This window comes from Anabrus simplex, chromosome 5 (assembly GCF_040414725.1).
Source record: "Anabrus simplex isolate iqAnaSimp1 chromosome 5, ASM4041472v1, whole genome shotgun sequence".
Lineage (NCBI taxonomy): Eukaryota > Metazoa > Arthropoda > Insecta > Orthoptera > Tettigoniidae > Anabrus > Anabrus simplex.
In genome coordinates this window covers 295,187,878-295,332,056 of record NC_090269.1, presented here as the reverse complement: position 1 = coordinate 295,332,056, position 144,179 = coordinate 295,187,878, and the positions used below count along the sequence as shown (strand labels likewise).

Genomic DNA, 144,179 nt, shown 5'->3' with positions numbered 1-144,179 from the left:
TGACGGGAGGGAAAAGGCCCATCATAATAAAGTTCACGCGATATCACGAACGTGACCGTATCTGGCGTGCAAAGAAATCGCTGAAGTGATCGGGTATGCTGATAACAGAATCGCTAACAGCAACGAGAAAGGACATACTAAACGCCGCGCGTGACCACTTCGGTCAGAAATCTGTATGGACTAAGGATGGACGTATCATTATTCTAAGCGCTGATGGGAAGAAAATTCAAGTGACCACACGAGCTGACCTTAACAATATTATTCAAGCAGCTAGGGGGTGAAACAGTGTGAAGTAACGACAATGTGGATTAGTTTAAGTTTGTATTATAGTGTTTTATTATTGAGTGTGAATGTGAGTGAGTGCATGAAAAGCCGGCGCGATATCGGAGGAAATACGCAGGTAAGAAGCATGTATTCTTCTTGGTATTCTGCTTTGTGTGATGAGTACTGTTATAAACACTGCCAGCTGTGGACCTGACTATCCCCCTACCCCTAACCTCTCCTATCCGAGAACGGAGACATCCCGCTGCCAGAGCTCATTAGTGAAAGTATTTCAGGCCAACGCACGTTCATTGAACTGCATTCATTTAAATTCTCAATCCCTACCTGCTCACCATGAGGAGCTAACAGCTCTCCTTGAAAACAGCAATGTACACGTAGCTTGTATCAGTGAGAGCTGGTTACGCGCAACTATCCCTAGTAGTATGGTACACATAACATGCTATAATATTTACAGGCATGACCGAATAGATAAAAGAGGTGGAGGAGTAGCCTTGTACTGTAGAGATGATAGTAAATGTAAAATCGTATGCACATTTGCCCACTGTGCTGACCCGAGACCTGAGTTCATTTTTGCCGAGATTACTGTGACAACAGTTAAAGCCCTAATAGGAGTTGTTTATCGGCCACCACGGGTAGGTCACCTCTCAGACATTGAAGACATCCTGCAGAGACTATCACCTGCTTATGAACATATTTTAATATTTGGAGACATCAATACTAATTTACTGGAACAGGCTGGAGATACAAAGCAACTCTTAAGTATTTTCCAGACGTGTGACATGACAATACTTTCACTAAAACCGACAAATTATACCTCATCCTCACATACACTAATTGACTTAATGGTCACTAACAACCCACAGAAAATAGTGTCACATGGACAAATTCCTACCCCTAGCATATCGACACATGACTTAATATACTTGTCTTACTCGCTCAAAGTACCGAAGTATAAGTCCAGATACATCACATTCAGGGACATTAAACATATAAACTTAGATCATCTGAGAGTTGACGCCTTGAATAGTCCTTGGGATGACGTAAAAATATAAACGGTATCGATAAGAAAGTTGAAACTTTAAGTTCACTTATACTTGGTCTCCTTGATAAACATGCACCTAAGCGTACGGCCAAAGTCTCCCGACCTCCTTGTCCATGGCTGACCAATGACATTAAACAAATGATGTCTCACCGTGACGCGTTACACCGGCTCTACAGACGCACACACTCTTCCAGTGCGCTTGAACAGTATCGGACACTTCGGAATATAATTAAAGTAATAATTCGAAATAAGAAATTTTCTTTTTACAATCATCTGGCTGGAAATTTAAATGTGTTAAACACTTGGAAACAACGTCGTTCCGTTGGAATTGGGAAAGCTTCGCCCCAGCCATGTAATCCAGACATCTCTGGAGAGATTGAATGCTCATTTTTCTGAAATAAAAATTAAACCGGAAATACACACAATATCACAGACTATAAAATCTCTTCTGAACCAGCCACCACCAAATAGGCCATTCTTTGAATTTTGCGAAGTCACCGAGATTGACGTGAAACGCGAGGTATTATCATCTGCTGTAGGACCTGGTGAAATACTCATACTCATAATACAACACATCATTGACATTATTCTTCCCGCCATTACTCATATATACAACACGTGCCTCACAAGTGGCCTCTTTCCAAAAATGTGGAAAAATGCCATTATAAATCCTGTTCCCAAAATTTCCTCACCTGTACTTATAACAGATTATCGACCTGTTTGCATACTTTCATCTCTCTCCAAGCCTCTTGAACGCATAGTACACGTGCAATTAACCGACTATTTAAATAAATACGAACTACTTGACCCTTTACAATCGGGTTTCAAAAAGGGACACAGTACGGCCACTGCTCTACTGAAAGTTACAGACGACATGAGAAGTGCTATGGACGAAAGGTAGGTGACGTTACTTACACTTCTTGATTTTAGCAGCGCTTTTGACACAGTAAATATAGACGTACTGGTTGCTAAATTGTAATCGCTTCACCTTGGACAGACAGCTCTAGAATTCTTTCTCCATATCTTACGGAACGGAAACAACGCGTAATTCTTCAGAATAGGCCACCCGAATGGGTAATGAAATATTCAGGAGTACCACAAGGCTCTGTACTTGGACCACTTCTCTTTGTTATCTATATTAACGATATATCGACACGGCTAAGACACTGTAAATACCACTTGTATGCTGATGATCTACAGATCTATTATCATTCCAAGATTTCAGACATCAATCAAGCAGTAGGTTTTATGAACTCTGACTTAAATAATATCTGTGCATACGCTCACGAAAATTGTATTTTAATTAATCCATCAAAATCTAAAGCTATTATTGTTGGGCAGACGAAACAAATCAGTGGCAAGAAAAAAAAACATTCCTCCACTAACTTTATCTGGTAAAATTATTCCGTATGAAAACTCGGCAAGAAAACTTGGTGTAATTATAAACTGACTGACAGAGAAAATGCAACACCAAGAAGGAGTGGTTCGAAAGGGATGAAAGTTGGGGAAAAACAGAGAAGGCACGGACGAATAATTGATGTTTATTTCAAACCGATATGCAGGTTACACAATGCGCACGGCATCGACTCAGTAGGATGTAGGACCACCGCGAGCGGCGATGCACGCAGAAACACGTCGAGGTACAGAGTCAATAAGAGTGCGGATGGTGTCCTGAGGGATGGTTCTCCATTCTCTGTCAACCATTTGCCACAGTTGGTCGTCCGTACGAGGCTGGGCAGAGTTTGCAAACGGCGTCCAGTGAGATCCCACACGTGTTCGATTGGTGAGAGATCCGGAGAGTACGCTGGCCACGGAAGCATCTGTACACCTCGTAGAGCCTGTTGGGAGGTGCGAGCAGTGTGTGGGCGGGCATTATCCTGCTGAAACAGAGCATTGGGCAGCCCCTGAAGGTACGGGAGTGCCACCGGCCGCAGCACATGCTGCACGTAGCGGTGGGCATTTAACGTGCCTTGAATAAGCACTAGAGGTGACGTGGAATCATACGCAATAGCGCCCCAAACCATGATGCCGCGTTGTCTAGCGGTAGGGCGCTCCGCAGTTACTGCCGGATTTGACCTTTCTCCACGCCGACGCCACACTCGTCTGCGGTGACTATCACTGACAGAACACAAGCGTGACTCATCGGAGAACACGACGTTCTGCCATTCCCTCATCCAAGTCGCTCTAGCCCGGCACCATGCCAGGCGTGCACGTCTATGCTGTGGAGTCAATGGTAGTCTTCTGAGCGGACGCCGGGAGTGCAGGCCTCCTTCAACCAATCGACGGGAAATTGTTCTGGTCGATATTGGAACAGCCAGGGTGTCTTGCACATGCTGAAGAATGGCGGTTGACGTGGCGTGCGGGGCTGCCACTGCTTGGCGGCGGATGCGCCGATCCTCGCGTGCTGACGTCACTCGGGCTGCGCCTGGACCCCTCGCACGTGCCACATGTCCCTGCGCCAACCATCTTCGCCACAGGCGCTGCACCGTGGACACATCCCTATGAGTATCGGCTGCGATTTGACGAAGCGACCAACCTGCCCTTGTCAGCCCGATCACCATACCCCTCGTAAAGTCGTCTGTCTGCTGGAAATGCCTCCGTTGACGGCGGCCTGGCATTCTTAGCTATACACGTGTCCTGTGGCACACGACAACACGTTCTACAATGACTGTCGGCTGAGAAATCACGGTACGAAGTGGGCCATTCGCCAACGCCGTGTCCCATTTATCGTTCGCTACGTGCGCAGCACAGCGGCGCATTTCACATCATGAGCATACCTCAGTGACGTCAGTCTACCCTGCAATTGGCATAAAGTTCTGACCACTCCTTCTTGGTGTTGCATTTGCTCTGTCAGTCAGTGTAAATGAGAATCTTAACTGGGGAGAGCACATTACAAATATCTGTAGAAAAGTGTATGCGTCCCTTCACCCACTAAAATATCATCAAAATATGCTGCCACTAAACATGAGAATTAGCCTTATAAATACTCTTATCCTCCCTATATTTTCCTACTGTGACGTAGTACTAATTGATGCCACGAGAGAACAACTGAACCGATTACAACGTGCTATGAACTCATGTATTAGATTTATATTTTTCTTACGCTATGATGTTCATGTTACCCCTTATTATTGACAACTTTCCCTTCTAAAATTTGAACAATATAGAAACTTCCACGTGGCAGTATTAATCTTTTGAGTATTAAAAGAGAATATCCCATACTACTTATCTTCACAACTCAATTTCCTATCCTCTTTCCACCAGCATAACATACGCTCCAGCAATACACTTGCTATCCCTCTCAGCAGGTCAGCAGCATTTAGCTGTTCCTTTGTTGCAAATGGAGCTAGAATATGGAATTCTCTCCCCCATAACATTAGAGCCATAAAATCCTTTAATTCGTTCAAGTTGTCTTGCCGTGAGTATCTCCTCGATGTGTGCCGCCAGGCTGAATGAATCTGGTAGAGTGAATGTGTGTATGAATGTACGTTTACTGTGCTTATGGTATTTTGTGTCATTCAACTTTTAATTTGTAACGATAGTTTTAAGACATGACTAAGAATATTTATAGAGTTTATGTTATTTTGTTTCATAGTTTGTAATGGTAGTTTTAAGATAAGATTATGAATATTGCTCTCAGATGTACAATGTTAATGAAGTGTGGTTAAGTGTAAGAGAGGACCATGAGTCCTAACTTCGCCACTACAAATAAAGGCAAATATAATAATAACATAATAATAATAAATTCTCCACAATCAAATCTGTGGTCACTTAATGATCTTCTGCCTGATGATGCCAGCCCAGAAAAGATCCGTACTAATTGGCACCGTGCACAAAAAAACTTAAAGGTTTATTACGCTAAAGTCCAGCGTAATTACAACCATGGGCGAAGGCCGTATAATCTGTCTGTGGGTGACCAGGTGTTTAATAAAACACACCCGTCAGTAGTGCTGCGGACCATGTTATCAGTAAGTTGGCCTCCAGATTTCGAGGTCCCTGCACCATGTTAAAGTTCCTTACCCAGGTGTTATTATTGGTGAGTGATCCCGAAAGGAAAAAGATCAGCAGAGTACACCTCTCTCAGATAAAAGTACCTTAAGTCGTATAAGGAGGGGTAGATACCATTGTTGGTGACCATGTAGATTTATTTTAAGGTATTTATAAGATTTTAGTTGTAAGGTAATAAGTTTTGTTGTAAGGTAGTTGTAAGATTTTAGATGCTGGCCAGCAAGTATTAGTTATATCAATACCCTAATCATAAGTAATTTGTGTTAATTAGTCATGACTATAATTGTGTGGGTAAATACATTAGGTATCCTCAAACATTTATCTCCCTTAGTGTAATGGGTTTAGTATGATAAGTTAGGTAGGTTTTAGTTTAGGGTCACTGATTGGAATTTATTCCCCTAACATTTGAGGCTTAGGGTAAATTCCTGTAGTTTTCTTTCACCCTAATATCCCTGGTGCGGGAGGGGGGGCTTTACATGAAATTCATTGAGCCACCCGTTGGGTGACTCTATGCTAGTCAGCGAATTAAAGAAAGAACTCTAACCCTCCTTGAAAACTGTTTTACTCCAAGATCTTCTAGTCCGGCATGGTAGTCTTGCCTCGAGTATTCCCCTGTCTGTTGCGTTTTGGTTTATGTTACAGTGGCTACAGTGACCAACTTCCTCTGACGGCAACCTAACGTGCCAAGTTGAGAGGCACACTGTATACCTTGGGCGCTACCATCCGGCACCACAATCCTGTGGCAAAGTGTCCCAATGGAGGCAGTCTGGCTAGACTGCGCCTCGCCCATCTGTTCATTTGGTTCAAGATACGTCTGGGCTGCACTGCAACTTACCTAGCAACCTGGTTTGGACTGAACTTGAATGGAGGCTGTTGGCAAACGGCCGTGTCAGCAGCCACATCATCAGCAAGAACCTGTGGCCTAGTTATGCAACTTCGATCCTATGATTGGTGTGAAAAGTGTTGCAAGATCGACTTATTCCAAAATCTTGCTAGGAAGGAGGCATTGGACGCTTTCTTACAAGAAAGTGAATGGGCTCTGAAGACATTCAGCTGAAGGAAACAGTGTACATCCTTTCTGTGGACAGAGTTGATGGTCAAAGCATTTTGCACTATATCACATTTTTGACATGTATGTTGTCTTTATATGTAAACCTTAAAATACTCCAAGCTACTGAAAGGACTTTTGGTGTACTGACAGTTTGTTTTTTCATTGTTGGAAATTCAACTTGAAGAAAATCAATGTTGTTAGTAGGATGACTGTCGAACTTTCCGAGAACTATAGTTGTGAATACATTATGTATCTGTGCTATGGTGTGCAAGTTTCCAGAAGTGCTCAACCCTCCCTCCCAGTAATCTTATGTTAATTGTGTTAATTATGTTAATTTTCGGGGGGAGGAAGGATGAGACCTGTGTAGAATCTCCATGATGTGGAAAGTTGTTGTAGAATATTTTATTTGTAAATCTTTTTTAAGGAATATTTACTGCATGATGTGGAGTGTTGTTGAATATTTTATTCGTATTCCATTTAGCTACCTAACCTGTATAGTGTAAAATATTTTGTAGTATGTTTTATTTGTATTCCCTTTATCTACTTAAGTAACTACTAGATTGTAAATTATTGTTCTATAATAGCTGGAACAGTCCAGAAAGGTTGTGACGCAGACTTTTAGAACTGGATGTGTTGTCTCCTGTCGGTTGTGGATTCTAGAAATATGTCCTTACTAATTCTGGAAAATGGAAAGTTCACAATTAGTGTCTGTATATGTTTGGGAATATTGTATAAACATCGCGACTGGATAAAGAGTTATGATTGGTGGATCTGGGTGGCGATAGGCAAGCTCCTGTGCTCTGATTGGCCACTCGGCAATCGCACCAAGGCCAGACTTCCCTTTTTAACACTTTCAACACTACAGTACCATATTTTAACATGGATCCTGGCTGTGAACTGGGTCTTTTTGCTCATTTTAACACATTATGGAACAGCGAAACAGCCTGATTTTTGTACCATATGAAGGTGTCAAACATCCAAAATGAAGATGTTAATCAACAAGTGAATATCTGAAGTAATTTAATTATACTAGTCTTATAAAAAACATGCAAAAAATAGTACAGAAAATTTTTTTACATTGAGGTTATACCAATTAGCTTGCTCAAAAAATCATTTAATGTGACTACTTAGGCCACAAGTAAACACAAATGCAGTGGAATAAAATATTTACCTATTTAGGAATAGTTTGTTTTCGTATGGTAGTCCTGAAAACATTGGACTATACACAGTCCTACTTTGCACTCCTTGCACCACCATCTACTCTCTTCTCTACTCTACTCGTCATCACTTTCATCCATCTCTGAACCCGCTTCTCCCGATAAAATATCCAAAATATCACTATCATTGAGCTGGCGTGAAGACATGTTTACACAGTAGCACAACTGACAGCGTGACAGATTTGGCGCGCGCAGCACACGGCACACCGAGTGTTTCGGTAGAGGTCATGGCAAGGAAAAAATACCCTGTTTATCGTTTCAGTTCAAAATTCCCGACAACTGCTGCATTCTAGTGGTCACTAGATGAACTATTACCTCCCAACCAAGGGACAAGAACCATAATGATACGTGCAGCTGGATATAAACACATGAGAAAATCACGGCCGTATGTAATATGTCCAGAAGCAGGAAAGCAGCGCGCCCGTATCCCATACGGGCATAGTGTTGAAAGTGTTAAGTGAGCAAGACAGAATTTCGTGGTCTTTGGTTCTCTCGTCAGTCCTGGCGTTTTGACGCACGTCGGCGTATCCTCGCTCCCAGGATGGGCTACCTTGGGGTGAACACGGTTAATTTCAGTCCCGTTTTAATTTACATTTAATGTTCGCAGGTGTTATCACATAGGAGTTTGCCCTAGTCGCCACTCTATTGCTCAGATGTTTTAGAAAGCACGTTTACTTTCGTTCTAAATTGTATTTGTATCTGATGTGCCTTCTTACCTTCAGAATCATATTGTAGAACTTGGATTATGCTAAGATATTTTTGGTTAACTTCTTGGGCTAACAGCAAAGCTCTTGTCAAACAACATCTAATCTTGTATTCGTAAATTATGCGACTGGATTGTTTTGATAGATGAATTTTGTTTGAAACTCACCTTGTAATATTCATTTTGAAAATAATATTTTGAAAACAAGAGATGACCATTGATTTTTCTGGAAAAACGCAACCTTTGCATCTCTATGGCCTTTGATAAGTTCCCCAGCCCCTGTTCCACATTTCTTGTTTATAGTCGTCAAGTTGCCCAACCTGATATTTGTTTGTGTGTATTCGGTGCAGTTCATCTGATGTTTATTGCGTGTCTAGGGTTTAAAGTACCGTGTAATTTGATTTGTTTTCCTCCCGTTTAGCTGCGTATTGTGTAACCGCTGAAAACTGGTTACAAAATGCTGGGGTGTTTAAGACCCCGCGCATGTGTTTGAGTCCTAAAATTTGGCGCGTGTGCTTAAGGGCTAATCAATAAGTTACAAAATTGTGAGCAACTGCGAAATGACCTCGATAATGTTGTGAGATGGACAGTAGGCAATGGTATGATGATAAACGAGGTTAAAGGTTGTGAGTTTCACAAATAGGAAAAGTCCTATCAATTTTAATTACTGTGTTGATGGGGTGTAAGTTCCTTTTGGAGATCATTGAAAGTACCTGGGTTTAATATAAGCAAAGATCTTCATTGGGGTTATCACATAAGTATGATTTTAAACAAAGGTACAAATCTCTGCACGTGGTTATGAGGGTATTTAGGGGTTGTAGTAAGGATGTAAAGGAGAGGGCATATAAGTCTCTGGTAAGACCCCAAATAGAGTATCCTTCCAGGATTACTTGATTCAAGAACTGGAAAAAATCCAAAGAAAAGCAGCTTGATTTGTTGTGGGTGATTTCCGACAAAAGAGTAGCGTTACAAAAAAGTTTGGGCTGGGAAGACTTGGGAGAAAGGAGGCGAGCTGCTCGACTAAGTGGTATGTTACATGTTATGAACCTCATTATTGATCCGTATTGAAAATTTACAGTTCAAATTAATAAAGGTGTTCATTAATCCACCTATTCAATACTTTATTTCCACTTATAAAGGTTTCATAAACACAATATCACTTATTTGTGTTATTGTGTTTATGTTTGTGTTTATTGTGTTTATGTAACCACTGTAAGTGGAAATTAAGTGGTATGTTCCGAGCTGTTGGTGGAGAAATGGCGTGAAGTGACATCAGTAGACGAATAAGTTTGAGTGCTGTCTTTAAAAGTAGGAAAGATTAAATAATGAAGATAAAGTTGGAAATCAAGAGGACGCATTTGGGGCAAGTATTCCTTTATAGGAAGGGGAGTTAAGAGATTGGAATAACTTACCAATGGAGACGTTCAATAAATTTCCAATTTCTTTGAAGTCATTTAAGAAAAGGCTAGGAAAACAAAGATAGGGAATCTGCCCCTTGGGCAACTGCCCTAAATGCCCATCAGTAGTGATTGATTGGAAGTGAGGGTGGAGATGCTTCTCTTAATAGATGCTGTAGTTACTGGAATAACAGCCAGGATTGTAGGAAGAGTAGCAGTGTTTGGAAAAGAGGTCTTGTCGATTTCTTTTAGAACTTCAATCACAGTCTTTGATCGATTTTCTGATGAGATTCTGCATTTCAGCTTCCACAAATGCCATTCCGCCTCCAGAATGCCTTTGTTTGCATTTTCAAGATCACTTTCTTAAAATTCAATCGCCTTCACAATGTCACCAAAATATTTCTTAACCCCATATTTTGGCAATAGACATTCCAGACCGAGTAAATTTTTAACACGTAGAGCGACTACTTGGTAGACTGATTCCCTGTGGGTGTGTAACCCTCAAGATTAGTCTCGTTCTAGCCAGTGCTAGTATACGGTAGCCTGTGCCAGCAGTATATTTATGGGGGATGGTACTTTTGTGATGTGCCTCATCTTGCCAGTTGGCACTGCTGCTCTGAATCCAGAATAGCCAGCTGTTCAGCTGTTTTTATTGTTATTGTAGTGTTTCTGGAATCGCATATTCGTAGTTTTGTGAACAACTGATTGAATAAGTATTTCTTTTGTTTAGTGCAGTGTTTTTATAATCGTAGTGATATGTCTGAAAGTTCAGAAGATGAACCTGTATCTAAAATGGAATGAGGAGTGGTAGACAAGCAAACTCACATGCGTAATATTATTCGGAATGCAAGGGTAAAAGGAGAAGTTTATATTTCCTACTCAGGCAAGGAAGTACCTGGTCTGAGCCCTACATTATTCTTTGTTACTGTTTGTTTTAGGTGCCCATCAATATCAAAAAGATATGATGGGATATGAACACTTTTATGACAGCATTTTACAATGGCCTACTACAGAGACAGAATGTGCTGTGGAGTTTATTTATGAGGATTGGTTATCTCCTGTCATGATGAGCAGGCATTGCTGATTTCATCCTTTTAATAATTATATTTGTAGTCTAACCTATTAAAATATTTTCTATTTCCTCAAATAGGGGTTTTATAATAAAATCCTTTCAAAATTCAAGAATTATCCCATAAAAATATGTTTGCTATTTTGTTTTACGTCACACCGACACAGATATGTCTTATGGCGACGATGGTAGAGGAAAGGCCTAGGAAGTGGAAGGAAGCAGCCGTAGCCTTAATTAAGGTACAGCCCCGGCATTTGCCTGGTGTGAAAATGGGAAACCACAGAAAACCATCTTCAGGGCTGCCGACAGTGGGGCTCGAACCCACTATCTCCCGATTACTGGACACTGGCTGCACTTAAGCGACTACAGCTATTGAGCTCGGTAAAATATGTTTGCAACACTCGTTTATTTCAGAAACCAGTTAAGTGGAAATATTTTAGAATTTTTTTACAGCAAAGTTAATAAGTACAAAATAATTTTCCTTAGATAGAAAGTATTAAAAGATAGAATACTTTCAAGCTAAAATATTAAAACCCCTATTATAACATTTTGTCTGATTCTAGACAGTTTTTTCCATTTTCCCAAAAATGACAGACTTGGCGCTTGACTGGTTTCTGAAATAATCGATTCTATTTAAGGTACAAGGTAAGCCCGAAGAATGGTTGGATACTCAAAATACACCACCATAAATGATGTCGTAATGATTCAGAAGTACTAGGAAAAAGTATGCAAGCTTAGGGATTGTGGGATTTTAAATCTTTAAATCTTACAATCATAGTGACATTGTTGTTTCCAGGAACCGTGTTTATACAAAAGCTGACACGATGTTGTAAGCTTGTAAATGTTTCTCGCTATGGCCCCTGTTATCTCAGTGGTCACGTTCCGGCGCCCTACAGAGTAATCCCTTGCTAATTGCCCTTCTCATCTTTTGACATATGTAAACATGTGGTTATATTCCCAATTCTAAGACTTCTACAGGGGAATATTCCCGTGCATCACAATCCTAACTGCTTTCTTTCCATTCAAGCTCCTTCAAGAGGTACAGATATGGAGAATTATGTGTGGCCCTACTGAGCCTTGCTAGTAGATCCATTGAAAGTTTCATTTTACTGTAATTTACAGTAGATCCATTGTCGCTACATTAAATTAACATTTCTGCGTAAGTTATTAATTTGTTCGTACCAAATGTAAAACAACGGCTGATCCTCGCTCTATTTTCAGGAAATATTGGACAGTGAGGTAACCATCAGAGTGCTGTTGTCAATCATAAAGAAGGAAAGTGGAAGTTTTTGTTGAAATGTGAAGCCGGGAGCATAATGAAGAAAATGTGTAGTCTTGAGACATCTCGTCTGACTGTAGTTTGGATTTCATATTTGAAAGATTCAGTGCTGTAAGTAAGCCATTACAATCACCAGACATGGATATGGCCACTGTTGTGAACTTTTACTCTTCTTTAGTTGGGTTATTGGATGAAGTAAAAATGGGATTTGAAGTGTTTAGGAATATGGGCCATAAAAAGAAATAATCTCTTTGTGACCTTGCTGAAAATTAATATAGTGATGTTCAAGATCATGTAAAACCAATACAAAAAAAACCCTTTGATGAATCTGATTCAGATATTGAGGACACTGATGAACCAGATGATCTACAGAGATGCTTTCTATTGATTTTGAATAAATTAACACAAGCGTTCTGAGTCCCATGTTTCCAAAGCTACATAGAAACGTGCCAGCTTGGTAATTGATACTTGTGAACAAGTTGACACTCCTGGAAGGTTACTGTTGGAACAATTTGCCAAGTGCAGTTCCATTGTTGAACAACTAGATGACAATCAGTAGTGCTTCAAAATTGGGAGCAGTTTAGAGCCTGGTCCATCTCATCCTAAGAAGAAGCGGTATGGGAAACAATTTTATACCAGTGATATAATTTAATTAAAATGTTAGAGGTTTCTTATAGTGAATCTTAGAGTCCCGTTAATCCGAAATAATTGGGACCAGAGTCTGTTCGGATTACAAAATTTTTGGATCAACCAGAGAATAGTTTTTACGGTACAGTGCATAATTTGAAATGTCCATTCTTTAGCAGTTGCAGTAATAAAATACTGTATAAAATTATAGTAGGGACCCGTACATGACAAAATGACTAAAACTAGGTTAAGACATGTCTTTTAAAACTGCTTAAGTAAACGGGTTATGTTTTTGCTTTTGTTTTATTGTTATTTAGAAGTTCTGCCGCTCTCTCGATAGTAGTGCTGCAGAACGTGAACACGTGACTCTCACCACAGCACGCTACAGTTATGAAGGTCTCTGGGCGATTCTTCCCTCGTCAGCTGCTGGCTTTGTCTCAGCTTACCAGCAGCGCTATACTGTGATAAATTCTACTGAGCTAAGGCTTGAAAATGGCAAGCAATGAAAGCACAGGTCTTGTACTCTTCAAGAAAAACTTGAAGTGCTGAAACGGTTGGATAAGGGTGTCAGTGCATCTTGATTATCTGTCGAGTTTGGTGTTGGAAAAGCTACGATTTCCGACTGGAAGAACTGTTCTAACATCGAACAGTTTTATACAGCATCATCAGTAGACATCCTTAAAACCCTCCAAGCATCAAAAGCATCCAAATTCAATAAACTTGATGAAGTGCTTTATTTATGGTTTTCACAGGAGAGGCAAAAAGGTACTCCGTTAAGTGGACCTCTTGTTCAAGAAAAGGTGCTTCAATTAAATTATTGAATGAAAATATTTTACTCATTGCCAGTACTGGATGGTTTGATCAATGGAAGAAAAGGCATGGAAGACGTCAGTTAACAGAAACGGTCAGTTAACAGAAACGGTAGAACAGTTGTCAGGTGATCATGCCGCACAGAAGATTATATCAGTGAATTTAATGACTTTGTAGCATCAGGAAATTATTCACTGCAAGAAGTGCATAACGCCAATGAAACAGATTTAAATTTCAAACCCTTTCCCAATAAAAGCCTTGCATCTGCGAAGGAAGCTTGTGCATCTGGGTTTAAGATAAGTAAGGAACGTGTAGTAATGCTGCAAGGACAAATAAATTGCCCCTAATGGTTATCGAAAGAACAGCAAGGCCAAGGTAATTCAAAAACTGTAACATGAACACACTTCCAGTTTACTACAGGAATCAAAGAAAGGCATGGATGGATGCACAACTTTTCAAGGAATGGTTTGAAGAACAGTTTGTTCCCTCAGAAAAAGTTTTAGCGCACAAAGAAGTTTGCCTTCTCGGGCATTGCTCTTAAATTGACAATGCTCCATCGCACCTAGCAATGAATGAATTAACTTGCGTTGAAATAAGAGCAGTGTTCTTGCCTATTAGTGTTACGTTGATATTGCAGCCATTGGACCAGGCCGTTCTTCAAAATGTAAAACTTGTGTATAGACAGGAACTCTCAGGTACTTCATTGAGAATGACAGTTCACTTATTGTTCTTAAAAAACTGAAGAACATGGATATTAAGGATGTGGTTTACTGGGCAGCAGAGGCATGGGAGGGTGTCAGCCGAGAGCAACGATATTACTTGATATATTGTATTGTCAATTTATTTCTTACTAGCAGAAGTACCTGTTCTTCGAACGGGTTATCAGAAACTGGCTTTAGTTACTCATACTATCGGTGTGACTAACTTCATTAGATATTTATATCACTGGAGTATTTACTTACTTACGTAGAAATTATTTGTCATGTTTGGAATTATGGTGTATTTTCTTCTTCTTTTCTTCATGGGGACCTCTAAATATTAGTTCCTTATTGGAGTCGACCTCTAAGATCTTTTGCTACCATATTTTTCCTTCATTCCCACCTAGAAATATATGTTCCCTTCACAAAGGTGCAGGTTTAGTGTAAGTATACTTCTGCTAGATAGTACTGAATGTATTTGTTTGATCCGACATTTCTTAACTATTACAAATGAACAAGGAAATACGCGATGCATAAAAGAAACTACTATAATTATAGAGAATTATAATTCTCAGGACCGTCACTCATATCTCACATCATATAATGAATCTGAGTATAAATGTTGAGAAATTTTTTCAAGTCATGGGCACCATCTTGACAATTGTGTACAGTATATAGGTTGTTTTCATGGTTACAATGATCGTAAAAATGGACCAAAATATCAGCACTAATAACATCAGTGATCCTACTACTCCATGATTTGATAGAAAATAATTTAAACTATAGGTAACAGACTCCGCAAAATGCTGAAACCTAAGCCAGTACATAAAAACGGAGGCCCGTGAAGTGAAGCAATTTCAAAAATGTTCATGCACAGATCTTCTTCAATGAGGTCACGTACAGCATGAATGTTGTATGCAGTGATACTTGTCCGTGGTCGTCTTTGGTGGGGCTCGTTTTCCACTCCTTTCCATCCTGCCAAAAATTGTTTGTGTCATTCATACGCCCAAGTCTTTCGAAGAGTAGTGTCCCCAAACTGTGCACGGAGCCTTCTCAAAATTTCCAAAGATTTGGTGCCTTCTTTTGCCAGAAACTTGATGATGATGTGCTGCACTAACAGACGCGTATACCTTTTGCTTGTTCATGGCGTACTGAAGTGAGTGGTCGCTCTGTGGTGTGTGACTCATCAAGACTGCTACTCCAGACATCCCCATCAACATCCTCTCAAAGCCCCACCCATTTCCGTTTACTACCAGAGCCGCTAATTTTAAATTCTAGTTTATATTTGATGTACCTAGTATATTGACAGTTACTACTACAACAATTATGATTTGGATAAGAAACTCTTGAATGAAAGAACACACTGTACTGAAATGCTAAGGTTGGATAGAAGAAATTCACCTAAGGAAGTGAAAGTTGCAAAACTGAAAAAAGAAAGGAGACCTTTGGTAGATATGATGATGGAGTTATGAAAGGCAAGTGGGAAGACAAATTTATAAGTTATGTCTCAATGGAGAATGAGAATAGACTTCTGGAAGAGGAAAACAGATGGAAAGAAACTATAGAAAAGGCTTTGCCAGTTGTTAGTTACAACAAATTCATGCCAGGAGTTGACAGACAAGAGTAGATATCATCCTATTATCTGTCTGAAAGGAAAACCATTCGTAGGTCTAAGAAACTTTTCATACACTTTGTTGAAATGATCCTGTTAAATGGACATTACTTGTTCAATAAAACTCTGATGGCAGTATGCCACTTTAAAATTCCAGACCGAATGTCATCAAGCAGCTGTTACCTTCAATGAGTGAGAAATATCACCGATCACGTGCTGTGCCACAGTAGCACGTTCTCGTAAGGTGCAAACAAACACCAAAGAAGAAACAAATTGAGGAAGAGATGCATACTCTACGCTCAAGAAGGAAGATGAACAGAGACAACTTATTAATACCCAACATATCCAGGTCAGCCAGGATACTGTTTACAGTGCAGTGTTGTCTGTCACAGACAGATGTAAAGTCAAAGCTCTCAGCACTTGTGTCAATCCTAAACATTATGTTACATAATTTGCCTATTTGTATTTCTGTTATTTGATTCACATAAAACTGGACTTTTTCTCAACACTTTGCAACAAATGGATGTTTGTTTATTTATAATAATGTGCTCTGTGATTCATCATGTTGTGCAACATTATACAAATACTTAGCACAAAAGAAAAGTATTGTGTGCTGCTTTAAAGCATCAGCTGGCACACTCATCCAAAATACTGCCTGCAGTGCCACTGATCCTTTGAAGCATTGATAAATATTGTTCTAAATGTGTAATATTGTCAGTGAATGTCCTAGGTCCTTTGTTGTTGTTTGGTTCTGAGAAGAACTCGTGTCCAGATGTAAGTTGCCAGGATACAGTCTTGTGGCAGCAACTTTCCATGAGAGCTATGGAACAGCAACTTACGCTAAGAACAACATTGAGCAAATAGAAGCTTTAAGTACAGGCACTGATAATAATATATTCACCATCAAAATTAGAGCTGCTGGCATAGAAGTTATCAACATCTATAAACCTCCTTCCCAGTGCTGGGTAAATGAAGCCATCCAGAATGTGAAACATCCCACTGCCATCCTAGGCGATTTTAACAGTCGCCATACCATCTGGGGATATAAAGATACCAATTCTGATGGCAACAGTATACTAGAATGGGCAGAGGCTGAAGATATTTTCTTGATGTATGATGCCAAAGACAGAGGTACCTTTCACTCTGCTAGATGGAAACATGACTATAACCCAGACCTCTGTTTTGTTTCCAAGAACCAACAAGGGAGACCTCTGCCCTGCAGAAGAAAAGTGTTAGACAATTTCCCCCGAACTCAGCACAGAGCAGTTCTTCTGAAAGTCGGTACTGAAGTTCCAATTATAAGATCAAATCCAGTGCCCAGATAGAATTTTGCAAAGGCTAAATGGGATCTCTTCACCAGTGAGATGGAAGACAATATTCAATGGATTCCACTAGCTCTTGAAAACTATAACCATTTTACTGGGCTGATATGTTCTATAGCAAAGAAGCACATTCCCCGAGGATTTAGAAAGGAATATATCCCAGGGTGGAGCGAGAGGTGCAATGAGCTGTACGAAGAATACCAATGCAGCAATCAAACGGAAGTCGCTGATGAATTACTGCATTGCTTAGACTCTGCCAGGAAGGAAAAATGGCATACATTGACGTCTAGTATTAACTTCCAACACTCCAGCAGAAAAGCATGGTCCCTCCTTCGGAAGCTGGGCAGTAGTGCCCCTAATTACCATAGCAAGAACTCTAAAATAAAGCCAGAACATATAGCAAACAGAATTGTTGGCTTAAGCAGAGCATCAGCAGACACAAAAAGGGATGAAACAAGGCAAATCCTAAACGAGCTTAAGATAGAACTGTCCAGAGCTGAAACAAACTCGCAGTTCTCCAAGGATTTTTCTGCTGCAGAGATCTCAGCTGCTTTGATGGAAACAAAATTGAGGAAAGCAGCAGGCTTGGATGGTATCCGTCCCGAATTTCTGACGCACAGTGGTCCTAGAACTATGGAATGGCTTGCTAAATTCTTTAGTGACATCCTAATGAAAAAAAGGCTCCCACCTCTTCTTAAAAGAACTAAAGTAGTTGCTGTTGTGAAGCCTGGGAAAAGTAGCTGTAATGCGGAAGATTATTGACCTATTGCTCTACTGAGTATCTGCTACAAACTACTAGAGAGATTGATCTATAACCGAATCTCAGCTACAGTACTTCAGCACATTCCAGTTGAACAGGCAGGATTCAGACCTAACAGGAGCTGTTGTGATCAGGTTCTGGCACTAACCAGCCATATTGAGCAGGGCTTTCAAGAAAAAATGAAAACGGTTGCTGTGTTTGTAGATTTATCATCAGCCTATGATACAGTCTGGCGAAAAAGGATGATCCTGAAGTTCCTGAAAATTATCCCTTGCAAGACCCTAGCTTCCTTGCTCAACAAAATGCTATGCAATCGCCTAATTCAAGTACATCTCAATGGAAACAGAAGCAGATCCTACAGATTAAATGATGGATTGCCGCAGGGTTCTGTTCTTGCTCCACGTCTCTTCAATCTCTACACAGCAGATCTTCCATCTACTGCGTGCCGTAAGTTTATATATGCTGATGACATAGCCCTAACAGCACAATCCACAGACTCTGAGACCGCTGAAGCCATTCTCACACAAGATCTCCTAAAAATGGATAGATACTTCAACACCTGGCGATTGAAACCCAGTGTAAAGAAAACAAAGATTAGTACCTTCCATCTAGACAACAGGAGATCCCATTACATTCCACAAGTTCAATTCAGAGGCCAACAGCTAAAATACTGTGCTCATCCAAAATTCTTGGGTATTGTGCTGGATCGCTTCTTGAAGTATAAAGAACACCTCTGCAGAACAGCAGCAAAGGTTAAAACACGTAACAACATCCTTCACAAACTCAGTGGCACTAGTTGGGGAGCAAATGCTAATGTCCTCCGAACAACAGCTCTTTCCCTACTATACCCAGTTTCAGAATATTGCAGCCCTGTATGGATCAACAGCGCACACACAGGAAAAGTTGATGTCCAGCTGAATGATACCATGAGGACAGTGTCTGGCACACTCAAATCCACACCACTTGAATGGCTGCCAGTATTAACTAACATACATCCTCCTCACCTTTGAAGGCTAACTGCTCTGAAGAAGGAATGGTTAAAGTGTACTGCAAATACACTCTTGCCGATTCATCAGGACTGCAAGATTAAAATCTCAACATCCATCATGCCAACTAGGAGAGAGGCTGGTTGAATCACAGTACAACATGAATAATGCCTGGAGGGAAGAGTGGCCTGCTTCAAACCCTGACCAGCTAGGATTGATATCTGACCGTTGTAGGAAACTTGCTGGGTTCAACTTGCCAAGAAGTATCTCGGCTTCGTTGAACAGAGTGCGGACCGGTCTTGGAAGATGCAACTTCTGGCTCCACAAGTGGGGAAAAATTTCCAGCCCTCATTGCGACTGCGGTGACGTGGCTCAGACAGTCCACGATGTTGTAATGATGTGCCCACTTTGGAGCTTCCAGGGAGGATACCACGAACTTCATGCGGCAAGTGATGAGACAGTGAATTGGCTAAATTCCCTGGACATTAAATTATAAGTTAATTTCCATCGATTGATCCTTTGTCCGATTGTTGTTTTTCTCTACTTTAAGTGTATATAACTTTTAAGTGTATATTATATATATAGTTTCTCTGTACCCTCTATACACCATACAAAATAAATAAATAAAATGTTTACTTTTCCTCCAAAAATATGTAAAAGTAGTTAGTGGAACATAAAGCCAATACCTAACATTGTTATTTACTTTTTTAACTCCATGGACAGTTTTTTGATTAAATTTTGTGCCATTGATTAGAAGTGATTGATACGGCCAAAATGACTCCTGAGATAGGTATTTCAGGAAATTGTGGCGGTGAACGTGTTAATCAAGGAACTGAATAAGAAAGTTTCCTCCTAGAATGACTTTAGATAATATTTGTCTTTTCGTCAAACCTGAATAAGCTTAGTCCACTTGAAATCCAGGAAGGGTCATCCAAACTTCACCAAGTCTACATTTCAAATCTTGAGGACTCAGTATTTGTTCGTTTCTGATGTAAAACAAAAACAATGTGTCATACTGTCTTCTACAGTTCTGGAGGATCATGAAAATTAACAGCTTAGCATTTGTTTACACACACCTGAACATAGCTCTAAATATTTAGGGGCTGTACTATGACTGTCAGATAAACAGCCACATATGTAGGCTGCAGTTTTGCAAACTAGAAGTTAAATATTTTCTTCCGTACCACCAACGGATTTTAACGACAGTATTTTTATGCGAAAGATGTAATAACATTTTTATTGTGTTGGTAATAAGAAATTCCTTTTGAAATTGTATTACTAGAGTCCAATATCAGACTCTTCTTAAGCTATAATGTGAAAGTTCAGGTCAAAAACAGAATTAGGACTGAAATATACACATATGAAGAAATGTTAAAATTAATTAACTATGTAATGAAACTTAGAAATTATTGTAGAAAATAAAAAGCCTGAAAATGTAACCTGGATGCAAAGGTTAATATCAGGTTATGTATCTTATCAAATAATACCTACTATACGGTATAATTTTGTTCTTTGTCTAATACTGTTTACAAGGATGTGCGTTAGGCAAAAGTAGAGTTTATATTCGTAATTAATGCCACTGTATGCGGCATAGGATCATTAGTTTTATTAATTCAATTTATTGTTGCTAATTTAATAAGTAGTTAGTTTCTTTTTTCCAAGACAATGTTAGAATAGTAACTGGCAAGCATTTATCTCAGTTTAGGGTAAATACTTATTAGCAAGTTGTTATGAAGTCAAAGAAATATAACCTTAACATCCTCATTTGACGGACGAATCACCATGAACAACATCATATACCTTTACTCCATATGTGTCACGTATACATTTGGAATAGGAATCCAAGCTTTTGACACACACTCTAAAAATTAGGAAATACGCACTATCATCTCTACTACCCTGACGACTAACATTTAGGAGGTAAAAAAAATATTGGACTACTGGGACTCAAACCCACACATAATGGCATGGCAGCATCAAACGATGTTGCCGTAAAGACTACAGCTACCTAAGAAGCTTGCTGTTGAAGAGCTTGCGTCCAACTCATAGCCAGTAGCAACAACTTGCTAGCTTGGGAAATCTTTAGTTATTAGACATAGATTACATTATAACAAGTTATTTTTCATATAGCATCATGCAGATGTAGATTCATCTTGATGTGTAGCCATCTTGATTCTTACAGTAGTGTCCCCGATAGGAGCATTGTCCCAGATAAGAGCGTTAACTGCCTCTCCAACTTCGGCATAGTAAACTGGAGAATATTCTCTCAGACTGCATATAAACGAAAGTTGTAGTAGGTATGCGTTTCCAACTGAACTTCCAGATAAATGAGCAAACACTTTTATCTAGCTTTCATAATACAGGCCCTTAGTGGAGTACTCCTGCTTCTAACAGCTTCAGTTAATCAATCAATCAATACTGATCTGCATTTAGGGCAGTCACCCAGGTGGCAGATTCCCTATCTGTTGTTTTCCTAGCCTTTTCTTAAATGATTTCAATGACATTGGATATTTATTGAACAGCTTGGCAGAAAGATCATTTTGTGTCCTAAGGAACACAAATATGACAGGGCAAAGAGAAAGCCTCATTTTATTTAAATAATGAGTGTTTTGACTGCTGGTCAAAGTCCAATGTAAGTTCTTTGTCTTCAATTTTTGCATTCATGGTTTCAACATAAACGTTCCATTTACAATTAAATACACACAGAAATAAAGATGCCCAATATTAAATTAATATTAAATTGAAGAAATTAAAAGAAGAAGTAATTCAATTTATTTTCAGATAGTGAGGGACAGCAAAGGTTTCTCCACAGAACACCAATGGTATCTCGCCCAAGAATATTAGCAGTATTAAATACTGTAAAGTGAATTCACAAAATACCTTCCTTCCTTGCTGGTTGCTTTACGTCGCACCGACACAGATAGGTCTTATGGCGACGATGGGACAGGAAAGATCTAGGAGTGGGAAGGAAGCGGCCGTGGCCTTAATTAAGGTACAGCCCCAGCATTTGCCTGGTGTGAAAATGGGAAACAACGGAAAACCATCTTCAGGGCTGCTGACAGTGGGGTTCAAACCTATTATCTCCCGAATACTGGATACTGGCCGCGCTTAAGCTACTGCAGCTATCGAGCTCGGTGTTCACAAAATAATAATCACTGATTGAAGTATAACAAATTACATGTAACCATGTTTATTATACTAAGTACACAACAGTGAGAACATATGAAAGATGATAATTACGACTATATGAGCGGTGTTGGCATCTATGTTACATCTCCCTTGTTTTATAAGTTCAGTCTCTGGACTGATTTGACAATTCTTCTTGACTTAGTGCAAGTTTACAACAGTTGAGGTTCCTGTATGCTGGATATTGATTCTTCTTAACCTTGAGATTCCTGGTCACTGGATGTCGATTCTTACTGACCTTGAGGAAAGACTTTGTTTTTTGTGTCTCTTGTTCCACTTTTGGGCTCATTCAATGGAGTTGTAAAGAATGGTGTCTTGACTGGTAGGTATGTTTGCAATAGTTTTGCTAATGTGCTTTTTGTTTCTTTCGTGCAGGCCATTCCCACTTTTTATGCAGTATGATCTTGGGGTTTCTGCTACATTAACTATATTACCTGAAAACCATTCTCTGTGTCCCATTTGCATCATCCTGCTTTGTTTCCTACAAAAACTCTTTACTAGGTTGTGAATGTCAGTTGTGATACTCCACCTGTGTCTTCCAAAGTTTGTGGATTTCTTTTTCTACTCCAGTTTTTCATTTTGGTTTTAATGTTTTTACCGTGGTTGATAAAAGTGATCTTGTTACTCATCCCATCAAACATTGTCTTGGTGAACCAAGGACATTGCTTATGCGGTGTGTTGTGGATATTCAGTAGGGCTAACTGTAAACCTGTCCCAACTGCATTGCATTTCTTGATCAAATTTTTGGCTGTCTGAACATATTTTTCAGTGGTTTCATTTAGGGTGTTTCGTGCTTGGAAGTGTAGTGATGGCATCCTCAGTTTTTACAAAATTGTGTGATTTCCTTAGGGCTGTGGTCCACTGTCTGTTTCAAATACTTCAGGAATTCCATTTAGTACAAACCATTTTCTTAAGAGGTTAAGTTTTGAAATTTGATGATGTCATAAATTCCTGAGTAACTGTCAGCAATGATGATGTAGTCATTTCCATTAATGCCAAAACAGTTCAGATGCATGAACTTCCAGCTCCTCTTCATCTACAATATCACCAGGATCATTTCCCTCATTACAGTCACGGCTTAAGGTGTATGGTACCAGCATTTCTGCTCTTTTTTTTTTTTTTTTTTTCCAACATCACTTTCAGTGAATACTGCTGAACCATGAATATTATTCTTTTAAGTCTCAGAGGTGCTGTTACAATTGGTTTCTTGAATATTATTTCCAATGGTTTATGATCTGTTCGCAGGTGAAGGAAGGAGAACAATATTGGAATGCATTCAAAGACGGAAGAAAAATTGGTTAGGCCACAGTTTGCAACAAAATTGTTTAATAACCAAAGCATTGGAAGGGAAGATACAAGGAAAACTGAAGAGAGGAATGAAGAGGTATCTTTTTTTTTTTTTTTGCTAGGGGCTTTACGTCGCACCGACACAGATAGGTCTTATGGCGACGATGGGATAGGAAAGGCCTAGGAGTTGGAAGGAAGCGGCCGTGGCCTTAATTAAGGTACAGCCCCAGCATTTGCCTGGTGTGAAAATGGGAAACCACGGAAAACCATCTTCAGGACTGCCGATAGTGGGATTCGAACCTACTATCTCCCGGATGCAAGCTCACAGCCGCGCGCCTCTACGCGCACGGCCAGCTCGCCCGGTTGAAGAGGTATCAGTTAGTAGACAGTGTGAAGGTAAATAGAAGCTATTGGAAGACAAAGAAAGTGGCTGAAGACAGAACAGCGTGGAGAATTCATGCGAAGACCTGCCGATAGGCAGACCACCAATGATGATGATGATGACGATGATGATCTGTCCCAACCATGAGTGGTTTTCCATAAATGAAATTGAACGGTTTCAACAACCAATGTCAAAAATATGAAATGTTCAGGAGAAACAATAAACTGCCTAAATGTGGTTCTATGTTACAATGAAACCAGGCAACATTTTCATACATCTATTCATAAGAAAAAACAGTTTGTTGAAGTTTTTCATGTTGAAAGTTTAAAATTGTCCTAAAAACAAAAAAACATTCTGGCACTGGTTGTTTTTGCCTGAAATTGTCACAAACAAACAACTTTTTTTTCTTACATTCACTGTTAATGTAGCAGAATTTGTCCTTACGCATGTATATTTAATTCAGTGGCAATATTATCATAGTTTTTACATCAAAACTTGATATTATAGTTTTTTATACACCGAGCAAGTGGGCCGTGTGGTTAGGGATGCACAGCTGTGAGCTTGCATTCGAGGTATAGTGGGTTTGAACCCCACTGTGGCAGCCCTGAAAATGGTTTTCTGTGGTTTCCTATTTTCACATCAGCGTACCTTAATTAAGGCCATTGCTGCTTCCTTCCCACTCCTAGCCCTTTCCTATCCCATTGTCACCATAAGATCCATCTGTGTCGATACAACATAAAGCAACTTGTAAAAAAAGAAAAGTTTTTCATACTTTTTTTTTTTACATCACATGGTATTGAATACAAATTAAGATAACACAGTAATGTCATAGTTTACTAGAATGTTTTCACTCGGTGCATCCATCACTGTTGTCATCTACATCAATATCACCATCTGCAATACATTCTGGGCTCTCTTTCAGCTGTGTGTAGAACAGTCTATCTTCCAGTTTCTGAAGGAATGCACACAATTGCTTTAAGTCTTGAAATGTAGCTGGTATAAGGGTGTCCTTCTATTTTGGAACTTGTTGCATGCAAATTTGATTGCTAATGCTTCTTTCTTGATTTTCAGAAATTTCTGCTCTGATTTTTGTAATACTCTGGTTGGATAAGCTATTGGATGATCATCTTGAGTGAGCACTGCTCCCAGTAGCTGCCTCTGTGGATCAGTGGTAGAGTGTCGGATCCCAAGATAGCGGGTTCAAACCCGGCAGAGGTAGTTGGATTTTTGACGGGCGGAATAAAGTCCATTCGACACTCCATGTCGTACAATGTCGGCATGTAAAAGATCTCTGGTGACACATTTAGTGTTTACCCGACAAAATTCATTAAATCTCAGCCATAGACACCCAAGAGAGTTTTGGTTTACTTGGTCTGCCCTCTAGTGGGCCTAGAGTAAAATGGAACGTCAAAATTGACGAGCAGACAGCCAGATGACATCAGATTGAAATGTCTGCACATGGTAGCTGAGGCTATACGATTATCATTATTACTGCTTCCAGTGCTAACTTGCATCAACTGTTAATTGAACGTCCTTGTTGACATCATAGAAGCTTAGAACTTGTGGATTTGCCAAAACAGTTTCTTGATTGCATTTTCCTCATGCTTAGTTCATTGTCATTCCATGTCCTTCTTCAGATCTCATAATGGACTCGTCAGTTCCAAAAAATTTGGAATAAAATTGTTTAAGTATGTCACCATTTCCAAATTGTAACTTTCATTTGTTTTCAGGCACCTCCAGTTTCTGTATTGCCTGTATTTTTTCATCATCTGCCTTAAATCCAAGTTCGTTTCTCCTTCCCAGCTTCACCAGTACGGCGAGCATTGACTCTCATTGAAGGGCCATCTTGACAGATGTTCAGTCTTGATGCGGGTAGCGTAGGGTAAGAACAAAGCTGGATAAATACCAGAAAAGGGACGGACCATAAGATAAAGATAAATACAGGCTGTAGAATATTAGGAACATAGGACAAATACAAAAGGAGAAAAGGATCCCAAAGGAATAGTATAAGTATTGGAAAGGAACAAACAAGTAATCTAATAAGAGAGAGACTAGAAAAGGAACGCATAACAGGACAAACATAATGGTAGATCAGTGTGGGAAGAGGGAGCAGCACAAAGTTGAGACCAAAGACAAACATAGAAACATTAAAGGCCACGGACCGTCTCCACATCTTGAAACACTGCTGTCTCCGAATAGATAGCTCAGAAATGCACGCACTTGCTAAGTTTGATGAAAATGTGAACAAATCCTCTGCAGTTAGGAAACTATGACATTCTTACAAGCAGCAAGAGCATTTCCATTATAAAACCCATAAAAAAATATAATATCAGCATACTCAGCATTTGTAAATGTAAATGGGTGTATGTGTCATCTTCTTCATGATTTCATCTACATCACGATGCAGGTGTCAAATCAAAAGACCTGCATCTGATGAGCTGAACATGTCCTCGGACAATCCTGGCACTAAAAGCGATACGCCATTTCATTTAATTACTCACTCCTCATACCATATAATGTAAATTCACAAATTAATAACTACTGAATGAAGTATAACATCTCTTTTCAGCTTCCGGTGAGCTTGTTTTTGTTTCCCAGCTACACTAGGAGGGTGGACATCAACACTCATTGAGGGGTTATCTTCTTTAATCATCTCTCTATTTGTACAACTTGATTTGACAATTGATTATTCCTTTCCAATACGTATACCATTCTATTGGGATTCTTTTCTCCTTTTGTGTTTGTCCTATGTTCCTAATCTTTTATCACCTGTTTTTACTGTACGTTTCTTCCCTTTTTCCTGTATTTATCTGTCTTTCTTCTTATGCTGCACTACCCGCAACAAGACTGCAAAATGACCCCTCACAGAATGTTGATGCCTGCCATCCTGATGAAACTGGGAGGCAGAAATGGGCTTGTCAGTGGCTAAGAAGAGATGGATGTAGAAGAACTGGGACTGACGAGGAGAGAGCCTATCTATTCGAAGATGGCAGTGTTTGAAGATTTGGAGATTGCCCTTGTCCTTTTGTGTTTTCATGTTTGTCCTTGTCTTATCTTTCTGTAGCTCCCACTTCCACTCTCCCAAAGACCTGCCATTATGTTCATCTTACTACAGTATGTATTCCTTTCCTTGTTCCTATCCCACTTAGTGGCCAAAAGTCACGGAAGGGTTATCCCATTAGAAAATGTACCTTGTATGACCCTGAGCATTGATGCTAGCTGCGGTGTAGCTGAGCAGTCTGTCACAGACACCAGTTTCGTGAAGATGGCAACACGTCATGAGTTAACCAACTTTGAATGTGGGATGATCAAAAGCGCACAGCACATGGATCAATAGCATTGCGAAGATCACACTCAAATTCAGGTTTACGAGGTCAACAGTGTTGAGGGTGGATCTTCAATATCACAGAGAGAATGTTACCATCCACGTAAACCGTCGCACGAGAAGATCACGTCGCCTTTGCAGAAATATACTGGGCATTTGACGGGCTACTGCGAGTCAGATCACCACCCAGTTGAATGTTGGGAGTCAGGAGCCCATTTCTAGCAGGACTGTAATGAGGCAACTTCACCGCATAGGCTTCACCAGCCGATGACCAACTCTTGTCCCTTTGCTGACACCTCAACACAGAGCTCAACGACGTGCATGGACTCGCGAACATCAACAATAGACTATAGAACAGTGGTGGCATGTGGTATGTTCAGATGTTTCCAGTTGTATTGTGCTGATGGGCTATGGATCCTGCGTGACAACAAGGTTGTGTCCAGACGGGAGGTGGCTCATTTCTAGTCTGGGCGGCGTTCTCATGGTCTCAATTAGGCCCCTTTGTCCATCTGCAGGGAGTGCTGACAGGTGCATGTTAGGTGGACATTCTTTTAGACCAGGGATTGACCCTCCAGATCCCCCAATCTTAATACAATTGAGCATTTTGGGATGCTGTTGATGCTGGTGTACACTCCATGAACCCTGCACCAACTACAAAAGACCAATTCTGGGTAGCAGTGCAAGATCCCTCCAGAACGATTCCAACACTTTGTAGAGTTGATGCCTCACCATATTGCTGCCATTTAGAGGGCTTGCAGAAGAGCAACACGTTATTAACATCACATGCAGTGTTTTGCCATAACTTTTGACCACTCAGTGTATATATCAAACAAATGGATATTATTTGCAGTGCCACAAACTCTCTAACATTGATACAAAAGTACTGTTAGGTAATGATTTTAAAAAAAATTATTATTGAAGATTCAAATTCATGTGAAGTATTCTTGGTCAAAATGTATTATGTAAATTAAAGCAATTGACTAAATGTCTAAAATTCTATCATCATTGACATTGAATCACCAATGTATTCCACAAATGAAAATGATTTGATTTCCAACAGAAACCCATTGAAATTCAACAAAACCTACCATACAATACTGGTACTACATTACTTACCAGTATGGTACTTATAAACTATTGAAAGTCAAGGAGTGTGAGACACTGAATATAGTTTAATAGTTTATACGTACTGTACTGGTACTATATTATGTCTGACCAGGTGTCCTCCTGTGGAAATGGAGTAAGACTGTACAACCAGCAACAATATGCCGAGTCTCAGGTGGTGGTAAATAACTCGACTCCATAAAGGGGCCAACGGCTTTGGGCGGTTGAGCCCCTTTAGGTGGGGTGAAGGTCACTTCAGTGGAGGAAATGACACTGGAAGTTGTTACACATTAGCCCCAATGGCAAAGCGGGTGGAGGAAGAACTTATTACTATTGTTGTTCTTAATGCTCATGGAGGTGGAGGAGGTCAGACCAGACGAACTGGCTCTGAAGGTGCAGCTCAACTTTTCTTGAACCGACAGCCATTCGTTGCACTTCTGGTGTTTGGAAATCACATGTCTCGTGCTTCGTATGCCATGACTAGAGCTGGGATTTCTATGTAATTACATATTTTGTTCCTTGCTATTTAGGTGCTGGGAAAAGTCATATGTTCACAAAACACTATATTAGGGTTATTATTACTGAATTTCATTTTACATATTTTTTTATATTTGTGGGTATTCTACATATTCTTAGTGATATTACATAAAATTATATATTTTTAGCATTTTCCTGTTTTCATATATAAAAAACTGCTGAATTGAAGTTTCACACTTAATGTGGGGCTGTTGTCTGTTCTCTCAACAGGGGAATTAAGGTAATTATGAGTGACAGGTATTTGAGAGGATGATAGGTGGAGGTACAGACCCTTGCAAAATAGGTTATTCTAAAGGTTCCAATTAGCTGCAGGCAAACTGTTACTTTACATGTGCCAGTCTTAAATCTTTCATCCCTTTTAGAGTTAATTGCTTTACAACTAGCCACTTTCATGTTGGAGTTTCCAGGAATATTTTTCTAAGCGCATTTCTGTGGCCTCTTTGTTATGTACTTAGGAATTTCCAAATCTGTTGTTAGAGCTGTCTTCCTTTGAAATGTCTCAATTAGGTTTTAGTTTCTTTTAAACAGCTGAAGAACATAGTTCATGAACATCAGTTTCCTTTAGAGTCAATATGGCACCAGTAGCGTCCTCGCTGGCTTCCAAGTTAAAATAATGGATTGCAGTTGACGAGTCCTTTGCAACTGATGGCAAAGTAGTGATTTGCCAAGCATGCAACAAATATATCGCATGTTCCATGAAATTCCAGCTTGAGCAACATGCATGAAGTGCTCTGCACAGAAAAAACCAACAGTTAGGTCTACAAAAGAAACAAATCCTTTTAACACAGATGCAGCCTTCACCTTCAAGTAACCCTTTTTATAAAGACTTATGCAGTGCAATGATTGCAGCCAATATTTCATGGTATAAACTTGAAGTGCCTGAATTCACATCTTTTCTGGAAAAATACTGCAAGCAACATGTTCCTAACCAATCAACACTACGCAAGAATTATCTTCAAGTCTGCTACGACGAGGTAATGCACAACATAACTTTAGTGATTCCAAAGTGGTCTCCTCAATCACCGACATCAGGGGCAACTTCTGCTGGCTTCCAGAAACCATCAAACGTCTAGAAACATCAGGACTGCCACTGCAAGATTCTTTTGCCATCATAGAGGATGCTATTGAAAAACTAAGTGCTGTGCATGGGGAAACTGGTGCAAGTGTATTGAGAAAATTGCAAAAAAATGTTGAAGAGAAATCCTGGTTATTCAACATTTCACAGCGTGTGCCGAATTCAAAATGGAAATGACGTTGATCCTCTCGAGGACATTTCTCCAGCGAAAATTCCTCTCCTAAAATTTGCCCCATTTACATCATGTGATGTTGAAAGATCTTTCTCTGCATATAAGAACATCCTAAGTGACAAACGCCTTTGCATGACCCCAGAGAAGATCGAAAAATACTTAATAGTTCACTGTGCTACAAAATTTAAGGAATAAACGTGCTTTGAGTGTTGAAAATAAGTTTCTATTGAATATGTGTGTGATATATTCATATAATATGACTCCAAAGAACATTGAAAAATACTTAATTGCTCACTGTGCTGCAAAATGTAATATAAAGCGTGTTTAGTGTGTTGTAACTGACAAAATGGTAAGTTTATATTAATTATATGATATTACATATTTTGCCCATTCTACATATTTTGCTACATATTTTGGTGCTTTTTGTTACATATTTATGTACATATTATGCCACTTGACACTACATAAAAATCCCAGCTCTAGCCATGACAAATGGCTCCAGAATCATGGGTGGGGGTCATTTCCTAGCAAGCTGCAATCCACCTTCAACAGAATCATGTTAGTGGCAATCTCTCCTGCCATTAAGTCCAACGGTGATGGGGGATGGTGGTAGCAGGTTTTGGGTAAAACTGGAGCTACTAATCTGGACTTGCACGTTGTCAGCCTTCCTGAGACCTATGACTACTCAAGATCCAGTCCTGCATCTGTGATTGAGCAGGCCTATGTAGGATAACCGCTGCCCACCATGAATGAGGAATGTCCTAGAAAATGTAGGCTAAACATCAGTGTCACACTTGAACCTGGATGGGTATCTGCATCCAGAAGGTCACTTCAATTTTTGCGGACAGAAACCAAGAAAGAAATATGTGAACATGACTATTGGAACCTGGAACATTAAGACCCTACTGGACTTAATGGACAACAACAACAGACCAGAAAGAAGAACAGCGCTCATTACGCATGAGCCAGCTAGACTCGATATTGATGTTGTTGCTCTCAGTGAAACCAGGCTATTAGATGAAGGCCACATCAATGAGACGAGTTCAGGCTAGATCATCTTTAGGAAAAGAAAGGGTGAAAAAGAACCATGCATCTATGGTGTCAGATTTGCAGAGAAAACAAAAATGGTGAAAGGACGTTGGTTCACTCCTGTTGCAGTCAAAGATTCGCGACTCTTCGAATTCCTCTTGCTGGAGATAGTTTTGTCACCCTTGTCTCCACCTATGCTTCCACTTTAACACTAGATTGGTATGTACCTAAAAATGACGTGTCTATCATGAGTAACTGTATCTCCCCTTATCCCCTGTCATTATTATCATTTGTATGTCTGTAAGTGCATCTACTAATCAGTTGTGAAGTAGACCTCACCTTGAATGGCACGTCTGGTCCCATCAGTCTGTCTCTAATGTTCACCCATTGAAATTCAACACGTAAGAATGACATGCTGCATGAATGCATGTAAATTTCTGCACATCTGCTTGGCATATGTCTACCAGTAATGAACCTGCTCTTTACATATTTCTTCTTCTACCACCTTTCCCCACACCTGCGGGGTTGTGGGTGCAAACTGTGTCGTGCATGTGGATTTGGTCCTGTTTTACGAGTTGATTCCCTTCCTGATACCAACCGAATATGGAGAGATATAGTTAGGTATATGTTTCTCTGGTGGTTGGTAGTGTGGTTTGTTGTCTGAATATGAAGAGGAGAGTGTTGGGACAAACAAAAACACTCAGTTCCCGAGACAAAAGAATTAATCAGATGTGATTAAAATGCCTGGCTGGTAATTGAACCTGGGACCCTCTGAACCGAAGACCTAAAAGCTGACCATTCAGCCAGAGAGTCCGACATCTTCTCTTCACCTACATTTGGTGTATATCTCTCCATGACCAGTATAGGGTAGTTCCACTGTAGATAGACTTAATAGTGTGAGGTAATGGCAGGTTGTGTGGGAAGAGGGAGCAAGAGGAGGAGGAGACAAGGACAATCTCCACATCTTCATACAGTGTCATCTTTGAATAGACTGTCTCTCTCCTCGTCAATCCCATTCCTTCTACATCCATCTCTTCTCAGTCCCCAACGATCTCATTTCTACTACTTCCCAGCTTCATCACAAGGCTAGGTATCAACACCCAATGAGGAGCTATCTTGACAAATCTTCAGTTCCTCTCTCTGTGACTTGAAACCAAACCAAACAAAACCCCATGGCACTACAGCCCTTGGAGGGCCTTGGCCTACCAAGCGGCCACTGCTCAGCCCGAAGGCCTCCAGATTATGAGGTGTCGTGTGGTCAGCACGACGAATCCTCTCGGCTGCTATTCTTGGTTTTCTAGACCGGGGCTGCTATCTCTGTCAGATAGCTCCTCAATTCTAATCATGTAAGCTGAGTGGACCTAGAACCAGCCCTCAGGTCCAGGTAAAAATCCCCGACCTGGCCGGGAATCAAACCCGGGGTATATATTCTCACAACTCTTTCAGACTTCATCGTAAAGATGGTGGTGCTGGTGGTGATTATTGCTTTAAGAGGAAGTACAACTGGGCAACCATTCTCTGTTAAAACTAATCAGAGGAAAAAAATGGAAGGGGCCTGATACTTTGAAAAATGAATTTATTGGCCAAAGAAAGACAAGGGCCACAGAGGGTGTGAAAATGAAAGACGCCCTAGGCCTCGAACCTAATATTGTGAGTATTGGAAAAGAACAAGAGCTGACAAGGGAGGTCAGATAGGATAAATGTCAGTGAGAAGCATGGCACAAGTAAGTGGAAGCAATGCCAGGACTCACTAAAGGCCCTGGGAGCTCTTGACTTGGGAGTATGGATTGGCGACCATCTCTTACGATGGGCAGGAGATAGCGTGCATGTTATTGTACTGCCACCACCCATAGGGGGGTCATTGTAGATAAAAAAAGGACATTTTCAAGTTTGGGTTATATGATAGAACCCCATAAGCAACTAGCAGCTCTATGATAAACACAAAGGCTGTCCATCAATACCATGAAAATGAAGGTGAAAACATTCGGAAAGAATTTGCTTGGTCAAAAGGATGGACTAACTTACAATTCAGCTCCAAATTCTGCCCATTGGGCATCAAAAGAATGATGACTACTTACTGTTCCTACAACAAGCTCATATGCAGATATGCGGTTAACATAAAAAATTGAAATGCGCTGATTGTTCCAGCTTGGTGTCAATCAAGTATCTGATACCCTGCATGTTGTGAACTATTACTTGTTGTGTTGCACATTGTTGAGTCTGTTTATGCTTTCCTATTATTGAGTCAACAACATAACTTTTATGGTTTCTTTCTGAAACGTTATTAATTCTCACTGGATAATTTATCAGATTATTCATTTTCAATTGATAATTTAGCAGATTCTCTAAGTTTTGTGCACAGTTCTGTGAAACTACTGTAGGTTTCTTTTATATTGTTACAAGTGATAATTATTTGCTTTTTTGTAAATGTAGATAACTATCACGTGTATGCGCTCATTTATCCAAATCTCCTTTGATATATCATCTTTACGTGTGTATACTAATAATTAGTGGGTCTACTAATGTAGGGTTAAATGATGATGAAGATTCCAAGAATCAGTTCTACTACCAACTGAACAAAGATATTTGATACTTTTACTTGTTTAGTTTGATACTTTGAATCAACAATCACCATGTTTTGCGATCATATGCAAAATTTGTTTGAGCAGAGTGATCTAATGTTATTGGCTTTACATCTGACTAACTACTTTTATTATTTACGGAGATGCAGAGGTGCCGGAATTTAGTCCCACAGGAGTTCTTCTATATGCCAGTAAATCTATCAACATGAGGCTGACGTATTTGATCACCTTCAAATACCATCAGACTGAGCCAGGGTCGAACCTGCCGAGTAAAGTGATCTTCATGTCGGTGACTAGTGTGTCTTGCTATCACAGTCTTGGTCTTCCATAGAGGCACATGCTCTTGACAGTAAAATGTTGCAAGTTTAACAAGCGATTTTTGAAGTTTCTTCTAGTAAGCCTTTTACAGTATAATTATTAATGTAGTAATGGTCCACCTTTCAATACTATAATATGCAATAATCTAAATTACATTAATTAGGGACTAGTTTCGGCCAGGTCTGGCCATCTTCAGCCTTAATGTAAAACATCTAATAACTAAACAAATGTACATGCACACAATTGACATAAAACAAATGAAACAAATATATACAAATTGACATTAAAAACTGGAATGAAATTATGAGTAAATTTGAAAATAACTAGGTTCTAACATCATGAGTATGCTCATCATCAAGACTCTTTCATGTATTAATATACACAGAACTGTTAGTTCTAATACTGCTATTTTTAGGACTGTTAGGACTGTTAGGCAGTACCATATGGCTGATAAAGCAGGTATGAGGCAGTTTCTAAAAAGTAACTATGATCGGTGGAAAACGGTAAATAAAAATGTAAACAGACTCTGGGATGGGTTTAAAGAAATTGTTGAGGAATGCGAAAACAGGTTTGTACCTTTAAGGGTGGTAAGGAATGGTAAAGACCCACCTTATTATAATAGAGAAATAAAGAGACTAAGAAGGAGGTGCAGACTGGAAAGAAATAGAGTTAGAAATGGCTGTGGAAGTAAGGAGAAATTGAAGGAACTTACTAGAAAATTGAATCTAGCAAAGAAGGCAGCTAAGGATAACATGATGGCAAGCATAATTGGCAGTCATACAAATTTTAGTGAAAAATGGAAGGGTATGTATAGGTATTTTAAGGCAGAAACAGGTTCCAAGAAGGACATTCCAGGAATAATTAATGAACAAGGGGAGTGTGTATGTGAGGATCTTCAAAAGGCAGAAGTATTCAGTCAGCAGTATGTAAAGATTGTTGGTTACAAGGATAATGTCGAGATAGAGGAAGAGACTAAGGCCAAAGAAGTAATAAAATTTACATATGATAACAATGACATTTACAATAAGATACAAAAGTTGAAAACTAGAAAAGCGGCTGGAATTGATCAGATTTCTGGGGATATACTAAAGACAATGGGTTGGAATGTAGTACCATATCTGAAGTACTTATTTGATTATTGTTTGGTCGAAGGAGCTATACCAGATGAATGGAGAGTTGCTATAGTAGCCCCTGTGTATAAAGGAAAGGGTGATAGACATAAAGCTGAAAATTACAGGCCAGTAAGTTTGACATGCATTGTATGTAAGCTTTGGGAAGGCATTCTTTCTGATTATATTAGACATGTTTGTGAAATTAATAACTGGTTCGATAGAAGGCAATTCGGTTTTAGGAAAGGTTATTCCACTGAAGCTCAACTTGTAGGATTCCAGCAAGATATAGCAGATATCTTGGATTCTGGAGGTCAAATGGACTGTATCGCGATTGACCTGTCTAAAGCATTTGATAGGGTGGATCATGGAAGACTACTGGCAAAAATGAGTGCAATTGGACTAGACAAAAGAGTGACTGAATGGGTTGCTATATTTCTAGAAAATAGGTCTCAGAGAGTTAGAGTAGGTGAAGCTTTGTCTGACCCTGTAATAGTTGAGAGGGGAGTTCCTCAGGGCAGTGTTATCGGACCTTTATGTTTTCTTATATATATAAATGATATGAGTAAAGGAGTGGAATCGGAGGTAAGGCTTTTTGCGGATGATGTTATTCTCTATAGAGTGATAAATAAGTTACAAGATTGTGAGCAACTGCAACGTGACCTCGAAAATGTTGTGAGATGGACAGCAGGCAACGGTATGTTGATAAACGGGGCTAAAAGTCAGGTTGTGAGTTTCACAAATAGGAAAAGTCCTCTGAGTTTTAATTACTGTGTTGATGGGGTGAAAGTTCCTTTTGGGGATCATTGTAAGTATCTAAGTGTTAATATAAGGAAAGATCTTCACTGGGGTAATCACATAAATGGGATTGTAAATAAAGGGTACCGATCTCTACACATGGTTATGAGGGTGTTTAGGGGTTGTAGTAAGGATGTAAAGGAGAGTGCATATAAGTCTCTGGTAAGACCCCAACTAGAGTATGGTTCCAGTGTATGGGACCCTCACCAGGATTACCTGATTCAAGAACTGGAAAAAATCCAAAGAAAAGCAGCTCGATTTGTTCTGGGTGATTTCCGACAAAAGAGTAGCGTTACAAAAATGTTGCAATGTTTGGGTTGGGAAGAATTGAGAGAAAGAAGAAGAGCTGCTAGACTAAGTGGTATGTTCCGAGCTGTCAGCGGAGAGATGGCGTGGAATGACATTAGTAGACGAATAAGTTTGAATGGCGTTTATAAAAGTAGGAAAGATCACGATATGAAGATAAAGTTGGAATTCAAGAGGACAAACTGGGGCAAATATTCATTTATAGGAAGGGGAGTTAGGGATTGGAATAACTTACCAAGGGAGATGTTCAATAAATTTCCAATTTCTTTGAAATCATTTAGGAAAAAGCTAGGAAAGCAACAGATAGGGAATCTGCCACCTGGGCGACTGCCCTAAATGCAGATCAGTATTGATTGATTGATTGATTGATGAAAGAAAGAGACACCCTTGGTGGAATGAGGAATGTGAACAAGCAATCCGTTCTTGACAGAAGGCATACAACAACCGAAACAGAAAAAAAATAACTACAAAACATTCCTGGCAGTGAGGAAATAGACAGCTTAATTGATCATTCAGACCAAAAGGAAATTTGAAAAGTATCAACTACTTGAAATTGTGAAAGGCTTTGAAAGAAACAACACAGAAAATGTCTATAAGAACCTCAAAACTAAGCTTGCAGGATATCAACAACAAAGTCTCTGCTTCAAGAAAGAAAATGGACAGTTGGCACTAAACAACCAAGAAAACTGCGAGGAACTCGCCAGATATTTTAAAGAATTACTGAACTGTCCAGAGCCAACACAAAGATTTTCTCCACAAGAACCTGAAAATTCCAAATTCATTACCATCAGATGAAGAAGAAATCACAAGACAGGTCCAAAGATTGAAAAACAATAAAGCATTAGGTGAAGATGGAATCATAGCGGAAGTCCTCAAATCAGCAGGAAAGAAGAAATCACAAAAATCATGCAAGACATTTGGAAAACAGAACAAATCCCAGAAGACTGGAGAAATGCATTAATTCACCCGCTACACAAGAAGGGAGACAGAACAGATGTAAACTACTATAGAGGAATCTCACTAGTATCAGTTGCATACAAAATTCTATCCCAGTGTATTCTTGATAGAGCACAACAACAACTAGAACCACAAATCGGAGATTATCAGGTACGATTTGGACCAGGCCGATCGTGTCCAGAGCAAATCTTGAACCTAAAGCTAATCCTAAGACATCAGAGAATTTGTAGCAAAAATTTAGGTCTGCATATTTGTTGATTTCAAAAAAAGCCTATGATTCAATTGACCGCAAATCATTCTTCCAAATACTGAAAGAACAATGTTTAGACATGAAAACACTTGCAATCATAGAACAGACACTGGCAGACACGAAGTCCAGTTTAAATTCATTGGGGAAACCTCAGATCCCTCTGAAATCAAATCAAGACAAGGAGATGGACTCTCACCTTACTCTTCAACTGCCTCCTTTAAAAAATGATACAAGAATGGTGCAAACAGAAATTGGTCCTCAAAATTCACCAATCAATCACTTTAGACAGAGGAAAACTAGCAAAAGATTGCCTAGCATTTGCAGATGACCTAGAAATATTAACCAAAGATATTTCAACAGCCCAAAATCAGACTGAACTCCATTGCAGAAAAAGTCAGCCTTCAGATATCTTTTGAAAAGACAGAACAACAAACATGCTCCAGAATTCATGGAGACAAAATATGGAAAAATTTAATGAGTATTGCAATTTAAGTACCTTGGTGAAACAATTCAGGAAAATAGACTCAAAACAAAAGCCAATGAAATTAGATGCCAAAAGATGGAAACTGCATATCGACTAACCTAAAATATCTTACAACAAAAAAGTGTATCTCCAAACATACAAAACTAAGACATTACAATACACCCATTAAACCAGAAGGTCTTTATGGAACAGAGACACTAATTTTGAAGAGGAAAACACTGAGAAGAAGGAATGCAATAAGAAAAATTCTAGGCTCAAAACTCACCAACGGACAATACCAACTTAGAGGCAGACAGGAAATCAAACAATACACAAATATTTACAGTGACATGAGAAAATGCAGACAAAGATTCTATGGACATATTAAAAGAATGCATCCAGACAAACTTACCAAACAAATAGTCAAATTCTATAAAAACAGGAGTAAAGCTAAAACAGACACAATGAAATAGATTGGTGAAAATAAAACCGATTTGAAACAGGCAGGAATTACACCAGCAGATGTCCAAAACAGGGTAATCTTCAGATCCAAAATTCACAAATGGCAAGTTGACCAAGAGGAAAGACCAAAGAAGATCGGAGCAACCTGGTCTGAAGACAGAAAGGAAGACCACAGTAAAAGAATGAAAGAAATATGAATACAGAAGAAGGCAAATGCACGCGCCTAAGTACTTTGCATAGTATTAATGGGCTTATTCGCATATATATATATATATTATTATTATAATATATTATATATATATATATATATAATAATTTCATGTGGCTATTTCTAGCCAAGTGCAGCCCTTGTAAGGCGGACCCTCCAATGAGGGTGGGCGGCATCTGCCAATATGTCCGTTATGAGGTACAATGTAAATTTTTAGTGCAGATTTAGTTGCTATTGTCAAAAGAGACCATAGTAAGCTGCGACAAGGAATGACAAGTAAGAAAGACACTCGCTTCTAGAGCGGATAAAGATAAGATCCCCGTAGGGACATTTAGAAAGTTCATTATAAGTGTTCATACCTCATACTCCTATTCTCACGACAATGTGAAGTTTCGTTAGTTGAAAATTAGCATGAACGCATGTACATTTTGTGGTCATATTTTAAGATTCATATATGATTAAATGGTGGTGATTTCTACTATATGAGTATATGTACCTGTGTAAGAAAGTACTAAGTTACCTTAAAAAAGAAAGAAAAAATATAATGCATTTAAAATCACTTTATTGTAATAATTAATATGTTTGCAATATTTACAAAAAGAAATTAAAATTAATCAATAAATATTCAAACTACCACAATGAAGCTTTACGCAAATAAATCATCGTTATCACTGGCAACATTATGCGGTTTCTTGACAAATTTCTTTGGTGCACTATTATTACGGATAAAATTCTTCTTCATTTGATAAGTTGTACTGTTGGTCTTACTGTACTGTGATAAGTTTTTTCCAACATCAGGACATACCTGCAGAGATAGTGTTGGCAAGTTTAATAAATTCACATAATACATAATCATTTCAGTACTTTCCAAAATACATAATAACACAAATTTGAAATGTGCACCTTAAAATATTCAAAGCATCAAAGCTGTCAGAATAATTTTTGTTTCCAACAATCTTATAAACATGTACAGTATACTGCTTAAATATCCTTTCCATAATTCTGCTAACAATACTACTGCAAGGATATGAAACAAAATCTGTATGCTTAAAAGGAAGTCATAAAAGGATCTTCTATCAGTCCAAGTAGAAATAGACTGGTTAGGAATGGAAAAAGTCAGTAAAGTGGCACAGGAATCACTTTATCATTTTACATTCAAAGAAATATGTAGGAAAAAAACAAGTACATATATTAGATAGTGTAATGTCTTATGAATAAGGTAAGTATGCTTGAGCTATGTCAGCAAGTCTAGAACAACTTTTAGCACCTGATATTGATACATAAGACATTACGCTTTTGTGCAGGTATTATGTTTCTTTAACATCCCTTAAATTGTCATTGGCTTCATTGTTTCAAGATGCAAAACAATGAGAATATCAGCCCTTGTCAATCTTACTATGTGAAAAAAAAAACCCTCAAAGAGTGAGGGTACTTGATAATGTTATTGGCTTTAGGTCCCGCTAACTACTTTTATGGTTTTCAAAGATGCTGAGGTGGCAAAATTCAGTCTCGCAGGAGTTCTTTTACGTGCCAGTAAATCTACCAACACAAGGCTGTCATATTTGAGCACCTTTAAATATCACGAGGGTATTTAAAGAGAGGACTTTGAAAATGGGAGAAATGAAAGACTGGTGGTGGTGGTGGTGGTAGTTATTGTTTTAAGAGGAAGGACAACAAGGCAACCATCCTTTATGAACATTAATCAGAGGAAAAAAATGGAAGGGGTCTGATATTTTGAAAAATGAAGGTATGGGCCAAAGAAAGACAAGGGTCACAAAGGGCATGAAAATGAAAGACTCCCTTGGCCTATATTTTTACTTCCCACAATGACAGACTGCCTAAATCTGACAAAGTACACCAAAACACTTGAATACTGAATGTATGTTTAACCATGAAGAGTTTCTGGAGTTAATCCTTCTCATATGCAGTACTATAGAGGTGATTTCTAACAATTTGGGTGGAGCCTTTAATGGCCAAGATGATTATATCACAGTATAGATTCTTGGGAATGAAAAATACGTTAGATAAGTATGGTATTGAGCAACTTTTAACTATGTCTTCTGTTCAAGTAACCTTAGCCATTGTGGGTGGGGTTAACTTCCAATAAGTAACCAGGGAAACCTGACCCCTACAAAGCGCGTACCCAGGTGGCAGATAGGGGGCCCCTACAGTATGTAGGGCTGCTTGAAATACCCAATACAAAATTGGAACAATAAGTTAATTTATTGAATTCACCACCTAAACAATACAATGTCTTGTCTTAGTTGATTTACTTTGGCATGTTAACTAAAATGGTACATGTTTCGCCTTGAAATTTAGGCATCATCAGCCATTATCTTAACCTTAGAATATAATCAGGCACCTGATTTACATATACTTGAAATAAAACAAATTAAAAAAAAAAAAAACCTTGGAGAGACTTGAACTAAAATTAACATGTGGTAAGAGACTTGTAATGAAGTTGGTTTTAAAGATATTACAATGAGCGAGGAAATATACAATTGGTGAAAGTAGCAGTGATATTAACATTAGAAGGCATCTATTATAATTAAAATGAACAAAACAACAGTCTGTTATGAACGAGAGATAGGATTGCTAAAAAATTATGTTGGCCAACCAGCAGTTACAACGAAAATGACGATAAAAATAGTATTTAATAAATAATGTAGAATAAAATAATAATGAAATATGGTCAATGGACTAGCAATTAGTTGTTTACAAGAGATAAGTCGAAAGTCAAAGGCATATGATGATGTGGTTCAGTTTGACCAAAAATACGAAGTTGAAGTTGAAGAACGATGATTAAATAGGACCTTTATGGACCATCTCAATTTGATGCAATACTGCAATGATGTTAAGAACGTGGGTTGATTGACATTCTAGTCGAAACGGAAGTGTGACGGTTGAATCATTAGAGGATGGTGAGGGTAATTTGTTACGTTATTAACTGAACGTTATTGTCGACACTCGGAGTAAGAAGCCGACAGGCGTTCATGGGAAATCCTGGATTTGTTAATAGTAGAGGATTTTACCACCCATACAAGTGGAGACATGGGAAGTCCTGCATGCCAGGCGTGTACTGTACCCAACCACGACAGTAATAACAACATATATCAGCACACAGTTATAGACGAGGAAGGAGCCACCGCTCTGCATCAGAAATACTTACACACAACCTAGACCATAATTTACTCCAATACTTAAAGATAATACCAACCACAGCTGCACATATTTACCTCCGGCTATATACTGGATTTGTTAATAATAGAGGATTTTACCACCCATACAAGTGGAGACATTTTAACAAAAAATAGGACTTCCTAAGAGAGCACAGCCCATGAACGCAAGCACTGAATTATTCTGCAACTACATTGGACTCAAAACAAGAACATAGACTTACGCAAGACGTATAAATTCATTTCAACGAAAGTGTTTTATAGGATTTTAACATTTTAACATGTACTGTGTATTTTAATATGTGATTTTAACAAGCATTATGTAATTTAAAGTGTTTAATGTACTTGTAATTTAGAATTAAGTTTAAGTTAAGTTACACAAATGAATTTTAGGCCTAAAAGATAACTCCACACCTAAGTACCATTTTACTCTCAAACATGCCCAATTTGGATGCTTGGACATAATGCTTCCCCATGGCTTCTCCATTTAGAAAGGCACATTAACTATTATTTGACATATGTAAAGGTATCAATGTACAGCTGATGATGACTGTTTAGGGTCGAAACCGCTCCAGTAGTTAATAATAAAATTGTATTGATAAGGTGGAACCTTTTCTTATCTATATATTAGTGAACTATCAATACGGAAATGAAGCTAGTAAATCAAGACATCTGTAACATCATCTTTTGAGATATCAGTATCCTAATAAAAATAATTCAACCCCAATTTTAGTCACTTTTATCACTCCACCCAAGTGTTTTTTCAGAAAACAAAAAATACATGTTTCTTTACTTTTAATAGAGATAAAAAAAATACTATTTTTCACTTCGGAAACATGTTAAGTTTTTGAGATATACTGTAGAAATGCTCATTTTAAAATTTCACCCCGTTTTTAGTTCCCCTTAAGCGGAGTTTTCAAAAACAAATCACCTATGTTTCTTTACTTTTACAGGAAGATTCCAAATAGCAATTTTTACGTCTGTAACATTTTACGTTTCTGAGATATACTGTAGATATAGTCTTTCTAAAAATTCACCCAAATTTGTCACTCCTGTTTAATCCCCATTAATTGGATTTTCCAAAAACAAAAAAGATGTGTTTCATTATTTTCAAAGGAGATCCCAAATGAGAAGTTTTAGGTCAGTAATATCTTCTGTTTCTGAGATATAAGTATCCTCATTTAAGGCATTCAACCCCCTTTTCACCCCTCCTATTGGGATTTTCCAAAAACAAAAATATGTTTATTTTTAAAGGGGATTCTAAATACCAATTTTCACATCTGTACACTTCAAAAGTTTTGATACATACATACACACACTCATTTTTAAAATTCACCCCCCTTTTCACCCCTCGCCCCATTAATTGGATTTTCCAAAAACAAAAAAATATGTGTTTCTTTATTTTTAAAGGAGATACCAAATACCAATTTTCAGGTCTGTTATATCTTCAGTTTCTGAGATATAGGTATCCTCATTAAAGGCATACAACCACTTTTTCACCCTTTTCACCCCTCCTATTGGAATTTTCCAAAAAAAAAAAAAAAAAAAAAACATGTTTCCTTATTTTTAAAGAAGATTCAAATATCAAATTTTACATCTGTAAAATTTTAAAGTTTTGAGATATAGTTGCACTCATTTTAAAATTTCACCCCCTTAGCGGCAGAATATCCAAAAATCCTCTCTTAGCGAGCACCAACATGTTAATATGAATGTATCCTCAAAATTTAATTTCTTTATGTCCAGTATTTTTGGCTCGGCGATGATGAATCAGTCAGTCAGGACAAGTAATTTTATATATATATAGATTACTAACAATTACCCGCGTCTTCGCTCACGTGGATTTCGTAATTTGATCAAGGTAATCGTTCCTCGGCACTGCACTGAGTCATTATCTGAAACTTCCTACAGTACAAAAACTGACCCAAAAATTGAGTTTCATATACCCCAGAAATACTTCATAAACCATGTTTGTGGTATTACCTTTTGGGGCTAAAAAGAGCATGCGACATAGAACTCTACATGTGAGAAATATTCTCTCAAGTCGAAAAAATAAATACATGTTTCTATATTTTTAAAGAAGATTCCAAATACCTATTTCCACATCTGTAGCATCTTCAGTTTTTGAGATATACATAAATATCCCCATAGAAAAATTCAACCGATTGATCAGTCCTTTCCATGCCCCCACCCCCATCTAAGTGTATTTTTCGAAAACAAAAATATATGTTTCTTTATTTTTAGAGGAGATTCCAAATACCAAGTTTCACGTCTGTAACATTATCAGTTTTTAAGATATAAGTATCCTCGTAAAAAAAATTGAACTAATTTTTCACTTCTTTACGTCCCCCGTTAAGTGCGTTATCCGAAAACAAAAAGGTGCATGTTCCCGTATTTTTAAAGGACTTTCCAAATACGAAGTTTATTGTGTCTAATATGTTAAGTTTTTGACATATAATGTAGATATTCCGGTACTCATTTTAAAAATTAACCCCCTTTTCAAATTCTTTTCAGCTCCTTAAGGGAATTTTCTGAAAAAAAAAAAGCGCATTCCATTATTTTTAAAGGAGATTCCAAATTACCAGTTTTTATGTCTGTACGTCTGTAAACCCTTCAGTCTTTGAGATAAATGTATACTCATAAGAATAAATCAACTTCTTCTCCTTCTTCTTCACTTCCACCCCTCTCCCGCCTTAAGTGGACTTACGAAAACAAAAAAATATGTGTTTCTTTATTTTGAAAGAAAATTCAAAATACCAACTTTCACGTCTGTAACAGCTTCACATTTTAGGATATCAGCTTTTAAGATAAAGTATCCTCATAAACATATTTCAACTCTTTATTTACTTATTTTCAACCCCACACCCCTAACGTCGACTTTCCGACAACAACAAATGCTCGTTTCTTTATTTTGAAATGAGATTCCAAATACTAATTTTCATGTCTGTAACATCTTCAGTTTTGAGATATTAGTATCATCATAAAAGTAATTCAAATCCATCTTCACCCCCTTTCCTACCAGTCAAGTTGATTCCCCCCCCAAAAAAATAATAATGCGTGTTTCCTTATTTTTAAAGAAGATTCAAAAAGCAATTTTCACATCTTTAATATCTGTAGCATTTGAGATATAAGTATCGTCATACAAAGAATTCAACTAATTTTTAAATTCATTTTTCGAAGACAAAAGAACACGTGTTTCTTTACTTTGAAAGAAGATTCCAAATACACATGTTCATGCCTCTTAACTTCTTCAGTTTTTGAGATATAAGTATCCTCATAAAAAGAATTCAACTCCTTTTTCATCCCAGCCCATTAAGTTGATTCCCCACTCCCTCCAAACAATGTATGCTTCTTTATTTTTAAAAGAGATTCCAAATACCAATTTTCATGTGTTTAACCTTAAGTTTTAGAGATATAAGTTTCTTCATAACAAGAATTACATTTTTTCACTTCCTTTCACCCTCCCCCATTAAGTGAATTTTCTGAAAACCAAAAAAACTTGTTTCTTTATTTATAAAGGAACTTAAAAATGCCAATTATCATGACTGTAACATCTTCAGTTTTGAGATATATGTATAATAAAAAGGAATTAAACTCCTTTTTCACAGCCCCTGCCCCCAAGTTGATTTTCCCTCCCGAAATGCTAATTTTCATGTCTGTAACATCTTAGGCTTTGAGATATACGGTTCCTCATACAAAGTACTCAACTAATTTTTCAATGAATTCACCACCCCACCTCCACCCCTTAAGTGGATTTTCCAAAGACAAAAGATTACGTGTTTCTTTACTTTGAAAGCAATTTCCAAATACAAACTTTCATGTCTGTAATGTCTTCAGTTTTTGAGATATAAGTATCCTCATTAAAAGAATTCAACTCCTTTTTTTTTCACTCCAACCTGCACGTTAAGTTGGTTCCCCCCACCCCCGCACCCAAAAAGTGTGTGTTTCTTTATTTTTAAAGAAGATTCCAAATACCAATACCCAAGTCTGTAATCTTCTCTCCAGAAAAATAATTCAATTTTTTTACTTCCTTTCACACTCCCCACTCAAGTGAATTTTCCAAAAACAAACAGTACCTGTTTCTTTAACAGAGCTTCCAAATACCAGTTATCATGACTGTAACATCTTCAGTTTTTGAGATATATATATCCTCATAAGAGGAATTCATCTCTGATTTCATCCCCCACTCTACCAAGTTTCTTCCCCCCCCCCCCTCCCCAATGCGTGTTTCTTTATTTTTAAAGGAGATTCCAAATACCAGTTTTCACGTTTCTAACACCTTTAGATTTTTTTGGTGTATATATACCTTCTCACACAAATAATTCAACTAATATTACAATTCTTTCACTCCCCCGTTAAGGGTTTTCCCCAAAAAAGAATGCACGTTTCCTTGTTTTTAAAGGAGATACCATGCAACATGTTAAGTTTCTGCGATATACTGTAGATAAGCTAATTTTAAAAATTCACGCCCTTTTTCAGTTTCCCTAAAATGGATTTTCCGAAAAAATATTTATATTTCTTTACTTGTACAGGAAATACTAAATACCAGTTTTCAAATCTGTAATATGTTACGTGTCTGAGATAATTTACAGATATAGTCTTTTTCAAAATTCACCCCGTTTTTCACTCCTGTTCACCCCCTATGCTTCAAATTATCCAAAAACGCAAAAATAGTGTTTCCTTACTTTCAAAGGAGATTCCAAATTTCAATTATCACGTCTGTAACATCTTCAGTTTTTGAGATATAAGTCTCCTCATAAAAGTTGTTCAACCAGTTTTCCCCCCTTTTTTCACACCCGTTAATGGGATTTTTCGAAAACAAAAAAATACGTGTTTCTTTATTTTGAAAGGAGATTCCAAATACCAATTTTTACGTCTGTAAACTTTTAAGTTTTTGAGATATACATGTCCTCATTTTAAAAATTCACCCCACTTTTCACCCCCTTAGTGACGGAATATCCAAAAATCCTCTCTTTGCGAACACCTACATGTTAATATGAATGTACCCCAAAATTTCATTTCTTTATGTCCAGTAGTTTTGGCTCGGCGATGACGAGTCAGTCAGTCAGTCAGTCAGTCAGTCAGTCAGTCAGTCAGGACAAGTTATTTTATATATATAGATTTATGGATTAAGTTTTCTCTGCCTTTTGCAGCCAATCAGAAGAAACATCTTGAAGAAAGGGAAAGGAAAAGAATGGTGATCTGCCTGAATTCTATGCAATGGAAGCCATGATAAATTGATCACGGTATGACACAAATCAAGACCTACAACACTTCATGAATTTGCTAACCATACATGGATACCACCACAAAATCTGCAATTCAGAATGTTACCACGAACGGAATGAGAGATGTATCTGTGAAGTTTGTGGTCAATTTTATAACCAATACCATGTTACTCATTGCGTTAAATGGGACAGATTGCTAATTGAGTTCGATGAAACATAAAAACTTTCCACGTTACATGATAACTCAACATTAAGACTTTTTAATTTAAAATAAGTGCGTCAACATTGCAACACTAGTTTAAATAAATGAGTATATGAGTGAGAAGTCTCCGTGGCTCAGGCAGCAGTGTGCCGGCCTCTCACAGCTGGATACCATAGTTCAAATCCCGGTTACTCCATGTGAGATTTGTGCTGGACAAAGCATAGGCAGGGCAGGTTTTTTCTCCGGGTACTCCAGTTTTCCCTGTCATCTTTCATTCCAGCAACACTCTCCAATATCATTTCATTTCATTAATCATTGCCCCAGAGGAGTGCGACAGGCTTCGCCAGCCAGCACATTTCCTATTCTCGCCACTAGATGGGGCTTCATTCATTCCATTCCTGACCCGGTCGAATGACTGGAAACAGGCTGTGGATTTTCATTTTCAGTATATGAGTGAACATCAAGATCAGTGTCATAATTAACTGGTGAACATTTTAGACTTTCAAAACTACTCTTTCAAGCATATCTTATTACCACAACACATCACTGTAATTTAGCATTAGTCATTCGTAATTAAGATAAGTAATGTTTTAATATTATATGTTGTTTTTATTAAGACAAATGTTCTTCAGCAGCTTAAGATGACCCACAAATAAGGTCAAAACCGGTACTGTTATGTAAAAATATTTTAAGTACCTTATAAAAAATAATTGTATTGATTAACTGGAAAGTTCCTATCTTTATATTAGCGATCATTTGACTAAGTTGACACTGGAGAGTATGGCTTCCTTCTTAACAAATAAATAATTGAGTTCTAGAAAATTGAACTCACAAGGTAACATTATATAGCTCTGCACATCTTGTGCATTATTCAATATAATGAATTGTTGTGGTAGGTTACAGAATCTGAAAAGTGAAATAAATAGGTACCGTGCATAAAAGTTAGATGCATTTGGTATACATGTTGTGAATTGCCAGAGAAATCACAACTTTTGGTCAAGAGACTACAATATTATTAATGCAAAATCAAGGGAGGGATATACAGGAGTTTGTTTAATATAGTACAGAGGTGGCCAGTAACCTTACTTCTGGGAGCCGCAAATTTAGGAGGCAAACAATTGGGAGCATATTTAGGAAATGGTTTATAAAATGAAGACACGTCTTTCATTTTATAACAAGTGAAGGAACATTTATATTCTACACTAGACAGAACATTATTTTTCAGGTACACATCAAGGAATGAGATTTTACTTTTGAGAAGTGATTTCTTTGAGTGTTCATTTTTGCTGTTAGTTTTTTGAAATCTGGCTGATAACTGGTAAGCGCAGTTCGCACAAGTTCACTAAAATGTTCATCAGTTCGTTCAGATCGATATGTAGATTTAATGAATATAATTGTTGAGTACAGTGATTCACACACATAAGTAGTCCCAAAGATTTAGATTAGTCTTTTGGCACACTGTTTTGTTAGCGTGTATTTTTCTCCTGGAACATTCTTCCAAAATTCTATGGTATAAATGCCACTTCGTTTGAGTCCTTTTAATCCTTCGTCCTCTTGCAGTTCTTACAGCTCCAGCTCTACAGCTGCTGTATCCTTCGTTATTGGTGATGAAACAGGACTGCCATCGCCCACAACATCAACAGAAAAAGGATTTTCCAAGAATGAAAATGAAGGTTTAAGTGATCTCAAATCATTAAATCTGCCACTGATTTCTTCAATAAGGCCAGACATTTTACTCATGTAATCTTCAGTTTCCACTTGAATGTCAGGAAGGCTTTCAGTAATATTCTTAAAATATTTGAAGTGAGAAAATGTTTTAGTCTGAAGGTCTTTCCCAAAAAGCTTCAACTTGCTATGAAAGCTAAATACAGTCTGGCCCTTCCTTGTAAAGATATGTTTTGCGTTTTTAAATGCTGGACCACATCTGTAAAGAAAGCCAAATCTAACAATCACTGGGGGTCATAAAGTTCAGGGAATGATTCTCCTTCCATAAATTGTGTGATTGGATCAAGTAATTCAAAAAATCTGTCAATAGCATTGCTTACTGATAGCCATCTTACTAAGCAGTACCAAGATACATCATCAAGAAGCTCATCATTGTTCATGTATTCTATAAAAGATTTTGACTCTCGGTGTGTTTTGGCACATGAGCGAATAAAGTTCACAATTTTTAGAACTACCTGCATAATATGTGGGTACTGAAAATATTTTGCTGCTAAATGTTCTTTGTGAATAATACAATGTAAAGGTAGGAAATCAGGAAATGATGTGTCAGCATTTAAAAGCCCAATAAGCCCTTGTTTCGTGCCAGTCATATATGGTGCATCATCGGTAACAATGCTGACAATATTACCGATAGGCACTGAGTGTTTCTGTAAAACACCATCCAGGGCTTCTTTAATCTCACAACCATGAGTAGTATCCTTCAAAGTAACCAGGTCTAAAAGTTCTTCCACCACCTGCAAGTCCTTTGACAACTCACAAATATAGCTAGTTGTGGTTTATCTTCGATATCAGTAGACTCGTCCGGAGCCAGACACTCGCTTATATTTGTTGTAAATTATTTAAAATATCTGCACTAATAACAGAAACTCGCCTCTCTATTGTGTGTCTAGCAGCGGACATTTCGTTGATCAGTCTCTGCAGTTTCTTATTTTCTGGTTCTAAACCAGAAATAACTTGCGCCATGTTCTTCTTAATAAACTCCCCCTCTATGTAAGGCTTTTTTGCTTTTGCAATATTAAAAGCCAAGATGAAGCCAGCTTCGGTTGTCAAATCTGCTTCCTTGGTAAAAATTGACAAAACCCTACTCTGACGATGAAGTTTTTCCTTTAGTGATTTCAGTTTGGTTTTCCTTAACTGAGAGCCAACAGGAAAATCTTTGTTGACACTGCTGTGGTTAGTGTCACAATGGCGTTTTAGATTACTGGCCTTGAACAGTGACAAAGTTATTTGACACAAAAGACACATTGGCTTACCGTTTCTTTCTACAAAAATGAATTCTTCCTCCCAGTCGGTATTAAAAGCTCGATTCTCCTCTTCAATGTTTACGCTTCTTAGACAGCATCGCAACTGTTCGGACACCAAGCCACAACAGTACTGAAAGAGCACACAACAACACGCAGAAAAGTATCGACACTCGCTACTGCCTATACGTGAACGCTACTGGCTTCACCTCACGACACTGGCTCACTGACACACTCTCCCGCTCAAAGCACTATGAAATGGAAGGTGCCGGAACTATCTTCACCTCCCATGTCTTACCACTGACCTACGGCGCTAATAATGTTAAGCCGCACATCACTGCTACTGACTGCCGCCAGCTGCTAGATGTCGTTAGATTCCATTATTTATATCATTTAATTTTACTCTAATGTTGGTGTCAATAGCCACACAAGACTGACTCAAGAGCCGCCAAGAGCCTCGTTCTGGCCAGCCCTGATATAGTAATAGGAAAATATGGCAATGGGGTGGTTACTATGACCACCGCAGCAAATGGTTTCTTGTTGTCAAGATAGACACAAAGCTATTGTCAATAGTAAAGCCCAACAAATCTTTCAGCTCAGCCGATGATGAAGAAATTGAAAGAATATACAAAAAGGTGGAAGGTTTAATGCAGTGTAATAATAATAATAGTAATAATAATAATAATTCTGTTTGGCTATTGCTAGCCTGGTGCAACCCTATAAGGCAGATCCTCCGACGAGGGTGGGCAGCATCTGTCATGTACAGGAAACTGCCTATTACTGTAGTTGAAGATAGTGTTTTGTGTGGTGTGTGGGTTGCAGGGATGTTGCAACAGTTCAAATACCCAGCCCCCCAACCAGGGGAATTACCATTTAAGGTTAAAATCTCTGACCTGGCCAGGAAGTAGATGGAAACTTCATTATGATGAAGGACTAGAATACATGGTAGGCAATAGTGTTGGCTACTGAATGCATGATTCGAAGCAGTGTATCGATTCATTCAAGTGTCCGAGTGAATCGATTCACAGGAACGGCGAGCTCACGGCACACAATTCAGCTTACTCCCAGCGGACAGTGCTGAGTGGCGCACTCACTAGACGCTGATGGGAAGCCGAGCTTCCGCTGCAGCGAGACAGTGAATCATGGCACATTGAAAGAATTGTGAACGAGCGCGGCTCAGTGAGACACACGATACACATGGCTCCTTATTGGCTCACTGGACACGCGGAGAGCCGAGCTTCCGTTGCAGAGAGACATACAGTGAGCCATGGCACACGGAAAGAATCGTGAACGAGCTGGCTCAGTAAGAGACAAGATACGCACGGCTCCTTATCGGCTCACTGCAGCGAGACATACTGTGAGCCATGCTACACTGAAATAATCGTATGTTATAATGGACTAGGTTTTTCCTAACATCCTATAATGGACTCTCGAGCTCAGCTCATTTGAAAATAATACCCATTTGCATTCACTGTCCTCTTCTTACAGGGAGGTTTAAATAAAAGATGGATTTATTTGCAGTGTTAAAAAGGTAGTCACAACATAATTCTGAAGTAGCTACTAAGTAGGTAGGCTATTAGGTTATACTATTTATTAGTTTAATGAATCTTAGTATTATAACTTAGTTGACATTTGACAATTAAACTCGACTCTAGCCTGCTCTATGACTATGAGTCATGCTCATGACCACTCAAAAGTACCTGTTTTATGTTGGGAAGAACGGCTCAGTATTTTCTCAGTTCATATGTCACATCGTTGCACAAGACTTAAATCATATGTGGACAGATGCAATAACAGTATGTTGAATCAGAAAACCAGCGGGCTACTGTACATCTAGCATTTTTTCTAAGAAAGGAGTTCATAGTATGAAGACCAGATGGCAGCTGCGAGCACTGAATGCTGTTGCTGCTGTCTTACCAGCACATACTACACAGATGCAGTAGGAGCGGTGACCAATGAGCCGTGAATCGGAACACTGTATCGATTCAGTAACGTGAACGGAATCAAATGAATCGATTCAGTCAAATGAATTGAATGTCCCATCACTAGTAGGCAAAGGATCAGAGCATGATGTAGTGGAAAAATATGGAATGAGACCAAGCAATGAAAGAGAAAGCTAGTTAGTAAATAGCTGCACAGATCATAAATTAGTCCTTGTTAACACTAGGTTCCAAAATCATATACACCCTATGTGTGTATACATGGGCTGATTATACATACCTTCTTACTACCTGGTTCAGGATGAGATTGGAAAATTCGCTCCTTATCTGAGCCATTGATGGAAGTACTTTTCTTTCTGTTATCTTTCTTTGCCTAAAGAGAAAAAGTAAAGAAGGGAAATATGACCATTTTGAATTCATATTTTCATTGGTATTATAATATTCAAATTCTAGGCCTGTCAGAAACTCTGAACAGTTCTGTAAATCTTTATGTAAATCTTTAAGTATCCAGATTTGGAAGGATTGATTCATTGACCTTGAAAACAACATTTTCAGTATCAATGGACTACAAAACATTGAATATTGGTTGTGGAGATGTATTTTTGAAATAAGGAATTTTAATTTGATATTCTTATTCAATAGATACTTTTTAGGTTTTTCAATATTTACTGAAATGACAGTAAGATAAGATACAATACTGCGATGCTAAAGGTTAGAAACTTTTCATAAATGGTCTCTACAATGAAAACCACGATGAGAGCTTATAGTCAGAGCCTCTGAAAACACTGAGTATGAGCAGCATTAATCAGAAGATCCTGATGATCAGAAATGTTAACATTTTTGTATATTGTATACATATTTAAATTTTCATCTTTGCAAAAGATAAGAGCTGATTGGTTAAATAAACAGGACAAGATATGTTGAGAAATGAGTGTGAGGATCATCTGAATGCTCTGGACAAAAAATGTCACAAAGGTCTAGCAACAATTTAAAATCATTTTCCACCTTATTACTGATATAAACTTCCATTAACCTTACTAGTCACCATATAATTCTAAGAAAGTTATTGCTTGGAAGTGCCTGCCATATTTTGGTGTAGTTGGTCAGCACAGACTCCAAAGACCAAGCTAGGAAGTCATTGTTAGTAAATTCACAAAGCTACAACAAAATTTCAGAAAAATAAGGTAACAATAACTCACATGGAGAAACTTTATTTTAGATGATGATATAAGGATACACTAAAGTTGGGCACTGATGCACATTACTATTCAACATACTCACCATTCTTGTCCAAACACTTCTTCCAATGGTACACCAAGGCATCGAGAGACAACGTTGCTCAACATCTGTAGGTTTAATCTTAAAGTGTCCTACATGTGTCCTCTGGGTGGTGCTAATAAGAACAATAAGATGCCATCGTACAGCCCTACAGGACCTCATGGTTATGACAATCGAGAAATCAACATAAATAATAATAAAATCAGTCCTTCTGAGGACTCGCATTTCCATATCCAAACATTCAGCTCTCAGTTAACAATCTGCCAAAATAACAATGAAGGAATCAGTAAGGCAAAAAGTGAATAATCCAAAATCCTTCTGGATCACTCCATGGATGGAGTTGTGCTTTAGGAAACTCATACAGAAGATGACCTTCAACTGAACTGTAGGGGTAAAATTCCTGGATACCAATTAGCAACAGCAGTAAATCATTCTAAATATGGCATTGCCACTTTGGTCAGGAAAGATATAGTGAACTATGATGTACTTGAAAATGTTGTGAATCAAACTTCCTTTTCCTCATCTAAACAAGTGCAGAATGTTGTGATAACCAATGCATAAAAGCCACCTACAGACAACTGGCCAGATCCCATCGTGCTGGTACCTACAGAAAATAACATAATCATTGGAGACTTCTACAGCCACCACAATAAAAGCACATCTCAATCCTCTTCTCGAGATACATCGGCTGACCGCCAAGTGGACCCCTCACCTCAGAATCCGCTGCACATGGCGCAAGGGCAACCGGACTTGGCAATTCTTCAGCATCTACAATCCATACAACAGAAGCTGGGCTCTCTTCCCCTCAACCAGTATACTCTCGCCCAGAGGGTAACATCACTGGAATCCAAAGATTACAACCCAATGAACAATACAGTTCAGAAACAGCAACCACCACTTCAACGGCCTCTAAATCCGCACCTGCAAGGACTTCAATGGCGCATCCTACGTCCAGGGGAATACACTTCTGGCTGGGTCAATCCAGACTCCCAACGGATGCACCAATTAGCACTAACTCTTCAGCAGCAGCTTGTGGTGATGTCAGCGGGACGCGACCACCATGACATAGAGACCGTCTTCTGAGGTCTCAGCGCCTGGGAATATCTCGATGCAGCCCAACAAAGCTATTTTGCGACTTGAACCAACCTGCTTTATGCTGAAATAAACAAGGGATGGCAAGCAGCAATCCAGCTCGATGCCGCCACGTCCGAGACCCTCGCATGGACCCCGGAGGGATTCCCCTTTCAACCACAACTGCGTCCAACCCCGGTCATTTGCGGACGGGCCCGTGGAACACGAGGGGGCGCGGGAAATTAGTACGGCAACAGCGGACGGTGAGAGCAGGGACCACCCGTCCAACCTGGTACCACGACCCGCTCCGGTGACACGGCAGACCACAGGACTCCCGCCACCATCACCACCACCTTCCAAGCCATCACAGTAACCAATGACAGGCAGATCTCCGCCAGCTCAACGGACACCTCCAAGATTGTAATATTTTGTACACTGTATGTAACTGTTTATTCTATGTGTGTATATTTCTTTGCAAAGTGGCTCTCGTAGTATTTCCATGTATATTGATTTCTTGAATAAAGCACTGTGATGTTCCAGCCTCACTGGTCATCACCACTGTATCCTCGTCCAGCCCGCAGCTTCGCCAGTGCTCCCATCCTTTTTTACACACGTTCTGGCCTCGGCTATAAAAGGAACCCCAGGGAGCTCACTGGCGCAGTCGTGTGCTGGATGGGGATCAGTGAACAAATAAAATATGATGAGTGTGATAAGAATGGTTACAGACTGCTTGAATGGATGGACAAGAGAGACTTTAAGCTAGTCTACGATGCTAAGGACATAGGGACATTCCACTCTGGCTGTTGGAATAAAGACTAATTACCCGATCTATGTTTCATTTCTTCCAATCTCATGACAACTTCCCCAGTACACAGACAGGTACTGAAAAATTTCCAGAGAAGTCAACATAGACCCATAATTTATGAAATTGTCCCGCATATACCTATCGTTAGGTCTATATCTAAACCTCGCTGGAACTTTCAAAAAGCTGATTGGAATGCTTATGCATTGCACACAGATGCCAATGTTAGATGGATGGCTCCAGCTTCAGCAAATTACAGTAGGTTTGTTGGTCTAATCAAATCTGCCACAAAAAGAACCATTCCCCAAGGCTATTGGAAGGATTACATACCAGGTTGGAATAAGGAAACCAGTCACTTGTCCGCTGAATATGAGGAAGAATGTAGTCAGGAGAAAGCAATTGAATTCCTGAAATCACTAGATAATGCTAGAAGAGAGAAGTGGGTAACAACTGTAAGGGATCTTAACTTCACATATTCCAGCAGAAAAGCATGGTCTCTCATCTGTAAGCTTGATCCAATTTGCACACCATCAAGAAATCACTCCTCAATTAATGTGAAAACCATAGCTAATCACCTCGTCTCAACATTGTGGATTTCAGGGGATAAGAAATTCACCAAGCATGTTAAATCAGAACTAAGGCAGAGAAAATAAGACACCCAGACAAATGACCAGTATACAAGTCCAATCTCTTCATAAGAGGTACAAAAAGGTTTGGACACACTCAGAAATGGTAAAGCTGCAGGACTTGATGGCATATACCCAGAACTTTTAAAGGACTGTGGTCCAGCAACCAAACGTTTGCTTGTTTCTTTCTTCAGTGATGTTCTGCAATCAGGCCGCTTGCCTACTCTATTGAAAACAGCTAAAATGATAGCTATCTTGAAACCAGGCAAGGATCCCAAATCGCCTAAAGCTATAGACCCACAGCTCTACTAAGTGTTACACATGAAGCTTCTAGAAAGACTGATCCTCAATAGAATATCTCCTGCAATTGAACACCTTATTCCACCTCAGCAAGGTAGTTTCTGGCATGGTCAAAACTGCGGTGATCAGGTTCTCACTTTGACTTCCTTCCTTGAAACAGGATTCGAGAGGAAAATGTAAAAATCTATCTGTGTTCCTTGATCTCACAGCTGCTTATGACACTGTTTGGAAAGAAGGCCTTCTCCTGAAACTCATCAGGGCTATACCGTGTCTTAAATTTTCACCCTGATAAAAAATATACTCAGTAACAGATTTTTTTCCAAATTCATACAGAAAATGCCATAGCAGATTCCATAAACTTAATAATGGCTTACCACAGGGATCAGTCTTGTCTCCCATTCTCTTCAACTTATACATTCATGATCTCTCAGAAACCGAATCTTGCAAATTCATCTATGCGGATGATATCAACCTTACCATACAAGGAACAGACTTCAGTGAGGCAGAAGACATTCTATCCAAAGACCTTGACAAGACGGGTGATTATTGAAAAAAAAAAAAATGGTGCCTGAAACATAGTCCACTAAAGACAAAGGTAGCTATGTTCCATCTAAATAACAGGCTGGCAAAGTACAGTATCAACCTACAATCAGGTTCGGAAACCACACACTGGAGTGTAATACCAGCCCAAAATATCTGGGTGTAACTTTAGACAGTTCCTTAACCTATCGACGCCATCTTGAGGAACTGGCTGCTAAGCTTAAAAGCCGTAACAACTTACTGGGTAGACTAGTTGGTACTTCATGGGGGTGCAGATTTGTGTACACTACGAGCAATTGCTCTAGCAATAGTATATTCACCAGATGAATATTGCTCCTCTGTATGGCTCAATAACTCCCACACTAGTCTGGTTGATGTCAAATTGCACCACACAATGAGAATTATATCTGGTATATTGTTCTCTACTCCTATTCAATGGTTAACATTACTGAGCAACATTCAGCTCTCCTCATATCAGATGGCAAAGTGCCCTTGTTATACTGTGGACCAGGATAGCGAAGAACAGTTACCTCCCGATACATCAGGATATAGATGAAAATGCCGTAACGAGACTCAAATCATGGAAACCAGCCTGAAAGGCGGCAAAGGAATTAGTTAATTCACATTTCAAGCCTGATGAAATATGGAAACATGAATGGTCTCAATGACACCCTCATGACATTGTCAACATCAGGAATCCAACTACAAAGTTGCCTGGGTTCAACCTTCCTCACTCCACCTGGACCACACTCGACAGGATACGCTGTAGAGTCAGAAGAAGTGCTTCTGCTCTGCATCAGTGGGGCTGGAAAGACTCTCCAGCTTGTGACTGTGGTGCTGAAGTGCACACCATCATGCACATTCTGAAGGACTGCCCTCTGCGAGCTTTTGCTGGTTCCATCGAGGACATTCATTGGGTGACCCCTGAGGCACTCTCTTGGCTGGAAGAGCCGGACATTCGTCTATAAGAGACTGAAAGACCCTCACATTAACATTTTTAATGTGGGGTTTGTATATACAGTCACTTTTTTTTTTTTTGGTGCCCATTAAGAAGTTGTACATAGTCGATTGTCAACTGTAGCATCATACGCTAAATAATAACCAAGGCATCGATGCCAGCATGGAAGAAAACTGTGTCCACTCCCTGAAGCCACATCATGATGGCATGTGGAATGGCCATGTTGTTGAATCGCTTACCACCCAGATGCTCCTTCAAAAGCTCAAAGAGATGGAAATTGGTAGGTCAGGACTATAGGAAGAATGGACCTGTAACTCCACTCGGAAGTGTTATAGCAATTCCCAAATGCTGTTGGCTGTGTGTGGTCTGGCATTGTCGAGGAGCAACATGAAGCCTGTTAAGAGAAGTCAGGTCATTTTCTACTAACACTCCAGTGTGTCACAGTATCTGACAGCATTCAGCGTTGCTCCCCAGGTGAGTAAATCAACTATCTGGACCACCCTCCCTACAGCGCCAACCTGGCACCCAATGAATCTTTGGATTGTTGAAAAAGCACCTGGATGTTAAGTGATTCTATGATGATATGGCTATACAGAATGGACTAGATGCAGATTTCTTCCATGCCGATATGGATGCCTTGGTTACTGCTGGAATAAGTGCTTGGGCAGGAATGGTGCCTGGTGAATAGTAATGCATTTCAGTGCCCTATTACTGTGTATCCTTGTATCACCCTGTAAAATAAAGTTTCTCCATGTGAGCTCTAGTTACGTAATTTTTTGAAGTGCCTTTGATCTGGGCGTTTCCATCACTGTTTGAAATCAAATCTGAAATAATATACACAACACGAAAATGGAAATTTCAACATCAAAAAGGAATGGTGCCAAGCAGGCACATAAATTATACTGGTTGTAAGCTACAGGCTACAATCTCACCATGGTGCACAGTGCAGCTAACTTAAGTGAAAGGAAGTGATCTCATCAAACAACCCTTGATGACAGAGAAGAGCACATCAACAGTCATAATTTGATAGGGCTTGGATAATTGGTGCATATGAGAATGGGCAACCTCCAAATCCTAATTGTATTTTATGGCAGCACATTACTCTGTTATTGATTTGATCTTACAAATCAGACATTGTATAAATAAAAATCTTTGCTATAAATTCTAAATGCTTCACAAGATCTAGGCTCTACATCCTCAAAAGAATGTGCATACAGGGATAAAAGTTATGGATACAATGTCACTGCTGGATAAATAATACAAGAGGTATATAAATTATACTGGTTGTAAGCTACAGGCTACAATCTCATCATGGTGCACAGTGCAGCTAACTTAAGTGAAAGGAAGTGATCTCATCAAACAACCCTTTATGACAGAGAAGAGCATATCAACAGTCATAATTTGCTAGGGCTTGGATAATTGGATAATAATACTTCCTCACAAAATGTCTGACTGAGCACTATTGTGTAAGAATAAGTCATCTAAGAAGTCGTGTTACATGAAAATAACCTGGTTGCTTAGAGGGGTGAGCATCATAGCTCAGCAACTTTGTTGCTAGCCTCTCACCAAGATGGCTGTGATTTGAATTCTGGTTAATGCACCTGAGATTTTCCAAATGGAAAGTCTTGTACAAGTGGTTTAGATTTCATGAAAGTCCCATGGATTATAACCACAGTCACATAAAACTCCAAAGCTTGCTTAATTTTCTTGCATTGGTTAGTCAGAAATAAAAATGCTAACATCAAGTTCATCAGGGAGGGGGGGATCCTTCTAACAATAATAGTATCAGCTTACAAAGAATAGGAAAAAAAGACAAAGGAGAAAAGGCCCTAGAACAATATAGTAGACAATGAAGAGATTGCCTAGAAAGAAGGTTTATAATACCTGTTAGGAGTTGATTTTTTTTTGTTGCTACTTGCTTTACGCCGCACCGACACAGATATGTCTTATGGCGACAATGAGATAGGAAAGGCCTAGGAAGTGGAAGGAAGCAGCCGTGGCCTTAATTAAGGTACAGCCCCAGCATTTGCCTGGTGTGAAAATGGGAAACCATGGAAAACCATTTTTAGGGTTGCCGACAGTGGGGCTCAAACCCACTATCTCCCGATTACTGGATACTGGCCGTACTTAAGTGACTGCAGCTATCGACCTCGGTCACATCCCTTATTAAGAAATACGAAGTGAGATAATTTAAGACATATGTAGAAGCAGCAATTGAGGTATGCGGGAAAACAAAAGCTAAAGTTAAGGGAAAGGAGACACAGTGGTGGACAGACAAAATAAAAAAAGAAATAAAAGAAAGGATCAAGGTGAAGAAACAAATGGATAAGGAAAAGCAAAAAAACGTATCAGAGGGATGAGAATAAGATGGAAAGGTTACATATGGAATACCAAAGATTGAAACTCCAAATAAAGAGGAATATCAAGGAAGAAAAGAGAAATGTTGGGGAGAGTTTACCAACAAAACTGAGCAAGATAGTCAAGGACATCAGAAACTATTATACAGAGTAATAAAATAAAAAAGAATATTTAAAAAAACATCAAGGCATTAGAGAAAGAAGATGGATTCATAGTACTGGTACATGATGAAAAGGGTCTTCAAAAGGTGATGGCAAAGTATTTTGAAAAACTTCATAATGAGAAGAAGATAAGAAAATGGAAATAATAGATGGAGAAAAAAGAAGAGAACCCGATAACATGGTTGGAACGTGAAAGGGCAGTGAAAGCAAAAACCAAAGGTAAAGCAAGTGGAAAAGACTAATTTAATGCTGATATGATTAAGGCAGCAGGAAGCATTGGACTACAGTGGCTATACCGAGTCCTCAGTGCCCTTTGGAAGGATGAAAGGATACCTGAAGATTGGCAACAAGGAAGCATTGTACCATTGTTCAAAAAAGTAAATAGGAAGAAATGTGAAAATTATAGAGGTATAACTCTATTATCACATGGTCTAAAAATAATGGAGAAAGTCATAGAAAAAAGACAGGGATATAATAGAAACACAGTTAGAGGAAGAACAATATGGCTTTAGACCAAATAGATCAACAATAGACTCAATATTTACAATGCAAATGATAATGGAAAAACATCTGGAAAGGAACAAGGAAATCATATTCATATTTTTGGATTTGGAAAAAAAACTTATGATACAATTAAGAGAAAACATGTATGGGAATGCCTGCTGAAAAATGATGTACTAAAATCTTCAATTAACAAGATAAAAAATATGTATCATGAGAGGAAAAGCAAGTGGGGAGTGGTGACTCTGAAACATTTTATACAAGAAAAGGTCTCAAGCAAGGAAGTGCACTATCACCATTATTGTTTATTATATTGATGGATGAAATCATAAAATGTGCAAAATAGAGTATCAGTAATGATGAAGTAAATGCTTTGGTATTTGCAGATGATGACGTGATTTGCGGAACGGGAGGAAAGGGAGTACAAAGGAGACTGGACATTTGGAATGAAAATCTGAAGGAGTTTGGAATGGTAATTAGTAAAAAGAAAACTGTAGTCATGTACTGTGGAAAAGAGAAAAAAAGAAGCCAAGTGAACATAGACAGAGAACGGTTAGAGAATATTGAACCCATGACCTTTGTGCCCTAAGAACATTATGCATAATATGACAATTAAACTTAAAGTTGGATTCTTGATAGCATGGAGTTGACACGTGACGAGGGGGTGATTACCTTCGGTCCCACGCTCTGGGGTACGTGACGTCAACCACACGTGTCGACGGCGGAAGAATCTCAAGTAATTTTTATGAACTATTTCAAAGCGCGTGTACACGGCGTGACCGCGCCAAGTCAAAAAAATATAGTGCCTATCAAAGGAGGTCAATCATCTCACAAATCGAACCCGTAAAATTTTTAAATGTCCATGAACACTACCGCCAGAAATGTAGCAAGCATGTAGTCACTTTCAAAACTCTTGAAATTGTAGTTTAGGTAAGTCAGAAAATTTATAGAAATTTTCTTGGCGGCAAAGGGAGAGATCCGAAGAGAGGGGGTAACTGCTATAAATATGAAGGGACGCCATGACGAAGCTTCCTTCTCCGGCATTTGTGATACAAAGCGGACGAAAATTTGTTGAGCTGCTCTGCGAAATCAAATCAACGAAAGTAGACTGAGTTCGACTGCAGATTTTAGCCATTGCGGCTAAGTCTTGACTCCATGGGGAGATAGTTTTCTTGAGAGAAATAAGTGTATCAGATAGGACGGTCAAAGTACTGAAATATTCTAATGTGATTAAGTAATTCGTGTGCGGGAGTAATTATAATCCATCGTGTGCGTTCAAGCAATCAAGTGAAGGGTATTTTCTTTTTTTTTTATGCTTTATTCCAAGAAACCTGAAGAAACACAATGATGTGTACAGCCATGAATGTAAAAATGACTAAATAAAATGCCAGGGTCGCAGGTGAGCCCTATGACGAACAATGGTGTGACTACATAAGGTAATGTGACTTTCCATCTTACTACCTCTTATATCTCGTATCGTGATTTCTAAAAGTGTATTTGAATGGGGATATACGACGCAGTGGTCGCCCTACTAAGTTTTCGTAAATGTGAGAGTACGACTGAAAGAGTCATTTGTTTTATTTTCCACTTGGATAAATTTTGAAGTCTTGCGAAAGCCGTATAATGTTGTAAAAAGTTATTGATAAGGGTTCTGAAGTGATATCACGTCCAATGTAGATCGTCATCCGTGTGAGTGTACTGCCTGTATTTTGTGACGTCGAAGTAAGATGTTCATTCGATGTAAAATTCTTCTGACTGCAATTTGACGTTAATAATAATAATCCATGGTTACTCATTTTCAATCGAGTGGAAGCGCGCTGTCGGATGAGAGCCAAGGGAGATGAATTTGGTCACGGAGAGAAACGTTCTTTTTTTTTCAATGCCCATTTTGAACTATGTCTGACTGACAATAAAAAGATCTAGTAGAATGTTTCAGTCATTTCTCGTAAAAATCAAGTTATTAAATACGATATCATTTATGCGAAGTCATTCATGAGTAATGCATTGTGCGATATTAGATGTTGGGATTTCTAGTGGGGATTTTATTCCAGTTCTTGGTCGATGATAATTGTGGAGCTGGGAAACAGAGGTTAGTTTTGTGAATCAGGTTGGACCTGTCATTGAAGCCGGGACACTGAAGCCCGAGGAATGTTTTATATGAGTTGAGATGAGATGTGCGAATCAGGTTAGAGTCCTGTCATTGAAGCCGGGATATGATAGCCCGAGGAATATTTATAATGTTGGGAATGGAAAGAAATTCATAGAAATCTATAGCGGTATCAATTGGCGACGCGTATAATTAGTGTGGGCATCTTGAAGCATAATCTGTGCATTTTGTTGGTTAGAATATCGTATTTGTTTAATTATGTCGGCAGAGTTTAAAGGGAACATTTTGAGAAGTCAGTCAGGTAGAACGAACCGGGTGGTTTATGTAACTGCCAAGCGAGCATGGGGTGAGAGACCTAAGCGGACAGCGGGGATAATAACGGGAATAGGAGTGGAGTCGAGATTGTACTGTATTCTCGGCCAGGAAAACGTTAAAATGCTGGATTTAGTTGAAAATTCATAGCCGGTAATGATCTAAGCATTGCGAAACACTGTAATTGGGGACGGAATGAACATTTGAAACCATGAACTTTGAGTATAAGGAACAGAGTAACCCAATTTCAGGGTTGTCCAAAATATAGAGCGATGGTCGTGATTGATCGGTTTGTCTGTGAGGGGTGTGTAAAATTCATAATGGTAATGACGAGATATGACATCGTAATTATATGGCGAGTTGTTTGGTTTGTACGTAGATTATTAGGATATCCAAGTGTTAAACGGTTAGGATTAGATTAGATTTTTAAGCATGATATCACGAGATGAGATATATAGCTGGACATGAATGATGTAACAAATTCTTTTCCAGCCAGATAAACATCGCAATATTGAATTCACATCACAGCTGCCTAGAAAGTTGTGAAGAAACCAGAGTCCGCGGAGATAAAATTTACTGTTCTTTAACATTTCGATAAATCATTTAAATTTATTAAATTATTAAATTCAGTGAAACCGCATTTTGAAATAACTTTAATCAAGCGAATAACTTGGAGGTGCATTCTGGAAATTTTAATTTGTTGTCTGGGGAATATTAAAAATAAAGTAAAGATAAAGGGGACATATCCGAAGGAAATGGATTTTTCTGCCACAAAGTTTGTGAGCATTGTTGTTGTTGTAATTATTGAACTTTGATTGATTGAGCAGTGAATGTGCTGGGGATAGTAAAGTGGAACTTTGGTCATCAACCGATGTAACTTAATTGTGTTTAGCCTTCAGCCTAGAAACTTGGATGGTCAGGGGGTCATCAACCTCAGTGACTTAGATTAGGGCCATATGCCATTGTAGCATCATTTCCTTGCGGTCATCATCCACAATGACTTTAAAGTAACTTAGAAGATTAGATGTCGGTCCATGACATAGACGCAGGTCACATCGATTCAATTAAGGGTCCATGCCGTAGAACCACTGTGTGGCACACACCGATTGGACGGCCTTAATTATACTCAGAGTCCAGAGTTCGTGTTACGAGGGCTGGACCATAACGAATCACTATGATGGTACATGTGGTCTCACTTGGAAGCCGAATTTAAGGATTTCCAGACTTTCCTTTCTTAAATGATTAATAATTGAGATAATGGTTTCTAGTAAGATTGCCCATCAGGCAGTTACGTTAAAGTCTCACACCAGTGTTCTGACATTTATGTAAAAATGATTGTGGTGTCCAGTGGACACAATTGACTATGACATCGTTGACATAGTAAATTACTTCATTTCCCTGAATAAATAGGAATCGTTTCAATAGACCTTTCATTCCAGTAGATAGATTAGAATTAATGAACCCTACCTTTACCTCAGCAAGTGACGAAGAACCCGAAACGACCCAAGAGACAGATCTCATGAACTTTGCTGATAGGTAAGGAAGGTAGGTATCCCTCCATATGGACCAAAAGGGTTCATTATAAAACAGTTTACATATCTGTGCAGCATTATTAATGGAAGAAATGAAATCAACCCTGAAATTAATAACAGACTAAGTAGAGGTTCAGCATTTTATCAAGTCAGAGAGCTTTGAGGTACAGCATTTTATCAAGTCAGAGAGCTTTTATGGGATGACAAAGTACCCTAGAGAATGAAATTAACATTATATAAACTGTATTTCATACCAATTGTAACATACGGACTAGAAACGCTGGTAACTAATAAGAGACAAGAAAATAAGATTCAAGCAGTAAAAATGAAATTATTAAGAACATTGGTTAAAAAGACAAGAGATAGAATTCAAAATATTAAAATCAGAGAAGAGCTAAATATAGAAAAGTTAGTACAGAAGATACAGAAAGCGAGACTGAGATGGTTCAGACATGTAAAAAGAATGGGAAAGGATCGCGTAGTAAGAAGGGAATTGGAAAGAGAAGTTAAGGGAAAGACACCAATTGGAAGACTGAGAAGAAGGTGGATGGATCAGATTTGGAAGGATATTAGAGAAGCTGGATTGGTTGTGGCAGAAGTAATGGAGCAGGAAAAGTGGAAGGACAGAAAGGAGTGGAGGAGGGTTGTTAGCCACACCCGGGCAACTGGAGTGGGACATTGATGATGATGATAATGATGATTATTATTAAGATAGTAAAATGCTGCACTCTTTCCTGATTGTATTACTGCCACACAAACTGAGCATGTGCACCATCAGGTACTATCCTTACTTTGTAATATTGTAAACCACTGCTTGTTATGATGGAATTCTAGTTCAATTGATCTTGAGAAAGGTAGCATTTATGCATTTCCCTAGAGATGAAATAGGAAAGCTTGAAAAAGGATCATAAGATGTTTCTTCTTCTATGTGTTTATGATACTAACCACATTCTTACCTGATAAATGGCTGCTTACCATGAATTTCTATGGATAATGGTTACTGGTATTAATTGACAATTAACTTACAAAGTAAGAGTTAATATCCACACTTGAATCATCTGTGGTATCACTCCAATCTTCAAATGCTACCCTCTTCCTAGAGACATTAGCATCTATACCCTGGGTTTTTAGGATGCTCTTTGGAGACATTTCGGTTTCAACCTGGACATTACACCAAAAAATCAATTAGAATGATAATATTGCTCTGATAAAATTATTTACATAGTAATTTTTTAAAAATTGACAGGAATATTATTTTCAAAATATGAAACTTATTTTCTAATGATTACTAATGCCCAGTAATTACTCAGTTCCTCATTAATTCATACTGTTCTCACTATGACCAGGCCGGATTACCTAATAGGCAGAGTAGACTGCCGTTTATCGATCCCATGCTGCTAGGCACCCCAAGAGAGCAGATCAAATTTAGACCTCATATAGTAGAGTAGCAATTACCCGCAGCTTCGCTCGCGTGTATTTTGTAATTTGATCAAAGTAATCATTTCTCGGAATTGCACTGAGTCATTATCTGAAACTTTCTACAGTACAAAAACTTGCCCAAAAATTGAGTTTCATTTACCTCAGAAATTCTTCATAAACCATGTTTGTGGTATTAACTTTTGGGGCTAAAAAGAGCATGCGACATAGAACTCTACATGTGAGAAACATTTTCTCAAGTTGAAAAATAAATACATGTTTCTTTATTTTTAAAGGAGATTCCAAATACCTATTGCCACATCTGTAACATCTTCAGTTTTTGAGATATACATAAGTATCCCCATAGAAAAATTCAACCGATTGATCAGTCCTTTCCACGCCCCACACCCATCTATGTGTATTTTCCGAAAACAAATATGTTTCTTCACTTTTAGAGGAGATTCCAATTACCAACTTTCACGTCTGTAACATCTTCATCTTTTGAGATATCAGTATCCTAATAAAAAGAATTCAACCCCATTTTCAGTCACTTGTACCCCTCCACCCAAGTGTTTTTTCAGAAAACAAAAAATACATGTTTCTTTACTAATAGAGATAAAAAATACTGTTTTTCACTTCAGTAAAATGTTAAGTTTTTAAGATATACTGTAGAAATGCTCATTTTAAAATTTCACCCCCTTTTTAGTTCCCCTCAAGTGGAGTTTCCAAAAACAAATCACCTATGTTTCTTTACTTTTACAGGAGATTCCAAATACCAATTTTTACGTCTGTAACATTTTACGTTTCTGCGATATACTGTAGATATAGTCTTTCTAAAAATTCACCCCAAATTGTCACTCCTGTTTAATCCCCATTAATTGGATTTTCAAAAACCAAAAATATGTGTTTCTTTATTTTCAAAGGAGATCCCAAATGAGAATTTTTAGGTCTGTAATATCTTCTGTTTCTGAGATATAAATACCCTCATTAAGGCATTCAACCCCTTTTTCACCCTCTTTCACCCCTCCTATTGGGATTTTCCAAAAACAAAAATAAGTGTTTCTTTATTTTTAAAGGGGATTCTAAATACCAATTTTCACATCTGTTCACTTCAAAAGTTTTGATATATATATATACTAGCAAGATACCCGTGCTTCGCTACGGTATTATACTGAAATTTATAATTGAATGCTTATTGTTTTAGATATATAATCCGCCGAAATTCGCGATCTGACCAGTTTTCTGCGAGAATCCGCCAAAATTCGAGATCTGACTCGTTTTCTAATAGATTACGGCAAGTTTCCTCCCATTTTTCAATCTTTCTTTCCAGCAAACGATTTCGTACTTCCCGGGCTAGGTCCAGGTATTCCACCCAGTTAGTTGGGTCCCTAAATCTTTGCCATCTTTTCCTATAAACATTTTTAACATGAATCAAATCCTTCAGGGGATCTGTCGTGGTGTCGTCTTGGGTGCCTTGGCGGTAGCCTACTGAACCCGCGGCCGGACTGCATTCTTAGTCATTAGCCGTCCAGGACCCGTTTCCAGCGTGGTCCGCACATGTGACGACGGTCCAGAACATTATTATTATTATTATTATTATTATTATTATATGTTCTGGACCCCACAGCAATATGCAAGACCGCTACTTGGCGGTAAATTACATCTGCTGCCATTGTCATTGTTGACAATGTGGCCAGCACCATTGTCGCGCGTACGCAAGTGTGCGGGATTTCTGGCGATACGAATGACATACCTCCGTGTATTAGTGACCTTATTATAGAGGTGAACAATTTGACGGTCAATATCATTCCTATCGTTTATTTCAAATGTGTTTAAATTTTTATATGCCAGGAGAATCTACTCTAATCTAAGAACGTTCTCCGAAGGAAAAGATGGCTGTTGAAAAAGAACCCAGGAAAGATTAAAAATGATCGGTTTATGATCAGAATAAGTACATCGAAAGTCAACAGCCTGTTTCCTATCATTCGACAGGATCAGGGATGGAATGAATAAAGCCCCATCTAGCGGCGACAATATGAATTGTGCCGGCTGCCGAAGCTCCCCTCTGGGGCAATGATCGATGAGTGACAAATGAAATCATATATTGGACAGTGTTGCTGGAATTAATGATGACAGGGAAAGCCGGAGTATCCGGAGAAAAACCTGTCCCGCCGCCATTTTGTCCAGCACGAATGTCACATGGAGTGACCGGGATTTGAAACACGGAACCCAGCTGTGAGAGGCCGGCGCTCTGCCGCCTGAGCAACGGAGGCTCCTTATAAGTACATTATGAACAGTAAAATCAATTGGTCTCACCGCCTTTTACACCCCACCGCCGTTAAGTTTATTTACCCCCACCCCCCAAAAAATTAAAAGAAGGTGTGTTTCTTTATGTTTAAAGGAGATTCCAAATACCAATGTTTACATTTATTACCTTCAGTTTTGAGATATAAGTATCCCCTTAAAAATAATTCACTTATTTTAACTTCCTTTCACACTCCCCCCCCCCCCACAAATTGATATTAAGACAAAAAATACTTGTTCCTTTAATAGTAAAGGATCTTCTAAATACCAATTATCACCACTCTAACCTCTTTAGTTTTTGATTTATGTGTCCTCATGAAAGGAATTCAGCTCCTTTTCACTCCCCCCCAAGGTTATTTCCCCCCACCAAAACGCGCTTTTCTTTGTTTTTAAAAGAGATCAAAATACCAATTTTCACGTCTGTAACAACTTTAGTTTTTATTAGATGTATGTATTCTCATACAATTAAGTCAATTAATTTTTTCAATCCTTTAACCCCCCAAACGCCGTTCATTGGATTTTCCGAGAATACGTGTTTGTTTACGTTTAAAGCAGATTCCAAAAATCAAATTTCACGTGCGTAACATCTTCATTTTTGAGATATCAGTAGCCTAATTAAAAGAATTCAACACCATTTTCAGTCACTTTTACCCCCCCCCACTTCCCAAGTGGTATTTCCGAAAACTAAAAACACGTTTCTTTATTTTTAATAGAATTAAAAAATTACCATTTTTCACTTCTGTAACATGTTAAGTTTTTTAAGTTATACTGTAGAAATTCTCATTTTAAAAATTCACCCCTTTTTAGTTCCCCTTAAGTGGAGTTTCCAAAGACAAATCACCTATGTTTCTTTTCACTTACAGGAGATTCCAAATACCCACTTTTTACGTCTGTAACATTTTACGCTTCTCAGATATTCTGTAGATATAGTCTTTCAAAAAATTCACCCCAATTTGCCACTCCTGTTTAACCGCCATTAATTGAATTTTCCAAAAGCAAAAATATACGTGTTTCTTTATTTTTAAAGGAGATCCCATTTACAAATTTTCAGTTCTGTAATATCTTCAGTTTCTGAGATATATGTATCCTCATTAAAGGCATTCAACCAATTATTTACCCTTTTACACCCCTCCTATTGGGATTTAGAGAAAACAAAGAAATACGTGTTCCTTTATTTTTAAGGGAGATTCTAAACACCAATTTTTACATCTATAAACTTTAAAAGTTTTGAGATATAGATACACTCATTTTAAAAATTTCATCCCCCTTTTCACCCCCCATTATTTGGATTTTCCCAAAACGAAAAATACCTGTTTCTTTATTTTTAAAGTAGATCCCAAATACCAATTTTCAGGTCTGTAATATATTCAGTTTCTAAGATATATGTATTCTCTTTAAAGGCATTCAACCCAATTTTCACCCCCTTTTCACCCCTCCTATTGGGATTTTCCGAAAACAAAAACTACGTGTTCCTTGATTTATAATGAAGATTCTAAATACCGATTTTTACATCTCTAAACTTTAAAACTTTTGAGATATAGAGGCACTCATTCTAAAAATTCACCCCCCTTTTCACCCTCGCATTAATTGGATTTTCCAAAAACAAAATAATATGTGATACTTTATTTTTGAAAGCGATCAAAAGTACCAATTTTGAGGTCTGTAATATCTTCAGTTTCTGAGATATAAGTAATCTCTTTAAAGGCATTCAACCCATTTTTCACCCCTTTTTAACCCTCTTATTGGGATTTTCCGAAAACAAAAAAATACGTGTTCCTTTATTTTTAATGAAGATTCTAAATACCAACTTTTACATCTCTAAACTTTAAAACTTTTGAGATATAGATGCACTCATTTTAAAAATTCACCCCCCTATCACTCTCGTATTAATTGGATTTTACAAAAACAAAAAAATATGTGTTTCTTAATTTTTGACAGCGATCGAAAGTACCAAAATTGAGGTCTGTGATATCTTCAGTTTCTGAGATATAAGTAGCGGTATCCTGATTAAAGGCATTCAACCCCTTTTTCACCCTTTTCCACCCCTCCTATTGGGATTGTCTGAAAACAAAAAAATACGCGTTTCCTTATTTTTAAAGAAGATTCTAAATACCAATTTTCACATCTGTAAACTTTTAAAGTTTTCAGATATAGACACACTCATTTTAAAATTTCACCCCCCTTTTCACCCCCTTAGGGACGAAATATCCAAAAATCCTCTCTTAGCAAGCACCTACATTATAATATGAATATATCCCCCAAATTTCATTTCTTTATGTCCAGTAGTTTTGGCTCGGCGATGATGAATCAGTCAGTCAGTCAGTCAGGACAAGCTACTTTATATATATAGATATATATACACACACACAGGGTGAAGCGAAATTCGCGCACTCGGGCGTCGCAGCGGGACTCCTCACATGCCAGCAATAAAAAAATGTCTCTCACAAAAGTTCGTCCTGCGAGTATATCCGACAGATAAATGACGTTGAAGAATGGCAATCTGGCAACACTGTAACCACATGTAGGATAAGTACCTCTGTCAGCAAGTATTACTCGTGTTGTACAGTTGGTGCAGTGGATAGAGTTTTGAGTTAGCATGCAGGAGGTCGAGGGGTCGATCCTGGGTTGAGGCGTATGTTTTTTATTTCGTAATAGTAGTCCGCGTGGTATGGTATCTGGCATTTTAATCGTCAAAAGCAAATAAATTCACGCCCACGACGTGGAATGGGCGTCTTTCAAAGCTGACCAATGAAAACTTTCTAGGATCGTAGTATGTAAGTACAAATGGTTTCTAGAGGACCCGCTGCAATCACTGTTGACGATTAAGATGCCAGATACCATACTACCTGGACTACATTTACGAAATAAAAAACATAGGCCTCAACCCAGGATCGACCTCTCGACATCCTGCATGCTAATCCCAAACTCTCTTCACTGCACCAACTGTACAACATGAGCAATACGTCCTGACAGAGGTACTTACCCTATATGTGGTTACAGGGTTGCCAGATTGCCACTCTTCAACGTCGTTTTTCTGGTGGATATACTCGCAGGACGAACTTTTGTGACAGACATTTTTTTATTGCTGGCATGTGAGGAGTCGCGCTGCGACGCCTGAGTGCGCGAATTTCGCTTCACCCTGTATATACACTCATTTTTTAAATTCACCCCCCTTTTCACCCCCCATTAATTGGATTTTCAAAAAACAAAAAAAAAAAAAAACAAAACATGTTTCTTTATTTTTAAAGGAGATCCCAGATACCTATTTTTATGTCTGTAATATCTTCAGTTTCTGAGATATAAGTACCCTCTTTAAAGGCATTCAACCACTTTTTCACCCCTCCTATTGGGATTTTTCAAAAACAAAAAATATGTGTTTCTTTACTTTTAAAGGAGATTCTAAATACCAATTTTTACATCTGTAAACTTTAAAAGTTTTGAGATATAGATACACTCATTTTAAAAATTCAGCCCCCTTTTCACCCTCCCATTAATTGGATTTTCCAAAAACAAAAAATACATGTTTCTTTATTTTTAAAGGAGATTCCAAATACCAATTTTCAGGTCTGTAATATCTTCAGTTTCTGAGATATAAGTATCCTCATTAAAGGCATTCAACCACTTTTTCACCCTTTACACCCCTCCTATTGGGATTTTCCGAAAACAAAAAAATACTTGTTTCCTTATTTTTAAAGAAGATTCTAAATATCAATTTTTACATCTGTAAATTTTTAAAGTTTTGAGATATAGATACACTCATTTTAAAATTTCACCCCCTTTTTCACCCACTTAGCGACGGAATATCCAAAAATCCTCTCTTAGCGAGCACCAACATGTTAATATGAATGTATCCCCAAAATTTTATTTCTTTATGTCCAGTATTTTTGGCTCAGTGATGATGAATCAGTCAGTCAGGACAAGTAATTTTATATATTGTACCCGGAAAAGTGTTTATGTCTTTGAGGTGCTTGATATTAAATTAATGAGCATGGATTCTATCTAGGGAGTGGCTTTATCATTGGAGTTGGTACAGTGAGGGGTATAGTTATCAACATTAAAGATTTTTTTTTAAATAATCTGAATTTATTGATTATTGAAAGCAAGTTGATACCACCTTCGTACAGCAGCATGGAAGTGTTGTGGCTGGTTAGCAACTCCGAGTTCTGAGATGGTGCCAGATACGGCCTGGGCAGGGACCACGCCTGCTTGGATGAGAAGTTCTAGAATTTCTCGAAGTTCTGGACTTTCTTGAAGTTCTGGAATGTCCCAAAGTTCTGAATGCACATGTTCAGAGTTCGATTTGAGATGTGATTCATATGTGAGTTTTCTGCACGGCAGTCCACACATTCATGGCACTGCTTAAACAGATACAACCTTTCAATGATTGTTACTACACTCTTAACATTGAATTGAAAACGTCCTGCAATAATCACTCGGAGAACAGGACGATTTTTAAAAGCTTACAGTAAATCAGAATGTTCTGTAGGATTACAGTCACCACAGTTCTTAACGCATAGTTTATGAAGATTTAGAACACATTGGCACATTGGCAATGAACTGAATAAATGAAATAACACTCTGAAACTGTTCCGTCAGTAGGCAAAGCGAGTAAAAAAAGTCTAATTTCATAAATTATGGATTCACTCAAAATGCTGGAAAGTTCTATGCTTTCTGGGAACGTGACATGCGTATTCTGAGTTATCACAGTCTTTAATGAGGATAAGAATCTAAACACAAGTCCCGATGCAGCACTTGGAAAGTATTGAATATTTTTACATTTAAACGTAACGTTTGAACATCCCTAAGTTTCAAAATTCTTCACAGAACGTAAATTCGAGGGGCATTTGGAAAAAAAAAAAAAAAGTCATATCGTTCACACGAAAGTTTATGTTGGTAGGACACAAGTTCAACCTACATGTTCGGAAAATTTCTATGTTCACGAAAATACAAGTTCGAATAACTTCGAAACATAAGTTCCAACGTGGTACACAACACTCATGAAAATTCTAAATTCTTTCAATCATCGTTGGATAACCAAGTCCCAACGCAGCACTTCAAGAAAATGACAGAGTTCCTACGTGGCACTTTAAGAAAATAACAAATTCCAATGTGACACTCGAAGAATATGACAAAGTTCCTATGTCACTTTAAGAAAATAACGAAGACCAATGTGACACTCGAAGAATATGACAAAGTTCCAACACGACACCTTGAGAAAATAACGAAGTTCCAACACTTGGATTTCGAAGACTTTTCAACTATAAGTTCGGCACACACAATGCTCCTCCCGTCACCCGTGTCGCAGAGACGGTGGAGCGACAGATACTGAATTCGTAGGTCGGGTGGTCCTTTTATACCCGTTCGCATGGAAGTGTCTAGAACCCGGGTATTATATACCCTTATATCTCGGTGGATTTCCCTGAAACCTTGACAGATTGCGTCCATAGTAATGGTTTTTATGGTGGCAGTGTCGAAATAGCGATAGTTTAGCGCAAAATAGACTTTTGCGGGTAAGCTAGGACATTACCATACATGGTCAAGTATAGCGTGCTCAAGGAGGTCACGTCACTCGCTGCGTACGTCATTGAGTTTGGCGGGTTGCATACCTTCCACCTCGCGCGAAGTTCAATAAACATACTGCGGACTTCTCTCGTAACAGCGTTCCCGGTACAATATATATAGATTACTAGCAATTGCCCGCGGATTCGCTCGCGTGGATTTCGTAATTTGATCAAGGAAATCGTTCCTCCGCATTCCTACAGTACAAAAACTCGCCCAAAAATTGAGTTTCATTTACCCCAGAAATTCTTCATAAACCATGTTTGTGGTATTACCTTTTGGGGCTAAAAAGAGCATGCGACATAGAACTCTACATGTGAGAAATATTCTCTCAAGTTGAAAAAATAAATACATGTTTCTTTATTTTTAAAGGAGATTCCAAATACCTATTGCCACATCTGTAACATCTTCAGTTTTTGAGATATACATAAGTATCTCCATAGAAAAATTCAACCGACTGATCAGTCCTTTCCACGCCCCCATCCCCATCTAAGTGTATTTTTCAAAAACAAAAATATATGTTTCTTTATTTTTAGAGGAGATTCCAAAAGGTGCATGTTCCCGTATTTTTAAAGGACTTTCCAAATACGAAGTTAATTGTGTTAAGTTTTTGACATATAATGTAGATATTCCGGTACTCATTTTAAAAATTAACCCCCTCTTCAAATTCTTTTCAGCTCCTTAACTGAATTTTCCAAAAACAAAAAAACAAAAAAAAGCGTTCCATTATTTTTAAAGGAGATTCCAAATTACCAGTTTTTATGTCTGTACGTCTGTAAACCCTTCAGTTTTTGAGATAAATGTATACTCATAAGAATTTTTTTTTTTTTTCGCTAGGGGCTTTACGTCGCACCGACACAGATAGGTCTTATGGCGACGATGGGATGGGAAAGGACAAGGAGTTGGAAGGAAGCGGCCGTGGCCTTAATTAAGGTACAGCCCCAGCATTTGCCTGGTGTGAAAATGGGAAACCACGGAAAACCATTTTCAGGGCTGGCGATAGTGGGATTCGAACCTACTATCTCCCGGATGCAAGCTCACAGCCGCGCGCCTCTACGCACACAGCCAACTCGCTCGGTACTCATAAGAATAAATCAACTTCTTCTTCTTCTTCTTCACTTCCACCCCTCTCCCGCCTTAAGTGGACTTCCGAAAACAAAAAATACGTGTTTATTTTGAAAGAAAATTCAAAATACCAACTTTCACGTCTGTAACAGCTTCACATTTTAAGATATCAGTTTTTAAGATAAAGTATCCTCATAAACATATTTCAACTCTTTATTTACTTATTTTCAACCCCACACCCCTAACGTCGACTTTCCGAAAACAACAAACGCGTGTTTCTTTATTTTGAAATGAGATTCCAAATACTAATTTTCACGTCTGTAACATCTTCAGTTTTGAGATATTAGTATCATCATAAAAGTAAATCAAATCCATCTTCACCCCCTTTCCTACCAGTCAAGTTGATTCCCCCCCCCCAAAAAAAATATGCGTGTTTCCTTATTTTTAAAGAAGATTCAAAAAGCAATTTTCACATCTTTAATATCTGTAGCATTTGAGATATAAGTATTGTCATACAAAGAATTCAACTAATTTTTAAATTCATTTTTCGAAGACAAAAGAACACGTATTTCTTTACTATGAAAGAAGATTCCAAATACACATGTTCATGCCTCTTAACATCATCAGTTTTTCAGATATGAGTATCCTCATAAAAGGAATTCAACTCCTTTTTCATCCCAGCCCATTAAGTTGATTCCCCAGCCCCTCCAAACAATGCGTGCTTCTTTATTTTTAAAAGAGATTCCAAATACAAATTTTCACGTGCATAACCTTAAGTTTTAGAGATATACGTTTCTTCATAAAAAGAATTAAATTTTTTCACTTCCTTTCACCCTTCCCCATTAAGTGAATTTTCTGAAAACCAAAAAGCTTCTTTCTTTATTTATAAAGTAGCTTAAAAATGCCAATTATCATGACTGTAACATCTTCAGTTTTGAGATATATGTATCCTCATAAAAAGGAATTAAACTCCTTTTTCACAGCCCCCCCTCCCGTGAGTTGATTTTCCCTCCCAAAATGCGTGTTTCTTTATTTTTAAAGGATATTCCACATACTAATGATTTTCACATCTTAGGTTTTGAGATATAAGTATCCTCATACAAAGTATTCAACTAATTTTTCAATTAATTCACCCCTCCACCCCCACCCCTTAAGTGGATTTTCCAAAGACGTGTACTGTCCTAGTTGGTGAAACACGTGAAGAGGTCGAGGTAGCCTTAGAACTTTGGACAAAAGCTTTGGAGACAAATGGACTCAGAATAACCCGTAAGAAGACTGAACATATGTTCTGTAACTGTGCCAAGTTGGAAGTTCAAGGTCCACTCAATACAATTTTCTTAGCGGGTGAATGACTGACAATAGTGAATAAATTCAAATACCTGGGCTCAATTATTACCACCAGTACAATGGCTGATGATGACATGAAGCATCGCATCAATGTTGGATGGACCAAATGGCATTTGCTAACAGGCATCTTATGTGACAAGAGGATGCCTATAAAGCTCAAAGGCAAGATGTACAAGACTGTTGTTAGACCTGCCCCCACTTATGGTTCCGAGTGTTGGACAAGGCAATAGAAGCATGTTTAGCAAATGCATGTAATGGAAATGCAGATGCTGTGATGGTCAGCGGGTGTCATCCTCTTAGACCGAGTGTGCAATGAGCATATACAAGGATCGTTTAGTACGGCCCCTATTAGTGAGAAATTGGAGGAGCGGCAGTTGCACTGGTACAAACACGTACAACGTCGAGATGAAGATCATCCCGTTAAGAGAGATCTTGCAATCGAGGAACCAAGGAGATGAAGTAGGCATTGAAGGGAAACATGGTGATGTACAGTCGAAAAGGCCTTGAAAGGAGACAGCATTCCAGTGGCGGAGACATCAAACCGCAGGGCATTCTCTCTAAGAATCAGAAGAGCCCGCCCTCAGTGATACTTCGGAGTATCCATTGTGCACATACATACGGCCAGGTAAGAAGAAGAAGATATGATGTACATGATTCCAACTGGTCATTGAGACTGTCACCAATCAGCCTAGCAAACCTGAAAACTGAAGATTCAGCAATAATCTCGAACATTTTGGACATTTTCTTTTTCACCCTTTCTCACCCTGTATGGCAATGGTGGACTTGGACTTAAATGTCATCTGGAATGTCACTATTCATCTCAGTGACCCTGAGAATTATGGATTCAACATTAATATACATTGTTTTTGATTAGTTTTATATGTCAATCCCACTCCACTGGACTCCATGCCTAGGGGAGGTAGGTGTGTCTTACTACCAGATATTTCTTTCTGGATAATATTAAGTCATCAGTGTATGAAGTTTGGTTTAAATTGCAGGTTTGCAACTATGTGGAACCCATTAAGTACAGAATGTACTGTGGGCTAAGCCTTCACCTGTGGTGTTTAGTGCTTGTTGGTAGAAATTGGGAGTAGTAATAATTATTTAAATTTTGTAACAAGCAATTCAGTTGGTCTTCAGTAAATTACGTTTTCTAGGTTAAGTAGGCTAGCTAGGTGCACCTTGTTTCGAATTTAGGTTTAGGTAATACTTTAGGTAACAATATTAACTTTAAAAATATTTGTAAATATCTGTAGGTTCGTTGGTTGTACTTACAAAGGCAGATTATCATAAGGAATAGTACCGTAACTTCTGCAGCAACTTCTCCGGTATTTCGTATAGATATACGTTCAAACTACCGCGAAGGTAATAATTTACTACATTAAAAAACACGATACGCCTGTAAACTTCCATTTAAAAAGAAGTTAAAGAGATTACACGGTAATAGTTAACAGTCGTATTGTTATTGATTATTGTCGCTCCTCATATTCAAATATTGCATTGTTGGCTACAGTCGTGAACAAAGGGTGTAGTGTAGTCAAGTAAATATAAATAAAAATCAGCTGACCTTGTATTCCATTCATTTGTACTTCTGAGTAGGTAGTTAGTATCTGTAATTTATATTTCGCTCCCTCGATCTTTCAGTATTTATCAGCGGTTAGCTAATAATAATAAAGTTCATATATCCCAGTAATTGCAGTTCAAGTCCCTGGAGTAGTAGTAGTAGTAGTTTTGATAGAAATATTTGAGTAATTATTGTAGACAACCTCGTATTTTTCAGTAGGCCTAAGTAAGGACACTTTTTTTTTTCCTCCGTACCGTGGAGTAGGGAAAATAATAGTAATCCACCAGCTGTAATAATCACATAACCACATTTCAGTAGAATTGTAGTGAAGATAAGGTATAATATATTCGATAGTATCTTGCCAGTTATATTCGTGTTTATCTTCGTGTACGGCAATCCTTTTGATACTTAAGCATTTAACCAAACGCAGTGTAATGTAGTGTAGATACATTGTAGTATAGATACAGTACATTTAGATAGTGCCGTATCTTGCCTGCTATATTCGTGTGTTATCTTTCGTGTATATCTATTAGACCGTAATACTAATAATAATTTGTCTAAGCATTTAGCTTCGATGGTAATCTTTGAGTACAGTAGTTCTTGCAAATTTCATTTCTGCTGTGCTTAGTAGTGACATACGGTACGGTACCGGTATCGTAATTAGGATACGTCTGAAAGTAGTTTAAAAATTACTGTAGTGTACTGTACAGTAGTATATGAGTAATATCCTATTAGAATTTAGTGTGCTTATTTTATTATTGTAAAATATTTGTGTAGTACTGGTGTAGTAGAGGTATCCGTAGAAACTCTTACTAAAATATTGTTGAAATTAGGATAGGCTTAATTGCAGTTTGGAATTGTGTAGTTCTTGTGTATTACTTTCGATATTCAGTAATTAACAGCAGCTTTTATCCTGTTAGGGGCTGTAGGATTAAAAAAAATAGAGCACGACTAAGTAGTATTGTAGTGTAGTCGTATATTAATTACCTTATTGTTGTGTACTATCCCAGACAATATATCCCTCCGTTCATTTATTTTTTTGCAAAATAAGTTATTTTATTTTTTAATTTAAAATTTCCCCCCCTAAAGAATGGCTAAGGAGCGCGAGTGTACTTACTGTGGGTGTGGTGAGGCATTGAGGGTTATGAGGGAGGAGTTGGAAAGTTTGAGGGAGATAATTAGGATTCTCACAGAAGACAGGAAGGAAGATAGGACTCCCTCAAACAATGTACAGGTTACAGTAGGTGTACAAGAGGGAGGGGAAGGAAAGGGAGGAGTTGTAGAAGACAGGTGGTCTAATGTTCTAAGGGGAAGGAGATTGCAGGCCAAGGGCTCTATTCAGGATCAGAACTCAGGACAGGTGTCTGTGCGAAATCAGTACGAGTCACTCCAGGTAGAACAACAGAGGGAAGATGAGGGACAGGGAACTGTTGCTGAGATGCGTGGAAGTAGGAGGAAGGGAAAAGGTAGGAAAGGGAAATGTAGAGTAGAGGATAGGACAAGACAGGTGGAACAGGGTCATGGGAAGGAGAAAAGGGAGGAGGAAGTAGCTTCTGCAGCTATCAGGAAAGATAGGGCTGACCAGGAGGGGAGGGGATCAAATGAGGTGGGTAGGGTTGAGGCTCTGGTCATGGGGGATTCCATCGTTAGACACGTGGGGAAAGTGTGTGGAGGAAAGGGAACCAGGGTAGAATGTTATCCAGGAATTAGGTTGAGGCAGATGTTGAGGAAAGTAGAAGAGAGGGAGGAGGGGAAGGAGAAGGTGGTAGTGTTTCACGTTGGTACCAACAACGTAAGGCAAGCTGATATAAGTACCAACATAGTCGGAGATGTGTGGGATCTAGTAAATGCAGCACGTGTGAAGTTTAAGAAAGCGGAGATTGTTATTAGTGGAATACTGTGTAGGAGGGATACTGACTGGAGGGTGATTGGGGATTTAAATGAGACTATGGAGTGGGTATGTGGGAAACTGGGAGTGAAATTTCTAGATCCTAATGGGTGGGTAGGAGATAGGGATCTGCGCTCGGATGGCCTTCATTTAAACCGCAGTGGTACGTATAAGTTAGGAAATTTGTTTGGAAGGGTAATAGGGAGGTACATTCAGGGAAACGGGATGGCCTAGGGAGCGGTGATAAGGGAACAGGGAACTGGAAATCAAGTAGGGATGACATAAAATTGTTAGTGTTGAACTGTAGAAGTATTATAAAGAAAGGATTAGAATTACGTAATTTAATAGATATATATTTACCAGATATTGTAATAGGAGTTGAATCATGGCTGAGAAATGATATAATGGATGCAGAAATTTTCTCACGGCACTGGAGTGTGTATCGTAGAGATAGGATAGGAAAGGTGGGAGGGGGAGTTTTCATTCTGGTGAAAGAAGAATTTGTAAGCTACGAAAAAGTTAAAGATGAGACACATGAAATTCTAGGTGTAAGGCTCATTTCTAAAGATAATAGGCAACTTGATATATTTGGAGTGTACAGATCGGGAAAGGGTAGCACTGATGCGGATTCGGAATTATTTGATAGGATAGTCAGTTATGTGGGAAACGACATGGAAAGAAATGTGATTGTAGCGGGAGATCTGAATTTGCCAGATGTCAATTGGGAAGGAAATGCGAACGACAGGAAGCATGACCAACAAATGGCAAATAAGTTAATATGGAAAGGACAGCTGATTCAGAAAGTGATGGAACCAACCAGAGGGAAAAATATTTTGGATGTGGTGCTGATAAAACCAGATGAGCTCTATAGGGAAACTGAAGTAATAGATGGTATTAGTGATCATGAAGCTATTTTTGTGGTAGTTAAAAATAAATGTGATAGAAAGGAAGGTCTTAAAAGTAGGACTGTTAGGCAGTAGGCCTACCATATGGCTGATAAAGCAGGTATGAGGCAGTTTCTAAAAAGTAACTATGATCGGTGGAAAACGGTAAATAAAATGTAAACACACTCTGGGATGGGTTTAAAGAAATTGTTGAGGAATGCGAAAACAGGTTTGTACCTTTAAGGGTGGTAAGGAATGGTAAACACCCACCTTATTGTAATAGAGAAATAAAGAGAATAAGAAGGAGGTGCAGACTGGAAAGAAATTGAATTAGAAATGGCTGTGGAAGTAAGGAGAAATTGAAGGAACTTACTAGAAAATTGAATCTAGCAAAGAAGGCAGCTAAGGATAACATGATGGCAAGCATAATTGGCAGTCATACAAATTTTAGTGAAAAATGGAAGGGTATGTATAGGTATTTTAAGGCAGAAACAGGTTCCAAGAAGGACATTCCAGGAATAATTAATGAACAAGGGGAGTGTGTATGTGAGGAGCTTCAAAAGGCAGAAGTATTCAGTCAGCAGTATGTAAAGATTGTTGGTTACAAGGATAATGTCAAGATAGAGGAAGAGACTAAGGCCAAAGAATTAATAAAATTTACGTATGATAACAATGACATTTACAATAAGATACAAAAGTTGAAAACTAGAAAAGCGGCTGGAATTGATCAGATTTCTGGGGATATACTAAAGACAATGGGTTGGGATATATTACCATATCTGAAGTACTTATTTGATTATTGTTTGGCCGATGGAGCTATACCAGATGAATGGAGAGTTGCTATAGTAGCCCTTGTGTATAAAGGAAAGGGTGATAGACATAAAGCTGAAAATTACAGGCCAGTAAGTTTGACATGCATTGTATGTAAGCTTTGGGAAGGCATTCTTTCTGATTATATTAGACATGTTTGTGAAATTAATAACTGGTTCGATAGAAGGCAATTCGGTTTTAGGAAAGGTTATTCCACTGAAGCTCAACTTGTAGGATTCCAGCAAGATATAGCAGATATCTTGGATTCTGGAGGTCAAATGGACTGTATTGCGATTGACATGTCTAAAGCATTTGATAGGGTGGATCATGGGAGACTACTGGCAAAAATGAGTGCAATTGGACTAGACAAAAGAGTGACTGAATGGGTTGCTATATTTCTAGAGTTAGAGTAGGTGAAGCTTTGTCTGACCCTGTAATAGTTGAGAGGGGAGTTCCTCAGGGCAGTATTATCGGACCTTTATGTTTTCTTATATATATAAATGATATGAGTAAAGGAGTGGAATCGGAGGTAAGGCTTTTTGCGGATGAGGTTGTTCTCTATAGAGTGATAAATAAGTTACAAGATTGTGAGCAACTGCAACGTGACCTCGAAAATATTGTGAGATGGACAGCAGGCAATGGTATGTTGATAAACGGGGCTAAAAGTCAGGTTGTGAGTTTCACAAATAGGAAAAGTCCTCTCAGTTTTAATTACTGCGTTGATGGGGTGAAAGTTCCTTTCGGGGATCATTGTAAGTATCTAGGTGTTAATATAAGGAAAGATCTTCACTGGGGTAATCACATAAATGGGATTCTAGGTAAAGGGTACCGATCTCTGCACATGGTTATGAGGGTGTTTAGGGGTTGTAGTAAGGATGTAAAGGAGAGTGCATATAAGTCTCTGGTAAGACCCCAACTAGAGTATGGTTCCAGTGTATGGGACCCTCACCAGGATTACCTGATTCAAGAACTGTAAAAAATTCAAAGAAAAGCAGCTCGATTTGTTCTGGGTGATTTCCAACAAAAGAGTAGCGTTACAAAAATGTTGCAATGTTTGGGTTGGGAAGAATTGAGAGAAAGAAGAAGAGCTGCTCGACTAAGTGGTATGTTCCGAGCTGTCAGCGGAGAGATGGCATGGAATGACATTAGTAGACGAATAGGTTTGAATGGCGTCTATAAAAGTAGGAAAGATCACAATATGAAGATAAAGTTGGAATTCAAGAGGACAAACTGGGGCAGATATTCATTTATAGGAAGGGGAGTTAGGGATTGGAATAACTTACCAAGGGAGATGTTCAATAAATTTCCAATTTGTTTGAAATCATTTCGGAAAAGGCTAGGAAAGCAACAGATAGGGAATCTGCCACCTGGGCAACTGCCCTAAATGCAGATCAGTATTGATTGATTGATGACTGATTGAATGAAGAAGTTTTGAGAAAGGAAAAAGTTGTCAAGTGACTTGAAGACTTTGTTGTATATAGTTTGACTTTGGTGCTCCAATGTGGTCATAAATACATAAATAAATAAATAAATAAAAAGTAGTTAGTGGGACGTAAAAACAATAACATTATTATTAACATCTTGGAGCGGATAATTGTGGCACTGATTATCCTTCACAGGAATATGAATCCTCCTTCCCTCTGCAATGGAACATGCATCTCAGTCAAGAAACTGATGCCGAATGTTATAGAAGCCACCATCATAAATGGATGGGCCATGAACGAATTCGAATTCAAATCATCCCTTCAGATATGCCATTTCGATTTAGACATCTGCAGTTACCTATTTGTTTCAGTTTTGCTATGTGCATCAACAAGGCACAAGGACAATCACTTATAGTTCTAGGTCCCGATCTTTAGAAACGGTCCTTGTCCCATGGTCAATTGTACGTGGGCTGTTCAAGAGTTGGAAAGACAAACACGCTATACATCTTAGCTCCAAATGGAAGGACATTTAATATAGTTTATCCAGAAACTCTATATGGAAAAATTAGTTTTTGTATAATTTGGTCTTTGATAATGTTTTGACATTATTTGTACCACCCACCAACCATTATCTTAAGCACTGAAAGTGACAATATTATTACAAATAATATAGTCTTATTTCCTGCAATTTATGTAAACATTATGTGTGTTAATAAATATTAATTTTTTATTTTGCTTTTTATTGCAATGTATTTACAAAAAATTTACAAACAATGCTTGATAGGGAATCTGTCAACTGGGTGACAGACGTAAATACAAATCAGTGGTTATCGATAATGTTCCTAATTCAATTTAACCCATTTGAGTCACAATAAATGGCCACATTCTTGACTGTGGAATCAGATTTAATTTGCCTGCCTGTAGTTTTAGCGTACCTGCCACACGAAAAGATGGAAAAAAAATATTGCAGATAATTCACTCAAATTTTGAATTCATGCCATTGAAGGTTATGATTTACCCATTCTTCATTCTTTGAGTGACTGCTGGCTGTGGTATAAATGTTTCATTTGAAACAATTTCAAAAAGAGCGGATCTCTAAAAACATTGCACTTTCAGATGGTGCGTGGGCTATACATTTTTTGTAAGTATTTCTGAAATACCGTTGTATCCACGAAATGGATATATAACAGGATTTTTTTTTTTCAATTTCCAATCGCTATGGTTCTTTTGTGTCACCGGCTGTGCATGTTTTAAAGAACCTGGCATGGCTTTTTCATTCTCACTTTCTCCAATATTCTGCTCACTTCAGGAACTTTCACTGTTGCTATCACTATCCTCAAACTTGGATTCATTTTCCGAAACGTCATTATTGCCATAATCACCACCTAAAACACTGTTATCAAGTGCTTTCAATCTCTCATCGACATTACTGCGAAACCGCTTCTATTGCATAATGAATACTGAATACTGATGAAAATAAACTGTTATTCAACAGTTCCATTGTCACACAGAAATACAGACAGCACTGATTACCAACAGTACATGCCTGTAGTTCTCTACAGTGTGTATTGTTAGGAACTATACTGCAAAGGGAACCTAATATACGAAGACAAGCGAGGCACTGTGTCATTGCAAGCTGAGCTCGTCATTTGATTCATGCGGCTAAACACTGTGCGCAACCACAACTTGTCATATGACATGAATGGGTTAAATTAAAAAAATCAGTGTACAGTAGAAGTCCGTTATAGCGAGAATTCATAACAGTGAAACATTTACTCGCTATAGCGGATTATCGTTATACCCGACTTTTCTATGAAATGATATAGATGTTGAATCCCACAGGGAATATGAAATATTTGTCCTGAATGAGTAAATTTATAATACCAATTTAATGGTCCGTTATTGGACATTACAAATTTTCCACCTAACTCATTCTTGGTTGCCTGCATTTTGCCCCTATGTGCTAAGTTGGCCCAACTAGTTAGCTGGAAAATTTATAATGTCCAACAACTGACCATTAAACTGGTATTTTGTATGAAAGTCGGAAAAACCCCCATACACATTAAAATCGGTATGAAACAGCAATCAGTTTGTTCAAAACTTGCATTTCTGTGGATGATATCCACACTACAGATTACTTTTTTGTTATTTTTTGGAAGTGTATTTGTAATTTCATTCTGAAAAAATTATAGTACTGTATTTCTCCGAGTTCAAGGCAAACTCCACTTTCTCCATCAAATAATTTTAATCAGGCTCAAAAAGTGTTTTGTAAAGTCATATGAATTCCTTTGTTGTACAGTATGCAATTTTAGACGCCGAACATTGGCTTTCGTTATGCCGTATCTTTTTTTGTGTGTGTCTGCACAATATTCTTTATTTCTGCGGGTTTAATAACCATTTACTTAAAATTGGCATCATAATACCGAAGAGAACCCGTTGGAAATTTGTGGCATTACCTATTCCATGCGTCTCTACAATACGACAATTAATCAGGAAAATATTCTTGCTGTCTATAAAAGTGTTACTTTTACTCAGCGTCAGATATAACCGGCTACCTCTTCACGCTCGTCTCGCATGCCGGGTTCAGCCAACTTCAGCGGCTGGCAATGTATAGGCATAATCGTGAACGTTGAAGGTTAATGAATGAGTTTATTGCGCCACGGTATCCTCCATTCTTCTCTTGAGGGACAGCAAAAAATTGCCGTTATAACGGGGTTCTCATTATATGCCGTACTCGCTATAGCAGACTTCTACTGTATCTGTGCTTCAGTACATAGACACTGATTTACAAATTTTAATGCCATTTATAATACTCTATTTATCAGGACACTTTATTTTTTCTTCTGAGTATGCTGTCTGTGCATCCTTGCAAATCTTTCACACCCCCTGTCTGGGGACCTCTGGTCTTGTGTATAAAGTACACAACCCAGGAATACTCACACTAAGGACAGAACTAAACATCATGGTCTGGGTTTGAATAATGTGATTCCAGCTTTCTGGTTTTAACAAAATGTATTTATAAATTTGCTTAGCTATGAAGGATAAGCATAGATCAAGCAGAAAAAAGCTTTCCTTACATACTTTTGTTGAAGGATTAAGCAGTTCTTCAGTCTTTTTCAATGGTGTGGAGTTGGACTTCTTTTTTGTTTCTGCAAGTTCCCTTTCCAGCTTCTTTACCTCATTTTCCGTGATGTCCAATTGCTTATCTTTCTGTTGTATTATGTCCTTATATTTCTGCGCTTCAGCTTTAACAAGGTCCTGTGAACAGTAAATGAAACCATCATTTTTTCATAAGGGACATTATAACAGAGAGTTACGACTGCTTGAATCAACTTAACATTGGAGCAACTAACCTAATCATCAACAGTTACACTAAAAAATATGGCTTCCAATTGAGAAAGCTAAATAAAATTCAGGAAATTTAATCATTAAAAAATTACCACTGTTTCGCCCCAGTGTGACATGGGCTCATGGGATCTGGTCATCCGGAAGCAGTGGATTTAGAGAAGTTGCACCTCGTATCATAAAGAAAAATATGGACTACAAATATATTAATAACAAGGTTAATTGTGGGAACCCAGAGGACAATTCCTAAATTCTTATTCCAGTTTTGGACTTCATTAGGTATAGAGAAACATCCGTTGACAAAATAGCAGTAGCTGCCTTTCGCAGTTCCATATTAATTTTGAGAAACCATTTATACAGCCTATAGTATTGTGTGTTGCATACACATACACTTTGCTTCTTGGTCCCTTTTTGTATTATATGTGAAGGATTTTTCCATAAAAAAGTAAACTCGTGTCCTCGTCCCGAGCTCTTTTCAGGCACACCCCCAATGGAGGTGAGTTGCATGTACCATTTCAACAACATACCAGCCATCCTGCCATTCTTAAATTTCTGGAAATACCAGGAATTGAACCTGGGCCCCCGAGGACGGCAGCTAATAACAATAACCATTACGCTACGGAGATATACATATTCCATGCTAATATGATTTTTTGGATAGTACATTTTTTTACTAGTTAAACGGTGATGGTAAGCAGTGTATTGGGAAATGAAGTAGACTTTGTCCTAGTGGCAACCCTAGAATTAGGGAAGTTATAAAATAAGACCTTTATAATTACACAGTACACCTGAAAAATATGTTTCAAGCAGAATCACTATTTATTATATCTTGATTTGTGTTTCTTTGCCCTTGAAGAGTAAATTTTCACCTTTTTCCTTGGCATAGTTGTACAGTATGGATATACTGTAGCTTCACTTAACCAAAACAACTGAAGAACTGTCTAATCTGAAAGCTAGTGTTAGGATCCATAACCATGACACTTGCTTCAAGGAATGCAATCATTATAGTCAAAATGTCCACATCATCCACAGAGCCACAGAATTAAAAAATAAATATATATATATATACATAGGGAAAAAAAGGAGAACCACAACTTACCAGGCAAGTGTGTTGTGTTAGAGTACACATAAAAGGAAACTTCACATTTCCAACATTTAAGGCTCTGTCAAACAGGAAGGGGGCTGTCCGCGCGGACAAAATGATCACAGTCCGTCGCGAACTGGGTTAGCCTGATAGAATGCAGGCAAGCCAGGGCGAACCATATGAAACCAGTCACAACCAAGTGCGTACTGACTTCATTCAATTTTTTCTTTTTTTTTTTTTTTTGCTAGGGGCTTTACGTCGCACCGACACAGAAAGGTCTTATGGCGACGATGGGATAGGAAAGGCCTAGGAGTTGGAAGGAAGCGGCCGTGGCCTTAATTAAGGTACAGCCCCAGCATTTGCCTGGTGTGAAAATGGGAAACCACGGAAAACCATCTTCAGGGCTGCCGATAGTGGGATTCGAACCTACTATCTCCCAGATTCAAGCTCACAGCCGCGCGCCTCTACGCGCACGGCCAACTCGCACGGTCAATTTTTTCTTTCTTGCTTGAACTTGTGTTTTCTTGTTTTAATCAAATGTCCAACAGTTCCTCCAACAAAGAAGAATTACTACTTTTGTTCACTGTGTTGCAAATTGAGTTCAATTGAAGACCAGTTTTTCATATATCTTCCAATGTCTAAAGAGCAATTTGAGAACTTACATACTCTCCTAGAACCAAAAATATTGAAACTGACCACTAACTGGAGGAAACTCATTGGTATGAAGTAAAGGCTAATAACCTGCTTGAGGTAAGTAAAGAAAAAACTGTACATTAAAAAACAATATATTTCTTAAATAAGTGAAATAAAAATACACGCCGACCAATTATATATCACTGGTGAAATTTTCGTAAAACGCTCTTGCTGCACCTGTAGAGGGTGTAGAGGGTGCAGGAATTCCAAGTGATGGCCAGTTTGTGTAATTTGAATGAAGTTTGGTGTGAGTCCCTTCCTCAGAGTTTAGAATGGTGTGCCAGGATGAACTACTTGAGTTAAACAGAGGGGATGGAGTTGCAATTTTACCATCCATGTCGTTTAATTTAGCCTGGCCATACATTTTGGGTCATCTCCATTTTTATCAATGCTTGTGTTCAAGGTGAACGTTTCTTAAACGTCTCCGCATAGCTCAAGAAAAGGTAATTGGTTCAGTCAAGGTCTTTCTTCTGTTTTGTCTCCCTTTTGCTGTCCAAATAGTTTGAAATAATATCAACATCAGGGCTGACTTCCTTTTGCTCGCTTCTTTTTTGGAGGCGGCGACATTTCAGGACCAACTACTGCATCCCCACCACTGTCCACAGGAACAGCTTCTGTCTCATTTGACTTTGGTACATTTTACACAGTTGGCCACGGAGAAGCGTTATCCTGGAGGAACTCCAAATTTGCAACCCACGGCCAATTTTTACAATTCTTTGCCAAACCAGTAGCTCCTCTCATAAACTTGAGATACTTAATATAGGAATCTTTCAAGTTTTTCCACTTCAGCTTCACACTTTCAACTGAAATAAACAGAATGAAACAGTATTTTTAAAGGAAGTAAACAATGATAGACAAGTTTAAAACAATAAGTTAGCCTAATAATAATAATTATGCTACATTTTTATTATTTCAGATATTTGGCTGCAGGTGATTCCCATCACTACTGTAGGTGCCCTACTGTTTCAAGCATAGTTAAAGAAGTATGCATGGAGATATGGAATGTTCTACAACCGTTGTACTTAGCCACTCCAATGGAGGAGGTTTGGAGGAAATCTGAAGTTGGGTTGGGAGAATGAAGGAACTTTCCCAACTGCATTGGAAGCATAGATGTTAAACACGTGGAAATTAAATGCCCTAATAACAGTGGTTCAAGTTTTTTGTAATAAAACTTTTTTTTATTATTCTCTTGGCCATAGTTGATCCTTACTACATTTCCATTGTTAATATAGATAGTTATGAGCAGCACAGCGATAGCGCCATCTTCAAGAATTCCTCATTCTATCATGATTTTGTTGATAACAAAACAATTCTGCCTTTAGAGCCATTACCTGTGACAGATACCCCGGTTTCTGATGTGTTTGCAGGTGATGAAGGGTTCAGATTATAAACTTATTTAATGCGTTCTTTCCCAAGACAATTGATAATTGATAAATTTATAATTTAGCAAATTTATAATATATGACATTACAGAGCTCAACATGTTGAAAATGCCTTTGGCTCAAAAACTGGCATGTATTTTTTAAGCCTACTGAGTATGATGTTAATACTGCTCTTCACATTGCCAAAGCTGCATGTTGCCTTCACAATTTTATCAGAACTAACACAGATAATGTCGCTACTGATGAAAGAGAAACATCAGAAGAAGACACCACAAATCAGCCCGCCAAAGCTTTCTCCACTTTAAGGCAATTGAGAGAAAAGTCATGTGATGCCTCCCATGCTGTACGAAACCATTTCGTTCATTATTTCATGAATAATTCAGTGAATACATAATTAACAAAGATAACTTAAGTTCGTGAATCAAGATGTCAAACATTTTATGAACATTATTTATATTACAAGTAATGCATGACATGTTTATCCCGTATTGTCAACTTTGAACAGTTTAAGGATATTAACATTAAAAGTTCCAGTATTGTAAAGGTGCAACTTTTAATGTCAATATCTTTAAACTGTTCACTACTTCTATTTTGCAATTTTTTTTTGACAAAGAACCAACCATGAATCACTCTAACAAGGGGGCACTCCCTACTCGTCACCACCAATTTTGCTCAAATTTATAGAATATGCAGGGCTTGGCTAGAAATGAAAGTACCCAAAATGGGAACTCCAGATGGCCAAGAGTATAGAAAATAAAAATAAAAATGTTGACACAGCTCTCGCACCGTATAAGCCACTTACGTTACTTCGCACGCCGAGCAGTTGTTGGTGAAGCGGTAAGAGCTTGGACTAGTGATTCGATGGTCGTGGGTTCGACTCCCCGTGTGGAGAATTTTTTCAATTTTTATATTATTCATTTATTTTAATTTATTATATTTATTTATATGCAAAACATACAGGACGTCATTTTTTTAATGAGCGCACAATTGTAGACAATTTGGAGTTGCGAACTTTCCCGACGGGTTCAAACAGAAATTCTTCTTTTTTTCTCCTTTATTGGCTATCTCCCCTCCTTGGGGAATGTGCCATAAACGTGAATAATCGTTTCGCTCTAGGATTCGTTTCCACCTGACAAGTGAAGGTTGCTCCTGGCGGCTGTACACAAACAATAGATTCTTGGTGCAGGTAGAAAAAAGTCTGACAATAAAATCCCAATTTTTTACCTTTTCAATGTGTTTTGCATATAAATAAATAAATAAATAAAAAATGAATTATTCGCCTCTTTACTTAACTGGAAAATGAATAATATAAAAGCTGACAGAAAAACCAGTCTCCACACGGGGAGTCGAACCCACGGCTATCGAATTACCAGTCCGAGCTCTTAACGCTATGCCAACAACTGTTCGGCGTGCGCACTAACGTAACTGGCTTATACGATGCGAGAGCCGCGTCAACATTTTTATTTTTATTTTCTATATGCTTGACCATCTGGAGTTCCCACTTCGGGTACTTTCATTTCTAGCCAAGCCCTGCATGTTCTATAAATTTGTGCGAAATTGGTGGTGACGAGTAGGGAATGCCCCTTTGTAAGTAGCGAAATACAAGAATTATATTCTACACTTCTTATTGATATTTTTGTAATGTATTGTTTGTATTTTGCAATTTTGTATTATTTTTAATTAATATAATAATAAATTAAGTAATACTTAATGCTTTGATTGAGTTTCTCCCCAATTTCACTCCATGCTTCTGCCTTCTTCACCATATCTTTAGAGTCTATGGATCATATCGAATAAAAAACATATTCATGAACTGGGTCAATCAATTTCTCCATTTCACCAGCTATTTCTTTCCTTCAGTCCGCCACGAACTCTGTAAAATTCACAACTGTCTACCTGTCTGCTACGGACTAGACTGGTCCGCTGTGGTAGGCTGCCTTCCATTTGACCAGGATGATGTAATATCACAGAGCTCAGAGTCCGCACAGACAAAAGTTCTTCCTGCTTGACAGAGCCTTTATATTATCATATGAAGTAGAATATACGTATAGTTAATTATGTTTCCGCTGTAGTTAAATTTACACTCATTAATACAATAAATAATATTTTAAAAATTGTGGCAATTTTCATAATTCTTCATACAATTACATAATATATTTAAAACTAGACTGAAGCATTGGCTGTTGCAATGTCCTTTTTATTCAATAAAGAAGTTCTTTGAAGTGGATGTAGTTTGTATTTAATTGCAGAATACTGCAAATATCATGTACCAAAATTGTATTATATATATTTATCTGTAAACAACATGTATGTGATGATTTCTATTGCATATTCTATACTGAGTGACAGAATAAAGAACTTTTATCTTGGTGTTGCATGCTGGCTCTAGTAACCAGCTAACACCATCGAGATGCATACAGCTTACGCCAGTGCCCTGAAAAGTAGATGAAGGGATATTTTAAAAATTAACAAAGTAATCACAACAAATAATAATAATAATAATAATAATAATAATAATAATAATAATAATAATAATAATAATAATAATAATAATAATAATAATAATAATAATTACCGTGATAGCCATGGAGCAGAAAGAGGTGAAAGAAGGTGCGGGTGTTGAATAGGTCCAACTACGATATCAGATACTGAATTAAATAAAAATTTAATAAAGGTTATATTTCTTTAGGAATTTCAAACTTAACAAATTTTTTAACTGAGTGAACATAACAACATGACAGGTACAAACAGCAATCTTGAAACAAGGATTGGAAACTTCAACAATCGGTAATTTAGAATTTTTTTGAGTTTCAGGCTCCAAATTTACAATTTTTGCAAATGTTGCTTTAGTCAGATAAGGAGAGATATTTCCCAATACACAGTGCTCATGAGCACTAGGCTCCAACAGTAACAATTTACGGTCTTCCAAAGGCACCTCTCAATATTATGGAAAACTTAGAAAAGAGCTTACATGCTCTCTAACATTAACAGATTTTTAACAGCCCGCTCAAGGCAACATTACACAAAATCTTAGGATCTCTGGCCTCTCTAGGCACAATTTACAATTTAAATTTCTTTTACACAGGGGTATCTATTACCCAACCTACTGGGCCTTCATGGAAAAAGAACAGGTTAGATTACTGGCCCGAACACAAAATGAATGCAGGCGTACACTTGCACTCCTAGACTTTTAAAACCCTAATTGGGTTCTCGGCCCGATGATGCAGGGGCTAATCCCAAGCTACTGAGGTGACCAGAATGGAGATTAATCGAACGCTTTACAGAACAGAGAAAAGGTTACAAATCCTAGTCACCTCAAACCAAGTAGAAGGGGAGCTTGAGAGGGTAACGCACTTTCTATCCCTGATTTACAGTTTTAAGAATTAATGAAATTTTACATTAGCCAAAAGAAGGTTTACATTTTAGAAAACAGGTTACATAGTTAGAAATTAGGACTTTCCCCTCGTGTAAATCTGCAGAGGTAGCTACAGAAAAATAAGTCTGGTGGACATTACCTAGGCTGCTGGTCTGCCTGGCGAGACACACACTCTCTCAGAACTACGGCATTCAAGAGACAAGGTAGCCAGAAAAGCCGCAGCTTATATACCCGAAGGAAAGGTTCGAGAGGATTCTGGGCTAATCCGGACACACCCTATCAATTTTAATTGGACAATTCAAAACGTGACAAGAAGCCTGTGATAAGCTGAAAAATAATTACAGAAATTTCTAATTGGCCAAATTCTAAACTGGCGGAATGAAAGAGAAGTGTAGCCAACTCAAAAATAAATGAACATTAATACAGTTATGAAAACCTAGAAATGCAAAACATCTTTAAATTACAAGTTCTTCCACCTTGCACCAGAGTGCATGACCAGAGTTTTTATTGTAATGACATCTATGGAGGAAAGTTTAAACTTCTTTTAGTACACCAAAACAAAATAAATCCAATCAGTTTAGGAAACTTAGAAATGACAAACTTCTCAATTATTCAGTAGTGACATCTTCTGATTAGTGTCCCAACTTCATGCAGTAGCAGTTTCATGTTTTGTTGAATAGATAGAGTTCATTAAGGCGCTTCTTTTGAATGTGTGTAGTTGGGGTGTACCTCCCAGTACAACAACAACAACACTACTACTACTACTACTACTACTACTACTACTACTACTACTACTGATAATAATAATAAAATATCATGAACCAAAATTGTATTATATATATTTATCTGTAAACAACATGTATGTGATGATTTCTATTGCATATTCTATACTTAGTGACAGAATAAAGAACTTTTATTTTGGGATGTTATTATTAAAGAGATCAACAAGGTATGCCGGACCCTCCAAAGGGAAGAGCGGGCTCAAGATCAAAAAATGTGGAAGAGGATTGTGAGATTGGCACGGGAACTTCACATCCCTCTGAAGCCTATGGAGTTATTATTATTATTATTATTATTATTATTATTATTATTATTATTATTATTATTATTATTATTATTAAATTTACAATAGGATAAAAAACATTCTGGAACCATAACTTGGAGAATACCAAGGAGGATTTCGCCCATTCAGAATTTGCCCAAACCAAATTCTCAGCCTGAAAATAATAATGGAATATTACAAATACAGAAATAAACAGCTGTTCGTTTCATTCATAGATTTCAAAAAGGCTTATGATAGTATACACAGATCCACTCTTTTAAAAATCCTCAGATTAAATGGCCTTCATCCTAAATTAACAAAAAATTATTGAACTAACTTTAACCAACACAATTTCAAAGGTGAAGTTCAGGGGAGAAATGTCAAATGCTTTTACAATAAATACAGGCCTCAGACAAGATGATGGATTATCCTCACTGCTCTTCAGTGTGGCTTTAGATTACACTATGAAAATTTGGCAAAGAGAAAACCCACCTAAAATCAAAACTGGAGCAAAACCCTCAATATGGACAAACTGCCTAGGGTTTGCAGATGATTTAGCTCTTTTAGCCCTTGGCATGGAAGAAGTCCATGCTCAGATCACCAGTCTCCAGAAAATTGCATTAAAACTAGGATTACAAATATCATTTGAGAAAACTGAGATCATGCCAATGAAACTCCTTGATATAAACAAAGTCATCTTAAATGATTTGTAGGTGGGGATATTATTTTTTTGGACTGAACTGTATACTCCAGCATGTATTTCAATTTTCTATTTGCTAGGTCATCCTCATTCTCTCCTTACATGAAATACATGTCAAAACAACTACAAAGAGGGTATATTTCATTGTTTTACTAAACTTTTTTTTAGTTTAAAAGTTAAATTAAGTTGTACAGAACATATTATATAAAAATCATCTTACATTAATATTTTGTGTGTCCAGGCTTTTTAAGGGCCTTAACTTGATGTGTCATTGACTCAACAAGTTTTTCACATGTACCAGGTGGAATTTTATGGTACCAGACTTGAACAATTTTCTAAATTAACTCTACTCTACTTGCACAACAATATTTACTTACTTTTTGAGACATAATTGCCCACAAATTCTCAATAGGGTTCATGTCGGGAGAATTTGGGGTCCACAATAAGCGCTCAATACCCAAATCTGCTCAACACTCCTGGACAACCCTGGCACGGTGACAGCTAGCATTGTCATCTTGGAAAATGAAAGGCCCAAGATTTTCTCCACTGAAATAATCTCTTGCTGTATTTAATACCTCATTTGAAGGATATCACAGTATATTAACCCTGTAATTGAACCTGTGCAAACCGTAATTCTTCCCACTCCTTTAGCAGTACTTGCTCCCCACAGCATAACACTTTCAATGATCTTCTTCGTTTCTACAACACAATCTTTCTTTACTTCCTCTCCTGGCTCCATCCACAGTTTCAAACCACTGTCGTTGCCATACACATTAAATTTATTCTCATCCGAGAAAAACACAGGTGTCCAGTGTTGATAAAGATCAACAAACCTTTTTCTTTCTTCAACATGCTTTTATGTTAGGAGGGCTTTCTTTACAGGTTTTTTCTTCTTCAGGTTGAGTTTAGAAAGGCGTCTTAGCACTGTCTGATGGGAAGTTGAGGTCCCAAACTACTGCTCAATCTTAAAAGCATCACGTGTGCGGCACAAACGATACCTCGAATCCATGTTGCGCCACGTGGCATGCAGCATTTCTGGAGTGATTTGCTGAAAGGCTGCTGTAATCTCCCTCCATAGGTCAGCCAGTATCTGTGGCCTTTGTGCATACACTGTCGACTTGACGCAGCCCCATACAAAAAAAATCTGGAGGGGTTAGATCAGCGCTATTAGGAGGCCATGGGATAGGTCCACCACGGCTGCACCAGCGATTGTTGAATATGAAGTTTAATTGTTCCCTCACTATGATAGCCCAATGCGGTGGAGCACCATCCTGTTGATAGATAATGGTGTCCAGTATCCCATCTTGCTGTAATTGAGGGACCACATACTGCTTGATCATGTCAAGATAATTGACAGCGCAAACAGTCTCTTCCGCAAAAAAGAATGGTCTGTAGACTTTCTCAGAGGTCAACGGCACCACACATTCACTTTAGTGCTGGCTCTTTCGAGTTCGTATGAGACATGTGGATTTTCTGTTCCCCAAATGATGCAGTAATGCGTGTTGACTGGACCACTCAATGGAACGTGGCTTCGTCCGTGAACATCCATAGTTTTAACCATTGATCGTCACCTTCCTGCCGCTCACACTTCATTGTAACAAAATTGAGTCAAGCTCCGTAATTCAGCTGTGTCAATGCTTGCATGCACTGCATACGGTATGGATGCATGTGAAGATAACGCCTAACAATCCTGTGACATGTTATGTATGGTGTATTCTGCTCTGCTGATAAGCGGCTGAGTGACTTTCGTGGACTCTGCGTCATGGCTTGTCGAATATCTTCCTCCTTGTTGCTATCATGCCACCTTCCACCTGTGTGAGGCATCTGCAATCCATTTTCAAAAAAACATGTACCATTTAACAATGTCCCGATGTGATGGGACATGACTAACATTGTACTGACGTCTGAAAGCTCGCTGGGTCTCCACTACACTTGAAAATTTGGCATACCATATGACACACTGAGCACGTTGTTGTGGTGTAACAACCATCTTCACTCAACTCTGTATCAACACTGAGCACTGAGTGCGCGCGCTAACTTGTACCGCCTCTGTACCTCACATCTGGTGATTGCACTATGAACTACACTGCTGCATTGTCTCGCAGAAGTCATTGTTGCAAAGAGAGTCATTGTTAACTGTCATCATTGTCATGTACATTACAGAAAATTGCATAGATACTGTATATATGCATTAATATAATAGCTATAATGTTATACGTTTCTGACATCCCAAACGGATGAAAATGAACTGAGATTACGACTTCGTCATGATGTATAAAACTGAACTCGGTTTACACATGTGTAGTTCAAATGTAATTGGAGTTCAGAAAATTGGATGTGGCAACACCGCAAAACAAATTAAATATGAAATAGCTTGGCCCACTGGATAATACTTAAATGGTGGGATTGACCTAGCCGTGACTGTCAACAAATGAAATACGAAATTGCCGTGACTGTCGAAGGAGGAGAAGAAGATAATATTGTGATCTCGTGAAGTAAACATGGAAGGAACTTCAAAGAAGCGTTCTGTGAATACCGAAAGAAAAGGATGATCTGGAGGATATTGTACCATCAAGGTACAAACATATAATAGAAAATAATTGAACCGATATGGTGACATCGAAATTGAAAGAGAAGGCCTGGAAAGAAATTGAGGCCGATTTCAATTCTAGTACAGTAGTGTGGGCGTTCAGAGAGACTGGAAAAGTTTCAAGTTATGCTATGAGAACATCAAGAAGAGGACCAAGAAATCACTCGCAAATTAGAAGGCAAGTGTCAAATATTTTATTTTGTGAGCAGAGTAGTTTATGATAATTCATATTCATGTCATCTAATCAATGTACATTAATATGATACTCATTGTAACAAACTTGTTTTATGTTTTCAGACTGAACTACAGAAAAGAGGTGGAGGCAGTGCTGTTATTTCCACACTAAGTAGTACAGAAGAAACCATCCTGCGATAGATGACTCAGGCAGGCAGCAACCAGAAGTGTTAGTAGAGGTAGCAGAGGATGTGGAAGTGGGTGACGAAGGTGTGATAAAGGAAATTCCTGTTGATAACAGTGCGCTTCCTCCAAAAGAAAGTGTGACCCGTCATGAAACATCGAGTTCAGCGTCTGGAAGAATGAGCGACAACAGTTTGCATGAGTTAAAACAAAAATTTTATTCTAAAAGGTCGAAATATTTAGAACGTGAATATGAACTTAAAAGTGTGGAATTTAGAAATGGATTACAATATAAAAGAACTTCAGTTCACAAGTCTTCAAAATTAAGAATTTGAGGTTCTGAAATGTAAAGTGAAATATGTGAAATTAAAATGCAAGATTATTAGCTAATTTCTCAATTGATATTAATTTACATGATTCATATTACATCGTTGCTCACTTCCAATATGTTCTATCGATAGGAGCAGTATTTGCAATTATAGCCAGATTTATTCAATGATATCCTTTGTTTACAGGATTGATATTAAACCCAAATGATTAAAAATCCAATTTACAACTATATTTGTAGGTGTAAACTTAACATTCTTTCCCCAACATTTCTTAGGATTAGCTGGTATACTATGACGTTACACTGATTATCCAGACAGTTATACTTCAAAGAAATATTGTTTCAAGATTGTTCAACGATCTCATTTATTGGAATTATTTTCCTCATTTTCATTATTTGAGAAAGTATTATTTCAAACTGAACTGTATAATTACCTATAAATATGGTAAGCTCATGATTTCATCAATTACAGATCCATTCTTCAGAAATATAAAAGCAAAGTCACCTCCGTACAGGCCATGAAGGCCCTTGGAGGAGTGAAAGGTAAAGGTTTCCACCATAGTTAACCTCGGCACATGATGGGGTAGAGTGGTTAGCTCTACACCCGGACTTCAGAAATATGTTCAATAAATTTCCAATTTCTTTGAAATCATTTAAGAAAAGGCTAGGAAACAACAAATAGGGAATCTGCCACCTAGGTGACTGCCCTAAATGCAGATCAGTATTGATTGTTTGATTTATTGATTGGCAGACTGATGAGCTTTTAAGTTACATTTAAATGAGTTAAAACTGGAAAGTGTAGCTTCCTTCTTAACAAACACGGACACAAATGTATCATCTAACATCTGTATTATGCCACTCCCACTAATAGAAATAAAAAACAACATAGCAATATAGTAAGGAGATTTTTCTCACCAGTAGAGCTAGAAAGAACAGGTTCTACCAGTTATGAAAAATTATGTGAAATTCAAATGGAATATATACATTGAATGAGCAAGTGAATTAGAGATATCTGCCATTTCAGCAACCCTTGCATTTTCCAGAGGAGTACTTGCAAACAGATCTGCTACTATGATAAACACAAGAGAAACCTTGATACTCTGCCTATTCACTTTGTGCTGACATACAATAAGGGTATGTTATGTAAATGTTACAAAATATGGCCAGTGAGATTTCCTGGAATTGCTAGAGAACTGATTGCTGATAACAGTGGCTATTGAGGGCAGGTATACAGTGCTCAGGACCACATCTTCTACCACAGGCAGCAGAGTAAGCTTTCTGCACCGAGCTTTGGACTTCCAAATTCCTGTTCGTTGTCAAGGTTACAGGTTTATCTATGATTTAAAATTAGTGAAGGGTTGCAACAATCAACAGTAAAGGTTTAAAGACAGCACATGAGGGTGGAAGGGGTATTTATACATTATTTAACACATTGACTGCCAGAGTGGTAAATTGTACCGCTGAGTGAGTTTCTCATGAGGCCACGGCGGTACAAAGTACTGCTGACAGGTGTTGCTATATGACTTTCCCTGCCGGGTCGGCGGTCCGCTGAGCTGTTGAATTCGCTATGCTAGCGTACCGCTATGGCCTCGGAGCAAATCCTGGCGTGGTTGGTTTCCAAAATATAGTCTTTATTTTTTATTAACCCAACCTCCTTTTATTGGCAATATGCGAGTATTTGTTCAACCAGTTTAGCCACATGCTGAGGTGTGCCGGATTAGCTAACTCGCAAGCCCAAGACTTTGGAGATTGTGGGTTTGAATCCTACTGTCGGGAAACCTGGTTATGGTTTTCCGTGATATCCCATTTTCACCCCAAGCTTATGCTAACCTGATCAATAGGCCACACTGATTCCTTCCAAATTGTTGCACCCATACCTGAGTTGATTTGTATGCTTATCGCAATCAATATAGCGTAAACATGAGCGTATATGCATTTTCTAAATTGACAATTTTCATTGAGAACATAGCAACATTACCATTGAGCATTTGGCAAGGAGTAAATGGGAAATAATTTATAGAAATACATTTTCACGAAAAGCATCGATTTATTGATAACACTTCTGCATAGAAAATAATAAATACACTTTTTGCAATATATACAATATTTGAGTTGATGTAGGCTTTCATGAATGTTTGCTGTAGGGTAGATGAAACATGCTGTCATCACATCACAACAATAATAAATACACTTTTTGCAATATATACAATATTTGAGTTGATGTAGGCTTTCATGAATGTTTGCTGTAGGGCAGATGAAACATGCCGCTATCACGTCACAACCCAGAACAGTTTACAACACTATTTGTGTGCCTTGCTAAAACACGGCAGACAATAATGAGGCTGCTGGACACACACTGGACAGTATATAACCACTTTCTTCACAACATTCTTTGGAATGAGTCCATCCATTTTTTTCTGGTAACAACCTTTGCAGTATCTTCTTACCTTCCTGTTTTCACCTTCCTTCCGTTGTAACGTATGCCCTGCAGATCTTTTTGGCCTGGGTGGGCGTTATTCCTCCTCTCTTTCAGGTTCTTCCTGGTTTTTCAAGAGTTCCATAACAACTCTTTCTTTGAAATTTGTTATGGATATGGGTATTCCTGTTACTTCCTTGTATAGGATATGTGCGTAGACCAACGTTGTACCAAAAAGTAGTTTAATCGCTATTTTTTTGTACCATCTTAGAGATTTTCTCAGAGACGAAATGTAACTGCTCATCTGATCGGATAAGTCTGTATGACCTTTCCCTTCATTGTAATCGAGAATCATTGTTGGTTTCCGGATGTTACCACGCCTTCTTTCTACTTCTACAGTTTCATCACCGTGTTTTGTTGACAACATAAGCACGCCCCTTTTATCCTTCCATTTGAGGACAGTTATGCCTTTTTCATTCTCCTTTGCAATCACTTCACCTTTCTTCAGTTTCTTCTCAACAACTTCTTTTGGTATAACTTTCCTATTTTTTCTCAGAGTTCCCAAAAGATGCGTCTGATGATCAAGCAGTGTCACAGCTAACTCCAAGCTCGTATAGTAATTATCAGTTACAATGGTTCTTCCATCTCCAAGCAAATCTTCAGCTAGTTTCATAACTACGCTTGTTGGGACAGATCCTCCTCCATCCCTTTCCTTTCCTGCATATATTATCATATTCCAGGTGTAACCTTTAGCACAGCAAAGTTTGAAAGCTTTGACCCCGTACTTATGTGCTTTATTTGGGATGAACTGTTTTATTATCAGTTTTCTACGGAAGGGTATCAGAGATTCATCGATGCAGACTGTCTGGCCAGGTGTTAGTAGTTCCTTGTAACTTTGCTACTAGCATCGTGATAAGAGCAGATAATTTGAACAGCCTGTCTCCAGGGGGACATTCTTCATCGTTAGAGAAGTGCCACATTGCTAATAACAATTGGAATCTGTTTTGGCTCATTGTTGATGAACATATTTCGTTCCTGTATAGAGACAGTGTACTCCAGTAATCTGCAATGTGTGGCCTTTGCACTTGACCGACGTAGCCTATAATACCTAGGAAATTTCTCATCTCATTTTCATTGGTTGGAGTCCATGAGCGGATACAACTGAAAGGAGATTGTCCTTCCACAGCGCGTTTTTGTTCTGCATACAAATTTGTTTTGTTCACCATAAGAGTGATAAACTCACTGTTAACGAATTTACAATAGAAGTCATATGAAGAAGCGCTGACAAATTCGTCACTCAGTTCAACTTTATCTCGAGTCCCAACATTGGAAGCAAAATTCTAATGTCTTCCCTGAGGATTATGCCATATAACAAATATTTCCTCTCCTTCTTCATCTTCCTGCACCTCATTTTCCCCCTCTGCACTTTCGCGTTCTTCATTAGATGGTCCTGATTGCACATCTGCTTCAACTGATGCCGCGTCTTCCTCATGAATGCAATTTTCCGGATATATCGTATCATTCTTGTCCGCTATATTATGTAGATTTTTATTTCTAGTTGAGGTCTCACTTGATTTTTCTCTGGACTTCTTTCGTGGAGGTTCTTCAGCTTCGCTGTCACTTGAACTCTAAGTACAGTAGTCTGGATCGTCTGAGAGGTCATGCATAGCCCGTAGCCCATCATCTACTGATTCTTCTGAATCTGAAATATACGTATACAGTTTGTGGTTAGTAAATATATTTCAAAATCAATTTGGTAAAGAGTTTCTTGTCCTGCAAAATGTAATAGATCAGTTTGACATGGACACTACTTACCAGAATTCTCATACTGAAGGGCTAGTGTCATTATCTTCCGAGTTCGAGAAGAAAACGGTTTCATTTTTAAAATTAACCTCTCCGTTCACTCGTAAAATAACTTAGATATATCTCGCAAGTAGTTCACACACACCCTACTGTAAAACGATGAGTGCCTTGCGATTGTAGTGCTAAGTGCTAGTAAACAAACGCTCTGATATCTACAATGTGTACTATCAAACAATGCAAGCTTCTAGTACCACTAGACTGCACCGCTCTGGCCGTCTAGACAAAACCATGCAATGAACTTTAATGTGGGGCCACGGCGGTACCTCGGGGTGCTAAGAATTTTTAGTGTATTTTGTACGAATATTGAACACTTAAGCGAAATATCACTTCAAATTTTACTTTACTACTTATTTACTACATGCACAGAAGAAAAAATGCTTTGGCCACCAGGACATTTCTTGGTACGGGTCCTGACAGTCAACGTGTTAAGCAACAATGGACACAAATACTACTCTACTGTCCAGTGTCCATTCAGTTATTACAGTACTGCAGTGTCATTGGGAATTAAAATGAAGAGAGCAGTCATTTCCCTTCAAGAGAAACGTGTTTGTGAATACCGTAAATAGTTTCCAAAGACTATCGCATCCCACTTTTCATTACTTTGGAGAAAGACTGTTGCTTGTAGCATGCTAATTAATTTTTTATTTAACCACCTATTCAATAAAAAAAAGGTGGTTAAATAATTAATTAGCATCCTACAGGTATAGTATCTTCAATACAGAACCACAACGATATTTATCACTTGGAAGACTGTTAGTCGGAGGTGTATAGGTAACATTGTGAATGAAAAAAGAAATGCGGTGGAAAGAACATTCTTCTGCTAGTGCAACACGCCTTAGGCCTGAAAAACATGAAGAACTGGAGGATGCTTTAAATATTTGAATAAGCCAGATTAATGCAAATCATGGAACAGTAAATGATATGGTAATTTATCAAAAAAAGCAAGAAAGTTTAGTGACAAAACGGGAATAGAGTAATGAAATGAAATGGTGTATGGCTTTTACTGCCGGGAGATCCTAGGACGAATTCGGCTCGCCAGGTACAGGCCTTTTGATTTGACGCTCGTAGGCGACCTGTGCATCATGATGAGGATGAAATGATGATGAAGACAACACATACACCCAGTCCCCGTGCCAGGAAAATTAACCAATGATGGTTAAAATTTCCGACCCTGCCGGGAATCGAACCCAGGACCCCTGTGACCAAAGGGCAGAACGCTAACCATTTAGCCATAGAGCCAGACTGCGAATAGAGTATTTTCAGTACAGTAATGGATAGTTGACACATTTTAAACAGAGGCATGGCCTTTCACAGTAGGAAGGTGAAACAGGTGAAGTGGACAACAACATAGTGTCTAATGGAAGGAAAAAACAGAGTGGTGTAATTAACAAATATCCATTGGAAAATGTTTACAACATGGACAAAAGTAGTTTATTTTTCAGAATGCAGCCTGATAAGACAATTTCTTCTGTGCTTGTGAAAGGTTCCAAGGATGCTTCATTGGTTTTAGTCCTAATTTGTATGCCGTCTACCATTGCAATTAATTAAAAAAAAAAAGTGCAAGTGAATTTATGATCTGATTACGGGATTTCAAGCCACGAAGAGGGAAAAGGGCATGTCTTATTTTTCTCTTATAATGCAACTAGTCACAAGACAGAGCCGCTCAGCAATGTAACAACTGAATTCATACCACCTAACTGCACAGTTGTCTCTGTGGATCAGTGGTAGAATGTCGGCGGCCTCTGAATCCCAAGATAGCAGGTTCAGAGGTAGTCGGATTTTTGAAGGGTGGGAAAAGGTCCACTAACATTCCATGTCGTACGATGTCAGCATGTAAAAGATCTCTGGTGACACATTTGGTGTTTACCCGACAAAATTAATAAAATCTCAGCCATACACGCCTAAGAGAGTTTCGGTTTACTCAGCCTGCCATCTAGTGGGCCTAGAGTAAAACGGAACGTCAAAATTAACAAGCAGACAGCCAGATGGTAGCTAAGGCCATACAATTATTATTATTATCATCATCATCATCATCATCATTAATATTATTAACTGCACAGGATTCCTTCAACCTCTAGATGATAGAGTCATAAAATGCCTTAAAGCACATTACTGCCGCTATCAGGTCAAACACATTAGAGGGCATTAATACTGATGTGCCAATCAATCTGACACTTAAGGGTGGCTCTTCATGATACGGTGTTCATAGCATGAAATTACATCAAAAACAACTTAAAACTCCTGGAGCCATACTGGTACAAGTTTAATCCCACCTCAGAAGAGTTTCTTAGATGATGACAATGCTGAGGAAAAACTCAGAATTGCATTAAAAGACTTAGAAACCCGTGCTTATATTGAACACCCTTTAATAATGGACGAATTCTTATCTACAGACAATCAATTGTCTACCTTCAAGGAAACGAGCAATGAAGACATACTGAAGACTGCACAGAATGATGAGGATTCAGACTTTGAAGATGAGGCTGATTGTAATGACTTGCCTGTTCCTTCAAGTATAGAAGTTAAGGGAGGTTTATGCTGATGATGATGCTTGTTGTTTTAAGGGGCCTAACATCGAAGGTCATCGGCCCCAAGGGAGGTTTAAAGAAAATACGAGTGAATTTAGAAAAAACATTCCAGTGATTGTGCTGTGATTCATCACCTAATTGCAGTGATTGATGCAGTTGAACAATTAAATGAAAAGAAGAAGCAAGCAGCAATCACAGATTTCTTCTGCAAGAAATAAATTAAAAAAAAAACATTAACTGTGCAACTATTGTAATAAGAAAAAGTTTTAGTGTTATTCTCGAAGTAAAATAATAAAACTGCCTTCATTAAAGTCACTGTTATCTTGCAATAATAGATTTTAGGCAGAGATGTTTAACATCACACTTAAAATTCGCTTTAGTGCCACCCTCGCTTTATGCCATAAAATATTCAATGGGTGGTAGCATTGTACAGGTGGTGAATTTCTGCCTCTTGTAATACGTTATCTGATGATTGGTGAATCAGACACTGCAGGAACTATAATACCAATATAAATGGTCCGTTATTGGACATTATAAATTTTCCAGCTAACTCATTCCTGGTTGCCAGCATTTCACCCTCATATGCTAGGCTGGGCTCATCAGTTGGTACCTAGCACACCTACCAAGATGCCAACTAGAGCATACCGTGGAGGCAATGCGTAGGCTAATTGTAGCCACCATCAGTGCCAATGCACTATGACAGACTTTGTCTCATTATAAAAAATTGATGCCTGCTTGGCCATCAGATGATATAGATGTTGATTCCCATAAGGAAACTGAAATATTTGTTCCGAATGAGTAAATCTATAATACAAATATAAATGGTCTGTTATTGGACATTATAAATTTTCCAGCTAACTCATTCCTGGTTGCCAGCATTTCCCCCTGGTGTGCTAGGCTGGGCTCATCAGTTGGTACCAAGCACACCTACCAAGACGCCGACTAGTGCATACCGTGGAGGCCACTGCATAGGCTAATTGTAGCCACAGGCAGTACCAATGCACTATGAGAGATTTTGTCTCATTATCAAAATTTGATGCCTGCTTGGCCATCAGATGATATAGATGTTGATTCCCATAGGGAATCTGAAATATTTGTTCCGAATGAGTAAATTTATAATACCAATATAAATGGTCCGTTATTGGACATTATAAATTTTCCAGATAACACATTCCTGGTTGCCAGCATTTTGCCCTCGTGTGCTAGGCTGGGCTCATCAGTTGGTACCTAAGCACACCCACCAAGACGCCGACTAGTGCATACCATGGAGGCCATTGCATAGGCTAATTGCAGCCACTGGCAGTATCAATGCACTATGAGAGACTTTGTCTCATTATCAAAAATTGATGCCTGCTTGGCCATCAGATGATACAAATGTTGATTCCCAAAGGGAACCAGGAATGAGTTAGGTGGAAAATTTATGATGTCCAATAACAGACCATTTATATTGGTATTATAAATTTACTCATTCAGAACAAATATTTCAGATTCCCTATGGGAATCAACATCTATATCATCTGATGGCAAAGCAGGCATCAATTTTTGATAATGAGACAAAGTCTCTCACAGTGCATTAGCACTGCCAGTGGCTACAATTAGCCTACACAATAGCCTCCACGGTATGCACTAGTCGGCGTCTCGGTAGGTGTGCTAGTACCAACTGATGAGCCCAGCCTAGCACATGATAGCGAAACGCTGGCAACCAGAAATGAGTTAGCTGGAAAATTTATAATGTCCAATAACGGACAATTTATATAGGTATTTAAAATTTACTCATTCGGAACAAATATTTCAGATTCCCTATGAGAATCAACATCTATAAAATCTGATGGCCATGCACGCATCAATTTTTTATAATGAGACAAAGTCTCTCATAGTACATTGGCACTGCCAGTGACTACAATCAGCCTACGCAGTGGCCTCCATGGTATGCACTAGACGGCGTCTTGGTAGGTATGATATGTATCAACTGATGAGCCCAGCCTAGCACACGCGGGCGAAACCCTGGCAACCAGGAAAGAGTTAGCTGGAAAATTTATAATGTCCAATAACGGACCATTTATATTGGTATTATAAATTTACTCATTCGGAACAAATATTTCAGATTCCCTATGGGAATCAACATCTATATCATCTGATGGCCAAGCAGGCAAGTGTTTTTGATAATGAGACAAAGTCTCTCATAGTGCATTGGCACTGCCGGTGGCTACAATTAGCCTACGCAGTGGCCTCCACGGTATGCACTAGTCGGTGTCTTGGTAGGTGTGCTAGGTATCAACTGATGAGCCCAGCCTAGCACACGAGGGCAAAACGCTGGCAACCAGCAATGATTTAGCTGGAAAATTTATAATGTCCAATAAAGGACCATTTATAATGGTGTTATACATTTACTCATTTGGAACAATATTTCAGATTCCCTATGGGAATCAACATCTATATCATCTGATGGCTAAGCAGGAATCAATTTTTGATAATGAGACAAGGCTCTCGTAGTGCACTGGCACTGCTGGTGGCTACAATTAGCCTACGCAGAGGCCTCCGCGGTATGCACTAGTCGGCGTCTTGGTAGGTGGGCTAGGTACCAACTGATGAGCCCAGCCTAGCACATGAGGGCGAAATGCTGGCAACCAGGAATGAGTTAGCTGGAAAATTTATAATGTCCAATAACGGACCATTTATATTGGTATTATTTTTTACGCATTCTGAACAAATATTACAGATTCCCTGTGGGAATCAACATCTATATATCATCTGATGGACAAGCAGGCATCAATTTTTCATAATGAGATAAAGTCTCTCATAGTGCATTGGCACTGCCTGTGGCTACAATTAGCCTACGCTGTGGCATCCACGGTATGCACTAGTCGGTATCTTGGTAGGTGTGCTAGGTATCAACTGATGAGCCCAGCCTAGCACACGAGGGCGAAACGCTGGCAACCAGGAATGAGTTAGCTGGAAAATTTATAATGTCCAATAACGGACCATTTATAATGGTGTTATACATTTACTCATTTGGAATAAATATTTCAGATTCCCTGTGGGAATCAACATCTATATATCATCTGATGGACAAGCAGGCATCAATTTTTCATAATGAGACAAGGCTCTCGTAGTGCACTGGCACTGCTGGTGGCTACAATTAGCCTACGCAGAGGCCTCCACGGTATGCACTAGTCGGCGTCTTGGTAGGTGTGCTAGGTACCAACTGATGAGCCCGGCCTAGCACATGAGAGTTGAAATGCTGGCAATCAGGAATGAGTTAGCTGGAAAATTTATAATGTCCAATAACGGACCATTTTTTACGCATTCGGAACAAATATTACAGATTTGCTGTGGGAATCAACATCTATATCATCTGATGGCCAAGCAGGCATCAGTTTTTGATAATGAGACAAAGTCTCTCATAGTACATTGGCATTGCCGGTGGCTACAATTAGCCTACGCAGTGGCCTCCACGTATGCGTTAGACGGCGTCTTGGTAGGTGTGCTAGGTACCAACTGATGCGCCCAGCCTAGCCCATGAGGGCGAAACGCTGGCAACCAGGAATGAGATAGCTGGAAAATTTATAATGTCCAATAACGGACCATTTATATTGGTATTATAAATTTACTCATTCGGAACAAATATTTCAGATTCCCTATGGGAATCAACATCTATATCATCTGATGGCCAAGCAGGCATCAATTTTTGATAATGAGACGAAGTCTCTCATACTGCATTGGCACTGCCGCTGGCTACAATTAGCCTACGCAGGGGCTTCCCCGATATGCACTAGTCGGCATCTTGGTAGTTGTGCTAGGTACCAACTGATGAGCCCAGCCTAGCACACGAGGACGAAACGCTGGCAACCAGGAATGAGTTAGCTGGAAAATTTATAATGTCCAATAACGGACCATTTATACTGGTATTATAAATTTACTCATTCGGAACAAATATTTCAGATTCCCTATGGAAATCAACATCTATATCATGCAAGAACTATGTCAGCAGATAAGCTTTTGCTCAAAACCAGCTCCAGCAATAGGGTGAGAGGGGTCCAATGAATGACTACACTGGCCTTGATTCTGATAGTGGTGGTGGTTGTTGTTTAGAAGTTCAAATTAGTAAACATCCTCACTTAACAAACTAAATTTCTTCTTCTCTTAGCACTTATTCCACTTAATTGTAGGGTCTGTTGTTGTGCACTTTCTTTTCCACTTGATTTGGTCTTGTGCATCATTAAATAATAATAATGTTATTTGCTCCACATCCCACTAACTACTTTGATGATTTTCAGAAATGCCGAGGTGCTAGAATTTAGTTCCACAGGAGTTCTTTTACGTGCCAGTAAATCTACGGACACAAGGCAGATGTATTTGAGCACCTTCAAATACCACAGGACTGAGCCAGCATTGAACCTGCCAAGTTGGTGACAGAAGGCCAGCGCCTCAACCGTCTGAGCCACTCAGCCTGGCTTGTGCATCTTTAGGAGAGACTTTCGCCACATGCATGTCCTCCCATAGAGTGTTGAGCCAGCACTTCTTTGGTCGCCCTTGTGGCCCTTCTCGCAAATGAGGAATCATTTCTGCATAGCATGTGGCCATACCATCGCAAACGACTCTCTCGATTTTCTCAGAAATTGGGGCCTCAACAACTGCCATCCGAACATACTCATTTCTGATGTGATACAGTCTAGTGAGTCGCATTGGCCAGTGAAGCATCTTCAGCTCCATGACATGCAGCTGTTGATTGTGTCTCCTGGTAACTGGCCAACACTCAGTTCCATGTAGTGCCACTGGTCTAATAATGGGTCTATAAATTTTGGATCTCAGATACATTGGCACCCTCCAATCAAAAGACTTCTGTGACTTGGAGCCACTTCATCCAGGCAGCATTGATTCTGCTTCAAACATCTGGGAGCGTGTCACCATCTGATTGGATAAGTGATCCCAAATATTTAAATTGAGATGCTTTTAGAATCTCAACGCCCTCGATGTTAAATGACCCATAATTTGTGCCCCACACTCTAGGTACTCAGTCTTCCCACCATTAACACATTCACTCTCGTAGACACCTTAAGGCATTTAAGAGCAGCCTATTTTTGGTACCGTATCCGAGTTAAGACGTTTTAAGTTTGCGCAATGTAAACGTTGTTTCGAATTTAGAGCTAAATTCGTATGAAGTTGTAGTTCCTGTTGAAAATCAGAAATGGAATATAAATGAACAGTCCCCCACCCTGACTACCTGAACAGAGGGTACATTCTTTTTTCTTTCAGTAAACATGGACCTAAGCTAGTCATGGTATTCTTGGGAGGGTGGGCAGTGAAGTGTGTTATTGTGTCGCGATAACATGAGTTACAGTATACGAAGTGAGGAATTTGAAGAGACACTGCCGAATGACGATTCTGGTGATGAACTCATCACTTATTTCAGTGATAGCAAAAGCAATTCCGATGATGATATACCAGACTCTGGGCAACGTGAAATTCATCACATTGAAATAACGGATACGCATCCGTCTTATTGCCTGTCTGCAATCAAGTTCACTGACCGGGTAGGATTAAATTTTGACATGGAAAATAGCAACAAAATTATGTCTTTCATCAATTTATTTGTAAATGACGATTTCCTTGAATATGTATGCCATCAGACAAACCTTTACATGGAACAAGTTATAAGTGCAGCACTGCGTGCATTCACAAAATATTCTATTTTTCAGACGTGTAAACTGATCAACGTAAATGAGATGAAAATGTTTTTAGGACCAATGTTTGTAATTAGAATTATTCAAAAACCAGATCTGAAAATGTACTGGACAGAGGACACTATTTTTGTCTTGCTGATTTTTTCGAAAACCATGGCACAAGCCCGGTTTGAAAACATATTGTCATTCTTGCACTTTAACGACAGCAGTCATTATGAGGGGAATCCTGATAGACTATACAAAATTAGGCCGATTCTCAAAAGGTCCCCCCCCCCCATCGGCACTTAACTCCCTTCAAAGGGCTTTGGCCTGCCCAGCGACCGCTGCTCACCCCGAAGGCCTGCACATTACGAGGGTCCGTGTGGTCAGCACAACACATCCTCTCGCTGTTATTCTGGGCTTTTGAGACCGGGGCCACCATCTCACCATCAGATAGCTCCTCAATTCTAGTTGTGTAGGCTGAGTGGACCTTAAACCAGCCCTCAGGTCGAGAAAAAAATCCCTGACCTGGCCGGGAATCGAACCCGGGGCCTCTGGGTGAGAGACAGGCACACTACCCCTACACCACGGGGCCGGCTCTCTAAAGGCTCAGTGACCACTTTTCGTACAGTAACATTCAATGTAAAATAGTACACTATAGAGATGAGGGGATTTAAAAAGGCTGGGCTGGAGGTTTAAATCACCTGTTGAGGAGCTGGTAGTCAACATGTTAAGTCGCAGGCCATATCTGTCCAAGGAGTTTTTCCAACGTTGGAATAGCTGTTGCAAATCTTGGCAGGATTCACAGGTGACCATAACATCATCAGCATAGAGTAGAGTCCAAGGGTGTGGTGTTAACAGTTCCGTGCTGATGGTGTCGAGACAGAGGATGAACAGAAGCAGAGATAGAGCCGATCTCTGATGAACACCAATTTGAATTTGAAATTGTGCAGACATTCCTGCAGCACATTGGACAGAGCTGATGGCATTCCAAGGCAGAACCTGGATCCAGCAAATATATACTTCTGGTACACCATGCAGCCTGAGTGCATGCCCAATGACCAATAGAATTCTAAACTCCCATCAGCTGAAATTAAGTTTTTATGATTCAGAAAACCAAGAAAGACAAGATTGGGAATGAGAAGATTAGAGAAGTAATAGGAACAGTTGATTCACTCCTCAATAAGATCTAGGTACCAAGACTGAAGTGGCTTGGTCACATGATGAGGATGCCAGCAAACAGAATTGCAAAGAAGGAATTTGACAGAATAGTAAAAGGCTGGGCTGGAGGTTTAAATCACCTGTTGAGGAGCTGGTAGTCAACATGTTAAGTCGCAGGCCATATCTGTCCAAGGAGTTTTTCCAACGTTGGAATAGCTGTTGCAAATCTTGGCAGGATTCACAGGTGACCATAACATCATCAGCATAGAGTAGAGTCCAAGGGTGTGGTGTTAACAGTTCCGTGCTAATGGTGTCGAGACAGAGGATGAACAGAAGCAGAGATAGAGCCGATCTCTGATGAACACCATGAAAGACCATGAAAGAAGTGGATAGATCTAGTCAAGAACAACATACTGCAGAGAGGTTATGGTATGGACAAGTTAGTAGAAGAAGAGTGGTACAAGGACTGGATGATATGCAGGGGTCTCATTTACCACATCCAGACAAGTGGAGCTGGTTCAAGATGATCATGATAATGATGATGATGAGGAGAAATTGCACATCTTTGCCTGACGCCACTATTAATTGATTTTCATTCTGTCTGTCTCCAAACCTAACTGATATTAAATTGTTATGATATATATTAGATGTTGTTGTTTGAGTCATCATATATACTGCTTTGATGCAGCTTCGATGCCACCCTATCCTATGTTTAACTTTTCATTTCTACGTAATTACTACACCCTACATCTACTGTAATCAGTTTGTCATATTCATACCTTGGTATACTCCTGTCATCTTTACCACCCTCACTGCCTTCAAAAACTAAACTCAATAAATCCTGGGTGTCTTAAGATGTGTCCTATCATTCTATTTCTTTCTTCTCATCAAAGTTCAACTACCTATCTCACTTTCAGCATTCTTCTGTAACACTGCATTTCAAAAACTTCTATTCTCTTCCTTTCTGAGATAGTTATTCTCCATGTTTCACTTCCATACAATACCACACTCCAATGAAAGTCTTCCAAAATATCTTTCTAATTTCTATATCAATGTTCGAAATGAGCTAATTTCTTTTCTTAAGAGAGGCCTTCCTTGCTTGTGCTAGTCTGCATTTTATATCCTCCTTATTTCTGCATCAGTTACGATGTTTGAAGAGGAACGACGATGATGTGAAGAGGATAAACAACAAGCACGGAATCTCCGTCAAGCTCAGCCCTTGCCCTCCCCCAGCTATTCCATGTGATCTGTGTGGACGTATGTTTCATGCCAGGATTGGGCTACAAAGTCATATGTAAGTAAACTCGTGTCTTCATCCTGAGGTGATGCAGCTCTTTTCAGGCACACCCCCAATGGAGGTGAGCTGCATGTACCATTCCAACAACATACCAGTGCACCTCCTACTTTTCTAGCGGCAGGTTAACGAGAGGGAGGAATAAGGGAGTAAGTACTATCAAAAAAATTTCCAGTAATTAAATCTGAATACACACACATTAGTTCTCACTTCTTTTCTTTCTTTCTTTCTTTCTTTCTTTCTTTCTTCTTCTTCTTCTTCTTCCTCAGACATCCACCTTTTAAGATACTGTGCCATACAACCAAGGCCATACTATCATTCAGCTTTTACTTCAACAACAACAATAACAGCGACATTTTCAACAACAAAGGATATCCCCCAACTCCTCAGGTAATCTTTTTAACTGCAAATTGTCTTAACATCGGCACTTTACAAAATTGTCAATTTTGATACATGATTTTATCCTTCATCGACGATTCAACTACGAATATTTGAACATTTTTAACATATGTTTTTATATCCACAGTAACAAATAAGAACCTCACAGTATCCCTCAACTTCAAGTTTTTATATATTATCACAAAGCTCTATTCAACACTGTACAAACAGATTGCAGTTATCTGTGACCTGGATCCTAGGACGTTCTTTAAATTTCAATGTGTTTTTATATCATACTAGCTGATGTACCCATGCTTCGCTACGGGATTCTCAGAAAGACTGACTTTGTTGTTTTCCTAACTGAATTCAACATAGGTCATTACAAAAATGTCAGTAGGAATGTAGCGATTGAAACCAATGTTATCATATAAAATACTCCATCAAATGAAAAACCGCACACTTTCTCACTTTCAACGAACAGTACTACGGTACCGATCTAAGAGTCCAAAGTTCCAGAGCTGGAATAACCAGGTCGCAGACTGCCGTGAACACTCCTCTGTCATTATTCCATTAAATATGCACACTACTCATTCCAATCAGTGGCTCAGAGTAGGGATTGTATAGCTCGAATATTATGATGAACCAGTGCGTTACGTACCAGATATATCAGAAAATGTATGAACCAGCTACTTCCCACCAATATACAGGCAGGCTGTTAGAGTCGGTACGACCAGGCGAGTTGGCCATGTGGTTAGGGGCACGCAGCTGTGAGCTTGCATCCGGGAGATAGTGGATTCAAACCCCACTGCCGGCAACCCTGAAGATGGTATTCGGGAGACAGTGGGTTCGAGCCCCACTGTCGGCAGCCCTGACGATGGTTTTTTGAGGTTACCCATTTTCACACCAGGCAAATGCCGGGACTGTACCTTAATTAAAGCCACGGATGCTTCCTTCCACTTCCTAGACCTTTCCTATCCCATCGTCGCCATAAGACATATCTGTGTCGGTGCGACGTTAAGCAAAAAAAAAATGGTATTCCGTGGTTTCCCATTTTCACACCATTCATACCAGGCTGTAGCTTAAAGCCAAGGCCGCTTCCTTCACACCACTATTCATTTCCTATCCCATCGTTGCAATAAGACCTACCTGTGTCGGTGCGACGTCAAGCAAATTTAAAAAAAACCTTGATACGCTGCAGTAATCCTATCTATCGGGGATGTGAGGAAACAGAAGACAAAAAGCACATCACAACACACAATGGTCAATGTAATGTTACTGTTGATAAAGTTTATGAGCTTTCTATATTGCAGACCTTCACATTAGTTTTCTTTCGACTCTGTGATATTAGGGTGTCTTACAAAATTATTTATATCGTAGACTGTAGTTCCTTATTCTCAGACTTTACATACCGATTTTCATTAAATTCTGTTTACCCATTTTCTCGTGACTCGGCGCTGATATGGACTTAGTAACAAAAATCCAAATTCATGAATATCTTCGACTATATGCGGTACGGTAACAATGTATAAGCACAAGTGATAGGAAATTTAATAACTTTTTACATAACTACTACTAACTTACGACATAACTAAAGTTATGTTAGTTATGTAGTATTTATCGATACGACCACTAATAACATAAATAACTTATTTGAGAATTACATTTCAGACCTTCCCTTAAACTACCATTTCACTCAGCGTGAATAAAATAATTTGTAGCCTAGATTGCAGTGGTTCATCACCCGACATTACATACCGATTTTCATTAAATTCTCTTCGGCCGTTTTATCGTGATGCGTGTACATACATACATACATACATACAGACAGACAGACAGAAATTACAGAAAAGTAAAAAAATGCATTTCGTTGTTACTGTGGACATGACCGATACAGAAATACCATTCTTTTCAAATTCTGAGTAATGTACAGACAAAACTCTTATTTTATATATATATATATATAGATTTATCGATACGACCACTAATAACATAAATAACTTATTTGAGAATTACATTTCAGGCCTTCCCCTAAACTACCATTTCACTCAGTGTGAATAAAATAATTTATAGCCGAGCTTTTAGTGGTTCATCACCCGACATTACATACCGATTTTCATTAAATTCTCTTCAGCCGTTTTCTATTGATGCGTGTACAATCATACATACATACATACATACAGAGAGACAGACAGAACTTACGGAAAAGTAAAAAATGCATTTCCTTGTTACTGTGGACATGACAGATACAGAAATACCATTCATTTCAAATTCTGAGCAATGTGCAGGCAAAACACTTATTTTATATACAGATTACATTTCAGGCCTTCCCCTCAACTACCATTTCACTGAGTGTGAATAGCATTATTGATTGCCTAGATTATAGCAACCTATTCCCCAACTTTGCATACTAATTTTTGTGAAGATACGACCACTAATAAAATAAATATTTGACAATTAAATTTTAGGCCTTCCCCTAAACTACCATTTTTCTCAGCGTGTATAGCCTAGATTGTAGCGACTTATTTCCCATCTTTGTCTAGCGATTTTCATTAAGACACAACCACTAATAACATAAATATTTGAGAATTAAATTTCAGGCCTTCCCCTAAACTACCATTTCACTCGGCGTGATTAAAATAATTTATAGCCTAGATTGTAGTGATTCATCACCCGACTTTACATTCCGATTTTCATTAAATTCTCTTCAGCCGTTTTCTTGTGATGCGTGTACAGACAGACAGACAGACAGACAGACAGACAGACAGACAGACAGACAGACAGACAGACAGACAGACAGACAGACAGACAGACAGACAGACAGACAGACAGACAGACAGACAGACAGACAGAAATTACGGAAAAGTAAAAAATGTATTTTCTTGTTACTGTGGACATGACCGATACAGAAATACCATTCTTTTCAAATTCTGAGCAATGTTCAGACAAAACTCTTATTTTATAAATATAGATTACATTTCAGGCCTTCCCCTAAACTACCATTTCACTCAGTGTAAATAACATTATTGATAGCCTAGATTATAGCGACCTATTCCCCGACTTTTCATACCAATTTTCGTGAAGATACGACCACTAATAAAATAAATATTTGACAATTCAATTTTAGGCCTTCCCCTAAAATACCATTTTTCTCAGCGTGTATAGCCTATATTGTAGCAATTTATTTCCCATCTTTGTCTAACGATTTTCATTAAGACACGACCACTAATAACATAAATATTTGAGAATTAAATTTCAGGCCTTCCCCTAAATTACCATTTCACTCGGCGTGATTAAAATAATTTATAGCCTAGATTATAGCAGTTCATCCGATTTTCATTAAATTCTCTTCAGCCGTTTTCTCGTGATGCGTGTACATACATACATACAGACAGACAGACAGAAATTATGGAAGAGTAAAACCTGAATTTTCTTGTTACTGTGGACATGACTGATACAGAAATACCATTATTTTTAAATTCTGAGCAATGTACAGACAAAACTCTAATTTTATATATATAGATTACATTTCAGGCCTTCCCCTAAACTACCATTTCCCTCAGTGTGAATAGCATTATTGATTACTTAGATTATAGCGACCTATTCCCCGACTTAGCATATCAATTTTCATGAAGATACGACCACTAATAAAAAATAAAAAAAATTTGACAATTAAATTTTAGGCCTTCCCTTAAACTACCATTTTTCTCAGAGTGTATAGCCTATATTGTAGCGACTTATTTCCCATCTTTGTCTAGCGACTTTCATTAAGACATGACCACTAATAACATAAATATTTGAGAATTAAATTTCGGGCCTTTCCCTAAACTACCATTTCACTCGGCGTGATTAAAATAATTTATAGCCTAGATTGTAGCGGTTCATCACCTGACTTTACATTCCGATTTTCATTAAATTCTCTTCAGCCGTTTTCTCGTGATGCGTGTACATACATACATACATACATACATACATACATACATACATACATACATACATACATACATACATACATACATACAGACAGACAGAAATTACGGAAAAGTAAAAGATGCATTTTCTTGTTACTGTGGACATGACCGATACAGAAATACCATTCATTTCAAATTCTGAGCAATGTACAGACAAAACATTTTATATATATAGATAACCCATGTCAACCATTTTTAATGTGTTTGAAGGCAGATTTCATGTTGATTGTTGTTAAGATCCTTTGATTTATTTATTTAGTGTGAAATGATGATGATTCCAAGGGAATCAAAACTGGTTTTCACTTAATAAATATTATGTATTATATATTGTGTTGAATGGTGGAACATCCCACAATTAATTCCTTTTTTTATCTTGTCAAATGCCCTTTTGAGAACAATTAATGGAATGTGTATTTCCAGATTAAACTCTCTACATTTTCCTATAAGAATTTTCATTGTAAAATAGCCATCAGCATAGCACTGACCTTTATGAAACCCAATTTGTTCATTTCCAATGTTATTATCATAGTTTTGTACAGCTTATTTCTTATGATACTAATGTAAATCTTGTAGGATGAGTTGGGTGGAGCTGTAGAGGATTAAACCAGCCTTCAGGCTGAATACACAAACATACATATCCTTTGCATGCCAGGAGAGAGTGTGTGTGTTTTCACTGCATTGACCATGTATGCTGGTGAGTCTTCCTCTCTTCTTCCTTGAACCCCGCGTGAGTGATCTTTCTGATTTCAATTTGGTCGTGTAGATTTGGTGATTCAAGTTATTTTCAGATCTTCTTCTGTCTATCAATACCAAAGTGGCCAGGTAAATTTATTCTTAAAAAATGTGTGGATATTTTGAGAGTTTGAGTACATTCATTCCAAGTACCCCTTGAATGAGATTCTTCATATGCGTATTGTGTCTCTGACTTTGGAAATGTTTTTATATATTTCTGCATCATGTTTTGGATAATGTACTCCGTTAGAAGAGAAGTGTACACTATGTATTACGTATGGCTACTTGTCCTTGTAATTGCTCGTTTAAGTCTAAAGGAAAGCTTAGGGTTATTGAAGATGCAGAGAACATTGGAAACCATGAATCAGGAAGAAAGTATGGTAAGGGCAAAGTAAATACAGAAAATGCACTACCATATTGAATGCAAAAATATGTAAACAGTCTACATTTCACTAAAATTATCTTCTCAAAAATGTATTTCAACATGTCATAAGTTGTAAAATGGGAGGGGTCCTGGTGAAAGTGGTAAAGAAATGTTTGATTTACCTGGAAGAATGTAGTTTCAACTCCATGTTAGGAAGTCAAGAAATTAGAAATGAGACTTCCTCTTCCAGAAATGCTCTAGTCGTGAGGTTCACTCAGCCCACAGTAGAAATGAGCACCAGCTCAACTTCTATAATGTAAAGGCTTTCTCTTCTTTATAAGTATTCATAGTCTGTATGAAGATGGATTTGCCTTTGTCTTCAATTGTAAAATAAGTGAGTTTTAATTAAATAAAGAGGAAAAATGGAAGTACCAATACCTACCAGTAAACACAAATGGTATCTCATGGTTTTCTTGCTATACTACACTTCTCAGATCACAACTGATTATAGCATAAGAACATCCCCCATGAATGAGTGGGGATAATCCTCACACTAATGAAGCAGAAGAAATAGATGTGGAAGAACTGGGATTGATGAAGAGTTTGTCTTTTATCTGTTATGTACTTCCATTTGTGCAAATCTCTTTTCCCTTTCCACTACACATATAATTTCACACAAGTACTTATTATCTGTAGTATATACTTAACTTATTACTATTGGCTTCTTTAAGACTTTCTGTTAATGACTCTATTTTCATTTCAAGTTTCTTCTTCTCTTCTTCATGGATTTTTGTTTGTGATTTTAATGTTAAAGTGCATTCTTGAACCTCAGTTAACATTTCCTGAAACATAGCATTTTCTAATAATTATACTATTCATTAAGAAAGTATATTTATTAAAATTGTTAAAAAATTAAACTTTTTAGGGTCCATAGTCTCTAGAGAAGGAACCACTCAATTGATCTATACTCATACAAGGAAGATTAAGTACTATCCGCACACTTTATCTTGGTGCATTTACATCCTAGTGCTGAATCGGTCGACCTCGGCGATCTTCGAGATTCATACTGGCAACCTTTGAAACACAAACTATGAATCGCTTAAGCATCATTGTGCGACATCTGGCGTAAACTTTACGTACTAGTACTGTTGTTGTTTACACATCAAAGTCAAAGTATAGAATTCATGCTAGGAACAAGATTCGCATCGAGAGATATGTTTTATAATGTTATATAATGTGTATGTGACATAGTTGTTGGCTTAAGATGATAACGGTTTAGAAATTTCATATCGATAGATCATATTCTCGATTCAATTCAGATTTCATTTTCATTCAGTTGGCAGCACCAGGCAGCACTATCGATACCGGGACAGCTCGCTCCTTACTCCTCACCCCGTACACAAATGCATCAAGATAAAGTGTGCGGACAGTAGGTATAGTGAGTGATGCTTTAAAGTAGGTGTAAGAATGAAAATAGACATGAATTAATGAGACACATCTAGGCAGCCTAGAAATTTAAAACTTTGTACTGCAGAAGCTCCAATATCCCTAAAGAAATAGAAAAGTCCCAATACTCCCCAAAGAACCAAGCTAGAGGTGGGGAGGGTGTTCATAACTGGAGGTTCAGAAGCAAAGTATGCAAGCATACATACTTATTTATCCAGTGGGTGACTTTATATCCGAATAAACATTATGAAGTTCATTGAAACCATGTGCTTAGAAACAAAACCTGCTTATTAATATATGAGGCATTCAAATTCAAACCCCGACATTTCCACTTCAGCAGGTTTTACAGGAGACAGGAAAATTGTTTTTTATTTATTTAGAAAAGATGCATTCTGTATCAATAGCTTTTAAAATTTTTATGTTGTTTAATAAATTTTATGAATGGGAGAAGTGTCAAAATCTTTTACAATAAAAACTGGCCTCAGACATGGTGACTGATTATCTTCACTGCTATTCAATATGACTCTCAATTACATGAAACTTTGGCAAAAGGAAAACACATTTAGAATCGAAATTGGAGCAAAACCTTCAATAAGAACAAACTGCCTGGGATTTGCAGATGATTTTGCTCTCTTAATCCTTGACTTGGAAGAAGTCTGTGCTCAGATCACCAGTATCCAGAAAACCACCCTTAAGAATAATATTACAAATATCTTTTGAGAAAACTGAGATCATACCAATGAAACTCCTGAGCATAAATAAAATCTTCATAAATGAACAAAAAATTAACATAGTTCTACAATTTAAATATCTTGGAGATATCATCACACACAACTTAAATGAGAAAGTAACATAGATAAATAGAACACAATAGACACTAAGATCCAACGTTATAATACTGTAACTCTCCCGGAAGCCACTTACATTTGTGAAAACCTGTTCCAAATTAAAAACGAAAGAAGAACTGATCAGTTCATCAAAACTGAAAAAAGAATCATCAGAACCTGCAAAACATAAAAATTACTAGGTCGAAGGAGTCTAGAGAATCCTTCCTAATGAAACTGTCTATCGAGAGATTGACCCAATCACCAGCAAAATGAAGAAGAAAATAATCTTGCTGTATTAACTTCACATCTTACGGCTGCCAGGAAATCGACTTTTACAACAACTAGTGATGAGAAATCTTGGAAAGAAAACATGGAAGGCAATGGATTCATGAAATTCAGCAAGATGTCAAAGCAGTCAGACTCGAGATAAGCAGAGATCAAAAGATAAAATTAACACTCTTCTTACATACATACATTATCATTATAGACTTATGTCTTTCAGCGTTCAGTCTGCAAGCCTCTGAGAATTTACTAAACGTCGCCACAATCCTCGATTTGCAACTAGTGTTGTGGCCTCATTTAGTTCTATACCTCTTATCTTTAAATCGTTAGAAACCGAGTCTAACCATCGTCGTCTTGGTCTCCCTCTATTTCTCTTACCCTCCATAGCAGAGTCCATTATTCTCCTAGGTAACCTATCCTCCTCCATTCGCCTCACATGACCCCACCATCGAAGCTGGTTTATGCGTACAGCTTCATCCATCGAGTTCATTCCTAAATTAGCCTTTATCTCCTCATTCCGAGTACCCTCCTGCCATTGTTCCCACCGGTTTGTACCAGCAATCATTCTTGCTACTTTCATGTCTGTTACTTCTAACTTATGAATAAGATATCCTGAGTCAACCCAGCTTTCGCTTCCATAAGGCAAAGTTGGTCTGAAAACAGACCGATGTAAAGATAGTTTTGTCTAGGAGCTGACTTCCTTCTTACAGAATACTGCTGATCGCAAGTGCAAGCTCACTGCATTAGCTTTACTACACTTTGATTCAATCTCACTTACTATACTACCATCCTGGGAGAACACGCAACCTAAATACTTGAAATTATCGACCTGTTCTAGCTTTGTATCACCAATCTGACATTCAATTCTGTTGAATTTCTTACCTACTGACATCAATTTAGTCTTCGAGAGGCTAATTTTTATAACATACTCATTGCACCTATTTTCAAGTTTCAAGATATTAGACTGCAGGCTTTCGGCACAGTCTGCCATTAAGACCAAGTCGTCAGCATAGGCCAAACTGGTTACTACATTTCCACCTAACTGAATCCCTCTTCTTAAGACACACAAAATTTTCAGCAGAAATGACACATAGGAAGGCTACAGTGATTGCAGACAAACTGAGAAAATTACGTTCAGAACAAATGAAAAATTATGGGGCAGATCACAAGAGCCAAATAGTACAAAATTCAAAGAGAAAGTGAGTAAGGCATTTATTAAATAAAAGTACTTAAATTTTGGAAATATTGGGATATGCTTTTGAACCAAATCAGGCTCATAACTGTTTGCAGCCTTGAAGATGATTTTCTGTGGTTTCCCATTTTTACACCAGGCAAATGTACTTTAATTACCTTATTAAGGCCCACACCTAAACACTGTCAACATAAGACCTATCTGTGTTAGTGCGATGTAAAGCAAAAGTGTAAACAAAACAAAAATAAACAACTTGATAGTAGACCTAAAGTTTCTGACAAGTGATTCCAGGAGGTGAGGAAGGACTTCAACTAGGCTGGACTAAGGTGGGAGAACATTCTCAAATCAAGCAAAGTACTGGTTACAAATCAACAACTCAAGGGCTTTCATAAAGAACAAAAACAGAACAGTGGTTGGACGATGGAATGATGGCAGGTTGCCAAGGAAAGAATGCAATGATTCTAGGCTGAAAAAAAAAAAAATCCTAAAATATGTAACATTTATTTAACATAGTCTTTATTGGACCTAAATGGAAAAATAGGCAGAGAAAAGAAGTATCGCACAGTTGTAGGAAAATGGCCAGCTCATAAATTAACGAACAAAAATGGCCAAAGATTAATTGAACTTTGTGCAGATCATAGACTCGTTTTGGAAACCACCAGATTCATGAGGCGACCACATAAACTTATGACATGGAAATGCCCTAACGTAAAATTGGGAGAGTTTCAGATTGATCATGTTGCCATGGATAAAGATTATCATAAAGAAATTTATAATGTCAGAGTCCTCCGTGGGGTAGACATTGACTCGGATCATTATATCTCAAAAATAAAAATCAAGTTAACACCAAAAAGGAAACACAAACATAATCATCTCAAAGCAAGGAGAAATTATGATCCCAGTTACTTAATAAATAATAAAATATATTTAGAGAGATCCAAAACACCTTTAAATGACAAATTAGAGACAATGATCAACAAACTTAAAACCATAGCTGAAGAAATTGCCCCAATCAAAAGGAGAAAGAAACATGCGTGGTGGAACGAGGAATGTGACAAAGCAATTCAAGCAAGACACAAGGCATGGATAAATGATCAACAGAGGAAAACGGAAAAATCTAGAGAAGAACTAATTAATGCCAGAAGACAAACAGCTAAAGAAATTAGGACAATTAAAAGGAATTATCAAAAGGAAATGCTTAGCACTATAGAAGAAACATTCAATCAGCATAAAACAAGAGACTATTACAAAACATTCAAGCAATATCAATCTAAATTTACCCCTCCCACACTAATGTTAAGAAATAAAAATGGTAAAATGGCACACAATAATCAGGATAATGCTAACATTCTTGCAGAATACTTTAAAGAGTTACTTAATTGTGAGGATCCTGTGGAACATTTAGAATTCGATCCTAACCCAAAAAATAAAACTCCATTACAAAAGATTATACCACCAGTTTACAATGAAGTGAAAACGGCAATTAATGCACTTAAAAACTACAAAGCAGCAGGAGAGAATCAAATAGTAGCAGAAATATGGAAGAATGCTAATGATCAGACTATTCAAAACCTACATAAATACATCATTGATATTTGGAACACGGAGAAGCTTCCTGAGGAATGGAATACAGCGTTAATCCACCCGCTGCACAAGAAAGGTGATCGCTCCGATCCAAATAATTATCGGGGGATATCCTTACTTGATATTACATACAAGATTTTATCCAAGATTATATACACAAGAATCCAAGAACAACTCGACCAAGAACTTGGAGAATATCAGGGAGGATTTCGACCAGGTAGAAGCTGTCCAGATCAAATCATTAGTTTAAAATGGATAATGAAGCACCAAAGAGTTCGAAGTAAGGGTCTGGTCATCACGTTTGTAGATTTTAAAAAAGCATACGACAGTATTCATCGTGACTCATTATTAAAAAGCCTTAAAGAATTTGGCTTACATCAAAAACTTGTTAACCTCATTAATATGACTTTTAAAAATACGAAGGCAAAAGTTAAATTTAGAGGTGAATTATCAGAATCATTCACTATAAGAACTGGACTTCGACAAGGAGACGGACTTTCACCATTGTTATTTAATTGTGCATTGGAGAAGGTTATGCGTGAATGGAACAAGAAATGCCAACCAACTATCAAGATCGGTAGAAATATTAAACTCAACTGCCTTGCTTTTGCGGACGATTTAGCATTACTTGCAAATACAATAGAAGAGGCTAAATTTCAAATTGAACAACTAGAAATTATAGCTAAAAAAATGGGATTACAAATTTCATTTGAAAAAACAGAAATGATGCCAACTTTTAAAGTTGATTTACCAGTTATTCAGCTGAACAGTAATAAAGAGATTAAAATTGTTCAGAAATTCAAATATCTTGGGGAAATAATAACATGGAACACAAATGAAAAAGAAGCAATAGAACACAGAACAACTAAATTTAAACAAGCACAAAGACTTACCTGGCCAACCTATAAAAAAAAATCTCTTTCGATAAACGCTAAGCTGAAACACTATAATTCCATAGTTAAACCAGAGGCAACCTATGCTAGTGAAACTTTATTCAAATTAAATGTAAAATCTACAACAGACAAATTACAGAAAACTGAGAGAAGAATTCTTAGAACAATTATTAATAAAAAACACCAAGTTGATGGACAGTGGAGATTGTTGCCTAACAACATTGTCTATCGTGAATGTGAATCAATAATATCTACAATGCGTAAAAGAAGAATTTCCTTTTTCTGTCACATATCAAGATTAGCAGACACCAGGATATTGAAACAACTATTCGATTACTTTTTGAAGAATAAAATCAATAATAATTGGTTCAAAGAAGTTCAGGACGATTTGGAAGAATTGGGTATAACTCGGCAACAAATCAAAGACAGAAAAGAGAAGAGGATTTTGAAGAACAAAAGCATAAGTCTCAAACTAAAAGCAGTTGAACGGAAACAATATACTATATCGGACACACAAAGGGCTTCCAGGTCGGAGAGGATGAAAAAGTTCTGGGAGAAGAAGAAGAAGAAATTAACTCAAATGTATTGATTTCAGTGCTCCAATGTGGGCGTAAAATATGTAAATAAATAATATAATAAATAATAAACAAGAATTTGCAATTTCTTTTGTTTGAAAGATGCTATGGGCACAATTTATTTGCTGAATTCTTCAGGTAAATGCATGGCAAAATTAGTTAAGCAAACTGTGTAGGGCCTAGTGCATTCCAGTTATACGAATATGATTCAGCTAATAAATTAAACTGAAAAATTGGATTAGCTTCTGTCCTGCAATAATTTTGTAACACCTTCATAAATAATTATAGGTAGAAGTAATATTAATTTTATGTTCAACTCCACTCTTTTCAAGCCAGCGTCACATCTCATTTTCCTGGTGTAGCTGGACAGACAGTAATATTTACTGAACTTCAAATTCAATGCACAAAGACATTTAAAACACCTAGGGCTGGGTTCATCAACTCTATTAAGGATTTAACATCATGTTAAACTGCTTTAATGGAATTGTTAACAGAATGGTGGTGCCCACACTTTTAGGCATGTTGTTCATAAAGAAGCTTCTGGTGTTGGGGGCAGTCCTTCTGCCTGGGTTGCTCAGTTTCGTCAAGTACTGCAAGCCTCATCCACACCACCACACTCACGCTGTGCACACAGGATACACATTGCCTCTGACTTCAGTTCTGGGCCCGGATACGCGGTTCCGCCTCATTATAAAGACTACCCTTCACGACGTCACGATAATGTGGCCTATCGGGCATACAATGGATACGAGGTAAGTGCATATATCCTGGAAGTTCTCGCCATGTGATGGTAGAAATTATTTATTTATTTATTTATTTATTTATTTATTTATTTATTTATTTGGCAGTTGCAAGTTAGTGTTCCTGCCCTCTTGTATATTTTCTTTCTTTCTTAATCCGGTTACCCTCCAGGGTTGGTTTCTCCATCGGACTCAGTGAGTCTCAAGGGCAGTGTCCTAGAGCGTGAGACATTGGGTCGGGGATACAACTGGGGACGATGACCAGTACATCGCCCAGCCGGCCTCACCTGCTATGCTGAACAGGGGCCTTGTGGGCGGATGGGATGACTGGAAGGGATAGGCAAGGATGAGGGAAGGAAGCGGCCGTGGCAACCTTTGTTAACATTAACACACCATTAAATTCTCCACTAATTTAACGTAGCACTCTTGCCCCGTTAAGCTGCTTAATGGCGTGTTAAAATAAAAATGGCTTGAAGAGATTTCATGTTTCGTGCTCACTTGTTTTATTTATTAGTTTTATTTTATTTTTATTATTTTATTAGTTTTCGGAGCGATAGGCCTATATGTTATCAAAGTCTGTTGTGAGAAAAGTACTTGAAGAGATAAAAGAGAGGTTAGAGCAGCAATTACAAACTTCACTGAGATATTATGCAATGGGGTTATTCATATGATTACAGGAGATATTACTTATTAGTGCCTTGTTCACTGGCCCTCTTTTTTTTTTTTTTTTTTTTTGCTAGGGGCTTTACGTCACACCGACACAGATAGGTCTTATGGCGACGATGGGATAGGAAAGGCCTAGGAGTTGGGAGGAAGCGGCCGTGGCCTTAATTAAGGTACAGCCCCAGCATTTGCCTGCTGTGAAAATGGGAAACCACGGAAAACCATTTTCAGGGCTGCCGATAGTGGGATTCAAACCTACTATCTCCCGGATGCAAGCTCACAGCCGCGCGTCTCTACGCGCACGGCCAACTCGCCCGGTCACTGGCCCTCTAGGCCCTCTCTTACACTTAACTACTTTTTGATTAAAATTGAAAACAAAAACCAATGTTGTAAATTGTAAGAGAGAGATAGGTGCATATACTGATATTCCATTAACATGTTGACTCCCAGCTCCTCAGTGGGTCATTTACACCTCCAGCCCAGCCTTTTAAAATCACCTCATCTCTATAGTGCACTAATTTACATAAAATATCACTGTACGAAAACTGGCCGCTGAGCCTTTCGAGAATCGGCCTAATTTTGTATAGCCTATCAGGATTCCCCTCATAATGACTGCTGTCGTTAAAGTGCAAAAATTGCAATATGTTTTCGAACTGGGTTCGTGCCATGGTTTTAAAAAAAATCAGCGAGACAAAAATAGTGTCGTCTGTCCAGTATATTTTCATATCTGGTTTTTGAATTATTCTGGTTACAAACATTAGTTCTAAAAACTTTTTCATCTCATTTACGTCGATTGGTTTCCATGTCTGAAAAATAGAATATTTTGTGAATGGACGCAGTGCTGCACTTATAACTTGTTCCATGTAAAGGTTTGTCTGATGGCATACATATTCAAGGAAATCATCATTTACAAATAAACTGACGAAAGACATAATTTCTTTGCTATTTTCCATGTCAACATTTAATCCTACCCGGCCAGTGAACTTGATTGGAGGCAGGCAAAAGACGGATGCGTATCGGTTATTTCAATGTGATGAATTTCACTTTGCCCAGAGTCTGGTATATCATTATCGCAATTGCTTTCGCTATCACTGAAATCAGGGATGAGTTCATCACTAGAATCATCGTTCGGCAGTATGTCTTCAATTTCCTCACTTCGTATACTGTGTCTGTAACTCATGTTATCGCGACACAATAACTCACTTCACTGCACACCCTCCCAAGAATACCATGATTAGCTTAGTCCGTGTTTACTGAAAGAAAAAAGAATGTACCCTCTGTTCAGGGTGAGGGACTGTTCATTTATATGCCATTTCTGATTTTCAACACGAATTATGACTTTGTACGAATTTAGCGCTAAATTCGAAACAACGTTTACATCGCGTAACCTTAAACGCCTTAACTTGGATACGGTCCTGCACATAGGCTGCTATTAAATGCCTTAAGGCATCTACGGGAGTGAATATGTAAACTTATTAACATGTAACAAATGTTAAATTTTGCACTGAATATAAATTCAAAGGAAGGGAGATCATGATCACATGTAGCCTACACCATGTATAACATGCTAGGCTTAATTTCTAATATGACTGTGCTACTGTAGCTATTAATGTTCTGTCCAGTTGATATAATTCAGGGAGCCGATGACCTTTGATGTTAGGCCCCTTTAAACGACAATCATCATCATCATCATCATCATCATCATCATCATCATCATCATCATATAATTCAGCTTAAAAACCTCTGAATGGTAAAACGAAAGAGATATCGCACACAATAACAAGAATGCTTTAAAACCAAAGCATCATTACATATAACGACACTTCTGTATTATGATAAAGAAATAATGGTGGCTTGCCATGATATTCTATATCACAGTCGATGTAATTATGAAGAGGCTCAACTCAGACGCCGGTTAATGCAATAATTTTCTAAGTCATCTACTTAAACATACATATATCATCATTATGGACTGTTATGCCTTTCAGCGTTCAGTGTGCAAGCCTCTGAATTTACTGAACATTGCCACAATCCTCTATATGCAACTAGTCCTGTGGCCTCATTTAGTTCTATACGTCTTATCTTTAAATCTCTACAAACTGAGTCTAAACATCGTCGTCTTCATCTCCCTCTGCTTCTCTTATCCTCTATAAAAGAGTCCATTATTTTTCTAGGAACCTATCCTGCTCCATTCGCCTCACATGACTCATCACCAAAGCCAGTTTATGTGTACAGCTTCATTCATCGAGTTAATTCCTAACTTAGCCTTTATCTCCACATTCCGAGTACCCTCCTGCCATTGTTCCCACCTGTTTGTACCAGCAATCATTCTTGCTACTTTCATGTCTGTTACTTCTAACTTATGAATAAGATATCCTGAGTCAACCCAGCTTTCGCTCCCATAAAGCAAAGTTGGTCTGAAAACAGACCGATGTAAAGATAGTTTTGTCTGGGAGCTGACTTCCTTCTTACAGAATACTGCTGATCGCAACTGCGAGCTCACTGCATTACCTTTACTACACTTTGATTCAATCTCACTATATTACCATCCTGGGAGAACACACAACCTAAATACTTGAAATTATCGAACCTGTTCTAGCTTTGTATCACCAATCTGACATTCAATTCTCTTGAATTTCTTACCTACTGACATCAATTTAGTCTTCGAGAGGCTAATTTTTATAACATACTCATTGCACCTATTTTCAAGTTTCAAGATATTAGACTGCAGGCTTTCGGCACAGTCTGCCATTAAGACCAAGTTGTCAGCATAGGCCAGACTGCTTACTACATTTCCACCTACCTGAATCCCTCCCTGCCACTTTATACCTTTTAGCAGATAATCCATGTAAACTATGAACAACAATGGTGAAAGATTACAGCCTTGTCTAACCCCTGTAAGTACCCTGAACTAAGAACTCATTCTACCATCAATTCTCACTGCAGTCTAATTGTCAACATAAATACCTTTGATTGATTTTAATTCATTCATTAGTCATTTTTCCCATTGCTGAGCGTCGAGACCTCATAACTCTATCATCTCTGCGTTGCAGCCTTGACAAGATGCCTTCATCCAGAGTGGTTTTCAGCTTTCCTTAACATGATCTGAAGAGGTAGGCCAGTGATCTTCTTTGCTTGATCTAACCACATACTTGCTGTTCTTTCCTGTGGTCTACTGCCTTCAACTTTGCCTTGCAAAATGGTATTTTTTAAGTTCTCTCCTTATCTTCTGAAAATGTGGCCAGGGAACTGGAGGTAACATTCACTCACATGGGAAGATAGATATTTCTTGATGCTCAGTTCATTCAGAATGGAAACATTTGTTCTTCTTCCCGTCCAGGGTACACGCAGCATTCTCTGCCAACACCACATCTCAAAGGCATTAATTTGACTTTTGTCTCTAGCATTCATGGTCTAGTAATTCCACCAAGTGCATCTTCGTAGCTTTTAATATTGCCCGGTTCTACAGATCTCAGTGAGTTTAACCATTGCAGCACGACCTAGAGCAATACTTTTTAAAATCTCACAGCTTTCTGTGTCATTGATGACTGACCCAAAGTATACAAATTCCTTTACTATCTCCAGATCATAAGTTAGATTTGACCTTGCTGATGAACTACCATTAGTTTGGACTTTTTTCATGTTTATCTCAAGACCATAGTGAAGGCTAATATTCATCACTCTTGTAAACAGGTCAGTGAGTTCCTCTTCACTTCCAGCTATAAGGGAAGTGTCATCTGCAAAGCGCAGATTGTTAATTTTTCTGCCGCCAATCAAGATTCCACCATTCCAGCCATCGAGAGCTCTCTTAAAGACACACACTGCATAGCTGTTGTAGAGTTGAGGTGATAATATGCAACCTTGCTTTATTCCATTTGTTACAATGAAAATGTCCAAGAGATCGCAATCCACCTTTATGGCTGCTGCATGGTATTTATTCCATTTGTCACAATGAAAATGTCCAAGAGATCGCAATCCACCTTTATGGCTGCTGCATGGTATTTATAAAGACCATTCAATAATGAAATTAAATGCAGTGGAACGCCAAATTTCTTTAGCACATGCGACAACTTGTCCCACAATACACAATCAAAGGCCTTTTTGTAGTCAGGGAAGCAAGAAAAAGGCAGGGACACAAAACTCACAATTTTTCTTGATTATCTGCCTCATGTTCAGGATTGACTCTCGTGTTCCTTTACCTGAGATAAAGCCTGCTTGTTGTATGAATATCTGAGGTTGCAGGAATGTTGGTTTTAGACGTTGATTTATTATGTACAGCAGGACTTTGCTTGCATGAGATTTTAATAATCTACCCTTAATCCCACAGTCCCCCAGTATAGCAACCATCTTATTCCTTGGTACCCTGTCACCATGCTTTCTCTAGGTCTACGAAACATAAACATAACTGGATATTCCTCTCATAGCATTTTTCAATTACCTGGCGCATACTGAAAATCTGATCCTGACAGCCCCTCTGTGGTCTGAAACCACACTGGTTTTCAACCAACTTCATCTCAACCACTGACCACACTCTCCCTTCCAAGATGCCAGTGAATACTTTGCCTGATATACTAATCAATGAGATACCTCGATAGTTGTTGCAATCCTTCCAGTTCCCTTGCTTATAAGATAGGTGCAATTACTGCTTTTGTCCAATTTGAAGGCACCTTACCAACACCCCATACCAATCTTGTTAGTCTATGAAGACATTTCATCCCTGCCTCCCACTATATTCACCATTTCAGGTCTAATTTCATCTATTCCTGCTGCTTTGTGACAATGGAATTTATTTACCATCCTTTCCACTTCCTCAAGTGTAAATTCACCATCATAATTTTCCTCCTCCCCATGAGCTCAGTTGTTCGCGATGCCACCAGGAAGATTTCCTTTTATGTTGAGATTTTCAAAATATTCCTTCCCCCTATCCAGTGATTTCCTGGGATCTATGATGAGTTACTATAATCTATTAGCTTCATAGTTCGTATTGACAGTTCAAGTACACAAGTACACTTGTGTCTATTATGAGTTCACCTGAATTCACCAAAAAAGACTATTCATTTCCCTTTTCCCTCCCTTCTTAAGATCCTTTATTACTGTTCAGAAAGGTTTCCCTGCTGCTTGACCTAGCCTTTCCAGGTTATTACCAATATCTTCCCAAGACTTATTTTTGGATTCTACAACTATTTGTTTACTTTGTTTCTTTCATCTAGTAAGTTCCCTGTCTGCACCAGCTCATGTTTGGAGCTATTCCTGATATGTCTTTTTACATTTACAAACTGCTCTCACTTGATCATTCCACCAAGATGTCCACTTTTTCCCATCTTTACTCACAGTTGTGTAGGCATTCCCTTCCTGTTTCTACTACAGCATCACTGTATGTCACCCATTCCCTTTCTATATCTTGAACCTGCTTACTGTCCACTGTTTGGAACTTCTAACTAATCATTTTCATGTAGTTCTGTCTAATTTCCTTGTCCTGGTTATTTTCTACCCTTATTCTTTTGCAGACAGATTTCATTTTCTCTATCCTAGGCTTAGAAATACTTAGTTCACTACAGATCATCAAAAAATCCCTGAAAAACCTGTATATTCCTAACAGATTTCCTGAATTTGAAGTCGGTTAAGATATAGTCTAATATGAATCTGAATGCCCTACCTTCCCATGTGCAGTGGTGAATAGCCTTATGTTTGAAGAATGTATTCGTAACTGATAAACCCATACTAGCACAGAAGTCCAGCAAATGCTTCCCATTCCTACTAGCTTCCACATCTTCCCTACATTTATCAATCACCCTTTCGTATCCTTCAGTTATATTTCCAGCTCTTGCATTGAAGTCACCCATTAGCACTATCCTATCCTCGCTGCTGATCCTGACTACGATGCCACTCAATGCTTCATAAAACTTGTCAACTTTGTCCTCATGTGCATCCTCACATGGTAATACACTGAGGCAATTCACGTCCAGTTCCTCCAACTGCCAAATCTACGCACATATCGCTCATTTACGTGCCTAACAGAAACAATGTTGCATGCAATAGTATTCCTGATGAACAGCCCTACACCATACTCTGTCCTTCCCCTTTTAACACTCGTCATGTACACTTGTAATCTCCTATCTCTTCCTCGTTATCTCCTCTTACTCCAATATCATTTACTCCTAGCACGTCCAAATGCATCCTCTTTGCTGACTCAGCCAGTTCTACTTTCTTTCTTCTAAAAGCCCCTTTCATATTTATAGCTCCCCATTGAATTCCATTTTATTTGCCAAGATGTTTCCAAGGAGTCCCTCGCCTGTCAAATGGGAGTGGGACTCCACTACTCCCATAGGTCTGAGGCTTGCTTAAAATGATCTGAGCTTGGTAAATTCTGTGAAGCAGGATGCTACACTTACTTACACACAGTCCAAGTGAGGATCTCTCCTCTGATGGTTTAGGGACCACCAATGGATTGTATAGTCCTAGTGGCCTGAGCACAATTGGGGCCATGACTCAGAATATGTCTGAGATGCCCACTCCCATTCCGTAGCAACTGGTATCTAAACTCTCAGGACCACTTACGAGGCCACTCAGCCTAGCCCATGGTTCACAAACTAAGACGTGACTACATTAACCCACACCATGAACCATCATCTATTTAAATGTTGGAATAAATGTTCCACCTATGGTCTTGGAACACTCCAACTTGTCCTTCGAACTTTTTTGTTATCTTCTTTTTGGGTTGTCGTACAGGTATTTTATTTGTTTCGCTGACTGCATGGTCATATTCAAGTGACTATTGAATTCATTTACAAACTCATTCCATGCCTTTTCTTTTCCCTTTAGGTATGTACCATCCATCATTTTACATTCCATAATGCTCCCACATATCTTTGAAAGTAAATGAACGATCTTTTTCTCCAGTGAAGCAATATTACTACCCCAAAGATTTTCTCCTGTCACCTTCCATTATCATTTTCTTCTGTGCGCAGTCTAATTTTCTACCTCCTCCTATCACCAAGTAAATTCATTTTCAAATGGAACCTCTTATTCCGTGCAAAAAAGAGTACAGGCGAAAGGGGAGAAATGAATAGCATTATGCCTGGCATTGTTCAGAAGAATGAAATAATGTTACTGCTGACTGCTGACTTAATCGTTAATGTTAATGCCACATTAGTTAACGAGCGTGTTATAATGATCTGTGAAACACGATTTCCGTAACGCCACATTAAAATCGCAACAAGGCGTTAACTAATGTTCCGTTAGCAGATTTTTAACAGTTGTTGATGAAACTGGACCCTAGTTGTTCAATATGTGCAGACAGCAATTGAGTTGGGGAAGATTAGCGGGTAAACAATGACGTCACGTGGTCTAATTGGCAGCAACTTAATGGTCGATGGAAAAGTCACCGTTTGTATTTCACCGTCACAAGGAACTGTCATGGTTTGAATTAATCTTATGATTTCTATACACCCAGATCCTAAGGAATTGTCAGCGTATGCTTCTTACTGACAGGTCTGCAGGAAGATTTTAATTAAGAGATTCTATTAATGTACATAACTCTTTTTCAGGAGAAAGTAAAAATGTTGGGGTTTGAATTTGAATGCCTCACTTAAGGTAACAAAATGTTAAATAAATATGCAGAAAAGAAATACTGTAATTTATATATGTATCTTTATAGGTATTTTAGCCCTTTAAACTGAGAAATGTAATGGACCTGATTCACCTTTGTTAACATTATTAAGTAATGTGGTAGTAACATTGAGCACTGAGTAAGTAACATTCATAGCATCGCTAAATTTCTTTCTTAATTTTTCATTGCAAAATGTATGTGTAGCGAAACACATGGGTATCCTAGTTTACTTCAGATACTGCAATGGTTTCTATATCACTGGTGATGTGAAAATTAAGATGATAAAACAGTTTTTTGTAAGGTATGATTTTAAATGAAAGATACTTTTAAACAATGTAAAATACCTTTTATTTTGAATTCTTCATTATGGTGTTTGATGGAAATGGTTACTTAACTCATTATAAAAGAACCATTATTTGTCAACACTTGCTTCAGTGATAATAATCACTGGCTATGGGTTAATAGCACAAGAGTGGCAAAACACAGTTGCTGTTTGTAGGAAAATCTCACAATTCTATTTCCTTCAAGCAGCAATCTCAACAATTTATTATTTCTCTTCTCAACATTTTTAATCCCTCCTATTATTGAGGCAGTTATGATTTATTTAAATGATGCTGTATCTTTACTAGTCTACTGAAGAAAGCTACCTATGCTACAGAACAATGAATACCTATTTAAATTCGACTGGGATGTAAAGCTATAACATTATTATTTATTTTAAATTTGACTAAATATGCTTGGGATGATACAAGATTACTTGTGAAAAAAAAACAACAACATTGGGCTACAAACGTTATTGCAATCCATGTCAATGCTCATAAGGTAGGCTATTAATTTACATACACACAGCAAGAGGTAATGGAAAAAAGTGCTGCTCGATGGATAGTAACCTTAACTTTCCTGCAGCCTTCATTTGTTGCTTTAGTCACCTCCTCTCGTAACTCTTGAATTTTATTTTCTAGATGCTCATTGGCAATCTTTGTTTCTCCTAATTTCACTTTAACTTCTGTCAAATACTTCTCTTTCTCATTTAAAAGTTCTTCAGATTTCTCTCTCTCTATCTTCAGTTCTTCTACTTGAATTTTAAGATTTTCTAATTCTTTCATGTTTGTTGTTGCAGTTTCATTGAGACCAACATTCTGTGAAAACAAATGAAAATTAGAATGAAATTAATTAATTCAATACTATTTATTACACACTGTCATTACCAGTAACTTAATCATCAAGCTTATGGTCCTGAAGTAGAGCCCTTATTATTAATATCAATTTATTAAGATGTTACTGAAAAACAAATTCTCTAGAGAGAAAAGTAAAAGCAAAGTGATAGTAAAATGTGCCAACTGCACATGTGCTACGAAATCCTTTACAATCAATCCTAACACTATATACAGTCAATATATTCAATCATCATGTAATATTATTCACTTATTCTTATAACTGTCACATTACTGAACTTTACAAAATGAACAATACAAAACTAAGAAAACAATCAAAGCAAATTTTCAATTACAAGTTTTCATCCCCAGGACAGGCACAGATCAAACACTCCAGCAATCAAAAGGTTACGATGTAGCAATAAGACTTGTTAGCCAGATGGTCTGTCTTCATACCTGAGCATACAATGTTTAATACATAAAAATGGATTTAAATTGTTTTAGCACACAAAATATTCTTACTGAATGTCTCCTGTTTCAGTCTGTAAAGTAAAGTAATATCTATGTGGTACAGCAAATACTGTTTGCTGTTCCACTACCTCAGTGATATGTACTAAACAGAAACACCTGACATCAGGTAAGATAAGGTGATAAAAGGTAACCAGAGAACTACAGACCAATCAGCCTGACAAGTATAGTTTGTAAAATACTGGAGAGTTTAATAGCAAAGTACATCAGAGGGATATGTGATGATAAAAATTGGGTCATGAGGAACCAGTATGGATTTAGAAAGAAATTTTCTTGTGAGGCACAACTGGTGGGATTTCAGCAGGACATATCAGATCAGTTGGATTCAGGAGGCCAGTTAGATTGCATAGCCATAGATCTTTCCATAGCCTTTGATAGAGTGGAACATGGAATATTATTAAAGAAATTGGAGGGAATAGGATTGGACGTAAGGGTTATACGTTGATTAAAACATTTCTAAATTCAAGGATTCAGAAAGTCAAAGTAGGAAATAATACATCACAGGAAGAGAAAGTTTGGAAGGGAATTGCACAGGGCAGTACAATCGGTCCGTTACTTTTCTTAATATACGCAAATGATTTAGGGAACAATATAACATCAAAAATAAGATTGTATGCAGATGACATAATTGCTTATAGGGAAATAAACAACACTGAGGTTTGTTCAGAATTACAAAGAGACCTTGAGAGTATTCAACAATGGGTTGAAGAAAATAATATGAAGGTTAATGGAGGCAAATCAACTGTTACAACATTTACAAACAGGAGCTTTAAAACTGAATTTGAATATACTTCGGATGAGGTAGTTATCCCAAAAGATGGCAAGTGCAAATACTTAGGTGTGAGATTTGAAAGTAATTTGCACTCGAAGGGTCATGTTGATGACATTGTTGGGAAAGCATACAGATTGTTACATGTCATAATGAGGCTATTTAAAGGATGCAACAAAGAATTAAAAGAAAAAAGTTACTTAAGTATGGTTCATCCATTATTGGAATATGCAAACAGTGTTTGGGATCCTCACCAAGAATACCTAATAAAAGAAATAGATAGTGTGCAGAGGAAAGCAGCAAGATTTGTAACAGGGGATTTCAGGAGAAAAAGTAGTGTATCAGGAATGTTAGAGAAACTTGGATTGGAAACTTTAAGTAAGAGAAGGGAGAAAACTAGACTTATAGGGTTATATAGAGCCTATACAGGAGAAGAAGCATGGAGAGAAATCCGTGAGAGGCTTCAGTTGGAAAATAACTATATCGACAGAACTGACCACAAGTATAAAATTAGAATTTTAGCAGAAGCGATTGGGGTAAATTTTCATTCATTGGGAAGGGCATGAAGGAGTGGAACAGTTTACCAGAGGTAGTGTTTGATCCTTTTCCAAAATCTGTACAGATATTCAAGAAGAGAATAAACAGCAACAGAGAAAATAAATAAAATGTTATAGGGCATTCGACCAGTGCAGATTATTGTGAATAAAAAATGTGTTTGAATAAATTAATTCCATCCCCTGGTCTATAGAGTTTGTTTTTTTTTTTTTTTGCTAGGGGCTTTACGTCGCACCGACACAGATAGGTCTTATGGCGACGATGGGATAGGAAAGGCCTAGGAGTTGGAAGGAAGCGGCCGTTGCCTTAATTAAGGTACAGCCCCAGCATTTGCCTGGTGTGAAAATGGGAAACCACGGAAAACCATCTTCAGGGCTGCCGATAGTGGGATTCGAACCTACTATCTCCCGGATGCAAGCTCACAGCCGCGCGCCTCTACGCGCACGGCCAACTCGCCCGGTGGTCTATAGAGTTTGGACAGCCGAAGTAGGGGATTGCCTCTAGGGGTGAAGTACAGTGGGGACTTCGAGGGCCCTGGGACCGCTACGGTAGCTGTGAAGGCCCTTCAGGAACTCTGAAAAGTGGTGGCAAAAGGGGCTCTTGTTAAGACGCAGCAGGTCGTTATGCTACTTAGGTTCCAAAATGGGTAAAAAATAAATAAATAAATAAATAAATAAATAAATAAATAAATAAATAAATAAATAAATATGTAAATTAATGCAATGTAAATTTTAATTTTATACCACGTGTATAGAGTTATTTGAAGGAATTCCACATACTGTACATGAGTTGACTATGTTTGTAAGTACAGGATATATTATAAGTAGAATTTTGTAAACAATATAAATTTATATACTCTGCAAATAACCTTACTCCTTGTGGGTGGGGTTAACTTCCAATAAGTAACCAGGGGAACCTGACCACTATAGAGCGCATCCCCAGGTGGCGGATAGGGGGCCCCTACAGTATGTAGGGCTGGTTGAAATAACCAATACAACCCGCGGACCAACAGGTAGCCCAATTCCTGGGGGTTTTAAAATACTGGGACATCCTCTCTCCAGGGGTCATAAATATGGAGGGCCCTTGCCCTGGGTTAAGGGTGAAGACCTCAACGGCATCTACGGCGGAGAAGATGGACTTCGGTACGGTGGAGATGGCGGAAGAGGCAACCTATCCTTCTGGGGTATACAGATGGAACCTACTGCCTTGTAGGACGAGGAAGGCATCCTCAAACGCTAAGGGAGTAAACCCTGAAAGAAAATCCTCTTATGTGTTAGGCCTAGCAAGTCAGCAGGAGAGTATTGAGTACAGTTGCTTTCAAGAAGAAAAAGAGCCTCGGAAAGAATATTATAGACTGGACTGACACGTCCTCTCAGACAATTGTAAAGTATGATGACCGTAAGGCTGATGATATACAATGTTCTGAAAGGAAACTCCAAATAAAAAAGAGACCCTAATACCGAATTGGAACTATGAACACTCTATCATTAACTGGAAAGTTAGAAGAACTCCTAGACATGATGGATAGAAGAAAAATATCAATATTGGGATTAAGTGAGACCAAATGGAAAGGGATTGGAAGTAAGACACGTCATGGAGGTTATAAATTATACTGGAGTGGACAGGAGAAGGTAGCGAAAAATGGTGTTGAATTCTTAATTAACGAAAGGACTGATGCTACAGCTGAAGTTATCTGCAAAAGTGATAGAATCATTAAAATGTTCACGAAACTGGAGAACACTAAGTACACCATCATACAAGTGTATGCCCCACAGACAGGCTGCAGTGAGGAAGACAAAGAGAAATTTCGGCAAGACCTGGAAGATACAGTTAATGAGGAAAATGTTATTATTATTGGAGATCTAAATGCGCAAGTTGGGGTAGACAGACTTGGGTACGAGAACATCATTGGTCCACATGGATTTGGACAAAGGAACCCAGAAGGAGAACAACTATTAGATCTGTGCAGAAGAAATGATCTTATAATCAAAAATACATTCTTCAAAAAAAGAGATAGTCACAGAATAACAAGGTACAGTTGGGATGGCCAGTATAGAACATTGATTGACTACGTAATCACAAATAAAGATGGTGGCAGATACATCACAGTTGTAAAGGTCATCCCTAGTGAAAGCATGCACAGTGACCACAGATTGTTGGTAGTAGACTTCAAACACAAGGCAAAAGAAACGCAGAAACTTATTACGAAAAAACCAAAGGTTAAAACTTGGAAGTTGCAAGAAGTCCAAATAAAGGAAGAATACAAACTAAGAATTCAACAGAGTTTGCCGAAGTGTGAAGTAACCAGCGTTAATGAAGAATGGAAGGCCTTCAAAGACACCTTTGTGGGAGAAGCCAAAAACATATGTGGAGTTACAAGTTCTATCAAAAGAAAAAAGGAGACACCATGGTGGAATGATAGAGTGAAAACAGCGGTGAAAGAAAGAAACCAAATAAAGAAGGCACTGGACAAGGAAAAACAAAAACAGGGACAAGAACGAAAAGAACAAGAAATACAAAGACTTCAAGGAGTATACAGGAACAAGAAACTTGCTGTAAAGAACATTGTAAGGGAAGAAAAAGAGAAGAAATGGAATGAGTTTGCAGACAAACTGGAAGAGGACAGTAGAGGAAATATGAAATTGCTATAGAGAGTAGTGAAAAACAAGCGAAGGGATCAAGAGACCATAAAAGCAATAGAACGTGATGATGGAACTCTGGCAGAAGAAGAGGGAGAAATTAAACAAGAACTCAAGATCTATTTCGAAAAGCTGCTGAATGGAGAGACAGAAAACATAACAATGGATAGAGGAGAGCCAAGTCTAGGAACCACAACTGCACCACCAATTACATGGCTTGAGGTTGAAAATGCGCTCAAGGGCATGAAGAGAGGAAAGGCAGTGGGCATAGATGAACTAAGTGCAGATATGCTGAAAGCAGCAGGAATTCCAGGAATCCAATGACTCTACAGACTGCTCAACAAGATACGGGAGGAAAATACTATTCCTGAGGACTGGAAGATGGGCATCATTGTACCTCTGTTCAAGAAAGGAAGCCGACGAAAATATACTAATTACCGTGGTATCACACTACTGTCTCATGTCCTGAAAATATTGGAAAAAATAATAGAGACCAGAATCAGAGATATTGTTGAACCAATTTTGGAAGAAGAGCAGTATGGTTTCAGACCAGGAAGGTCAACTAAAGACCTTATATTTGCAATTAGGATGCTAATGGAAAAATACTGGGAGAAGAACAAGCCTTTATTTCTAATATTTTTGGACACTGAGAAAGCATACGATAGTGTACCAAGGGAAAGAATTTGGCAATGCATGAAAGAACTTCAAGTGCGAGACAGCCTCATAGACAAAGTGAAAATGTTGTATAGTGGGAACAGAAGCTGTATTCAAGTAGGATGTGGTTTGTCGGACTGGTTTGAAACAAAGCGAGGAGTGCAGCAGGGCAGCTCATTGTCACCACTTCTATTTATTATTGTAATGGATGTAGTAATGAAAGCTATTAAAAGGAAAGAACATGGAGATATCAAAGCCTTCACATTTGCAGATGATGTTGCGATCTGGAGTGACTCAGAAGAGGAATTGGGAGAGAGAATACAAAGCTGGAATGAGGAGTTAAAAAATATGGTTTAAACATCAGCAAGACCAAGACGGTGGTGATGAAAGTGTATGGGGAAGGAGCAGAACCAATAGTCATGTTAAATGAAGCTCAACTGGACAGCGTTCCAATTTTCAAATACTTGGGTAGCGTTATATCAAATGACAACCTAGCAAAACATGAGGTGAACAATCGAATCAATAAGGCAACACAATTTTACCACCAGGTAAGACACCTGCTCTGGGATGAGCAAATACCCATGAAAACAAAAATGACATTTTACAAGTCCTATTATACAACAATTCTTACATACAGTCTCGAAACCACAACACTGACCAATAGAAATAATTCCAAACTTCAGGCAGCTGAAATGAAATTCCAATGCACTATGATCCAGAAAACCAGGAAAGACAAGGTTAGGAATGAGAAAATTAGAGAAGAAGTAGGAATAGATGATTCTCTTCTCAATAAGATTCAGATATCAAGACTGAAGTGGTTTGGTCACATGAAGAGGATGCCAATAAACAGAACTGCAAGGAAGGAATTTGACAGAAAGTTAGAAGGAAGACGACCCGTGGGAAGGCCACGAAGGAAATGGATAGATTTAGTTAAGAGCGATGTACTGCTGAGAGGTCATGATTGGGACAAGTTGGTGGAGGAAGAATGGTACAAGGACAGGATAAGATGGAGGAGGCTCATATACCACACCCGGAAAACTGGAGATGGTTTAGGATGATGATGATGATGATGATAAATTTATTAAGGATGAGCTGTGTGTTTAATAGAAAAAATTGTTAGCGTAAATTGTATAATATTGTATTCTAGGAAAATTTTCTTCTCTTGTTAATTTAAAATTTAGTGCTTGACAATAATGTATTTTAGTTTACCATTTGCCACCGAGGTAGACCCCTCATTTGCAAACAAAGAGATTTTGATTTGATTTGATATATAACTGTGTAAAGACTTGTGCAGTCAAGTGGTTAATCTTTATATTTCTACTTGTTTTAGATCAAACCAACACAGGTTTTATGGTGATGATGGGACAGGACAAGGCCCCCAAAATTATTTTGCCCAAAAACGCTTTTTTCTTTGTTTTTAAAGGAGATCCAAATATAAATTATTATGTCTGTAACAACTTTAGTTTTTATTAGATGTAAGTATCCTCATACAATTAATTCAATTAATTTCTCAATTTTTCACCCCCCCCCCCCCAAATTGGATTTTCCGAAAATACGTGTTTGTTTAATTTAAAAGCAGATTCCAAATACTAATTTTCTCGTCTGCAAAATCTTTCATCTTTGAGATAATAGTATCCATATACAAATAATTCAACTAATTTTTCAATTTCTCTCCTCCTTTTAGGGGATTTCCGAAAACAAAAAAAATATGTATTCCTTTCTTTTTAAAGGAAATTCCAAATACCAAATTTCACGTCTGTAACATCTTCAGCTTTTGAGATATCAGTAGCCTAATTAAAAGAATTCAACCCCATTTTCAGTCACTTTTACCCCTCCACCCAAGTGGTTTTTCAGAAAACAAAAATTACATATTCCTTTATGTTCAATAAAGATAAAAAAATACTATTTTTCACTTCGGTAACATGTTAAGTTTTTGAGATATACTGTAGAAATGCTTATTTTAAAATTTCACTCCCTTTTTAGTTCCCCTTAAGTGGAGTTTCCAAAGACAACTCACCTATGTTTCCTTACTTTTATAGGAGATTCCAAATACCAATTTTTACGCCTGTAACATTTTACGTTTCTGAGATATACTGTAGATATAGTTTTTCTAAAAATTTGTCCCTCCTGTTTAACCCCCATTAATTAGATTTTCCAAAAACAAAAACAAAAAATATGTTTTTCTTTTTCAGAGGAGATCCCAAATACCAATTTTCAGGTCCATAATATCTTCAGTTTCTGAGATATAAGTATCCTCATTAAAGGCATTCAACCTATTTTTCACCCCTTTTCACCCCTCCTTTTGGGAATTTAGGAAAACAAAAAAATACGTGTTTCTTTATTTTTAAAGGAGATTCTAAATACCAATTTTTACATCTGTAAACTTTCAATGTTTTGAGATATAGATACACTAATTTTGAAAATTCACCCCCCTTTTCACACGCCCATTAATTGGATTTTCTAGAAACAAAAATATACGTCTTTCTTTATTTTAAAGGAGATCAAAAGTACCAATTTTCAGGTCAGTAATATCTTCATTTTCTGAGATATAAGTATATCCTGATTAAAGGCATTCAACCAATTTTTCACCCTTTTTCACCCCTCCTATTGGTATTTTCCTAAAACAAAAAAATACGTGTTTCCTTATTTTTAAAGGAGATTCTAAATACCAATTTTTACATCTGTAAGCTTTTAAAGTTTTGAGATATAGACACACTCATTTTAAAATTTCAACCCCTTTTCACCCTCTTAGCAATGGAATATCCAAAAATCCTCTCTTAGCGAGCACCTACATCTTAATATGAATGTATCCCCAAAATTTAATTTCTTTATGTCCAGTAGTTTTGGCTCAGCGATGATGAATCAGTCAGTCAGTCAGTTAGTCAGGACGAGTTCTTAGATGATATTTGTAAAGAACTGGAAACAGAGATAAGGCTTTTTGCAGATGATGTTATTCTGTATAGAATAATAAATAATTTACAGGATTGTGAGCAACTGAAAAATGACCTCAGTAATGTTTTGAGATGGACAGCAGGCAATGGTATGACGATAAATGGGGTTAGAAGTCAGGTTGTGAGTTTCACAAATAGGAAAAGTCCTAGTGTGTTGATGATGTGAAAGTTCCTTAACCTCCTCGGACCCCAGTAACCTATAGGTTCCCAATTTTTTAACTCGGTCACCAAGCAGTGCAGGCTGCTACTAATGATTCCAATACCATCTCAGAGAGTGTGGCATCGGCTGCGCTGATTTTTAGACACTCATCTAGCTACAGTTGGTCACAATGAATGTTTACAAAATGGAGTCCACCAGTTATTGGCGGAAATCGCATCACAGTGAAAGTAAGTACACTTTTCCAGTAATAATAATAGTTCTAGTATTCTAAAAAAGAGTAGTAATGATTCTACAAGTTTACTAATAAGTAATTCATGAATAATTTTGTAGGAATTGGCAAAGTAACTAACAGTGGCATATTTTGTAATGACGAAACCTATAAGTTACAGTGGGTCTCACTTGAAGTAATATTTTACACAAATTTTGTTTCTTTTTTTAGGCCTTGATTCCAATGCGATTCTGGAAATTGTCAATGGGGACGTGTCCGATATGTCAGACCTTTCTGACGACGAGGAAGAAAGAACTTTTATCACTTTACTTCCTGTACCCCCTGACGGGACACATGTTCAGGAGGCAGATGAAGAAGGCAAAGGAGAAAATGATCAAGAAAGTGTCCAGTACGAGGGTATCTGGAAGAGGTCTGATGTATTTGAACCATTTTCCCCAGGACCTCCACCAGAACTTGTACAAGAGCCGAAAATACTCATCCTCTCTCAAGATTCTACAGATAAGTTGGAAGCAACATATTTGCTGCACTGACAGAGTTTACAAACCGCAGATACCTACATGACAAAGGAATTCGTTTGGATGCCACAGTAGAAGAGATGAGGAACTTTTTGCTCTCACCATAATTATGTCTTATTTGAAATATCCCCATATATGAATGTATTGGACCAGGAAGACCTGGGTCCCACAGATTGCGGACAAAATATCAAGAGCAAGATATTTCAAGATAAGGAGCAACC

At 38.1% G+C, this 144,179-nt stretch overlaps 1 protein-coding gene across 1 annotated transcript; it reads right to left on the bottom strand.

Annotated features, from left to right (window-relative positions):
- Positions 1-39,059: 39,059 nt before the first annotated feature.
- Positions 39,060-96,341, bottom strand: LOC137500999 (uncharacterized). The gene is made up of 6 exons (XM_068227818.1): positions 96,243-96,341; positions 96,038-96,175; positions 85,811-85,987; positions 65,495-65,629; positions 52,203-52,295; positions 39,060-39,218 (listed from the first exon to the last, which is right to left on the bottom strand). Exons 1-6 carry the CDS (start codon positions 96,339-96,341, stop codon positions 39,060-39,062), a joined length of 801 nt encoding a protein of 266 aa, XP_068083919.1.
- Positions 96,342-144,179: the final 47,838 nt, after the last annotated feature.

Coding starts and splice junctions, on each gene's coding strand:
- LOC137500999 (XM_068227818.1), bottom strand. CDS start 96,341: ATGGTTGTTACACCACAACAACGTGCTCAGTGTGTCATATGGTATGCC. Junction 65,630..85,810: donor TGCTTAATCCTTCAACAAAA/GTATGTAAGGAA, acceptor TGTAATGTCCAG/GTTGAAACCGAAATGTCTCC. Junction 52,296..65,494: donor TGGATATTAACTCTTACTTT/GTAAGTTAATTG, acceptor TTTTCTCTTTAG/GCAAAGAAAGATAACAGAAA.